General features: G+C 42.7%; 1 protein-coding gene across 1 annotated transcript; it reads left to right on the top strand.

The window, feature by feature from the left end:
* Positions 1–8,351: 8,351 nt before the first annotated feature.
* On the top strand, positions 8,352–96,735 carry LOC103127542 (broad substrate specificity ATP-binding cassette transporter ABCG2-like). Its single transcript, XM_060187791.1, has 16 exons — positions 8,352–8,540; positions 44,174–44,401; positions 49,267–49,326; positions 50,734–50,848; positions 52,509–52,661; positions 54,968–55,125; positions 57,004–57,155; positions 68,221–68,325; positions 69,779–70,026; positions 76,676–76,758; positions 79,781–79,870; positions 80,067–80,191; positions 90,898–91,052; positions 93,688–93,777; positions 95,109–95,191; positions 96,526–96,735. The coding sequence occupies exons 1-16, from the start codon at positions 8,482–8,484 to the stop codon at positions 96,671–96,673; spliced, it is 2,052 nt and encodes a 683-aa protein (XP_060043774.1). The 5' UTR covers positions 8,352–8,481; the 3' UTR covers positions 96,674–96,735.
* Positions 96,736–113,884: the final 17,149 nt, after the last annotated feature.

Here is a 113,884-nt window from a genome sequence, read left to right as displayed (position 1 = left end):
CTTCCCTTATAAGGCATAAAGGCACTTGACTGGAACTTGGTCTCTGAAATAAAATGAATAGCTGGGAATGTCACAGAGGCTTCTAGGAATATTTTTTTCCATAAGAATTTTTTTCAGTGAGAAGTGTATCTAGTGGGTATGGAGAAGACAGGTAGCAGATGTGGTGAGTTGTATACACACATGGGTAAATGTAAAACTATATCCCTAGGGGCCAGTGGGTGGCATACCTGGTTAAATGCACACACTACACACAAGGATCCTTGGTTCAAGCCCCTGACTTCCATCTGCAGGGGGAAATCTTCATGAGTGGTGAAACAAGGCTGCAAGTGTTTCTCTGTCTCTTTCCCTCTCTATCTCCCCATCCCCTCTCAATTTTTCCGTTTATATCCAATAATAAATAAAACAAAAATATTTGAAAGTGGTCTGGGAGGTGGCGCAGTGGATAAAGCATTAGACTCAAGCATGAAATACTAAGTTCAATACCTGGCAGCACGTGTACCAGAGTGATGTCTGGTTCTTTCTTTCCTCCTGCCTTTCTAATAAATCTTTAAAAATATTTTAAAATAAAAAAGAAATATACATTGCCCATATTATATTAAAAAACTACACCCTTGAAATCTTGTCTGTAATAATTTTTTTAAGTTTTAAAAATTACAGGAGCAACTGAACAGCAAAGAAGGAGGCTTGTTGGCTTTAAAACAACTTGACTCAGGAAATGTGTCTAAAACAGCAGAGACATTAATCCTTTCTTAAATAAAAAATTTAAAAAAATAAAAAATAAAACAGCACAGAGTGCAAAAGAACAAGCTCGAAAGAGGAAGTGAGAGTTTGATATTTTTTACTGACTAGAGTTAGGGTGACAGTAAGCTAGACATACTCAGGGGTTTCCTAGGAAAAAATATACATATGTATAAGGCAGAAAGTGGGTATACTTAGCAGAGGAACAGACAATGGACATCACAACGCATGGACAGACAATGGGGGGGAAAGCTCATCAGGGACATAAACAAGAGGACACAGGAGCCATTGCATAGTTTCCACTGGCCAGTTATGTCTGCTCTGCTGTGCTTCACGGCTTTTATCAGTGAATATTTTGGTCCAAGCAAAGCCCACAGAAGGTGACTGTGTTCCCAGGGAAGGGTCATCACACTCTCCAAACTATAATCAACAAGCCCAGGGATAGCATTTTCTTTTAAGTGACTCAATAAAGACAGACAAGATATAAGAGGGATACAATTCCCACCACCAGAGTTCCATATCTCAACCCCTCCATTGGAAGCTTCCCTATTCTTTATCCCTCTGGTAGCATGGACCCAGGATCATTATGGGGTGCAGAAGGTGGGAGGTCTGGCTTCTGTAATTGCTTCTCCTCTAGACATAGGTGCTGGCAGGTTGATCCATATTGCCAACCTGTTTCTATCTTTCCCAAGTGGAGTAGGGCTCTGGAGATGTGAGATTCCAGAACATATTGGTGAGGTTGTCTGCCCAGGGAAGTCAGGTTGGTGCCATGGTAGCATCTGCAATTTGGTAGCTGAAAAAGCATAAGATAAAAAGTAGAACAAATTGTTTAATAATCAGGAACCTAAAGGTAAGAATATAGCTGGTGAAATTTGGGGTCTCCATTTAGGAAAAAGCTAATGGATCTATTTTAGGTATATTCCAAGGGGCTCATGACTTTACTAATTTTTGCCTGAGCCTGACAGCTATCATGCAGATGAGCTAAAGGTATTGTCTGGGCCATAGTTGATTGTGTCCTAGTTGATCTTTACCTTTCTTTTCTTTTTTTTTTTTTTTAATTTTTTTATTTATAAAAAGGAAACATTGACAAAACCATAGGATAAGAGGGGTACAACTTTGCACAATTCCCAACACCAGAACTCTGTATCCCATCCTCTCCCCTGATAGCTTTCCTGTTCTTTAACCCTCTGGGAGTATGGACCCAAGGTCATTGTGGGATGCAGAAGGTTGAAGGTCTGGCTTCTGTAATTGCTTCTCTGCTGAACATGGGCATTGGCAGGTCGATCCATACTCCCATCCTGTCTTTCTCTTTCCCTAGTGGGGAGGGGCTCTGGGAAAGTGGAACTCCAGGACACATTGGTGGGGTTGTCTGTCCAGGAAAGTCTGGTTGGCATCATGTTAGCATCTGGAACCTGGTGGTTGAAAATAGAGTTGACATACAAAGCCAAACAAATTGTTGACCAATCATGGACCTAAGGGCTGGAATAGTGCAGATGAAGAGTTAGAGGGCCCTCCATTTTGTATATAGCTAGTAGGCATATTTTAGTTAAATTCCAAAGAGTCTGTGGCTATACTAGTTGTTTTTTTTTTTTTTTTTTTCCCTTTTTCTTTTTGCCCCTGAGCCTGAAATCTGATATGAAGATGAATCCAAGTTATTGTCTGGGGAGATGATGTCATGGCTGGAAAAGGAACAGAAAGCTGGATCAGGGAAAAAAGTAACTTCCTAATATGGGAAAGGGGTATAAATAGTGTTGACTGTAAACCCCATCAGTTTGATGTGATCTGGGGCCCATAATTAGCTTAGGATCCTGTGTGACCTCTGCATCCCTCTAGATCTGAGCTCACATACTGTGGTCATGAGTAGGAACATTCCAGGCTGCCCCAATATCAACCCATCTTCCTCAAGTGTAGCATAGAGTATGTTGTCCATCCTCCCTTCGGAGGATGGAACATTCTCTACCATTGTTGATCCAAGTTGAAGGCAAGGTCGTATGGGGGCCCACAAAGGGGTCTATTATGTTGTTCCTGTTCTTTTCTTTTTTTTCCTTCCCCTGAGTCTGAAATCTGATATGCAGGTGCATCCAAGTTATTGTCTGGGGAGATGATGTCAAGGCTGGAAAAAGGACCAGAAAGCTGGATCAAGGAAGAGAGCAGTTCCCAAATATGGGAAAGGGGTATAAATATTGTTGACTGTAACCCCATCGATTTGATGTGGTCTTTGCTTTTCTTAACGCCGTCTCAGAGTCCATCTCAGTTTTACTGAAGACAAAAAAGGGGCAAAGAGCTGCAAAAAGTTAGGATAATTTCATCACAGTTCATTTATAGTTGTGTGGAAAATGGGCATTCTGTGGTAAGTGAAGGTGTTGTCAGATGGTGAGTCTCAGTCAGCAGGAGGACTTCATCCGATGAGCTCTGTTCCCACATTCCAGCTTACATAGCTTTGAGCCTGAGGCCTCCACACAAGCCAGAGTTTCTTGAGCAATGTATTTTAACTTTTGTCTGTGACATTGATGGTTATCTTCAATTTAAAAAATGTATAGACTTTAACATCATCAAAATGAATATATTACCCAGAGCCATCTACAAATTTAATGCTATCCCCATCAAGATCCCAAGCACATTTTTTAGGAGAATAGAAAAAATGCTACAAATGTTTATCTGGAACCAGAAAAGACCTAGAATTGTCAAAACAATCTTGAGAAAAAAGAACAGAACCGGAGGCATCACACTCCCAGATCTCAAACTGTATTATAGGGCCATTGTCATCAAAACTGCTTGGTATTGGAACATGAACAGACACACTGACCAGTGGAATAGAATTGAGAGCCCAGAAATGAGGTCCCACACCTATGGACATCTAATCTTTGACAAAGGGACCCAGACTATTACATGGGGAAAGCAGAGTCTCTTCAACAAATGGTGTTGGAAACAATGGGTTGAAACATGCAGAAGAATGAAACTGAATCACTGTATTTAACCAAATACAAAAGTAAATTCCAAGTGGATCAAGGACTTGGATGTTAGACCAGAAACTATCAGATACTTAGAGGAAAATATTGGCAGAACTTTTTTCTGCATAAATTTTAAAGACAGTTTCAATGAAACGAATCCAATTACAAAGAAGACTAAGGCAAGTATAAACCTATGGGACTACATCAAATTAAAAAGCTTCTTCACAGCAAAAGAAACCACTACCCAAATCAAGAGACACCTCACAGAATGGGAGAAGATCTTTACATGCCATACATCAGATAAGAGTTTAATAACCAACATATATAAAGAGCTTGCCAGACTCAACAATAAGACAACAAATAACCCCATCCAAAAATGGGGGGAGGACATGGACAGAATATTCACCACAGAAGAGATCCAAAAGGCTGAGAAACACATGAAAAAATGCTCCAAGTCTCTGATTGTCAGAGAAATGCAAATCAAGACAACAATGAGATATCACTTCACTCCTGTGAGAATGTCATACATCAGAAAAGGGAACAGCAGCAAATGCTGGAGAGGGTTTGGGGTCAAAGGAACCCTCCTACACTGCTGGTGGGAATGTCAATTGGTCCAACCTCTGTGGAGAACAGTCTGGAGAACTCTCAGAAGGCTAGAAATGGACCTACCCTATGACCCTGCAATTCCTCTCCTGGGGATATATCCTAAGGAACCCAACACATCCATCCAAAAAGATCTGTGTACACATATGTTCTTGGCAGCACAATTTGTAATAGCCAAAACCTGGAAGCAACCCAGGTGTCCAACAACAGATGAGTGGCTGAGCAAGTTATGGTATATATACACAATGGAATACTACTCAGCTGTAAAAAATGGTGACTTCACCATTTTTAGCCGATCTTGGATGGACCTTGAAAAAAATCATGTTGAGTGAAATAAGTCAGAAACAGAAGGATGAATATGGGATGATCTCACTCTCAGGCCGAAGTTGAAAAACAAGATTAGAAAAGAAAACACAAGTCGAACCTGAAATGGAATTGGAGTATTACACCAAAGTAAAAGACTCTGGGGTGGGTGGGTGGGTGGGGAGAATACAGGTCCATGAAAGATGATGAATGACATAGTGGGGGTTGTATTGTTAAATGGGAATCTGGGGAGTGTTATACATGTACAAACTATTGTATTTACTGTTGAATGTAAAACATTAATTCCCCAATAAAGAAATAAATTATTAAAAAAAAAAAATATATATATATATAGACACATACATATACAAGATGATTAAGGGAAAAGATAGCGGCCTGGGAGCTGGCACAGAAGACAAAGCTTTGGATGCTGAGGTGCCAAATTCAGTCTCTAACACTGCATGTGCCAGAGAGATGCTCTGCTTCTCCCCTTTCTCTCATAATAAGCAAATTTAAAAATGCACACAAGACTCATGATATATATATATTTTTGAAACCTTATGAGTTGATTAATATAGTTTACCAAGCACTACTCGTATACCAGGTAGAATATTAGAGACTAAGTAAGCAAACGAGCAAAATGAAAATCTGTGTCCTCATAGAAACTACACCCTGGCAGAAGGAGAAAAGCAAACACTACACATATAATGATCACATATGTTGTGATAGTGACAAGTACTAGTGATGAAAAAAATAAGATGAAGCAGACCAAGAATGGTAGAAGGAGAGTTGTCGTATGCTTTACATTGGCTTGTTCTAGCCCTCCCCCTCCAAGAGAATTGGATGAGTCCTGTTAATTTCGCGGGCCTGCTTGTCCGGGTTGGCAAACATATGGAGATCTGGGGTGTTATTTCTGAATGACTATGGAGTTTCTGTTTGGGATGATGAAAAGTTTTGGGAACAGTAGTGATGATTACATTGCATAGCAAATGTCATCAAGGCCACCCCTGGCCTAGAAACAGTGCAGGGCATGGGAGCGGGCCCAGGGGGCTCCCCTCCTCAGCTTGCAGGGACCAGGGGAGGTGTTTGGAAGGGCTAAGTAGGGAGCTCTTGTAACCCAGCTTGGGTCAGTGGTTTGCAGAGTTGACTTGGCTTCAGGCAGATGTTAGCATGTGGGATCTCCCTAAGAAGCAGCTGGCCTTTCCATATCTCCCACAGTAGTCACAGGTAAGAGAGAAAAGCAGGCTGGGTCAGGGAGACAGCATAGTGGTGACACAAAAGACTCTACTGCCAGAGAACTCTCATAAGGCTAGAAATGGACCTACCCTATGACCCTGCAATTCCTCTCCTGGGGATATATCCTAAGGAACCCAACACATCCATCCAAAAAGATCTGTGTACACATATGTTCTTGGCAGCACAATTTGTAATAGCCAAAACCTGGAAGCAACCCAGGTGTCCAACCACAGATGAGTGGCTGAGCAAGTTGTGGTCTATATACACAATGGAATACTACTCAGCTGTAAAAAAAAAAAAAAAAAAAAAAAAAAGGTGACTTCACCGTTTTCAGCCGATCTTGGATGGACCTTGAAAAATTCATGTTGAGTGAAATAAGTCAGAAACAGAAGGATGACTACGGGATGATCTCACTCTCAGGCCGAAGTTGAAAAACAAGATCAGAAAAGAAAACACAAGTCGAACCTGAAATGGAATTGGCATATTGCACCAAAGTAAAAGACTCTGGGGGGGGGGGGGATACAGGTCCATGAAGGATGATAAATGACATAGTGGGGGTTGTATTGTTAAATGGGAAACTGGGGAATGTGATGCATGTACAAACTATTGTATTTACTGTTGAATGTAAAACATTAATTCCCCAATAAAGAAATAAATTTAAAAAAAAGAAAAGAAAAGAAAGGAAAAGGAAAGAAAAATACTAGTACAACATGGGAATTAGAACAATAAAAAAAGCCTTGGATGCTCAAAAAAAAAAAAAAAAAAAAAGACTCTACTGCCTAAGACTCCCAGAGCCCAAGTTCAATCCCCATCATCACCATCAGCCAGAGCTGAGCAGGGCTCAGTGGAAAGAGAGACAGAGACAGAAAGAATCAGGCTGTTGATGTTCTTTCATTGTCACCAACAGGGAGAAATTAGTGAGTGGAGATTCTTCCAGAGTCCCCACTTGGGAGATGAGAGAGTCTGAGTCTTTTTAACTGAGAGAAACATCAGGGCAGTTAAGCAAGGTGGAGTGATTGCACACCCCGGGTAGGTCTCATACCCCCAAAGCAGACATTGAACACTGACTAAAACACAAAATTGTATGATAAATGTGTGTGTGTGCTGAAGATTTGTTTATTTATTTATGAGGGGAAGAGAGAGAACCAGAGCATCACTTTGGTACATGCAATATGAGGGCTTGAACTCAAGACCTCATGCTTGAGAGTCCAACAGCTTATCCTCACAGATCAACATTTGTGTGTCTGAGTATGTATATATGTACATGTATGCATATATATACATATAGATAGCCACAATAACAAACTATAAAATAAATGGATTTTTTTTAAAAACTTCTAGATTATTTTTACACCTTCATTCCATTAGTTAATTACCAGCTGCCTGGTTTGTGAGACAGACCTGTGCCACAGAGAACCGTGGCTGTGGTGGTGACTCTGAGAAAGGGACTGGCAGGGTGTCTGTGACCCTTCAGGAAGTGGGGCCTCACTGTTTCAGGGCTTGGTCATACCAACTCTGTCAGAGGCCCCACTGTCATCTTCTTCAACTTGGGAGACATGAATGAAAACACTTGTCAAGGCTCACAAAGGCTGAAGCCAAAAGTTCTTCATAAGTATCATGTAGATTTTATTTTTATTGCCACTAGGGTTGTCACTGGGGCTCAGTGCTTGCAGGTTGAACTCTTTATTTGATTGGATGGATAGAAATTGAGAGGGGAAGGTGGTAGAGAGAGAGAGGGAGAGAGACAGAGAGGTAGACCTGCTTCACCACTCATGAAGTGTTCCTCCTGCAGGTGGGGAATGGGGCCTCAGAACACACGTCCTTGTGCATGCTAACATGTGCACTCAACCAGGTGTGTGCCATCACCCAACCTCCCCATGCAAATGTTAAGCTTGGTTTCCATCATGTTTTCAGATGACAAAATGCATGTTAAAGGCAGAGGTGATAGCATAAAGATTATGCAAACAGACTCTCATGCCTGAGGCTCTGAATTTCCAGGTTCAGTCCCCTGCCCCACCATAAGCCAGAGCTGATCAGTGCTCTGGTAAAATAAAAAGTAAAAAATAAATGCATGTTGAGGGCCAGAGAAATAGCTCCCTTGGATAGTGTGCTGCTTTGCCATGTGCATAAACCAGGTTTGAGCTCAGCTGCCACTGTGTTGAAGGAAGCTTTGGTGCTGTGTTCTCTTTCACTGTCTCCCTCTGTCTGTCTGACTGTCTCTGTATGTGTGTATATATGTATGTTAATTCAAATGAATGATCTTAATATGTATGTTGATTGTGTATAACATGTATATTAATATATGTGTGTTAATTGAAATTGAATGCAGCCTTGGTTTCCTAGTCCCCTTCTGGCTGGGAGGAGAACTGGAGGGAACAGCCTGCTGGAGAGCCCCCTGACTGCCCCGCCTCCCTAGAGGCCTTTGCACTGAAACCTAACAGCCGCCTCTGCTTGGATCTCTGTCTCTTCTTTTCCAGATCTTTGTGATCTTCCTGCTCAGACTATTTTGCTAGAAGGCAGGGCTTGTAGTGGGAACTCCCAGGCTGTGTCCGAGCTGGGACAAGACAGGAAGTTTATGCAGAGCAACAATTATGTGCCGAAAAGCTAAAATCTGTGTTCCTGCTTCCTGAAGCGGCTGGAAGCATGGGGGATGCTCTCCTCGGGAAACTTCTACACAGACAGAAAGATCCCCCAATCTCTCTCTGACATGTGAGTCTCCCCTTTGTCCTAGCCCCCCACTCCCCAGCCAGGAGGTCCAGAAAGCAATCCCAAACTGATGGGAAGCATCAGATCTGCTGTTGGAGTCCCAGGGGCTAGGAGAGAAATTAAAAAAAAAAAAATACTTGGCATCTCAGGTGCCACAGTGATGCTCTGGTTCTCTCTCCATGAATAAATCAATACAGCTTAAAAATACATGTCATAGGGGGTCTGGCAGTAGCACACCGGGTTAAGCGCACATGGCGCAAATCACAAGGACCAGCTTAAGGATCCCAGTTCAAGGCCCCGGCTCTCCACCAGCAGGGAGAGTCACTTCACAAACAGTGAAGCAGGTCTGCAGGTATTTGTCTTTCTCTCCCCCTCTCTGTATTCCCCTCCTCTCTGGATTTCTCTGTCTTATCCAACAACGATGGCAGTAATGACAACAACAATAATAACAACAACAATGATAAACAACAAGGGCAACAAAAGAGGAAAAAATTAGCCACCAGGAGCAGTGGGTCATAGTGGAGGTACCGAGCCCCAGCGATAACCCTGGAGACAAATATATATATATATCACAAGCATTGTTCCACTTGTTCACAGCTGTGGTGGGGGGCAGGTCGAGAGGGGTTGTTGTTTTAACTTGTGCTTGGGCAATTGGCTGGAAGGCCCACAGTTGGGGAGCAGGTGTGCTAGAGGTGGGAGCAGGTGTGCTAGGGGTGGAAGCAGGTATGTCGCTTCAAGTTCAGTCCCTCTCTGGCCTCTGAGAGACTATCTATTCCATACTAGGGTTTGTTTGCTATTCCTTCCTACTTTTTTTTTTTTTGTTTCAGACCACTGCTCAGCTCTAGCTTATGGTGGTCTAGGGGCTGGGACCTGACTCTCAGACTTGAGAATCTCTTCACATAATCATTATGTTATCTCCTCTGCCCTTGTTTGCCTTCCCTCCATCCTTCTTTCCTTCCTTCCTTCCTTCCTTCCTTCCTTCCTTCCTTCCTTCCTTCCCTCCTTCCTTTCTTTCTTCCTCTCTCTTTCTCCTCTCTTCCTTCCTTCCTTTCTTGTCATGATTTGAAACCTCTCTGCATTCAACTAAACTTTATTTATATTTCTTTTGCGGAAATTAGTCATGTGTTTGTCTTTGACTCTACTAACGACATGACTCCATAGGAATAAATGTTTCAGTTATAAACTTGTTTGTATTTCTGCCAGAGCACTGCTTAGCTCTGGTTTGTAGTGGTGCTGGGGACTGAACCTGAGATCTTTGGAGACTTAGGCATGAAAAGCTTTTTTTGCAGATGCATCATGCTGTCTCCCTAGCCCTGTTTCAATTTTTTTTAAAAGATTTATTTATTAATGAGAAAAATAAAAAATAACAGAGCATCACTCTGGTACGTGCAATACCAGAGATTGAACTCAAGACCATATGTCTGCTGTTCTACCCACTGTGCCACCTCCTGGGCTGCTTTTTTAAAAAGACTTTGTTAGTGGGGGCAGGTGGCTGGAAGGCGATGCACCCAGTTGAGTGCACACATTACCGTGGACCAGGGTTCAAGACCCTGGTCCGTACTTGCAAAGGGCGGGGGAGGGGGGGAGCTTCATGAACAGTGCTGCAGGTGCCTCTCTTTCTCCCTCTTTAGGCTTTAGGTAGAGCTCAGAGCAGATGTTGTGGGAAGACTCGCCCTGGGTCTGAGAGACGTCCTAAGAGCCAGTTCCCTCCCAGGAGTTGTTGGGTCTGCTCTCACTTCTGAAGAATCATGAAAAACTCAGTAGGTCAGATGTACAAACTTTTATCAAAGAAATGAGGTAGAGAGTATGTAGAAACAGATCTAATGCACAAAGTCAGCTTGTGCAGTAGACAGGATGATGGCCATGGAGAGAATGGCCCTTCCCTGAGTCCTTTTCTCTATTATGCCCCAGCCTTAGTCCTACTTAGAGCCATTGAGATTATCTGCTTTTTCTATTGGAGTTCTGTTTCCTAGGTGTGGTTACCTTTCTAAAGCCCTTCCCATAGTGAATAGTGCTTCCTAGTGCACCCTTAAAGCTTTTCCCACTACTCTTTTGAACAGAGAGAAATGGAGAGAGGAGGGGGATACAGAGAGGGGGAGAGAAAGATAGACATCTGCAGACTGTGAAGCGACAACATGTGAAGCGACTCCCCTGCAGGTGGGGAGCCAGGGGCTCGAACCGGGACCCTTATACCAGTCCTTGTGCTTTGCACCACCTGTGCCTAACCTGCTGCACTACCGCCCGACTCCCTCCATTGATATTCTTAATCAAAGTGGCTGGCAGCTAGAAACCCAGTCCTTTTACTTGCCAGTGTCTTGAACTCTGTTCTAGAAGCTGAGATTTTTCTTTCCTGGACTAGCTTTTTTAAATTTTCTTTTTTATTTCAAAAGCATGGCAAAAAGCCACATTTATATATTTATGCCCCAGCACCTCTGGTGGCCTGCAGTGGCTCTGTTTACCTCTCCACCCACACCTCCCTCTGACACCTCTAGTCCAGGCCCTGCTCTACATCTCTTACAAGGCCTGCTGGGAACGCTAGTCCAGCCTGTGAGTCTGAGGGCCTGGGGCAAGCTGCCATCGCACCTACTTCCGTGTGTTACTAAAACATGACCTTACCATCTGCTCTTGTATTTTCACAGTGACTTAGTGTTTTAGTGCCAGGCTGCTGGAACAGACACTGCTTGGTCCTCAAGAAAATACAAGGGGGTGGTCAGGTGGTAGCACACCCAGTAGAACGCATATGCTACCATGCACAAGGACCAGAGTTCAAGCTTCAGATCTCCACTGGCAAAGGGGAAAGCTTCATGAGTGGTGGAACTGTACAGCAGGTGTCTCTCTTTCTCTCTCCCTTTCTATCTTTCTTCTCAATTTTTCTCTACCAGAAAAAAAAATGGGGGGAATGGTTGTTGGAAGCAGAGGATTCATCATGCAGGCACTTCTTCTTCTTCTAGTGTTTGCCCTTCTTCCGTAGCCAGTCAACAGCGTCAGGTTGAAAGCTGCAGGCACTGAGCCCCAGCGATGGCCCTGGTGGAAAAGAAAAATAAAGAGTAGGAGGAGGAGGAAGGAAGAAAGGAGGTAAGGAGAGGGAGAGAGAGGAGAGATTATCAAAAAATATATCAATGGCAGAAAGACCAGTATGCAGGCATGCAAAGTACAGAATATTTTCCACCATTTGAAATGATCCTGTTTGTGCATTTACACGCATATTATCACCTTCTGTCTTCATCAGATTGTCAAAGCCCTGGGGGGTGGGCTCTGTCTGACTCAAAGCTGCAGTCTGACTCAATGCCTCCTGGCAGCTGCTCTGCTGACATTTTGGGCCTGAATACCAAGGGCCAAATAGGGAAGGGGCAAGGACTCCCCCTGGAGGTTTCCTTGGACTGGCCGCTCTGTGGTCATAGCAGGCTTACAACATTATCAGAGTTGACTTCACTCAACCTGTGATGAGAGGGGGAGGCTGTGAAGGAGAGATGTGTCAGAGTGAATGCACCAGTCAGCTCCCTCCCGGGTCTTCCATATTAACTAGCTCCTCAGCCTCCCTGTGCCCCGACCTGATCTCAGAACTCTCTTCTCCATCCCCCCTCCCCAGGTGAACCCAGTCAGGCACCCGCTGTCCACTGTCCCTCGAAGCTGTGTAGCCAGTGTGGATGGCCAAGAAAGCACCTGCCACTCCAAGAGCCTGAAGCATTTACTGCCTGGCCTTTCACAGAGAAAGCTTTGAGAGCTGAGTGGTGGCACATCTAGTTGAGTGCACATGTCACAATGTGCAAGGACCTGGGTTCGAGCCTCTGGTCCCCACCTGCAGGGGAAAAGCTTTGTGAGTTGTGAAGCAGGGCTGCTTGTCTCTATTTCTCTCTCTCTCTCCCCTCTCCCCCCTACCATTGATTTATGACTGTCTTTATCCAATAAATAAAGATACTAAAAAAAATTAAAAAGAAAAAAAAAAAAGCTGCCAAGGCTGTCTCTGATGAGAAGAGTCAGGGGTGACTGAACAATGAATGAGCCTGCTCTTCTGAGTAGGCTAAACTGTTTGAGGGAGAAAATGGATGGTAAACAATCAAAATAAAATAACAGGGGCCAGCAGGATAGCTCACTTAGATAATGTGCTGCTTTGCCCTGTGTATGAGCCAGATTCAAACCCAGCTCCCACTGCACTGAAAGGAGCTTTGGTGCTGTGATCTCCCACCCTCTCCCTCTCTATATCTACCTGTATTTAAAATAAAACATAGGAAGGCTCGAGAGAAAAGCACAGTGAAGGAAAGGGTAGACAGAAGGGCAAAAGTAAGTTTTGCAGTTAAAAACCTATTCATGGGGGGTGGGGGGTTGCACAGCAGGTCAAGAGCACATGGCACCAAGCACAAGGACAAGGACTCCTATAAGGATCCTGGTTTGAGCTTCTGGCTCCCTACCAACAGGGGGGTCACTTCACAAGTGGTGAAGCAGGTCTGCAGGTCTTTCTCTGCCCCTCTCTGAATTTTCTTCCTCTCTTGATTTCTCTCTGTTCTATCTTGTTTCTCTCTGTTCTAATAACAATTACAATAACAACAATAACAATAATAACCACAACAATGGCAACAAAAGGAGGGGGAAAAGTCTCCAGGAGCAGTGGATTGGTAGTGCAGGCATCAAGTCCCAGCAGTAATCCTGGAGGCAGAAAAAAAAAAAAAAAAACCCTATTCCTTTAATGAGAGCAGTGAAAGACAGAGACACTAGTATTGCTGTGTCATGCAAGGTGCTGGTGGAGAGAGAACCAGTGCATCATTCTAGCACATGTGATGTCAGGGATTGAACTCAGACCCTCATGCTCACAGGTCAGCAGCTTTACCCACTGTACCACCTCCTGAGCTAGAGCCAGCAGATCTCTCATGTTTCTTATGTCTGTTGAGTATGCTGCAGCCCTTCCCTTCTGGGCTCTTCCAAACTCTATGCAAGTATTCTTGATTGCTGGCTGTACAGTTTCCAATGGGAAGGTCAGTTGGTGTTTGGTGGCCATGTGCTCAAGTCTCAAAAACTAGGGCCAGAAGCAATTTGCAATGGGGAAGAAGATTTGTGGAAGGGGAGGCATGGTCTCCCCACTGCCTGAAGGGTTGTCATGGGAGGGAGTAGCCAGTGGTGCCACCCTCAAGCTGCTCACATGACCTTTCTCTTTACAAGAGATGGCTCTAGCACTATTTGGCCTGGTGAGTCCCAGAGCTTGGCAGAACAGGCAGCTTCTCTTGAAGCCTGGAGGCCTTTCTAGAACCTAGAGGAAACTTCCACCTTACCAATTGCCAAATAAACCAGTCAGAGTAGCACCATCAAATATCGCATATGTTGCTTTCAAAATTAAAAGATAACCATAAAATATGGTGGGGGGGTTTTCTTTTAAATTCATGATGGAGAAGATTGAGACAAGACAAGATTTTCACACTGAAACTCTGAGGTCCAATATCTTGCAACACCAATAGCCAGAACTGAGCAATGCTCTGACTAGAGGAAAATAAGACAGAAGGAGGAGGAAGAGGAGAAAAGAAGAAGGAGAAGAATTCATGATTGGAAATGCCACCTACACTAACTGACTGTCCAATTGGAGCAGGAGCAAGGAGTGAGCCCCAGACAGAATCTTACATGCAGCTCATTCCTGCTCTTGGAGTGCAAATTGCATTCGATTCTTCTTCCTGCTCAGAAACGAATGCACTGGGGCAGGCTGGGAGTAGCAGGTCCTGGTGCTGGGTTGTCTTCCCTGAATATAGGACCAGACAGGTGGTGAGAGTGGGCTGCATCAAACAGGACTGGGAATGACAGCACCAAGGCTGTGACCTGGGAGGTGAAACACCACCTAAGTAACAGAGGAGTTCTGGGCACCAAGATGGGATATGGAATATAGCACAGTAATTTATATGTCAGACTTCCATAACCAGAATTCCCAGGTTCAATCCCCAGAACCATCAGAATCCAGAGCTGAGCAGTCCTCTGTAATACGTGTGTGTGTGTGTGTGTGTGTGTGTGTGTGTGTGTGTGTGTATGTGTGTGTGTGATTGTGCACTGAAGTCACTAGGATTAAGATAGAAGCAGTGATGGAAGAGTGTGAGCAACTACTGTGCTCAAGGACCCAAGTTCAAGCCACTGGTCCCCACTTGCAAGGGGGAAATTTCATGAGTGGTGCTACAGGTTCCTCTGTCTCCCTGTCTCTTTCTTCCCTCCATCTCTCTGTCCTGTCAGATTAAAAAGAGTAAGAAAAAACCAGGATCAGTGAATTTGTCCTGTAAGCATCGAGCCCCAGCAATAACTCTGAGAATAAAGAAGAGTGCACACAACTGAAATGATGAACATATGGGAATGAGAGTCCCTGGGGCCCAAACACACAGCAATCACAAGGGGAAGCCAGAAATACAGTCTGTGGCTTGATATTCAAAACAGATATTTTGGGGGTTGTGGGGTGAGGAGGAGGTGGTAGGTGGACTGCTCAGTTTCTGTGGAGTTTTCCCTTCTGGACAGAGAATTGTCCCAGGGGAAACTTCAGGCTTCCTAAAAGTTTTTCCTTCTTTTATCACAAGGGGGCACCATAGTCCAGCTAAAGATTCTTTTTCCTTTTTCCTTTTTTTTTTTTTTTTTTTGATTTTCAGTTATGTAATTCTTTATCAGTAAAACTAGAAGCAAAAGGTGAGTTCTTTATTAGGACTCAATAATTTGTACGATTTAAAATAACAGTAGTAATCTATGGTGATGTATATTGCAAAGTAGAATGAACAATAACACAAAGGATAGACAGGGAGATTAATGTTATTTAGAATGTAAAACATTTTTTCAAGTATTAAAGCAATTATAATGGCTACATATTATGTATATTTTTTAATTTTTTTAAATTTGCTCCCCCCCTTCTGGAGAGGAGATGAAGACAGAGAGGGGGAGAGAAAGACAGACACCTGCAGACCTGCTTCACCGCCTTTGAAACGACCCCTCTGCAGGTGGGGAACCGGGGGCTCGAACCGGGATCATTTAAGCGGGTCCTTGCGCTTAACCCGCTGCGCTACCCCCCCACCCCTATATTATATATTTTTAAAATTTTTATTTATAAAATGGAAATATTGACAAAACTATAGGATAAGAGGGGTACATTTCCACAAATTGCCCACCCCCAGAGCTGCATATCCAGTCCGTTCCCTTGACAGCTTCCCTATTCTTTATCCCTTTGGGAGTATGGACCCAGGATCATTGTGGGATGCAGAAGGTGGAAGGTCTGGCTTCTGTAATTGCTCCTCCACTGAACATGGGTGTTGGCAGGTTGATCCAAACTCCCAGCTTGTCTCTCTCTTTCCCTAGTGGGGCAAGGATCTGGGGAGGTGGGGCTCTAGGACATATGGTGGGATCACCTGCCCAGGGAAGTCAGGTTGGCATCATGGTATCATCTGGAACCTGGTGGCTGGAAAAGAGTTAAGATATAAAGCAGAACAAATTGTTGACTAATCATGAACCTAAAGGCTGGAATACTGCAGATGAAGATTTGGGGTCTCTGTTTTAGAAAAAGTTAGTAGTTCTATTTTAGATATATTCCAAAGGGCCCATGACTTTGCTAGTTTTTTGCTGAACCTGAAATCTAATATGCGGATGGACCCAGGTTGTTATCTGAGGCGATGGTGTCATAATTGGAAAAAGGACTAGAAAGCTGGATCAAGAAAGAGTGTAGTTCCCAAATCTGGGGAAAGTATATAAATATTCTTAACTATAAACCACATCAATTTGATCTGGGGCCCATATTCAGCACAGGAGCCTATGTAACCTCTGCACCCCTATAGGTCTGAGCTTGTATTTTGTGGTCATGACTAGGAACATTCCAGGCTGCACTAATTTTAGGACCCATCCTCCTTGGATAGTAGGTAGAGTATGTTGTCCAACCTCCCTTCAGAGAATGGAAAATTCCCTACCATTGTTGATCCATATTGGTGGCAAGTTCTTATAGGGGCCCACAAAGGAGTCTATTATGTTATTCTTGGTGGAGATGACCAGTAACAGTGGCAAGAGAGTTCTGTTGGATGTCTAGGCCCATCATGTCTGTGTGGGAATCCCAGGACTCCCTGACTAGGGCCCCAGGTGATGGGGGTGGCCTGGTAGAGACTAAAGAGTCATCATTATAGTATGCCAGCCTCTTGCACTTATTCGGCTTTTGTAGTCCTTACTTTGTCTGACAAGGTTAGCTTTGGAGTAATTGAGGGAAATTTAATAGGAGGTAGGTGAAGAGGGTATTTGGGTCTAAGTAGAAACTGTTTCATTAGGTACTTTGTGGTGTCTTTTTAGTTCTTTCTACTTGCTTGCTTCATTTATTGACTCTCTGCAAATTATTGTGCACTTTTGCTTTAAGGTATATATTTTCCCCTAACTTATGGTTACATGTACATATGCCCTATCTCATGGGCTCTGGTCTATATCTTAGTGAACACAAATAAAATCAACACCTAATTATGTCATCCTCTAAAGGTAGCTGGTTATCTCTAGCTATCACTGGCACATACTCTATGGGACTTGTTTGTATCTGTCTGTTTGCTTTTGCACTATTTTCTATCAGTGTGGAATGCAGGGCAGAAAGTACACATAGTAGCAGCTCAAGAAAGCAAGTAGGACTTTAAAACAACTGGGAACAGCACTTGGCATCAATGGCTACCAGTGGGTTTTATTATTTATGTCTCTCTCAATTAATAAAATTATTAAATTACTTATATTATTTTTTAAAAGATTGAGTTCTTGTTTTAAAAATTTTGTATTATCTTTATTTGTTTATTGGATAGAGACAGTCAGAAATTGAGAGATAAAGGGGAGATGGAGAGGAAGAGAGACATCTGCAACCCTGCTTCACTACTCCAAAAGCTTTCAGTGCTCCCATAGGGGGTGTTTAATCAATTGCTTTGAAAATAGGCCTTGCCAAAAAAAAAAAAAAAAACGCAGTTTCAGAAATAAGACCTTCAGTACATATCCTGGATCAAGTCTCTCTCTCTCTCTCTCTCTCTCTCTCTCTCACACACATACACACACACACACACACACACACACACACACACTGAGCACTAGTCTGGTAAAAACTAATAAACAATACATGAATTCCAGTTTAGACTCAGTGACTATAAGATTCTTGTCCATTTCCAGCTCTCAGGCTTTCTTCTTTTTAGAAAATGGAACATCCCCTGTATGCCCAACAGCTTGGACTGTCGTCCTATCAACAAAAAAAGGGAAGTGATAACTTGTACAAACCCCTTCTGTTTCATTAGTTTAATACCCCCTGCTTAAAACTGTATTCTATTTACATAACTACTGTATTCTATTTACATAACCACTACAGGGCATTGGTTCAATCCCCACTGGTTCGTGATATGTTTTTGCTCCGCCCCCTCTCCTTGTCATACCCTGATTTTCACCAGTCACTTTTCTCTCCACCCTCTCTGCGTCGCATCCTGTTCCCACCCTACTGGGCTAGTATATTTATAAGGACAAGATTGTTTGTAGTAGTTAGTTTAGCTTAGCTTGGTATAGATTGCGCTGCGTCCTGCATGAATAAAGAGATACTGTGTACAACCCAGCCATGAGTCCCGGGTCGTCTGTTACCCGCCTGTGAAGCCAGCCCGGCGAAAACAACATAATTATTTAAAAAATTATTATCTGTATTTATTTATTGACTAGAGACAGCCAGAGATTGAGAGGAAGAGGATAGATAGATAATAGACCTGCAGCCCTGCTTCACCACTCGTGAACTCATGAAGCTTTCCCAGTGCAGGTGGGGACCAGGGGCTTGAACCTGGTTCCTTGCACAATGTAACCTGTGTACTCAACCAGGTGTGCCATAACCTGGGCCCCATGATAACATTTTAGGTAGAATGCCAAAGCCATAGCCCATGAAATAATTTATTAATGATGGGGCCAGGTGGTGGTGCACCTGGTTAAGTGCACACATACCAGTGTGCAAGGACCCAGGTTCAAGCCCCTGGTCACCACCTGCAGGGGGATATGAGTGGTGAAGCAGGGCTGCAAGTGTCTCTCTTCTCTCTCTCAACCTCCCCTCTCAATTTCTGTCTCTGGCAAATAATAAATAAATAAAAATACTTTAAAAAGAAGAAGAAAGAATTCATTAATGGACTGGGTGACATTAAAATCTGGAACTCCTGCCTCAGGAGAGACTGTTGAGAGAATGAGGGAACAAGCCACAGACTGGGAGAAAGCATTTGTGAGGGATGTCTGAACACAAAACACAGAGATAACTCTTCAAACTCAACACTGAGAAGATAATCAAGCCACTGGGGAAAAATGGACCAAGACCCTTAAACAGACATCTGTAGGGTTGGCAAATACACCTATGGTAAATATGACTTTAGGATCTCAGTCATCAGATTTCATTAGGTAACTGCAAGTTACAAGAGTGAGCCACAGCCACACAACAGTCAGAATGGCCCAAATCGAACACACTGACAATATCAAATATTGGGCAACACAGAGAGAGCACAGGGACGCTTACTCCTTGCCACTTGCAATACAAACCAGTATGACTGGCAGCCAGTATAGGTTGGCAGTCTCTTAATGAACTAAATACTCGTTTTCTTTCTTTCATCTTCTTTCTCTCTTTTCCTGTTTTCTCTCCTTCCTTTCTCCTTTCCGGAGCACTTAGTCAGCTCTGATTTATGGTGGTGTGGGAAACTGAACCTGGGACTTTGGAGCCACAGGCATGAGATTCTCTTTGCATAACCATTATGCTATCTCTCCCCACCTTACTGATTTGTTTATTTATTTATGGCAGAGGTAGGGAGAGAGTGAAAGAAATCACAGCACCTAAGTTTCCTTCAATGCTGTGGGAACCAGGTTCAAACCTGGGTCATATGGCTAAGTGGCTCAGTATTCAAGTGAGCTCTTCTGCCAGCCCTTCTTTTGTTTTCAGGATTTATTTATTTATTTATTTATACCAGAGCATAGCTGAGCTCTAGCTTATGGTGGTGCTTAGGATTGAATTTGGGACCTTTGGTGCCTCAGAAATGAAAGGTTTCTTTTTTATAACTATTATGTTATCTCACCAACACTGTTATATTTGTATATATGTAATTTTATTTTTTAAAATATATTTTATTCATTTATTTTATGAGCAAGCTACATAGAGAAAGAGACCAATACTACTCAGCTCTGGCTTATGGTGAAACTGGGGACTGAGCCTGGGTTATCTTAGCCTTAGAGATGAAAGACATTTGTAGAACCATTATGCTGTTTCCCCAGTCCTTACGATTTATTTTCTGGGGAGTCAGGTAGTAGCGCAGAGGGTTAAGCGCAGGTGGTGCAAAGCACAAGGACTTGTGTAAGGATCTCAGTTCCAGTACCTGACTCCCCACCGGCAGGGGAGTCGGTTCCCAAGCAGTGAAGCAGGTCTGCAGGCGTCTATCTTTCTCTCCCCCTCTTTGTCTTCCCCTCCTCTCTCCATTTCTCTCTGTCCTATCCAACAATAGTGACATCAATAACAAGAGCAATAATAACTACAGCAATAAAAAGGGCAACAAAAGGGAATAAATAAATATTTATAAAAAAAGATTTATTTTCTGGGGGGCCCGGCGGTGGTGCAACGGATTAAGTGCACATGGCACCAAGCACAAGGACAGGTGTAAGAATCCTGATGCGAGCTCCCAGCTCCCCACCTGCATTGGGGTTACTTTAGAAGCTATGAAACAGGTCTGCAGGTGTCTTATCTTTCTCTCTACCCCTCTGTCTTGCCCTCCTCTCTTGATTTCTTTCTGTACTATCCAACAACAAGGGCAACAAAACTGGAAAAGTGGCCTCAAGGAGCAGTGGATTGATTGGTAGTGCAGGCACTGAGCCCCGGCAATAACCCTGGAGGCAAAAATAAATAAATAAATAAATAATAAATAAACTAAATACTCTCCTTTTTTTTTTTCACCTTCAGGGTATTTTGTTAGACTTTGTGCCTGCCCAATTCCACCCAGTCAGGCAGACTTTTCCCTTTTGTTCTTATTTTAGAAAGAGGATGAAAGGAGCCACCTCATGACTCTACCACTTGTGAAACTGCTCCTTTGTATGGTGCTCCCATGTGGTGGCCAGGAGCTCCAGCCCAGGTCTTTGCCTGTGGTAAAGTGTAAGCTCTACTGAGGGTGCCATTTTGCTCCCCTAAACATGCTCTTTTTATCACACGATCCATCAGCTATGCTTCTTAGTACAGACTCAAGGGAGTTAAAATAGAGACTCGTAAAATCTTGAACATGGATGTTTGTAGTGGTTGTTTTCACCATTGCCCAAACTTGGGCACTATCAAGATTTTATTATTTTTTTCTTCAGTAGAAAATGGACAATGAGGTTGGTACATCCAGAAAGTGAAATAGTATTTAGTGCTAAACTGAAGTTAGCTAGCAAGGCCCCTCTGGAAAGGTGGCATGCTATGTGATTCCAGCCAGACGACATTCAGGAAAAAGAAACACTACGCTGACACCTAAAAGACCAGATTCCACCACCAGGGAGTGTGGAGAAGCTTAGAGCCCAGAGAAGACATAGGGGAGATAAGTTGTCATGTATGATATTGCCTTGGTGAATGCATGTGCTTGTACATTCGTCACAATCCAGAAGGTACAACACTGAGAATGGCCCCCACTTCACTCTGGATTGGCCCAGGCTTGTTGAACCATGTCCCACCCTGGAGGGAGATGTTGGGAGTGGAGGAGGCTGAGTTAGGGTGAGGAGGGCACTGGGCGTAGGCGAACCTCTGTGCCGACTGTTCAGTGTTGCTAAGAACCAGAAAAAACTCTCAAATGAAGGGTTATTTGGTGTGTGTGTTTAACCAGAGATAGAGTGTATGTATGTTTGTGTGTGTATATATACATATACATTATTATTATTATTATTATTATTATTATTATTATTAACCAGAGTGCTGTTCAGCTTTGGTATGGTTGTACCATGGATTGAACCTGGGACTTTAGAATCTCAGACATGAAAGACTTTTGCAGAACCAAGATATAATCTTCTGGGTCCCCAATAACATGTTTTTTTTAACTAGGTAATCAGGAGTAGGGTAAGAAATTACTGCCTGTAGAAATCTCCACAGTTTACCCAACTGCTAAAAAGAGCTAACAGAGCTAGAGGAAACAGATCTTGCTTATTCTCATTTTAAAAAATATTTATTTGTTTAAATGAGAGATATGGAGAGAGTGGAGAGAGAGAGAGAGAGAGAGAAAGAGAGACCAGAGCACTGCTCGGCTCTGGCTTATGGTGGTGCTGGTAATTGAACCTGGGGCCTCTAACTCTCAGGCATACTAACATTGTGCTACTCCTTCTGGTCTGCTTCCTTACTGTTTTAATAGGGCTCTTTCTAGCTGGTGAAATAGCTCAGTCGGATAGTGCATTGCTTTGCCATGTGTGTGACCCAGGTTCAAACCCAGCCCCTACTACTGAAGGAAGCTTTGGTGCTGTGGTCTTTTTCACTCTGCCTCTCCATCTCTAGCTAAAAAAAAAAAAGAAGAGAAAAGAAAAAAAAAAAAAAGAAAAGACAAAAGAAAAGGGAGAAAAGAAAAAGAAGAAAGGGGTGGGATTAATCATGTTACTCAAGTGCATGGTAATTTTTCCATCTTAAAGAATCTTTACCTATTTGAGGTTAACATACACCTATTATTCCGTAGAATTCAACCTGTTATAGTCTGAGGCTAAGTTAGTCAGTCCAATGTCAAATGTGCAATTCAATTAAGTGAGTGATGTAGGTTTTCTGTTTTTAGAGATGTTTATTTATTTGCTGTGGCTTATGCAAGGCTGGGATCAAAGTACCTGCATAGTTCCTCACACTGGTGACTTGCTTATGTTCTGCTGCTGAGCTCACTCACTAGGCCCCGAGTTAAGCTTTGAATCAAAGATGAAATCTTATCAGATTTGTAGAAAATAGCATGCCTTTCTTTCTTTCTCTCTTTTCTTTCATTCTTCCTTATTTTCTTTTTTCTCTCTTCCTTGCTTTCTTTTTCTCTCTTTCTTTCTTTCTTTCTTTCTTTTTCTTTTCCTTTTTTTCTTTCTCTCATTCTTTACCAGTGCACTGCTCAGTTCTGGTTTCTGGTGGTGTTGGGGACTGAACTTGGGACTTCAGAGCCTTAAACATGAAAGTTTTTTGCAGAGCCATTATGCTATCTCCCTAGCCCCTGATGTCCTGACACGTAAAAGAACCACACTGACCGTATTTCTCACTTCCATCACTGGCAGTGTGTGAGTTATCTGAGCACTTGAGAGGGGCTCCTGTGCTAAGTCAGAAAAAGGAGGGCCAATATTTGCAGGGAAGAACTGACACAGCAGTCTGAGACTGTTGTACTTAGGAAGGCCTGCTCTCTGGGCTTGCTCCTGGCTGGCATCTGGGAAGCTGGTCCAGAGTGCCTCCAACCACCAATGGCCCCACCAGGCAGATTCACTGTGCCCAGCCTGTGTAAACAATATGGCTAATGCAGGGACGTTGGAGCAGGCCAAGGTAAGCATGCAAAACCCACTAGACCCTCTGTTGGACATTCCTGCACCAAAATATTGCACAGGTACTGAGTTTTACTTTAGAGGGGGAGTGTGCTGCGTGTGACCTCTTGTGGGAGGGGCAAAGCAGTAGTAAGCCTGTAGATGGACTCCTGTAGACTCTGCTCAGGTCCTTCCTTACCCTCCTGCTCTGCATCTTAACTGTGGCGCTCTTGTCAGTCTCCATCTGAGTTCTGTGAATCCCCTCAGTGCCTCTCTGAACAGGAGGGTAGTCTCAGGATCCCTGGCACACTAAGGAAATGGAATTATTTTCTTTCAAATGCTGTTCAAAGTGTAGGGGAGTGTTGGATTAGTGAAGTTTTCAAGTTAAACCAAATGATGCATCTTTCAGATGCAACCGATAACATTTCTAGGTGTGTAAGTAGAGCGAAAGTGTTTGTAAGCTGAATGGAAATTTCACTTCAGCGAAATTGGTCTGCACTTAACACTTTTGTTCTTTCTCTTTCCATTCCTTCTTTTTCTTTTGATTCTTTTACTTTCCCTTCCTTTCTATACTATTTGTCTATTTTAGATAAAGACAGAGAAAAGTTGAGAGGGAAAGGGAAGTTGAGAGGGAAAAGCAGAGAGACATTTGCAGCACTACTTCACTTGTGAAATTTCCCCACCTAGGGGCTGGGGGCTTGAACCTGGGTCCCTGTGCATGGTAGTATGTGTATTCAACCAGCTGTGCCACCACCTGGCCCTCATGGGCCTATTTTAATTTTTTTTAATTTATTTCTTTATTAGGGAATTAATGTTTTACATTCAACAGTAAATATAATAGTTTGTACATGCATAACATTCCCCAGTTTCCCATATAACAATACAACCCCCACTATGTCATTTATCATCCTTCATGGACCTGTATTCTCCCCACCCACCCACCCAGAGTCTTTTACTTTGGTGTGATATGCCAATTCCATTTCAGGTTCTACTTGTGTTTTCGTTTCTGATCTTGTTTTTCAACTTCTGCCTGAGAGTGAGATCATCCCATAGTCATCCTTCTGTTTCTGACTTATTTCACTCAACATGATTTTTTCAAGGTCCATCCAAGATCAGCTGAAAACGATGAAGTCACCACTTTTTACAGCTGAATAGTATTCCATTGTGTATATATACCACAACTTGCTCAGCCACTCATCTGTGGCTGGACACCTGGGTTGCTTCCAGGTTTTGGCTATTACAAATTGTGCTGCCAAGAACATATGTGTACACAGATCTTTTTGGATGGATGTGTTGAGTTCCTTAGGATATATCCCCAGGGGGCCTATTTTAATTTATTTATTAAAAGGAAACATTGACAAAATCATGGGATAAGAGGGATACAACTGCACACAATTCCCACCACCAGAACTCCATGTCCCATCCCCTCCCCCTGATAGCTTTCCTATTCTTTAATCCTCTGGAAGCATGGACCCAAGGTCATTGTGGGATGCAGAAAGTGGAAGGTCTTGCTTCTGTAATTGCTTCCCCACTGAACATGGGAGTTGACAGGTCAATCCATACTCCCAGCCTGCCTCTCTCTTTCCCTTGTGGGGCAGGGTTCTCGGGAATTGGAGCTCCAGGACACATTAGTGGGGTTGTCTGTCCAGGGAAGTCTGGTAGGCATCATGCTATCATCTGGAACCTGGTGGCTGAAAAGAGAGTTAACATACAAAGCCAAACAAATTGCTGACTAGTCATGAACCTAAAGGATGGAGTAGTGCAGATGAAGAGTGTGGGGGGGGGGTGTCTCTGTTTTGTAGATAGCTAGTAGGCATATTTTAGTTATATTCCAAAGGGCCTGTGGCTATACTAGTTTTTTTTTTTTTTCCCTGAGCCTGACGTCTGATATACAAGTGGATCCAAGTTATTGTCTGGGGAGATGATGTCATGGTTGGAAAAAGGATCAGAAAGCTGGATCAGGGAGGAGAGTAGCTCCCAAATATGGGAAAGGTGTATAAATATTGTTGACTGTAAACCCCATTTATTTGATGTGATCTGGAGCCCATATTCAGCTTAGGAGCCTATGTGACCTCTGCATCCCTGTAGATCTGAGTTCACATTCATGGGCTGATTTCTATAGCCCAAGCCAGGGCAAAAAATGTACCACAGGTGAACCAGAAAGCTCAAACTGAATAGCTCTCACCTGCCTATGGCAGACTGTTTGACCTTCTTGTGTCTGCTAGAAATTCACATCATTCTATTGTTCATAGTCCCATATCACTAAGATTTTAATTTAAAAAAAACAAAAACCTGTGCACTAGCCCAGTTTATATCACTGAATGGCTGTGCCTCTCCCACTAGCACACAGAGTCTGCTTGTATTGGTGCTATTAATCTATGATCTTTATAAAAAGCATCAACAGGTAGGGAGTCCAGTTGAACTTGTATAAGAGCATGTAACTCTAAAGTGAGACCCAGAAAAAGCCAATGTAATCTGTTGACAGTCTTTAAATCACTCAATACATTAAATAAAATGCTGCTTTGCTGAACACTAAAAGATAAATAAACGAATAAACAAGCTATTTTAAATGGTGTGGAAGATAGCACAGTGGTTCTGCAAAAGATTCTCATGCCTGAGGCTCCGAGGTCCCAGGTTCAATCCCTGGCACCAGGGTAAGCCAGAGCTGAACTGAGAGTAGTGCTATGGTTGGGAGAAAAAAAAAGACAGTGAGGCCCAGAAGGCAGGACTGGGGCTAGAGTGCTGAACTTAGAAGCATGAAGTCCAGAGTTCAAGCCCTACTGTAGCACATGCCAGAGTGATGCCCATCCTCTCTTTGTCATAAGTAAATAAACCTTTTAAAAAATGTTAAGGGTTAATAAGATAGCTCACCTGAATAGTTCACCTGCTTTTCTATGTACAAGATGCAGGTCTGAGTACAGTCCCCACTGCACTGGAAGAAGCTTCAGTGCTGCAGTGTTTTTCCCTTCTTCTGTCTCTCTGATTGTGTTTCTTTACTTCTAGCTGAAAAAGTTAGCCTGGAGTGATGAAGTCCTAGCAGTGACAAACAATAAATAAATATATCAATAAATAAACATAAATAAGAAGGAGAAAGGAAAACAAACAGCTCTAAGTACAACTGATCCCCAATCAAGCAGGTTTTAAGTCCAGAAGAAAAAATGATTAAGAACATGTGGAGGGGAAGTGATTTGGCAGGCTGTGGTTCGAAACCCTGAAGGTTCAATCTTGACTCTACCATATAAATTTGGAAACCCTCAAAAGACCTGCACAGGACAGGTGCTCTGAGCTGGGACCCCGTAGGCTGCCAGGGTCTTTGAGGATATCCAGCCATTGGAAGTGGAGCGCATGGCACAAACAACTTTGGCGGTGTTGTTTTGGGACAGAAGACAGGAAGTCAAATTCTCTCCCAGTGGAAGGTGAAGGAAACAGGACCACAGGAATATCTTGGCTCTGTCCTCCTATGTCCCTGCTGGCTGAGGTCAGCCAAGGAGGAAGCAGCTTGAAGGAAGCAAGGCTGAGGAGTTGGTAGCACTCTTAAGTGACAGGGTAGCATTGTTCAGTGTTGCCTGCCCTCTTCCTGTTACATGGGCTCTACAAACACTTTGGCTTTAACTCACAAATGTAGTAGCTGCTTAGGACATTGACTTTGTGATTTCCACACAAAACCTGCTGCTCTAGATAATAAATTAAAGATTCATAGGGGAGAAAGGGGGGGGGAAATGTATATAAATATAGATAGTTATAGAGGTAACAATCAACTCATATCTGTGACCATGGGAGAATCACTGCAGTTTCCAGTGGAGGAGATGGGGACACAGAACTCTGGTGGTGGGAACCATGTGGAATTACAACTGTTACCTCATAATTTTGTAAATCAATATTAAATCACATACACACACATACACACACACACACACACACACACACACACACACACATCTAAAGATTCTTATATGGGGTCTAATCCCCATCCCCAGTGCCTTCAAAACAGCACAGCTAGTACTCACTGGTAGAATCATCAATTCCCTTGCACCGAAAGCACCCAGAGTTCCCCATTTCTTAAAGGCACTTTCACTTATCTGCCTTTATATATAGGCAATTCAACAGGGGAAAGAGGATGAAACTTTCTTGCTTTGCTAAGTGAATTTCCTTTATCCAGAATCTACAATGTACTGAAGCTGAACAATCCTTTGCAGATGCACAGGTCCGTGTGGAAACTAGGAGAGAGCAAGTTTCTGCCCACAGTGTGTCCAGGTGGTGCACCAAGCAAATAGTCGAAGTCTCATACCTGTTATTCTTGCAACAGGGGACTGACTACCTTGCTTGATTTTGTTCCTGTTTTCTTATTTTTTTCCTCCAACAACAAAAGGGAATTAGAAGTGAGTCCAGATAACTATGTGCACTAGGGTCAGGAAAAAGTTGTCAGAAAAGCATAAGTAGCAGTGTTGGGATGCAGCTTAAAAGAAGTTAGATGGGGGCCAGATGGTGGTACCTGAGTCAAACGCATGAGAAAGCAGTGCACTCCCCTTGAGTTGTTTTGCCAAGCAGTGTTTAAAATTGCTTTATGTAAACAAGACCAGAAAAGAAAACACAAGTCGAACCTGAAATGGAATTGGAGTATTACACCAAAGTAAAAGACTCTGGGGTGGGTGGGTGGGTGGGGAGAATACAGGTCCATGAAAAATGATGAATGAAATAGTGGGGGTTGTATTGTTAAATGGGAATCTGGGGAATGTTATGCATGTTCAAACTATTGTATTTACTGTTGAATGTAAAGCATTAATTCCCCAATAAAGAAATAAATTATTAAAAAAAAACTAATCTTGGGGGTTAAATAAAACACAGTATATACAAAAAAATAAATAAAAATTAAATTGCTTTATGTATTCTGATAATCCCAGAATCAGTTGGTGCAAAATATTAAGAGTGCTCTGTCTTCTCATTGCTTTGAGCCTTTAGCCATTACCTCGGGTCTGCTGGTCTCTTCTGACCTGTTCTGGCTCCGGGAGGTGAGATGGAGCTTTGGCCACTTTTCCATGGTAGGCAGATGTGGCATCTGTGATAGTGGGCTTTGCAAATTATTCTCATTTCTACAGTACTACCAACAGCTAATATTAAGTGTGTGCTTGATCACTGCTGGAACTTTTCTAAACATTAACCTGGTTGAAGTTAGTTTGTCTTCCCTGGAGCCTAGGAATTGTGTCCTTTTTGAGAGATGACACAACTGAGAACTTGGTCAAAGTGACAAACTAGGATGGAGAAATGTGTTGTGAAGCTTTGTGGGTATGCTGCATACTTAAAAGAATTCATTTATTTACTAATGAGAAAGAGGGAGGAAGAAAGAAAGAAAGAAAGAAAGAAAGGAAGAAAGAAAGAAAGAAAGAAAGAAAGAAAGGAAAGAAGAGTGGGAGGGAGGGAGAGAGGGGGGAGGGAGAGAGACCAGAGAGAGACAGAGAGAGAGAGAGAGAACCAGTGCATCATGTGATGCCAGGGATTGAACTTAGGGCCTCCTGCCTGAGAGTCTAAGATTTCATCCACTATGTCTCCTCCCAGGCTGTATAATTCTGGGCCTGGGCCTTGCTGCTTTGGGTGGTGCTGTTTACAGGTTCATGATTCTTCTCTCAGTGATGTGTTTTCTTTTCCTTGTAAGTTGAGTTTCCTTTTTGGAGTACTATCCGGCTCACTGCAAAGGTCCCCATGTGCTCCCCCACAACCAAACACACAGAGAGAGACACATGTGCATGCACAGACAAACAAACAGAGCACACCTGCAGAGTAGTACGCTTCTTATCAGTGATTGAACGATTTTTGATGCAATAGTCACCCAAAATCCATGATTTATAGCCAGGCTTCCTCTTCTTTCTTTTTTTTTTATAAATATTTTTTTATATTTATTTTTATTTATTCCCTTTTGTTGCCCTTGTTGTTTTATTGTTGTAGTTATTATTGTTGTCGCTGTTGGATAGGACAGAGAAATGGAGAGGGGAGAGGGAAGACAGACAGAGAGAGAGAAAGATAGACACCTGCAAGACCTGTTTCACCACTTGTGAAGCAACACCCCTGCAGGTGGGGAGCCAGGGCTTGAACCAGGATCCTTATGCGGGTCCTTGTGCTTAGTGCCACCTGCGCTTAACCCGCTGCGCTACAGCCCAACTCCCCTCTTCTTTCTTTTAAGAGTAGTTAAGTAGCAAAAGAAACCACTACCCAAACCAAGAGACCCCTCACAGAATGGGAGAAGATCTTTACATGCCATACATCAGACAAGCGTTTAATAACCAACATATATAAAGAGCTTGCCAAACTCAACAACAAGACAACAAATAACCCCATCCAAAAATGGGGGAAGACATGGACATAACATTCACCACAGAAGAGATCCAAAAGGCTGAGAAACACATGAAAAAATGCTCCAAGTCTCTGATTGTCAGAGAAATGCAAATCAAGACAACAATGAGATACCACTTCACTCCTGTGAGAATGTCATACATCAGAAAAGGTAACAGCAGCAAATGCTGGAAAGGGTGTGGGGTCAAAGGAACCCTCCTACACTGCTGGTGGGAATGTAAATTGGCCCAACCTCTGTGGAGAACAGTCTGGAGAATTCTCAGAAGGCTAGAAATGGACCTACCCTATGACCTTGCAATTCCTCTCCTGGGGATATATCCTAAGAAACCCAACACATCCATCCAAAAAGATCTGTGTACGCATATGTTCTTGGCAGCACAATTTGTAATAGCCAAAACCTGGAAGCAACCCAGGTGTCCAACCACAGATGAGTGGCTGAGCAAGTTATGGTATATATACACAATGGAATACTACTCAGCTGTAAAAAATGGTGACTTCACCGTTTTCAGCCGATCTTGGATGGACCTTGAAAAAATCATGTTGAGTGAAATAAGTCAGAAACAGAAGGATGAATATGGGATGATCTCACTCTCAGGTAGAAGTTGAAAAACAAGATCAGAAAAGAAAACACAAGTAGAACCTGAAATGGAATTGGCACCAAAATGAAAGACTCTGGGGTGGGTGGGTGGGGAGAATACAGGTCCAAGAAGATTTAGAGGACCTAGTGGGGGTTGTATTGTTATATGGGAAACTGGGGAATGTTATGGATTACAAACTATTGTATTTACTGTTGAATGTAAAACATTCATTCCCCAATAAAGAAATTAAAAAAAGAAAAAGAAAAGATGGTGGAGGTCAGTGGAGGAGGAATGTTGATGGCAAGTGGGTCTGCTGGACTGTCACCAGAAAAGAAGCTATCAGTCGTAAGGCTGAAATGCTATGGATTCTATCCACAAGCTGCCTTTGGAAACAGATTGTTCAGATAAGAGCATCCAGAGAGGAGCCCAGCTGACTCAATATTAATTTGCCACCCTAGGCAGAGTCTTGCCCTAGCTCACCTGGATTCCTGACTTGCAGAACAGCGAGGCAATAGCTGAGTGTGTGAGTGGGCTCAATTGATGGCACTTTGTCACTCAGCAATAAAGGACAAAATACCTCCCACTTCAGCTGTCACTCTTCTGAGTTCAAACCATATGACCTTGTGACCAGGGTGGTGGCACAGTGGATATAGCTTTGAACTCTCCAGCATGAGGTCCTGAGTTCATTCCCTGTCTTCACATGTGCTAGACTAATGCTCTGGTTTTCTCCACCATCACCTCCACAAACACATAATATTTAAATTTTAAAAATTCCACCTATACAAAGTCTGGAAGACCATTATAATAGTCTATCCAATTGCCTCATTCTCCCCCTTTCAACCTCTCAACAGGCACAAGCTTTCATTGGTTCTCTTTGTAAAAATAATTAAATTATTGGGAGTTGGGCGGTAGCACAGCGGGTTAAGCGCAGGTGGCGCAAAGTGCAAGGAACAGCATAAAGATCCCGGTTTGAGCCCCCGGCTCCCTGCCTGCAGGGGAGTTGCTTCACAGGTGATGAAGCAGGTCTGCAGATGTCTATCTTTCTCTTCCCCTCTCTGTCTTCCCCTCCTCTGTCCATTTCTTTCTGTCCTATCCAACAACAATGACATCAATAACAACAATAAAACAACAAGAGTGGATCTCGGTTAGAACCCCGGCTCCCCACCTGCAGGGGAGTCGCTTCACAAGCGGTGAAGCAGGTCTGCAGGTGTCTATCTTTCTCTCCTCCTCTCTGTCTTCCCCTCCTCTCTCCACTTCTCTCTGTCCTATCCAACAACGACAACAACAATAATAACTACAACAGTAAAACAACAAGGGCAATAAATAAATAAAATAAAAAAAACAAGAGTAACAAAAGGGAAAATAAATATAAAACATTTTAGACAAAAATAAATAATTAAATTATTATGCATTCTTTTACATAGAGACAAAGAGAGAAATAAACCAGAGCGCCTAAATCTCCTTCAACGCAGTGGGGGCTGGACTAGAACCTGGGGTGCACACATGGCAAAGCAGTGCACTATCCAAGTGAGCTTTTATTTTTCCCTAGCCTGTTATTATGCGTTTTTCTTAACCAGAGCAGAGCACTGTTGTGCCTGGGATTCAACCTGGGTCTTGCACATGTAAATCCCATGTCCACCTTTTTATAGTTATCACAGGGTGGGTACAGGTGGAAATATTTACGCGGAACAAGGAACAGTTGGTTTCGGGTCAATGGCTATACCTATTTACCTCATCAAGGTTTCTATTGCTTCACTCGTTCTAGAAATTATTTAACCTTCAATATTTTATTAACTGGGGGGGAGAACATATTTTTTTCCACACAATTTTTTTATTATTATTTAATTGTGATCAACAAGTCTGTCGGTTAAAAGGAGTACAAATCCCACCACCAGAGTTCCATATCCCATTCCCTCCATTGGAAGCTTTCCTATACTTTATGTCTCTGAGAATATGGACCCAGGATCATCATGGGATATAGAAGGTGAAAGGCCTGGCTTCTGTAATTTCTTCTACACTGGAGATGGGCATTGGCAGGTTGATCCATACCCCCACCCTGTTTCTATCTTTCACTAGTGGGGCAGGGCTCTGGAGAGGTGGGAGTCCAGGACACATTGGTGTGGTTGTCTGCTCAGGGAAGTCAGGTTGGCATCATGGTAGCATCTGCAATTTGGTGGCTGAAAAGCTTTAAGATATAAAGCAGAAAAAGTTGTTTAATAATATTTTGAGATGAGTTTTTTGTTTGTTTTGTTCTCTAATCAGAGGTCTGCTTAACTCTGGTTTATGGTGTCACTGGGGATTGACCCTGGGGCCTTAGAGCCTCAGGCATGAGAATGTTTTGTATGCTGTCAACCTAGGCCCTTAAAGAACTAAATTGCAGACTCAAGTCCATTCAGGTCCAGCTTCATGTTGCTTTGAGAGCCCATGCCCAAGGATTGATTCCAGGTATAGTGAGTATGCACACTACAAGTTCATGAAAGGAAGCTGTAGCTAATATCAAAGGATGTCTATGTGGGGTGGGGAGAGATAGCATAATGGTTATGCAAACAGACTTTCATGCCTGAGGCTCCAATGTCCCAGATTCAATCCCCCACACCACCATCAGCCAGGGCGGGGGGGGGGGGGGGGGGGGGGGGGGGGAAGACATCTGCAGCATAGCAGCAGTGGGACAGTATTATTCATGACTCAGTGTTACCTTTGCCCTGACATGACCTGGAAAGGCCACTTCATTTCATTGCTTTTTATCTGCCCTGTTCTTCTGGGAGGTGGGGTTTGGCCCCATTGAACCAGTGTTCTGTGTGCGTCCTTGAAGCCTGAGGAAGACTTCTCAGGACACTGTGTCCATTCACAGACTCACAGACTCACAATCCATACTCCCATGAATATTTTCTCTCTGGATTACTTGTGAGTGGCAAAGCCATGCCTTCTGGGGTCTTCATGCAGACTTTGGAGAATCCATTGTCAGGGCCAGGTGGTAGTGCACCTGGTTGAGTGCATGGATCTCTATACACAGGGACCTGGGCTCAAACCCCCAGTCCCCACCTGCAGTAGGAATCTTCGTGACTGGGGAAGTTGTGCTGCTGTTGTCTCTCTGTCTGTCTCTTTTCCTCTTCCATTTTCCCTATTGACTTCCCTCTGTCCTATCAAATAAAATAAAGTCTTACAAATGATATTTATTTATTGGATAGAAACAGCCAGAGATAGAGAGGGAAGAGAATGATAGAGGAGGAGAGAGTCTTTTTTTTTTTTTTTTTTTTCCAGAGCACTGCTTAGTTCTGGCTTGTGGTGGTATGGGGGATTGAACCCAGGACTTTGGAGCCTCAGGCACTAGAGTCTCTTTACATAATCACTATGCTATCTACCCTCCTCCCACATCACAAAATAGTCTTCATGCAATCCAGGAGGTGCCGCAGTGGAGAAAGTGTTGATCTCTCAAGCAAAGGACCCTGGCATCATATGTGACAGAGTGATGCTCTGGCTCTCTCTCATAAATAAATAAGTTTCATAGTGAGTCTTTGTTTCCTTAGGGCTTTGTGGTACACAGAGTAAAGGTGCCCCCCCCAAAAAAAAAGGAAGACCTGATCCTCAGAATGTAGCTGCATCTGTCACCTGGTTGAGAATTAAGGCTGTCAATCAGATGATTTAAAAGGGAGATAACTGAGGTAAGTGTGGTGGTGTGGAGGAAAGTACATCTCCATACCTGGGTCCCTGAATTTGGTCCCAGGTTCTGCATGAGGGAATGAGATAAGGAGCTATGAGGACAGCAGTCAGGTCAGAGGAGGTGCTGCTGTCGGCATTGCAGTGAAGGACTGGTAAGGAAGGAGTCAAAGGGTGCAGACAGCCTCCTGAGCCTGGAGACAGTTCTAGGCAGAAACAAAGACCCACAGGTGTCTCTTGATTTTAGACCAATGGAATGTTAGACCTTGCTAAGCTCCTTACTGAGCTACAGAAAGGTAGGATATATGCATCAGGCACTGCTTCCCACATGAAGCCATACAGGGGAGCCCCTCACTGGTGGGGAGGCCATCACTCCAGCCCCCAGCACCTCCTTCTCCCTTATGTAAGTTTCAAAGTTGTTTTAGAAGATGCAAATGATTTTGTGAAATGGTGTGCTTTTTCTTTGTCCCCAAGATCTTCCCTTTTCTCTGCTGATGTCCATGCATGCTGCCCACGTGAACTTCAGGGGAGTGGGTGACAGGCAACTGTGAGGAAATTCTGCTTTCCATAAGTCTGTGGTCTGATCACAAACCACAGAAAACATGACAAACTGTTGCATCAACCAGCTTGGAAGTAGTCCAATCGATTATGTCACCAGAGCATCTCTATGTCTCTCTATTCTGTGAACCAGGAAATTCTTTTTTTTTAAATAACTCTTTTTATTTATTTATTTTATTTTTGTAGTGAGATGAAGAGAGAGACAGACACAGACACAGATAAAAACACCAAAGCACTGTTCAGCTCTGGCTTATGGTGGTGCGGGGGATTGAACCTGGGACTTCGGAGCCTCAGGCATGAGAATCTCTTTGCATAACCATTATGCTATCAACACCTGCCCGAACCAGGAAATTCTTAAAAAGAGGAGCCAGGGGAGTCGGGCAGTAGCGCATCAGGTTAAGCGCAAGTGGTGCAAAGTGCAAGGACTGGCTTAAGGATCCTGCTTAGAGACCCTGGCTCCTCACCTGCAAGGGAGTCACTTCACAGGTGGTGAAGCAGGTCTGCAGGTGTCTGTCTTTCTCTGCCCCTGTCTTTCCCTCCTCTCTCCATTTCTCTCTGTCCTATCCAACAATGACGACAGTGACAAGTACAACAACAATAAAAAACAAGGGCAACAAAAGGGAAAATAAATAAATATTAACCAATTATTTTTAAAGTAAATTTATTTATTTATTTATTAAGATTTTATTTATTTATGAGAAAGATAGTAGAGAGAAAGAACCAGACATCATTCTGGCATGTGTGCTGCCAGGATCGAACTCAGGACCTCATCTTTGAGAGTCCAAAGCTTTACCACTGCGCCACCTCCCAGACCACAACAGATTATTTTTTAAAATAAAAGGAGCCATGAAATTCTTAAAAAGAGGATCCAGGTTGTGATACATCTGGTAGAGCACATATATTATTAAGTATAATCTGCAAGAACCCAGGTTCAACCCAATCCCATCTTTAAGAGGGAAGCTTCACAAGTGGTAAAGCAGTGTTAACAGGTTACTCTCTTTCTCCCTCTCTATCACTTTCACTTTCTCACTCTCAATTTCTGTCTTTACTAAAAAAAAGCAAAAAAAAAAAAAAAAAAAAGAAGCACTGTACTGGACTTGCATGCTTGAGATCAATATGAGTCACAAGTTCAGCTCCTATTGCTGCTATATGCCCATAGCTGAGCAATGCTTTGATCGTTCTCTCTCCCTCTTGAAAGCAGATAAATACAATCTTTAAACAATTTTTAAACAAACATAATATTTTGTCCCCCATTATCTTTTGGGACTTCATCTGAATATGTAGAAATTAAATAGTTACATAAATGCTTAGTAGTAGTTGGGAGACTAGTTAAATTAAGATTGGTTAAGTTCCATACCAAAATAATAATAGTTTCTATCAATCGAATGCCAACTATAGATAACGACTTTGTTCATTAACACAAATTGTTCCCTTTAATTTTTTAATGACACTGGGAGATTGTTTTCCCTCACTGCAAACAGACACTTGAAGACTTGGTAATTAGTTCAAGTCTCCACGGTTTGGGAACATGCAGCATTCAAACACAAGTTGCCAGGCTCCATATATAGTCACTTTTATCCTCATGCTTTTTAAGATACGAGTCCATTTTTTAAAATGTCTATACATAGAAAAAGAAGGAGAGTCTACGGCCATACCACCCTGAACACACCCGATCTCGTCTGATCTCGGAAGAAAAAGAAGGAGAGGGCCAGATGATGCACACTTGGTAGAGGGTACATGATGCCATGCTTGAAGACAAAGGGTTCAAGCCATGGTCCCTACCTGCAGAGGGGAAGCTTCAGGGGTGGTCAAGCAGGGCTTCCAATGTCTCTTTTTCTCTCCCCTTCTCTACCTCCCCTCCCCTCTCAATTTATCTCTGCCATATCAAATAAAAAGGAGGGGGAAAAAAATGGCCACCTAGTATAGTGGATTAGTTGTGCAGACACCCTAGTGATCATTAAAAACCAACAAAAATACTAAATGCACAAAGTATATGGCAGGTGAGTTGCAGACAATTTTAATTTTCTTTTTGGTAGCTATGTAATAAGGGGGGTGGATATGAGGAATCTCCAAGGATGAGAATACAAGATTGAACTAGAACAATTAGATAACAAAAAATAAAAGTGATCAATCCATATTGGGAAGGAAGTGTTAGTATCCATTTTTGCTGATAGAATCACAATATACATAGAGAAAAACCATAGAGACAGGGAAACAGCATAGTGGTTCTGCAAAAGATTTTCATGGCTGAGGTCCAGAGGTCCCAGGTTTTGTCCCCAGCACCACCAGAAGCCAGAGCTGAAAACTGTTCTGGTGAAAACAATAATCAATAAATAAATAAGCTTAAGGATGGGAGAAAATTTAGGAGGTCTAAGAAAGGATAATGGGTTTATTACCAGTTCTAATTAAGTAATTGTAAGGTATAATGACTGTGTGAAATTAGAAGGAGAAGAGAGGAGAGAGAACAGGTAGTAAGCTGTTGACATTTTCACTAAGAGCCCCAGTGCCAGGCGGTATGAATGCTGGGCAGATACTCCTCAGCTGCAGCAATAGAGGCCTTGGAGTGGAGGGTAGAGGGCTGTGATCTAAGACACTGTGAGTCACCCATTTCTGCCCTGAACCCTGTGTAAACTCATGTCCTTTGGACCTACTGAGTCATTTGTAAAATTAGAAAGTAATTTTTAGCTTCTTTCCTATTCTTCTGAGTGACCTCAAGTGACCAAACATTCAAAAGAGAAAGTTGGGTGTATGCCTGTGACTAGCCCTTGAATAAAATGCTAACTTAGACATTAAGATGGCACATATCCTTACAATGCAGTCTGCTTATGTAACCCTGCCTTTAGTCTGAACTTGGAAATCAGACTTTGATGGCAATGATTGACTTGACAAAGTCATTTTTATTCTGGGTACATAGCAAAAGCCCCTTAGGAAATGCTGTTGTTAGGTCATTGATGTAGTTCACTTGGATAGTGTGCTGCTTTGCACACTGCTTTGAATTATCCAGGTTCAAACCCAGCCTCCACCCATTGGGGCCCAGATTTGAACTCTGGCATCCCCTCAGGAGAGCCATGGTCCTGGGGAAACTGGTGCTCAACCAGCTGCACCCCCAAGGCTCCTGTTATTTATTCATTCTCCTTAAATATATATATATAATATTGGATAGAGACAGAAATTGAGAGGAGAAGGAGACAGGGAGAGAGGAAGAGAGAGAGAGAGAGAGTGAGAAGCTTTCCCCCTGCAGATGATAGGTACTAGGGACTTCAAACCTGGATCCCTGCACACTGTGATGTGCGTGTTTAACCAGGTGTATCACCACCCAGCCCTCTGTCAGTCTTTCTTAAAAGGTTTTTTTTCTTTTTTTAATTTTTTAATTTGATTTTCCCTTAAAAGGTTTTTTTTTTAATCAGTGACAGAAGAGAGGGATGGAGAGAATCAGAATTATGTGTATGTACTCCGGTACATAGGATGCTGGGGATGTCAGTGTTGAGCTCAGGTCTTTATTTGGGATCACATAGTTTTAGGTAGAAAAACCTTAAATAAGCCCTTCAGGTAAGGACAGAGTTGCAGTTATCTCTCATAGTGATTATTATTGTGGGAGGAAATCAGGAAAATGATACTAGTAACTGTAGTTGATTTTCTTTTTTTCTTTTCTTTAACCAGAGCACTGCTCACCTCTGGCTTATGATGGGGCTGGGGATTGAATCTGAGACCTCAGGGCCCCAGGCATGAGGATCTTTTGCATAACCACTTTGCTACTTCCCCAGCCCATAAAGATAGATGACTAGTATTAAAGGTTTCAAAGTACTCCCAGCTATGCATGATTGGTTTTCGATTGTTGATTCTCTGGGAAGAATGAAAATGGGACTTCTAGCTATTGATAAAAACCCATTGTCAATTCTCAAAATGATTGGTTAAGGGGCCAGGTGGTGGCGCACCTGACTGAGTGTACATGTTATAGTGCACAAGGACCTGGACTCAAGTCCCCGGTCTCTATCCACAGAGGGAAAGCTTCACAAGTGGTGAAGTAGGGTTGCAAGTGTCTCTCTGTCTCACTTTCTCTCTCAATTTCTGGCTGTCTCTTCCCAATATATATCCAATAAATAAATAAGGATTTAACTAAAAAAAAATGTAAATGATTGGTTAATTGATGGATTCCTGATATGGATGCTTTAGGCCCAGCACAGAAGTCTCTAGCCCAAGTCAAAGTTGACACACTCTGTAATCATCCTGTTTTGGCTCACAGGCTCTACTTTATTTATTTATTTGTTTGTTTGTTTATTTATTATATTTTTATTAGTGATTTAATAATGATTAACAAGATTGTGGAATAAGAGTGGCACAGTTCCACACAACCCCCACCACCAGAGTTCCATATCCCATCTCCTCCACTGGAAAGTTCCCTATTTGTTATTCCTCTGGGAGCATGGACTCAGGATCATTATGGGGTGCAGAAGGTGGAAGGTCTGGCTTCTGTTATTGCTTCTCCACTGGAGATGGGTGTTTTCAGGTGGATATATACACCCAGCCTATTTCTGTCTTTCCCTAGTGGGGTAGGACTCTGGAGAGGTTGGGTTCCAGGACCCATTGGTGAGGTCATCTGTCCAGGGAAGTCAGGTTCGTGACACAGTAGCATCTGCAACTTGGTGGCTGAAAAGCATTAAGATATAAAGCAGAACAAATTGTCTAATAGTCAGGAACCCAAAAGTAAAAGTAGAGCAGATGAAATTTGGGGTCTTCATGTTGGAAGGAGCTAGAAAGTCTAGTTTAGGTATATTCCAAGGGGCCCATGACTTCGCCAATTGCACAATTCTTCCAATATTTAAATATTTATTTATTTTTATTGAGAGAGAATTATAGCATCACTCTGTTTTGGTTTTATAAACACAGGCAGAAAGGGACAGAAAGGCTGAGACCCCAGCGTCAAAGCTTCCTTCTGTGTTGTGTGGGCTGGGCTCAAACGTGGGTGCACATGGCAAAGTAGCTCACTATCCAAGTGAGCTATTTCCCCAGCCCAGAGCATTTCTGAGGCACATGAACTTGGGACCTCATGCTGGAGATTCCACTGTTCTACCTCCTGAGCCCCAATGCCCATGGATTCTCAGGAACCTCGCCCACGTGGTCCCAGGTGCTGACCTCAAAAGTTCTCTGTTTCTAAGGAGTTTGGGGAAGAATCAAGGGCTAGGGAGGCTCAGGACACACAACATGCATCCTGCCTTCCCCAGGAAGTAGGGCAGGGCACAGCCAGCCTCAGAGGCACCAGGCCAGGTCCCCTTTGGCTCCTGGGTGTCTCTCCAGCTCTGGGCTGGGCCAGGCTCTGCCAGATGTGTTTGTGATGTTCTAATTGCCTTTGTCTTGCTTTTCTGAACTGTCAAGGCTGGCTCTCAATACACCTGCTCAGCCACCTTCTTGGACCTTCCTGCAGCTATTTCCAGTTCAATGAATTAAAATAGCAGTAAACATTCACTATCTATGAGTCCCATTGAGGGGAAAACTGTGAAAATCAGGTGGAGCGAGGTAAGGTCTCCCAACTGAAAAGTGGGTGCTAAGGAAAACGAATCTTCCTTCCTCTCTCTCTATCAGAGGTTGAGCATGGAAGAGGAAGGAACCTCAGAATTGCCTCCCTGTTAGCTACTCCCCTACTCCAGATACCCCTGCATTTTCTGCCTCCAGGGGCTTGGCATTCCTTAAAACATTAAGCCAGCCCCCCCCCCCCCCCCCCCCGCCTCATTCTGCATTCCCTGATAAATGGCTTGCTCCCTTATCAATGTTTTGCCTGACATAATCATTGTTTTGGCCTGAAGATCCCTTCCCTATTTCCCCAGCCCCTTTTCCTTTCTCCGCCCACTTTACCACTTCTTGCCCCAAACCTTTAAAAGTCTTGCCTCTCTGGTCAATAAAGAGTCCAATCGCCTTGCCACCATCAGCTGTGTTCCCTGGTTTGGTCTCTCCTGTTGCTGAGTAAGTCCCATAAACCCCCATGCTAGCCAGGCAGCCCAGGAGGTGGTGCTGGGGATGGAATGATGGACTCTCAAGCATGAGGTCCTGAGTTCAGTGCCTGGCATCATATGCCCTACAGTGATGCTCTAGTTCTGTCTCTCCTCCCTTAGGTTAATCATAAATAAATCCCTTGGTGGGGGTGGGGTGGGAGAAGAGCTCAGGATCTGTATTTTAAATGCTGAATGTCTAGCGCATAGCACTCACTATTTAATCTTCCTGCTGTGTAGTTAAGTATGTGGTAAGAAGCACAGGTATATCCCCAATGATATAACTGCTGTATGTAAGGACTAAGAGGGGACCAGTGACATAGCTCACTGGGACAGTGTGTTGCTTTGGCATTGCATGAACGAGACTTGAGCTTGGCCCCCACCACACTGAAGGGAGCTTTGCTGTTGTGGTCTTGCATTCTCTGTTTTTTTTTGTCTTTCTGTCTCTATCTAAAGTAATAATAAATACTAAAAAGGAAAAAAAAAACTCAGAGGTTTGATCCCTCTGGTCTTATTCATAGACTTAAAATATTTCCTTCACTTTTATGAGAGAAAGTAGCTTAGCTGTGCTATGTGGTGGTGCTTGGGATTTAACCTGTGCCCGCAGGCATGCAAATTCTTTGTGCTCACACTGAGTTATCTCCTAGAATTTTTTTTCCCTTCTCTATTTTACACCAGAGGAATGCTCAGCTCTGGCTCATCATGGTAGTGCAGGGGATTGAATCTGGGATCTTTGGTGCCTCAGGCATGAAAGGCTCTTTGCATAACCATTATGTTATCTCCCCTAGCTCTCCCTCTCTCTTTCTGTTTTAAAGACATTTATTTATTTATTGTTAGAGCATTGTTCCTCTCTGGTTTATGATGATGCTGAGGGTGGGGATATTGAACCTGGGACATCAGAATCTCAGGCATGGGAGTCTATTTGCACAGCCACTATGCCATCTACCCTCCACCCACCCCACCCCCCCCAGCCCTTTATAGATTTTATACACTTCAAAAAGCAGACCATAATCTTGGAAAAAGGGAATGTGTTGTTTAGTCTGTGGGGCTAGTATGACCTTGTCAGATTCCTATCTTGAGTTTAGGTAACCTCATCCTGACAATTTGGATGAAAGCCTTGGGGCTCCATTCTGGAATTTCTCCTCTAGCTACAGTATAGGGAGTGTGAGGCAAGATCCCTTCCCTCCTCTACTCTGGCTAATGGTGGGGCTAGGGATTGAACTGGGGGGGGGGGGGGAAGCCTCAGGCATGATAGCCTTGCAAAACCATTATGCTATCTCCTCAGCTTGGTAGTTAGAAATGAAAACTTAAGTGGCCCTGTGCAGTGAGTAGAGTGCTACACTTGGACCATGAAGTTCCCAATTTCATCTTTGGCATCACAGGGGTCAGAGCTATGCTTTGGTTCTGTTTCTCAGAATTAACTAAATAATCTATTTAAAATATCAATAAAAGAAATTGAACTGGGGAGACAACGTAATGGTTCTGCAAAAGACTCCCATGCCTGAGGCTCTGAGGTCCCAGGTTCAAACCCTGTACCACAAGCCAGAGCTGAGCAGTGACATGCTAAAGGAAGAAAGAAAGAAAGAAAGAAAGAAAGAAAGAAAGAAAGGAAGAAAGGAAGGAAGGAAGAAGGAAGAAAGATCATTCTAAATATCATCTTTCTTGGGGGAAGGGAGATGTGTTAACTAATAGAGAACAAGTGATGAGAGACAGAGGCTGCAGTCTGGGAGCTATGTCCTTGAGAAGCAGGTGATGGGGAGGACATGACTTCCTAAGAAGGAAGGGCCTCAGGTATGTGCCTTCCTGGCTGAGCTCCTTCCGGGAGCAGGTGGAGGCCACCTGACAGTCAGGATAATTACCCTGGGTTAGGGTTCAGATTCCCAGTCCCCCTCTGCCAGTGTTCAGTTTCTGTCCTTTTACTGCGCATGTGACAACCCTTCCAGTGACCTGAGTGTCTTCCCTTCTGCTCTTGCATCCACCTCAGTGAGTCGCCAGAGGAGGCATGTGCTGGAAGGCGGGTGCATCTCTCCATGTTCAGCTACTGTTAGGGACACTTCCAGCAACAGGTGCTGCCGTCCTCACTTGGCCAGCTGTCTGTCGAGTCTGTGCAGTCCACCTGGCTCCTATGTCTGCCTGCACAGACTGCCTGCTGCCAGTTCATGCAATTTCTAACAGATGAGCACATCAAGAGGCTGGAGACAGTGAAAGAGAGAAAGAGCATTTTTTAAATGTGGGTTATTCAGGCTGGGGAGATAATATAATGGCTATGCAAAAGATTTTCATGCTCCAGACTCTGAGGTCCCAGGTTCAGTCCCCAGTAGTGCCATAAGCCAGAGCTGAGAAGTTCCCTAGTACAATAAAACTTTTATATAAAACAATAAAACAGTATCTCTGATAAGGAGGTTATCCTCCTTATCAGAGATACTGCAGGGTGCACACTTTACCACAGGTGTGAGAGAGCTTAGTTCAAACCCCCACCTACAGGGGGGATGTTTTGCTGGTGGTGAAGCAGATCTATAGGTGCTTCTCCTCTGTCTTTTTATCCCTGTTTGCATCTCTTTCTCTGCCTCTCAGCTTCTTAAAAAAAAAAAAAAAAGTGACCACCAGAAGCAGAGGAATTGCACACAGCCACCAAGCCCTGTCCATAACCCTGGTAGTAGTTGAGCCAAGTAAAAAATTGACATGCCACTATCTGAATTTGAGGGTTCACCTGCAACTCATTAAGCTCCCTGTGTAGAACTGTTATCATAAATTTAAAAAACAAAACAAAACTGAGAGTGGTGGTGGTCATGGAAGCTGCTGACTGGTCTGGAGCTGTTTCTGTACATGCATTTCCAGTCTGATTTTCACTGAGAGTGAGTGATGTTTGTACTCTGCCTGTCCCCTTATATATGTGTTTGACTGACATTCTGTTGCAGTTGATGTGTTCAGAGGCATGTCTGTCTTGCTTGTTAAGGTTCTCAGGTTGTTCTGACCCCTTTGGTATGGCCTTCCATTGGAAATTAAGCTGGTGCAGTGAATAAAGCATTGGACTCTCAAGCATGAGGTCCTGAGTTCGATCCCTGGCAGCACATGTACCAGAATGATGTCTGGTTCTCTCTTTCTTCCTATCCTTCTCATTGATAAATAAATAAAATATTTTTTAAAGAAATTAAGCTTTACAGGGCTGAGCAGTGGTTCACCTGGTTGAGTGCACATGTTGCAAAGTGCAAGGACCCGGGTTCGAGCCCCTTGGTCCCTACCTGCAGGGGGAAGTTTCACTAGCGGTGAAGCAGTGCTGCAGGTTGGTCGGTCTTATCTTTCTCTTTCTCTCTTTTTCCCTTTCCCTATCTGTCTGTGCCAGCTGACAAATCAAACTGAAACCTGGGGAGAGCGCATGAGGATGAAGAAAAGACAGATATACAAAAGATGGGATTGGGAGGGCCAACAGTCCAATGATTGAGAGCCCAGATTTATTTTCTCAGTCTTTTATAGCACTTACAGCATGCATGTTGCAACTTTGTAAATTTCTCAAGACATAAGCAAGGTACAGAGGGTGTGAAAGTACATGCAGTTAATTAACTATATTTTCCCAGGGAGTCTGCAAAGTCTTTATCATTTTCTCAGTTCCCTTTAATATACCTAAGGGAAAGGTCAGGGGCTCACAGAAAGCCTACTTTGTAAACCATTTGCTCACAGGCCCAGGGGTTTTGCCTATCAAGGACCTGCTGCTCCCAACACCTATCCCTATCCCTCCTTCCTTTTCCCCTCCCCCTTGACTTCTCTTGGTCTCTTTCAAATAAGTAATAAATTAATTTAAAAGATCTTTAAAAGAAAGAAAATGAAGATTTATTTTAAAGCCTTTGAGGCATGAGAGTCTTTAGCACAGATTTTATGCTGTCTCCCCAGCCCTTAAGATGTCCTTTTTTTCTTTTTAGCAACTTTCAAATTTACTGTTATCTGTATTCACCATGTTATATATTACATCCTTTCTTCCTTTAGGAATGGACATTTTTACCCCAATAGGCATGTTTTAAATGCAGCACTATGTGGTATTTACAACTATGCTTGTCTGATCTGTGGACTTCTTGCCTCTTCTTCCCTACAGAATGGCAACAGAAGAAACTCCCCAGATGTCTTGCAGAAGTGAGCAAGTTTTTATCACAATGTCAGAAAGAAACGTTAACGGGCTCCCTGGCGCCACCCACAACAACCTGAAGACCTGCTCTGAAGGATCTGTGCTGAGTTTTCATAACATCTGTTACCGAGTCAAAGTGAAGAGTGGCTTTCTATTTTGTGGAAAAACAGTTGAGAAAGAAATACTGGCGGGCATCAAGTATGTTCCTGAACTTTCTATTTCATAGAACTTTGTTGGGTGGTCAGTTTACTTTCCAGCTAGTAATAATAATAAAAAAGGGTGAAGTGTTTGATAAGTGTTTTTTTTTTCTTTTTCTTTTAAAATTATCTTTATTTATTAGAGACAGCCAGAAATTGAGAATATGGGGGGTTGGATAGAGAGGGAAAGAGAGAGACGCCTGCAGCCCTGCATCACCAGTCGCAAAACTTTTCCCCTGCAAATGCGGGCCAGGGGACTTGAACCCAGGTCCTTGCACATTGTGACATGTTCACTCTACCAGGTGAGCCACCACCTGGCCCCGGCGTTTCTTTTTTCTTTTTCTTTTTATTTATAAAAAGGAAACACTGACAAAAACCATAGGATAAGAGGGGTACAACTCCACACAATTCCCACCACCAGAACTCCATATCCCATCCCATCCCCTGATATTTTTCCTGTTCTTTAACCCTCTGGGAATATGGGCCCAGGGTCATTATAGGGTACAGAAGGTGAAAAGTCTGGCTTTAGTAATTGCTACCCCGCTGAACATGAGCGTTGACAGGTCAATCCATACATCCAGCCTTTCTCTTTCCCTAGTGGGGAAGCGGGACTCCAGGACACATTGATGGGGTTCTCTGCCCAGGGAAGTCTGTTTGGCATCATGGTAGCATCTGGTACTGGCGGCTGAAAAAAGAGTTAACATATCAAGTCAAACTAATTGTTTACTAATCATGAACCTAAAGGCTGGAATAGTGCAGATGAAGATTTGGGGTCTCATTTTGTAGGTAGTTAGTAGGCCTACTTTAGTTATATTTTAAAGGGCCCATGACTATACTAGTTTTTTTTGTTTTGTTTTGTTTTTTCCTGAGCCTGACATCTGAGAAGCAGGTAGATCCAAGTTATTGTCTGGGGAGATGATGTCATGGCTGGAAAAAGGACCAGACAGCTGAATCAGGGAAGAGAGTAGCTTCCAAATATGGGAAAGGTATATAAATATTGTTGACTGTAACCCCCACTGATTTGATGTGCTCTGGGGCCCATATTCAGCTTAGGAGCCTATGTGACCTTTGCATCCCTGTAGATCTGACCACATTCTGTGGTCCTGGGTAGGGACATTCCAAGCTGCCCCAATTTCAGAACCCATTTTCCTCACGTGGAAGATAGAGTATGTTGTCCAGCCTCTTCAGAGGCTGGGGCATTCTCTACCATTATTGATCCAAGTTTGAGGGCAGGGTCCTATGCGGGCCCACAAAGGGCTCTGTTGTGCTGTTCCTGATAGAGATGACCAGTAACAATGGAAAGAGGGTCAATTCAAGGTCTAGGACCATAAAGTCTGTTTGAGAATCCCAGGACTCCCCAACTAGGGGCCCAGCCTATCAGGGGTGGCCTGATAGTGACTAAAGAGTCATTAATCATTGAAGTATGCCAGTCTCTTGCCCTTATTCACCTTTTGCAGTCCTTACTTTGATAAGGTTAGCTTTGGAGTAACTGAGAGAAGTATAATAGGAAGCAGGTGAGGAGGGTATCTAAGTCTAAGTAGAAACTATTTTATTAGGAACTGTATGGTGTCTTTTTAGGTCTTTCTTACTTGCTTGCTGCATATACTGACTCACTGCAGACTATTGTGCACTTTTGCCTTCATGTATATATTTTTCCCTAATTTATGGATACATGTGAACATATGCCTTATCTCATGGGACCTGGTCTATATCTAGGTTTTGGAACTTTGTTAATTCTAATTCTAATGGAATTAGAGAATCCTATGAAAGGAAAAGTCTCACCTGAGTAATGAGGCTAAAGTGTTGACATTCCATGCCTGCCATCTCTGGACACAGTCTGAAGTGAAGCATGCTGAGGTGGTACTCATTGCATTGATTAGGTTGGGATCAGCAGATTTAATTTCATTTGGTATGAATTGAGAGAAACATTCAGGAAAATGAGTCCCACCCTAGAGGTTCCAGGACTGAGGGAAATATAGGCTCTATAGAGGAAGTAGGAGGTCCCTGCTGTCTTAGGGTTTAAGAAGGCAATAGATAGTTATTGCTAAATTCAGATTATTTGGCAATTGGGTTAACTCCGAAAATCCCATTGTTAGGATTTGCTGTATCATACACAATATCACCATAATTTATGTCCTTTGATCTTATTTATATATAGCTGTATCTTATAGAGTAATGACCCCAGTTGCTTCTGTTTTCCCTGTTCTAAGCTTTTAGGAGAGTCAATATTTCAAAAACTCAGCCTACAGTCTGTGCGATAAAAATTTTGAGACAGTCAATCAATTTTCCCCTTATCATATTAATTAAATAGTGATTTATATGACTACAGGTTAATAGGAGTGTACATAAACACCATTCCCACCACCAAAAGACTATGTCTCCCCACCCCCCACAGTGATGCTGAGCTCACCCTCCACCCAGAGATTTTTCACTTTGGTGCCCTCCTCCATTGATAGGTGTTTCTATTTGAAGGATCTACAACACTGTTTTTTAAAGTGGTTGTACCATATGCACTTACTTTTGTTGGAGAGGCGTAACAGCTCACGTCACTCAGTGTTGTCTGAGTAAGGCTAGGGGTTTAGTAGAAAGGAGCCTGACTGTCTGATTCACTACTTCTTGATTGTGAAGACATGATTTTTTAATCTCTGTGCTTCCAGTTTCAGATCTGTGAATGAAAGCGATTTGCCTTTATGCTCAACGAGCATGGCATTCTCTGGATACTTAATGTCCTTTATGCTCTTGAAGCAAGAGTTGGAAAGTTTAAGTGACAATATGCTCTGAAATTATGTTGGATTTCAAATAGGCATATTTTAAATAACTACTTACTTACTAGGGGGGAAAGAAAGAATGAGAGAATGAACCCAAGCATTACTCTGGCATATGCCAAGGATTGAACTGAAGACTTCATGCTTGCTAAATAACACACGCTAGCCATTGTGCTACTTTCTTTTTTTAAATGTATTTCTTTATTTTTATTATTATCTTTATTTGTTTACTGGATAGAGACAGCCAGAAATCAAGAGGGAAGGGGTGATATATATATAGAGAGAGACAGCGAGACACCCACAGCACTGCTTCACCACTTGCAAAACTTTCCACCTGCAGGTGGGGACCAGGGGCTCAAACCTGGGTCCTTGTGCACTGTAATGTGTGCGCTACACCAGGTGTGCCAGTGCTGGCTCCATGTTACTTTTGAACTGCCAAATAGATATTTTATTTATTCCTTTAAAAAAGAGATTTATGTTTATGTATTTATGAACAAGAGAGAGAACAAGAGCATCACTCTTGCATATGTGTTTTGGGGAGCTAACTTAAGGATTCATGCCTCAGGATCTAAGACTATCCACTGGGCTCCCAGGCCTAAACTTGTGTCAATGAATGACCTCTTGAGCAGTAGTTTAAAGTCTATAACAATTTACTTAACACTTTCATTCATTAGAGAAATGGACGTTTAAGAGCCAAATGAAATGCATTTAACTGTATTTCAGGCTCCAGACCAATAGAAAATGCAGTATCACATCCTATTCTAATGTGTACATCTTAGAATGATAACGGAAAAGGGAAGATTCAGGAGACAGTGTGTAGATTTTGCTCAAGGAATATAGCCTATGTGATTAGTTTCATTTAGTTGGTTGTTTAATAAGGGAAATAATGACTCTGAGGTGAAACAAACCAATCCCGGCTCTCTAAGACTGGCAAAGTGGCTGTAAAAGAGGCCTTTGACCCCGATTGTCCTGCGAGCATATGGAACTAGCTATTTCTCATACTTTCATTTTGCTCCCCCCATATAGTCTGGGACTACGTATTGAGTATGGGACTGTGGCTCTCCACCAGTTGCTCTCCAAGGGCCTGGAGGTGACAAGTAGTAGAGAAGCCTTGGGCATGTGAGTGGGGAAGAAGTGGTAGGAACCTGAGATAGAATGGCCACCGTGATGTCACACTTAGGACCCCTTATTCACTGTCCTGCAGAAGTCCCCGTATCCTACCCTATCTGGCTGCTATTGTTGGAGCTCACGTCAGCAGCTGCCTCCAAGTCACCATCTGGCTCCCCCCAGATGGGGGGGGGGGTAGATTGTTATGTGGAAAACTGAGAAGTGTTACACATATACCAACTACTGTATTTTATTGTCAACTGTAAACCATTAATCCTCCTAATGAAGAAAAAATTAAATTAAAAAAAAAAAAGAAAGGAAAAAACTTATTGGGACTAGGGAGTGACACAGTTGAGCACACACAGTACCATACACAAGGAACTAGGTTCAAATCCCCTGGTCCCCACCTGCAAGGGAGAAGCTTTCCAAGTGGTGAAGCATTGCTGGAGGTCTCTCCCTCCCTCTCCCCCTTCACCTCTCCCTCTCCCCCTCTACATTTCTCTCTCTCTCATGTGAAACTCTGTGTGGCAGCCCAGGAGGTGGTACAGTGGCTGGAGCACTGGGACTTAGAAACATGAAGTCCCAAGTTTTGATTCCTGGTATCACATGTTTCAGAGGTGACATGCTGATTCTCTCTACCCTCTCTTTATTACAATATAAATATGGGAGGAGGTAGATAACATAATGGTTATGCAAAAAGACTCTCATGCCTGAGGCTTCGAAATCCCAGGTTCAATCCACCCACACCACCATCAGCCAGAGCTGAGCAGTGCTCTGGTAAAAAAAATTAAATAAAAAAATGTATATATACATACATACACAACCCATACTATCTCACATGAAGGAAAGAAAAATGAATTTTCTTTTAAAAGTTGGTTTGTGCTTATTTTCTGTCTGTTTTCGCCAAGTTTCCAGGAGTGTGTGAAGTGCAGGTCATGACTTACCAGAGCCAGCTTGACAGGGGCCTTGACTTGGTTTGTTTCTGTGTTTACAGTGGTATCATGAGACCTGGCCTCAACGCCATCCTGGGACCCACAGGTGGAGGCAAATCTTCGTGAGTATGGCAGAGAGCAGGTGTCTGCTTTTCCTCTGCTGTTGCAATGTTCTTTTATTTCATACTTAGCAAAATATTTTTTAATATTTCATTAATTTATTGTATAGAGACGAGGAGAAACAGAGAAGAAGTAGGGGGTACAGCAGACTAGAACAAGAGAAACACTTAGAGCACTGATCTACTGATTGTGAAGCTTCTTACCCACTGCAGGTGGGAATCTGGGGGCTCAAACTTGGCTCCTTGATTGTGGTAACATACACAACCAACTGGGTGAACCACCACCAGTCCCCATAATGTTCTTTTGGAGCTCTGTTTACACAGTCAGGTGTTGAGCATTTGCTGTATGTCCAGTCTGGTACCAGGAAGATTTACTAGGTCAACTTAACAAACAAGATAAGGTCACTGGCCATTAGGTTTGAGCTAGCAGGAAGGAAAGGAATGAGGTTTAATTTATTTTAATTTTTAATTTATTTTTAATTTATTTTTAGTTTTCTTAACAAGAGCACTGTTGAGCTCTGTTTATGGTAGTGCCTGGACTTGAACCTGGAACCTCAGTGCCACAGACATAAGAGTCTTTTAAAAAAAATTATTCCTGTGGGTAGATAGCACAGTAGTTATGTAAAGAGACTGTCAGATCTGAGGCTCCGAAGTCCCAGGTTCAATCCCCTGCACCACCGTAAGCCAAAGCTGAGCAGTGCTCTGGTGTTTCGCTGTGTCTTTCTCTCTACATCTCTCTCAAAAATAAAATAAATGAAATACCTTAAAAAAACAACTGTCTGTTAAAAAAAATTCCCTCCAGGGTTATTGCTGGTACTTTGTACCTGTACTATCAATCCATCACTCCCTGAGGCCAATGTTCCTATTTATTCATTTATTGATTGATCTTTCTGTGTTATTTGATAGGACAGAGAGAAATTGAAAGGGGAGAGGGATAAGAAGGCAGAGAGAGACACACACACACAGACCTGCAGACCTGCTTTATGGCTTGTGAAATGTCCCCCCTGCAGGTGGGGAGGGGGTTTCAAACCCTGGTCCTTGTGCATGGTAATGTGTGCACACAGCCAGGTGCGTGCCACTGCCTGACCCCAGGCATAAGAATCTTTTGCATAATTGTGATGCTATCTTCCTGGGCCTCTGAATGGGCTAAAATGAAGTGAAAGTCAGAGAGCAGGAAGGGCCCCTTTAGGGGTGTGGGAAGGGGGCATTCAGCAGTGCCTCGCCTACTTGGATTTTAGCTTTGTTATTGCACGCACTTACTAAAAAAAAAAAAAAAAAAAACAATTTTCTATAGATATTCTTAGTGAAAACAAGGGATTTCTTGAGTGAACTTTGTAGCTTGAGTAGAGTTTGGATTCTGAGTAGGTTCTGCCTAGCTGGAGGGCTGAAGCCTTGTCACCTGCTTCACAGGTTGTTAGACATCTTGGCTGCAAGGAAGGATCCCAGGGGTTTATCTGGGGACGTGCTGATCAATGGAGGACCTCGGCCGGCCAACTTCAAGTGCATCTCAGGCTATGTGGTGCAAGTAGGTATCTCTGGGTTAGCAGCTTGGAGTGCCCTGCCTGCCTGCTGCCTTTGTGTCTCCTCTCCTTCTCCTCTTACTCTGCTCCTCCTCCTTCTCTCCTTCCCTCCCTCCTTCTCTGTGATCAGAGCTATGAAATAAGGGCTTGGTGCTGGTTTGTTACCATCAGCTTCCAGTCCCCACCTGCAAGGGGGAGTTTCACAAGCAGTGCTACAGGTCTCTCTCTATTTCTGTGTCCATCTCTATCTCTTTGTTTCCACTCAGTTTCTCTTTGTCTCTATCCAATAAGAGAGAGAGAAAGAGAGTAAGTGAGAGAAGGATAGCACATCACTGCTTCATCAATCCACAAGCTCCTCTGAACCGTGGTGGTCTGAAGTGGTAGGGCTCAATCCAAGGCCTCCCACATAGCAAGACGTGCTCTGCTGGGTGAGGGATTTTTTTTTTCTTTTTCAAAGTTATTTTTTTTTTAAATCTTTACTTATTGTATAGAGACAACCAGAAATTGAGAGGGAAGGGAGTAATAGAAACGGAGAGAGACAGAGAGACACTGGCAGCACTGCTTCACCACTTGTGAAGCTTTCTCCCTGCAGGTGGAGACCGGGGTCTTGAACCTTGGTCCTTGTGCACTGTCACCTGTGCACTCAGCCAGGTGTGCCCCCACCCGCCCCTCTGGGTGAGGGATTTTCTAGACCCTCATTCCTTTTTCTTTCCATGGGCAAGTGCCCTGAATGATGTTTAGTACACTTTTAATTGGTTACTGGCTTTCTTCCTCCCCACCCCTCCCCCAATCACTTTATTGGGAGGGTTAATGCCTTACAGTACAGATGCTGATGCATGGGTACAAAGTCACATCTCCCCTTGGTAGGTGTCTATAAAATGCTCATCCCCCCCCCCCAACTTAGGTTTTTTTCTCACCATCAAGCTCCAGGACCACAAAGTCCTCTCTGTCCCTCCCCTCTCCTCCTGCTCCTTCTCCTCCTCCTCTATCAGAGTGTTGGTGCAATATGCCACACCCTGTCCAACTTTCACTTTGTGGTTTCTTTTCTGCTCTTGATTAAGTTCCACCTATGAGGGTGATCATCCCGTATCCTTCCTTCTCTTTTTGGTTTGCATCACTTAACGTCATGCTTTTGGGTCCCTTCCAGAAAGAGGCATAGGGTTGACTTCATGACTGCTTACAGCTGGATAGTAGACCCCCTTGTTATGCTCCGTAGAGGAGAGGAGATCCAGAGTGGAGGGCCTTCCCATACTCTCCCATAAATGGAAAGACAAGGAGAATCTGGAATAGGACTTTTGTAGGCGCACTGACTTCAATTCTGGTCATCACTATCATTCCAAGAAGATAGTATTATTGTGCTTTTTTTTTTTCATCCTGCCGTCATTATTTCTTCCCAATTAAAAAATGTTTCTGCAGATGGCTGCAAGAAGCAACCTGGAAAGATCTGCTAGTAACCCCCCTCATTCCCTGCAGATGAGGAGCAGACATTCCTGTTTGTTGTAGCTGTGTGCCCATGGAGTTACTGTCTCTTATATAGTTGCAGATTCATCATTCTCTAGAACTTAACGACGGCTGGATCATTTCTGTGGGTGGAGTTACATGTTCCTAAAGAATGCTGAAAAAAGATCTCGGATGTCTTGTTAAACCTTGACTTTTCACTTTCAGGATGATGTTGTGATGGGAACTTTGACTGTGAGAGAGAATCTACAGTTCTCAGCAGCCCTCCGGCTGCCCACAACGATGGACAGCCGGGAAAAGAATGAACGGATCGATAAGATCATTAAAGAGCTGGGCCTGGACAAAGTGGCCGATTCTAAGGTAACGTGGAAAGAACTGATGGTATCATAGACTAAACCCAGCATCTTCCCTCAAGAATAGTATACATCCTTTTTTAAAAAAGGAAATATTTGTTTTATATTAATTTATTTATTTGTCACTAGAACCTTATGCTGGCACTATGAAGCCACTGCTCACAGTGGTCTTTTATTTTATTTTTTTTCCCAGTTAGGATAGAGAAAAATTGACAGAAGATGGGGAGATAGAGAGGAGAGAAAGATAGATACCTGCAGACCTACTTTCCCACTCATGAAACAGCCCCCTGCAGGTGGGCAGCAGGGGCCTGAACCCGGGTCCTTGCACTTGGTAGTATGTATATTTAACCAGGTGTGCCATGACCTGGCCCCCTATTTTATTTTATTTATTTGTTTTCTGGATGAAGACATAGAAAATCTGAGAGGGAAGTGGGAGATAGAGAGGGAGGGAGAGAAGGAAAGAGAGATGCTTACAGTACTGCTTCAGTAATTGTGAAGCTTCCCCCCTTAGGTGTGACTGGGGGCTTGAACCCACGTCCTTGAGCATGGTAACGTGTGCTCTCTCAGATGCATCAACACCTCCCACCCTTGGTATAGCTCTTGTTCCAGAAGATTTCGGCACTGTCTGTGGTCTAAAGTGATTGCTGTCTGTAATGGCAAGAAATGTGTCTAGTTGTGTTCTGTGAATGTGAAAATTAACCAGGAACTAAATCTGAAAACGACTCAGTTCTCCTGGAGGCCATTTATCCCATTTTGTTGTCCTTGTTGTTGGGCTTGTTATAGTTGTTACTGTTGTCATAGATGTTGCTATTGTTGGATAGGACAGAGAGAAAGGGAGAGAGGAGGGGAAGACAGAGAGGGGGATAGAAAGGTAAATATCTGCAGTCCTGCTTCATTGCTTGCAAAGCCACACCCCTGCAGGTGGGGAGCCAGGGGTTCAAACCGGAATCCTTAAAGCTGATCTTTCTGCTTTGCGCCACGTGTGCTTAACTGCTGCACTACCGCCCAGCTCCCTCTTTTGGGAATATTTTAAATAAAGTCATAAACATAATATTTTACTTTGAATACTGATGAGACTTTTTAAATTTAATTTATTTTTATTTTTTTAAATAATTTATTTCTTTATTGGGGAATTAATGTTTTACATTCAACAGTAAATACAATAGTTTGTACATGCATAACATTCCCCAGATTCCCATTTAACAATACAACCCCCACTATGTCATTCATCATCTTTCATGGACCTGTATTCTCCCCACCCACCCACCCCATAAAGTGACTGATGACTTCCTTTTTTTTTTTTTTTATTTTAACTTTTTATTTTTTTTATTTTACCAGTGCAGTGCTCAGCTCTGGCTAATGGCAGTGCAGGGGATTGAACCTGGGACTTCAGAGCCTCAGGCATGAGAGTCTGTTTGCATAACCATTATACTATCTACCCCTGCCCCTGATGAAACATTTCTAAGAAAAGAAAGATGTGTGTGTGTGTGTTTCTTTCTACCTTTATTTCTTTCTTCCTTCCTTTCCTTCTTAAGATTTATTAAAGGGAGACAGAGCACTACTCTGGCATAGTGGTGCTGGGCATCACACTTGGCACCGACCCATGCAAGTCTTGCATTCTTCCACTGAGCCATCTCCCTAGCTGTTTAGTTATTTATTTGTCAGCTTATTTGCATATTTATTTAGTTATTACATGATTAGAGAATCAGAGCATTACTTTGGTACATGCAGTGCTTGGGATTTTATTTTTATTTTTATTTTTAGATAAAGACAGGGGATTAGAGAGCTAGACAGACCACAGCACCAAAGCTCCCTGCAGTGCAGTGGGGACCAGGCTCTAACCTAGGTCGCACACCTGGCAGAGCAGCACACTATCCAAGGGAGCTATTTAGTTTTCTTTGTTTGACTTTTAAATCTTAGTTTTAGTGAGGGGAAAGAGAGGGGGGCATAGAAAGAGACACACCAAGAAAGACCAGAGCACTGCTCAGTCTGGCTTTTGACGGTGCTAGGGATTGAACCTGGGCCATTGGATTTTCAGGCATGAAAGCCTTTCGGCAGAACCATTGTGCTCTCTTGCCAGCCCTTCAAATGAGCTATTTCTTTATTTTATTTTATAAAATAGAAATATTGACAAGACTATAGGATAAGAGGGGTAACACCTCCACATAATTCCCACTAGCAGCACTCCACATCCAGTCTCTCCCCAGATGAGCTAGTTCATGGGCTCTGGACCTCATGGTTCTGAGTCCAATGCTTTGGCCACTGAGCCACCAGCCATTACTGATAATAATGATAATAATATTGCTGTCCTAGGTTGGAACACAGTTTATCCGCGGGGTGTCTGGGGGAGAAAGAAAAAGGACGAGTATCGGAATGGAGCTGATCACGGACCCGTCCATCCTCTTCCTGGATGAGCCCACCACGGGCCTAGACTCCAGCACGGCCAGTGCTGTCCTCCTGCTCCTGAAGAGGTCGGTGCTCTGGGGACATTGCTCCAGCCTTCCTTCAGCATGTGGTGACCTGCCTGCCCTGGACCTGCTGTCACTCATGGCACAGGACACTCAGCTGCCAACACACCCATCCAAACTCTCTTCTTTCTTGGAGGGAAACGCTCAGTGAACAGATGTTAAATGTTTCCAGGAAACTTGAGCAGGGAACTGTGTAGGGGCAGGTGGCCATGGTGGCAGTGCACATAGGTGTGGAGGAACTTTCTTATAAAAGTTTCAAACTTCAGAAAAATTGTAAGAGTAGAATAAGAAAGTCTTGAGTTGACCTATTTAGATGTCTCCACTGTCACCCTCTGTCCCTCTCTTGCCACCCTGCTCCTCCCTCCCCCATTTTGATTTGAAACTCCAAAGAAGGTCTTTCCTCCTCCATTAACATCTCTCTCTCTCTCTCTCTCTCTCTTTTTTTTTTTTTTTTTTGCTTCTAGGGTTATTGGTGGGGCTTGGTGCCTGCACTACAAATCCAAATCCATTGCTCCTGATGGTCATTTTTCCTTTTTTTTTTTTTTTTTGCCTCCAGAGTTATTGTTGGGGCTCAGTGCCTGCACCACACATCCACTGCTCCTAGAGGCTATTGTTTCCCTTTTTGTTGCCCTTGTTGTTGTGGTTATTATTGTTGTTGTTATTGATGTCATTGTGGTTGGATAGAACTAAGAGAAATGAAGAGAGTAGGGGAAGACAGAGAGGGGGAGAGAAAGATAGACACTTTCAGACCTGCTTCACTGCCTGCAAAGCGAAACCCCTGCAGGTAGGGAGCCAGGGTCTTGAACTGGGGTCCTGATGCTGGTCCTTCGAGCTTCGTGCCATGTGCAGTTAACACTGCTGCCCTACCACCCAAGCCCCCCCCCCTTTTATAGGGTTGAGAGAAATTGAGAGAGGAGGGGAAGATAGAGAGGGGGAGACACCTGCAGACCTGCTTCACCAATTGCTAAGTGACCCTCTTGCAGGTGGGGAGCAGGGGGCTCGAACTGGGATCCTTGCACATGTCCTTGTGCTTTCTACTATGTGCACTTAACCCATCACGTTACCACCCACTCCACCCAACCCCCATTATCTTCTTTACCTCCTGACACTTGCCTCAACCCAGAGCCCCCTGTGTACATGTCCTTGGGCTCTCAGCCAACTCTTGCTCCTTTCTGACCCCAGGTCATCTCCAGAAAACCTTCTTTTTTATTATTAGTTATTTAATATTGATTTACAGAATTATAAAGTAATAGAGGTGTAATTCCATACAGTTCCAACCACCAGAGTTCTGTGTCCCATCCCCTCCATTGTAACTACAGTAGTTCTCCCAAGGTCTGATATGGGCTGATTATATGACTGTCTATATCTATCTATTGTAGCTACAGTAGTTCTCCCAAGGTCTGATATGGGCTGATTGTATGACTGTCTATATCTGTCTATCATCTATCTATCTATCTATCTATCTATCTATCTATCTATCTATCTATCTATCTATCATCTATCTATCTAGTGTTTTCCATATTTGCTTCTATTTCATTGCTGGTATAAAACAATATTCCTGGTGACAAATGCTTTAGGTCCTGGTGGAATGGGGGTACAGAGCCTTCTGGTTTACTTCCCTTATCCCTTGCCGCTCTGGGAGTATAGTTCAAAATTTGGGGAAGCGGGTTACAGAAGGTGAGAGAGCATTTCTAATTGATTCAGACAGCCAGTGGAACACACTTTGAATGATAATAGCCTTGGCTCTCTTGCTGATTAAGATGAGAAGCCAGCTAGAGAAAATCAACTTGCTGTGGTAGAATGATCTAGAGGCAGCAGTGAAGTGTTCTGTGAGCACGTGCAGGTCTTGTTCAGTGACTTGTATTTTCCCTTCTAATGTAGGATGTCGAGACAGGGACGGACCATCATCTTCTCCATCCACCAGCCTCGCTACTCCATCTTCAAGTTGTTCGACAGCCTCACATTATTGGCCTCAGGAAGACTCATGTTCCATGGGCCAGCTCAGGAGGCCTTGGGCTACTTTGAGACAGCTGGTATGGTGGGCTTTCTCTTGCAGAATGAGCCTCACTCTTAGAATCCTCAGAGAGCAGAGAGGGTTGGTGGGAGGGTTGTTTGGTCTTTGACCTGCCTGGTTATGCTTGGTCAGCTGTGACAAAACTCCAGCTTGTGTATTTTGCTTTGTTCTGCTTTGTTGATTAAAGCACCACTTAGTGCTGGCTGTTGGGAATTGATCCTTGGACCATTGGAATGCCAGTCCTGCCTATAGATAGTACTCCCATAGTGCTGTCTCCTTAGCCAGTGGCTAGACATTTGATTCACTTTCCAACTTTGGGTTGCTATTTCTCCTTCTTCCCTGTCCTGGTTGTGCATGCATTAGTATGAATGCATTCTATTAGACCACTTCCCAATTCTGGTGACCTTTTCCTTAAAATTTTTTTTTATTTTTTTATTTTTTAAATTTTTTTTTTTTTTTATACTGGAGTACTGGTCAGCTCTGGCTTATGGTGGTTGGGGAACTGAACCTGGATCTTTGAGCCTTATGTCATGCATGAGATTCATTTGTATAAAGACTATGTTATTTTCCCCAGTCTCTCCCCCCCCTTTTTCTTTTTCCTTTCTTTCTTTCTTTCTTTTTTTTTTTTTGAGACAGAAAGGCAGAGAAAACGACAGTGAAAAAGTCCACAGCACTGAAACTTCCTTCAGTATGGTGGAGCCCAGGATCAAATCCTGTTGTGCACATGGCAAAGCAACACACTATGCAAGTGAGCTATTGTGCCAACCTCTCCCATGATTTCAGTGAACATATCTGGGTCTTTGCCAGCTGAATGTTTTTGGAAAGACCCAAGGCCCACAAGACATTTGTTTTCCTGAGTACATACAGACCAGCCTTTTTCTTTTTTTTCTCCTTGACTGAGGTTTAGGTCTACTTTGAAGAGTCAAATTATGAGTAACTTAATTTTAATAATGTTAGAGTCAGATGTAGTGCTGAAGAGGCTGTGAGTGCCTTCGCAGCCCACACAGAGGCTAATTGTGAGTATGACTTCAGTGGCCTGGCATTTTTGGACAGTCTACTTTTATTTAAAATGGACTAATATGACCTTTTTTTTAAAAAATTATTTATTAATGAGAAAGATAGGAGGAGAGAGAAAGAACCAGACACCAATCTGATATATGTGCTGCCAGAGATTGAACTCAGGATGCCCTGCTTCAGAGTACAATGCTTTATCTCCTGTGCCACCAAATGTGATCATTTTTAAGTAACTCAAGACAGTCTGCTTTACTTTTAGAGATTGCTGGAAATGATTATCAATAAGGCTTCATGGTTTAACTATTTACCATCTATCTATCTTAATTTGTTCCATGTGGTTTCTCCTATTTACAATTACAGGGGCTTGGAAAATAACATAGTGGTTATGCAAAAGATTTCCATGCCTGAGGCTCCCAGGTCCCAAGTTCAGTCTCCAGCACCACCATAAGACAGAGTTGAACTGTGTTCTGGTAAAAATAAATAAAGAGGCTTTAAAATAATAAAGTAAGGGGGCTGGGCGGTAGCACAGCAGGGTAATTGCACGTGGTGCAAAGCTCAAACACCTGCATAAAGATGGGGGGGGGGTCGCTTCACAAGTGGTGAAGCAAGTCTGCAGGTGTTTATCTTTCTCTCCCCCTCTCTGATTTCTCTGACCTATTCAACAAAAATGACAACGATAACAAGGGCAACAAAGGGGAAAATATGGCCTTCAGGAGCAGTGGATTCGTAGTGCAGTCACTGAGCCCCAGCGATAACTTTGGAGGCAATAAATAAATAAATAAATTAATTAATTAATTAAAGTAATGAGATGAGATACCCTGGGTGTAAGGAGGGCTTATGTAATAGAGGTCCCTGGTTGAACCCATGACTCCATAATTAACTAGAGGTGGGTAGTGCTCTGGTGGGAAGAAAAAAAAGAGCAAAGAGGAAGGAAGACGGGAAAAAAGAGTAAGAAAAAAGAAAGAATGAGGCGAGAGAGGGAAAGGAAGGAAAGGAAAGAAAAGGAAAGGAACGGGAGGTTTTGCTTAGTTGAAACAGAAGCAAATGGCAGCTAAGAAATAAGGGGCTGTGTGGTGGTGCACTGGTTGAGTGCACACATTACTGTGTGCAAGGACCTGGGTTCAAACCCCTGGTCCCCATCTGTAGGAGGAAAGCTTTGCAAGTGGTGAAGCAGTGCTGCAGGTGTCTCTCTGTCTCTCTCCATCTCTATCTCCCCTTCCTGCTTGATTTCTGTCTGTCTCTAGTCAATAAATAAAGATAATTTTTAAAAGGGAGATAGAAATAAGATACCGAAAAGCAAAACAGTTCCCTTGGGTAGTGCGCTGCTCTGCCATGTGTGTGGCCCAGGTCGGAGCCTGGTCCCCCATTGCACTGGAGGAAGTTCTGGTGCTGGTTGCCTTTTCTTTTTTTCTTTTTTTTTAAATTTATTTCTTTATTGGGGAATTAATGTTTTACATTCAACAGTAAATACAATAGTTTGTACATGCATAACATTCCCCAATTTCCCATTTAACAATACAACCCCCACTATGTCATTTATCATCTTTCATGGACCTGTATTCTCCCCACCCACCCACCCCAGAGTCTTTTACTTTGGTGCAATATGCCAATTCCATTTCAGGTTCGACTTGTGTTTTCTTTTCTTTTTCTTTTTTTTTTTTTTTTGTGTGTGTGTTTATGGGTTTTAATGTGTGCTCAACATTTATGTGAAACAAATGACTAACAGTCAGTCCTTAAAGAGAGTTCCACAATGGGCAATAAGCTGTCACATTGACAGTAGAAAAGCCGTAAGGCCTCCCCATTGGCCTCCATTCTCCCTGACCCAGCTGTCTAACAGGAAGCACAGACTCTTCCAGGTTAGGGGTCCTCTTTACCTGGGGAGAACTTCCTGCTGAAGGAGGACATCAATTCCATCCAGGACAACATTCAAAGTTTTATTCTCAGGAGGTAGGTATTGAACCAGAGCCCCCAGAGGCAGTCTGTCAAAGGGCCAGCTCTGGACAAGAGCCTTTAGGGTCTTCCAGCATCTTTCAAAGTAAGCTTCCATAAAGAGACTTGGGAAGAGCTCTCCAGGCAGACTCCTCAGGGCAGAAATGGCCAAGTTCTCATCCCTTAAAAGACTCTTAATGGTCAGTTTTTTGTTTTTTTTATTCTCCCCACCTACCCACCCACCCCAGAGTCTTTTACTTTGGTGTAATACTCCAATTCCATTTCAGGTTCGACTTGTGTTTTCTTTTCTGATCTTGTTTTTCAACTTCGGCCTGAGAGTGAGATCATCCCATATTCATCCTTCTGTTTCTGACTTATTTCACTCAACATGATTTTTTCAAGGTCCATCCAAGATAAGCTGAAAACGGTGAAGTCACCATTTTTTACAGATGAGTAGTATTCCATTGTGTATATATACCACAACTTGCTCAGCCACTCATCTGTTGTTGGACACCTGGGTTGCTTCCAGGTTTTGGCTATTACAAATTGTGCTGCCAAAAACATATGTGTACACAGATATTTTTGGATGGATGTGTTGGGTTCCTTAGGATATATCCCCAGGAGAGGAATTGCAGGGTCATAGGGTAGGTCCATTTCTAGCCTTCTGAGAGTTCTCCAGACTGTTCTCCACAGAGGCTGGAACAACTGACATTCCCACCAGCAGTGCAGGAGGGTTCCTTTGACCCCACACCCTCTCCAGCATTTGCTGCTGTTCCCTTTTCTGATGTATGACATTCTCACAGGGTAAAGTGATATCTCATTGTTGTCTTGATCTGCATTTCTCTGACAATCAGAGACGTGGAGCATTTTTTCATGTGTTTCTCAGCCTTTTGGATCTCTTCTGTGGTGAATATTCTGTCCACGTCCTCCCCCCATTTTTGGATGGGGTTATTTGTTGTCTTGTTGTTGAGTCTGGCAAGCTCTTTATATATGTTGGTTATTAAACTCTTATCTGATGTATGGCATGTAAAGATCTTCTCCCATTCTGTGAGGGGTCTCTTGGTTTGGGTAGTGGTTTCTTTTGCTGTGAAGAAGCTTTTTTTTTTTTTTTTTAATTTTATTTTTTATTTAAGAAAGGATTAATTAACAAAACCATAGGGTAGGAGGGGTACAACTCCACACAATTCCCACCACCCAATCTCCATATCCCACCCCCTCCCCCGATATCTTTCCCATTCTCTATCCCTCTGGGAGCATGGACCCAGGGTCATTGAGGGTTGCAGAAGGTAGAAGGTCTGGCTTCTGTAATTGCTTCCTCGCTGAACATGGGCGTTGACTGGTCGGTCCATACTCCCAGTCTGCCTCTCTCTTTCCCTAGTAGGATGGGTCTCTGGGGAAGCTGAGCTCCAGGACACATTGGTGGTGTCTTCAATCCAGGGAAGTCTGGCCGGCATCCTGATGACACCTGGAACCTGGTGACTAAAAAGAGAGTTAACATACAAAGCCAAACAAATTGTTGAGCAATCATGGACCCAAAGCTTGGAAAAATGGAGAGGAAGTATTAGGGAGGTACTCACTGCAAACTCTAGTATACTTCTCCTTTCTTGCTTTGGTGCCATACTCCAAACTCAGTCAATTTCTGCTTTGCGTTTCTACTTCTTTTTTTTTTTTTTTACATGCATAACATTCCCCAGATTCCCATTTAGCAATACAACCCCCAATATTTCATTCATCATTTTTCATGGACCTGTATTCTCCCCACCCACCCACCCACCCCAGAGTCTTTTACTTTGGTGTAATACTCCAATTCCATTTCAGGTTCGACTTGTGTTTTCTTTTCTAATCTTGTTTTTCAACTTCGGCCTGAGAGTGAAATCATCCCATATTCATCCTTCTGTTTCTGACTTATTTCACTCAACATGATTTTTTCAAGGTCCATCCAAGATCGGCTGAAAACGGTGAAGTCACCATTTTTTACAGCTGAGTAGTATTCCATTGTGTATATATACCACAGCTTGCTCAGCCACTCATCTGTTGTTGGACACCTGGGTTGCTTCCAGGTTTTGGCTATTACAAATTGTGCTGCCAAGAACATATGTGTACACAGATCTTTTTGGATGGATGTGTTGGGTTCCTTAGGATATATCCCCAGGAGGGGAATTGTAGGGTCATAGGGAAGGTCCATTTCTAGCCTTCTGAGAGTTCTCCAGACTGTTCTCCACAGAGGTTGGACCAATTGACATTCCCACCAGCAGTGCAGGAGGGTTCCTTTGACCCCAAACCCTCTCCAGCATTTGCTGCTGTTACCTTTTCTGATGTGTGACATTCTCACAGGAGTGAAGTGATATCTCATTGTTGTCTTGATTTGCATTTCTCTGACAATCAGAGACTTGGAGCATTTTTTCATGTGTTTCTCGGCCTTTTGGATCTCTTCTGTGGTGAATATTCTGTCCAATTCCTCCCCCCATTTTTGGATGGGGTTATTTGTTGTCTTGTTGTTGAGTCTGGTAAGCTCTTTATATATGTTGGTTATTAAACTCTTATCTGATGTATGGCATGTAAAGATCTTCTCCCATTCTGTGAGGGGTCTCTTGATTTGGGTAGTGGTTTCTTTTGCTGTGAAGAAGCTTTTTAATTTGATGTAGTCCCATAGGTTTATACTTGCCTTAGTCTTCTTTGTAATTGGATTCGTTTCATTGAAAATGTCTTTAAAATTTATGCGGAAAAAAGTTCTGCCAATATTTTCCTCTAAGTATTTGATAGTTTGTGGTTTAACATCCAAGTCCTTGATCCACTTGGAATTTACTTTTGTATTTGGTGAAATACGGTGATTCAGTTTCAATCTTCTGCATGTTTTAACCCATTGTTTCCAACACCATTTGTTGAAGAGACTCTGCTTTCCCCATGTAATAGTCTGAGCCCCTTTGTCAAAGATTAGATGTCCATAGGTGTGGGGCCTCATTTCTGGGCTCTCAATTCTATTCCACTGGTCAGTATGTCTATTCATGTTCCAGTACCAAGCAGTTTTGATGACAATGGCCCTATAATACAGTTTAAGATCTGGCAGTGTGATGCCTCCAGTTCTGTTCTTTTTTCTCAAGATTGTTTTGGCAATTCTAGGTCTTTTCCAGTTCCAGATAAATATTTGTAGCATTTTTCTATTCTCCTAAAAAATGTGCTTGGGATCTTGATGGGGATAGCATTAAATTTGTAGATGGATCTGCGTAATATATTCATTTTGAAGATGTTAATTCTTCCAACCCATGTACATGGAATATCTTTCCATTTCTTTGTGTCTTCTTCAATTTCTTTGAGTAGTGACTCATAATTTTCAGTATACAAGTCTTTCACTTCTTTGGTTAGGTTTACTCCTAGATATTTTATAGTTTTTGTTGCTATAGTAAAAGGAATTGATTTCTGGATTTCAATTTCTTCTAGCTTAGTGTTTGCATAGAGGAATGCCACTGACTTTTGTATGTTAATTTTATAGCCTGACACCTTACTGTATTGCCTGATGGTTTCCAAAAGCTTCTTGCTGGATTCCTTAGGTTTTTCCATCTATACTATCATGTCATCTGCAAATAAGGAGAGTTTGACTTCTTCTCTTCCAATCTGTATGCCTTGAATTCCTTGCTCCTGCCTGATTGCTATGGCAAGAACTTCCAACACTGTGTTGAATAGTAATGGTGATAGTGGGCAGCCCTGTCTAGTACCTGATCTGAGTGGAAATGCTTCCAGTTTTTCACCATTGAGTATGATGTTGGCTGTAGCTTTGCTATATATAGACTCCACTATCTTCCGGAATTTTCCATCTATTCCCATTTTTTGTAGTGTTTTGATCATAAAGGGATGTTGTATTTTGTCAAAGGCTTTCTCTGCATCTATTGATATGACCATGTGGTTTTTGGTCTTGCTTTTGTTGATGTGGTGGATCACACTGATTGATTTACATATATTAAACCAAACTTGCATGCCTGGGATAAACCCCACTTGGTCATGATGGACAATCTTTTTGATATACTGCTGTATCCGGTTGGCTAGAATTTGTTCAATATTTTTGCATCTGTGTTAATCAGAGATATTGGTCTGTAGTTTTCTTTTTTGGTTGTGTCCCTGTCTGCTTTTGGTATCAGGGTGATGTTGGCTTCATAGAAGCTGGCAGGGAGTATTCCAGTGTCTTCAATCTTCTGGAAGACTTTTAAAAGTAGAGGTATTAGTTCTTCTTTGAAGGTATTGTAGAATTCATTTGTAAAACCATCTGGTCCAGGACTTTGACTTTTGGGGAGATTTTTGATAACTGTTTCAATTTCATTAGCTTTGATGGGCCTGTTCATGTTATCCACTTTCTCTTTACTTAGTTTTGGAAGTTGGTACGTATCTAGGAAATCGTCCATTTCTTCCAGGTTCTCTAGCTTGGTGGCATATAGTTGTTCATAGAAGCCTCGCATGATATGTTGAATTTCTGCAGTGTCTGTTGTGATATCTCCTCTTTCATTTAGTATCTGATTTATTTGGGTCTTCTCCCCTTTTTGTTTTGTGAGTCTGGCTAAAAGTTTGTCGATTTTGTTTACTCTTTTGAAGAACCAACATTTACTTTTGTTGATCTTTTGTATGGTTTTCCTATTCTCAATGTTATTTATTTCTGCCCTAACTTTATTGATTTCTGTCTTTCTCGTTGCTTTAGGGTTCCTTTGTTGTTCTTCTTCTAGGTCTTTAAGATGTGCAATCAGGCTGTTTATTTGTGCTTTTTCTTGTTTCCTAATGTGTGCTTGTATAGCTATGAACTTCCCTCTTAGGACTGCTTTAGCTCTGTCCCAAATATTTTGATAGCTTGTGTCTTCATTTTCATTGAACTCTCGAAACATTTTGATTTCTTCCTTGATTTCCTCTTTGACCCAGAAGTTGTTAAGAAGTGTACTGTTGAACTTCCACATTTTGGCACTGTTTCTAATCTTTTGTTGATTGTTAAGTGTTATTTTAATTCCACTGTGGTCTGAGAAGATGCTTGGGATGATTTCAATGCTCTTGAATTGGCTGATGCTGTCTTTGTGGCCCAATATATGTTCTATCCTTGAGAATGACCCATGTGGATTTGAGTAAAATGTGTATTATAGTTTCTTGGGATGAATGACTCTGAAAATGTCCAATAGTTGTAGTTTATCTATCTCTTCATTTAGCTCCCTTATGTCTTTATTGATTTTCTGCCTGGATGATCTGTCAAGTTGAGAGAGTGGGGTGTTGAAGTTCCCTACTATGATTGTGTTACTGTTAATATATTGCTGTAGCTCTTTCAGTAGAAATTTGATGTATTTAGATGGCTTCTCATTGGGTGCATAGATGTTAATAATTGTTAAGTCCTCTTGATTGACTGATCCTCTGAGCATTAAGTAGTGTCCATTCCTATCTTTTTTAATCTTATCTATTTTAAAGTCTATCATGTCAGATATGAGAATAGCTGCTCCTGCCCTTTTTTGTGGGCCATTGGCTTGTATGATAGTTTTCCATCCTTTCACTTTAAGTCTGTGTTTGTCTTGTTGAGTTAGGTGGGTTTTTGTAGACAGCATATTATTGGATTGTGTTTTCTGATCCATCTTTCTACTCTGTGTCTTTTAATAGGTGAATTCAGGCCATTGACATTTATTGATATCAAAGATTGAAGATATTTTAATGCCATTCTTGTAGAGTTTTAGAGTTTTTTGATATATGTCCTATTTGTGGTGGTCTGGTTGTTTATAGGAGGCCTTTCAGAACTTCTTTCAGGGCAGGCTTGGTGATGGTTGCTTCCTTCAACTCTTGCTTGTCTGAGAAGGTTTTGATGCCTCCATCTAGTCTGAATGACAGTCTAGCAGGATATAGTATTCTTGGCTGAAAGCCTTTCTCATTGAGCACTCGATAGATATCTTGACATTCTCTTCTGGCCTGTAGTGTTTGTATGGAGAAGTCTGCTGCTAATCTTATGGGTTTTCCTTTGTAGGTGACTCTTTGTTTTTCTCTTGCAGCCTTCAGGATCCTTTCTTTATCCTTATTTCTTTCCATTCTAAGTATGATATGTCTTGGTGTCTTTAGGTCTGGGTTAATTCTGTTTGGGATTCTCTGGGCTTCTTGAATTTTTATATCTTTGATGTTGTCTAGACTAGAGAAGTTTTCAGCTACTTTGGCCTGGAAAATGCTTTTTTCCTCTCCTTCTCTTTCTTCTTCTGGTATGCCAATAATGCATATATTGTTTCTTTTGAAGTCATCCCATAGGACTCTGTTGTTGTTTTCAGCATCTCTTAATCTCTTTTTGAGATCTCTTATTTCTTTTTTAGTTGTCTCTAATTTATCCTCAATCTTGCTAATTCTGTCTTCAGCCTCATAGATTCTATTCTCTCTGTCCTCTACTGTTTTCTGGAGTTCATCTATTTTGTTGCCCTGCTCTGATACTGTTTTAGCTTGTTCAGCTAGTTGCATTCTTAGCTCAGCGATTTCGGCTTTCAGCTCCCTAATAACCATGAGATAATTAGAATTTTCTTCCATATTCTCATTTGTTCCTGCATTTCTGATTATAATTTTTTCAAATTCTTTACTCACTCCTGTTATTATTTCCTTAACTAATGTTTGGATGTTGAACTTCTTATTTTGTGCTTCCCCCTCTGGAGGACTTTTAGTTGGGCTCTTGTCCTGATTCGAGTCTCCAATATTTTTTCTTGTTGTTTTAACCATTTTATATATTATGTTATGAGTTCCCTTTATCAGTACTTTTCAAATTATTGATCACTATTGCCTGGATTGACTTGTGTCTAAGTAAGTTAATTAAAGGGTTCACAGTGGTGGAAGTTAACAGTTATTTCAATTCCTGAGTTTGGAACTCAGTGGTTTAAAAGCCTCTTTCTTTTTTTTTTTTTTTTTCCTTCCCTGTAGGGTATGGGAGCCTGAGGGCTTTTAAACTATCAATAGGCTTCTTAGTTTAATCACTGACTTTTGAGCAAGAGATAAAGCAGGGTGTGGCAGAGGTAATCCAGTGGTTATGCAAAGAGACTTTCACAGCACCTCAGTTATACCACCGAGGTATAGGTCTTCTCCTGAGTTTCCTGGTTAGATCTCTGTCCCCTGGTGTCCCTTCCTGTTGCTGCTCCAGATTCGGTGATTTACTGGGTTCCTGTGGTCATTCTAGTCCTGTCTTGTTTCGGTCCCGGGTGGTCTCCTTTGGTATTCCTAGTTGATCCTGGAGAGGAGAGGAGAGGAGTGGAGAGGAGAGGAGAGGAGTGGAGAGGAGAGGAGAGGAGAGGAGTGGAGAGGAGAGGAGAGGAGAGGAGAGAAGAGGAGAGGAGAGGAGAGGCGAGGAGAGGAGAGGAGAGGAGTGAAAGCGATCTGCTGCTCATAGCTCCACCTCCAGAAGTCGAATCCCAGCACTTACATAGTTATGTTTAAAAATATCACTGGGCTGGGGAGACAGCTTACTAATTATGCAACAAAGACTCTCACATCTGAGACTCTGAGTTCCCAGGTTCATTCCCCAGGAAGAAGTAAAGGGAGTCGGGTGGTAGGGCAGCGGGTTAAGCACAGGTGGCACCAAGCTCAAGGACTGGCATAAGTATCATGGTTCAAGCACCCAGTTCCCCAACTTCAGGGGAGTCACTTCATAAGTGGTGAAGCAGGTCTGCAGGTGTCTATCTTTCTCCCTCTCTGTCTTCCCCTCCTGTCTCCATTTCTCTCTGTCTTATCCAACAACAACAGCATCAATAACAACAACAATAACTAGAACAGTAAAACCACAAAGGCAACAAAGGGGAGTAAATAAATATTAAAGAAAAAAATGAAAAAGAAATAAAAGCCAACCAACCAGTTGGTGGCTCACCCATTCAAAAGCTCCATGAGCAATGAAGCAGTATCAGATATCTTCCTGTCTCTCTCTCTCACTGTCTATCAAAAATAAAGGAGATGGGGAATAAATGGCTACCAGGAACAGTGGAGTCATATAGGCAGTGAGTCCCAGTGATAACCCCGGGGCCAGAAAATATAAAAAGGGAAGAGGAGGATAATGGCAAATGGTGTCTCCATAGCCCCAGCCCCAGCCTGCACCCTCACTGCCTACAATGCAGCGAATCCTGTTCCTTTCCTAGAAGATGAGGTTTGCAGAGCTGTGTTACCCTCTCTTGCAGGCTACCACTGTGAGGCTTACAACAACCCCGCAGATTTCTTCCTGGACGTGATCAACGGAGACTCCGCAGCTGTGGCGCTGAACCAAGAGGAGGAGGCTGACGCAGGTAGGCAGGTCTGCCTGGTGCTCACTGTTCTTCAGAGTTACTCACCATGTGTCTTCCTTTCTGTGAGGTACTGGGGCCTCTTGAGTGCACAGCACCACTCTCCTCACCCAACACCCCCCACTCACCCACACCACAACATCCCCTCCACCATTTTTTGCATGGTTTATTTTAGAGAGGGAGAGACAAGCAGAAAAGGAGAGGCAGACATGCTGCTTCTCTGTGGTGTTGGGCTTCGAACCTAAGGCCTTGCACATGGTAGGGTGCATGCTCTAGAGGGTGAGTGCAGTCCTAGTGCCCTTATGGATAATCTTTGAAAGATCAATGTCCAGTGTAATTGGCTGAAGCGAGGTGATGTGGTAGCCCATCCAGTGCAGCTCTGGGGGTAGGAGAGGAGTTTATGGACGACCACAAGCCAATTAGCTATAGGCTAGTTTTCTCCTCCCCCATCACTCTGAATTATAATTTATAAGACATTTTCTTTCTTTCTTTATTTTTTTAATTTATTTCTTTATTGGGGAATTAATGTTTTACATTCAACAGTAAATACAATAGTTTGTACATGCATAACATTCTCCAGTTTCCCATTTAACAATACAACCCCCACTATGTCATTTATCATCCTTCATGGACCTATATTCTCCCCATCCACCTACCCCAGAGTCTTTTACTTGGGTGCAATATGCCAATTCCATTTCAGGTTATAAGACATTTTCTTATATCCCCATGAGAGGTGTCTGCGTACCAACTTAGATTTCCCTCCACTATGAACTGGGTCCCCAATGCCCTCTCTACCCCAACTCCACCCCCCCACCACCACTGCATCTCTGGAGGTGGTGCGGTGGATAAAGTGCTGGATCTCAGGCATCAGGTCCTGAGTTTAATTCCTGACATTGCACGTGCCAGAATGACGCTCTGATTCTCTCTGTCCCCTCCCTGTCTCTCTTTTTCTCTCCCTTATCTCCCCCTCTCTCATTATCCATTTTAAGAAATAGAGTCCCTTGGCTCTGGTGCAGTAGACCACAGTCAGTCTTGTTTCCCCCCTGTGTTTTCTTTCTTTGTTTCTTAATTTCCACCCAAAAGTGAGATCATCCCATATGCATCCTTCTCCTTCTGCTTATCTTACGTCAACATGATTCGTTCAAGTTCCATCCAAGATGTTTTTCTTTTTAAGTATTTGTTCATTTTTATGGGGGTTGTGAGGGGGGTGCCTGAACACCACTCTGGCAAGTTCAGTGTCAAGTACGGAAGCCGTAGCCTTACACATGCAAGGCCTGTGCTCTGCCTGCTGAGCTACCTTCCCAGCTGCATTTCTATTTTCTGAATGTCTGACGCAATGATAGAATGAACTTCTGTACTCAAGCTTTTGAATCAAGGCACTGGGAAAGAAAGGAGCTGCAGAAAAGTGAGTACATCTGCTGTTACTTAGCAGGTGAAGTGTTCCCTCTCTCCACAGCCAAGGACCTGGCAGAAGCTCCCAAGAGAGACACATCGGTCGTCAAGAGGTTAGCTGAGTTCTACATCAGCTCCTCCTTTTTCAGAGACTCCCAGGCTGAGTTAGATCAGCTCTTAGAGGTCCCCCAAAAGAAGAACACAGCCTTCAATGAGGTCACCTATGCCACCTCTTTCTTTCACCAGCTCAGATGGGTTTCCAAGCGCTCGTTCAAAAACCTACTGGGCAACCCTCAGGTGTCCGTGGCCCAGGTGAGCTGCCCACTACTAACTGTTCTGAGACTCCTGTCTGGTTGAGAGGCCCTGGTCCTAAGGCCCCTCTTGAGTCTTCTGTTCAACTTCTATACCCCCCTTCTATTCATTTCTTCCCCTCCATTGGAATGCAAGATATAAACAGAATTAGGCTTTTAATTTTGGAAAACTTTTTTTTTTTAGTAGTTTTTAGGGACAAGCACTTTATTCAGAATTTTTATTGACTAAGATCTCTTGTAGGCATAACTTAATCTTTGTCTTTTTAAAAATTTATTTTATTTTTCCAAAGCATTTTTCAGCTCTGGCCTGGGGGTGTTGAGAATTGAACCTCAAAGTCTCAGGCATGGAAGTCCTCTGTCTATCTCCCTTATCTTTTGAAAAGGTTCTGAGAGGATAGCTCAGGGGCCAGGAGGTGGCACACCTGGTTCAGCACACATGCTGCTGTGCACAATGACTTGGGTTCGAGACCCCCAGTCCCCTCTGAAGCAGGTCTGCAGATGGCTCTTTCTTCCTCTCTATCCCCCCATCCCCTCTTGATCTCTGTCTCTATCCAATAAATACATATTATAAAACTCTTAAAATAAAAAAAAACTTAAAAAGAGAAAAGAGAAGGATCCAGTGGCAGCTGTTTGAACTTAGGCAGGCTGCACAAGGTGTTGGTGTCAGGTGTCCCTTTGAGAGAGAAAGCAGTCACAGGCCCTGTAGGTTTGTAGCCATGGCTGCCTTCTGATACAGCAGTCCTCTTGGATGTTGGGATCTGAATTTCATATGTATTTATGCACTGGGCATGAAATAACATCCTTTTGGATTAGAAGGGGTTTTTTTTCTCTTTATTTTATGAACAGAGGAGACATCACAACTCTCCTCTGATGTGTGGTACTTAGGAATTGAACCTGCATCCCCAGGCATGCAAAGCCTGTTCACTAGCCTCTGAGCCACCTCCATGGATGCTCCTTGCTGCCCTCTTCCTCCCTCCCTCCCTCTATCTTTCTTTCTTCCTCCACCAATCATTAAAACTGGGAGAGCACTGGACTTCTGTGTCTCCGGTTCCCAGAGTGATGCTCTGGCTTCTTTGTCTGTGTCTCAAATGAAACTCTCTCATATGTAATAAATCAAATAAGTCTTTACAAATAACACAGTAAAAATTATCTTTGGCTCATGGACTGGACACCAGCAGACAGCAGGACAGGAGTGTGTGAGGGGCCCTGCTTGACCTGCAGGCCTCAGCCCCTGACCTTTGAGAGTTTCCTTCCTGTCTGGTGTAGAGACTTCACTGAAGTGTTCTAACTTGGAGCTCTTGTAATGTTTTACAGCTTCCTCCTGATAACATCTGCAGAGTCTTACAGCAGCACTTAGGGTTGAACTTCTCACTTACACTCTTGAGACTTTGCTTCTGATAGTGCCATTAACCAAAGGTTGGATTTACAAGACTTTGGAGTGAACAGGTTGTCTGTGAGAAGACTGGGTGATCCTTCAGTGAGCCAGTCAGCTTCAAAAGCGCTGCTTTATCTTTGGGAGATCTGTTAGTTCCAGTAGTATATTTAACACTTGACAGTGGATTCTTTTTTAGTTATTTTTTTAACTATCATAAACACTGATCAGAATTCACCTTGAGAGCTATGGGAAAACAAGTGTGACAAGGACAGATGAGAATTTCTTGCTCCCACATATTTGGAGACAGATCTGACCCACAGACTCCTCAGCTTCAAAACAGTGTTTCCTTCTAATGTGCCTTGTTAGGCTTAGTTTGCCTTTGCCTTTTCTTTTCCTTTATGCAAAAAAAAAAAAAAAAAAACCGACAACAACAAATACAGATACACCTTCTGAAACAGCATGACAAGATGGGTGATGGCTAGACTAAGTGTTTTGTTGAAAAATCTGAAGACTAACTTAAAATACTTTTAGAACCTTGAGGTCATAGGGAAACACCCTGTCATAATATTGATAGTTAATGCAGGGTGTCAAGTTTGAGAACATAGAAAGCACATAACGTTCAGTTCATGAAGTCTGAATATCCTTTTTTTTTTTTTGGCTGCCAGGGTTATTTCTGGTGCTTGGTGCTGTCACAATGAATCCACTGTTCCTGGAGGCCACTCCCCCCCAAAAAATTTATTTATTTGCTAGGACAGAGAGGAGTTGAGAAGGAGAGAAAAAGAAAATACTTCACCTACAGCACTGCTTCACTGCTCATGAAGCTTTTCCTCTACAGGTGGGGAGCAGGGCTTGAACCCAGGTCCTTATACATGGTTATATGTGTGCTTAACTGGGTGCCCCACCACCTGCCCCCATATGGTACTAGGGCCATGCTGATAGTATGCAGCAAGGCACACGTCCCATATAGTGAGCCAGTCTATTAGAAGTTGAGTGCGGGTCCAGCAAATCAGTTCACTTGGATAGTGTGCTGTTTTGCCATGTGCTCAACCCAGGTTAGATAGAGCCCAGCGCCGTGCTGCACTGTGCTGTGATCTCTTTCACTGTCTGCTTTCTTTCTTTTGCTTCTATCTCCATCTAAAAAAAAAAAAAGAAAAAGATGAAATGACTTATGAAAGTAGATGATTGCATGTTTGCACACATGCATGCTGATATAGTTAAGCTTTGTTTTGGAAGCTTGATCTGTTGAGAAATATAATTAGAATATGGCTAAACAGGGAGTCAGACAGTAGTGCAGTGGGTTAAGTGCGCGTGTCGCAAAGCACAAGAACTGGTTCGGATCCTGGTTTGAGCCCCAGGCTCCCCACCTGCAGGGGAGTCGCTTCAGAGGCAGTGAAGCAGCTCTGCAGGCATCTCTCTGTCTCTCTTCCTCTCTATCTCCCCCTTCTCTCTCAATTTCTCTCTGTTTCTATCCAATAACAAATAAATAAATAAATAAACAGTATGCCTCCAGACTTTTATTAATAAAGACTTATCCCCTTACTTCCAGTAGACTTTCTTTCCTTTTCTTTTTTTTCCTTCCTTCCTTCCTTCTTTTCTTTCTCTCTTTCTTTATTCCATTTTCCCAGATAGAGGGTGAGAGACAGAGAGGTTTTTTTTGTTTGTTTTAGTTTCACAAGTAGTGGTGGTGAAGCACTCCTCCACTGCTTGTGGAATTCCCCTTTGCAAGTGCTCCCTCCATGTGATGACCAGGGACTTGAACCCAGGGCCTTGTAAATGTGAGCTCTAGCAGGTGAGTTAACTCCCAGCACCCCTTGTAAGAGGTGATTTTAACGTCAGCAAATGATGTTATTTCCACTTGGTAGGTACTCCCCACAAACATTTGTTTGCTTCTTTGTTTTGCTCCATGGACCCCAGGCCTTGCATTAATTTCATTCAGATAGAGGGAGAGATGCCACAGCACCAGAGCTTCTTCCAGTGCTGCAGCACCTCACACATAGCACAAGGGCCCCAGCCTTGGCCATGTGTGTGTGAGACACTCGCCCTACCAGGAGGCTCTCTCTCCAGCCCTCAGCTAGTCTTGTTGGACCATGGTCCTGTTTTTCTGCTTTGGTTTCCCTCATGACAGGCCACAGAGTGTCTCCATCCCGTTGAGCTGCTGTGGCACTGAGATGCTTCAGTGTTGGACTGTGAGGTCCCAGAGTGAGGTGATAGCATAGTGGTCACACAGAAAGACTTTCATGCCTGAGCATCAGAGGTCCAAATTTCAATCCCCAGAACTACCATAACCGGAATTGAGCAGTGTTCTGGTAAACATAAAACAAAACTTGAACTGTGTGGTTTCTAAGCTAGATAATGAGATGTTTAGATGATTGTTTTTTATGTGTGTTTTTTTTTTTGGGGGGGGGTTGTTTGATTTTCTTCACCACCAGTGTTTTTGCTGGGGCTCAGTGCCTACAGGATTCCACCATTCCTGGTGCCCTATTTCCTTTTTTATTTTTTTTATAGAGGCAGAGAGAGGGGAGGGAAGAGAGACCACCTGCTGTTTGCGCACATATTACATTTTTAAAAATATATTTAGTACTGTATACTTAACAAAGTGAAGTGCATGTAATACAAGGAAATAGACTGAACACATAAAGTAGGATTTCTTCCAGAGCAAGTCTGCATGATAGAATCCTTAGACCTTCCAGCATGGAAGTATCTTTCTTTCTTTCTTTTTTTTTTTTTGATATATGCTGTCTTATGTTCTTTTTTTTTAATATTTATTTATTTATTTCCTTTTTGTTGCCCTTGTTGTTTCCATTGTTGTTGTAGCTATTATTGTTGTTTATGTCATCGTTGTTGGATAGGACAGAGAGAAATGGAGAGAGGAGGGGAAGACAGAGAGGGGGGAGAGAAAGACAGACACCTGCAGACCTGCTTTACCACTTGTGAAGTGGTAAAGGGGAGCCGGGGGCTCGAACCGGGATCCTTGAGCCAGTCCCTGCGCTTTGCGCCACGTGCGCTTAACCTGCTGCGCTACCACCAGACTCCCGGAAGTATCTTTCACTGACTGCTTGTGAGTCAGGAAAACAAAGGTGCTGCTTGCCCAGCCTGCTCAGAGCCATCAGATAGGCCCAGCAGGCAAGCTGGGTCAGAGGGCAAAGTCTCAGCAGTTGCCTTAAGAACTATTGGTCCTGGTTGCAGGGTGCAGTGAGGAGAGAAAGTGCAGTGAGGAGAGAAACTGCTCTGGAGGTGGTGACTCTGCATTTTCCAGGGAGCTGCAGGTGCTGCCAGGTCAGAAGGACCTGCCCCAGTTCATCCTGCTTCCTTATTGTGCACCATCCCATTGTTTCCATTCTTCTCCGGGTGCTTTAAAAAATGTTGCTTTTATTTATTTGCTTTGAATGCTAGGGGTAGAGAGATTTGGTTTTCACTTGAGTCCCTTAAAATATGAAATGACATGAGTTGGCCAGCACAAAGGTCAAGAGTTTAGGTCAAAAACTCTTGAGTTGCTTGTTAAATGTTTTTCTTGTTTTGCCATCGCTTAAGCAGATGCACCTCCTTTAACCTGGCCTCTTCTTTTCCCCCTTCATTTTGTAGAGAGGGTGAGATACAGAGAGAAATTAAGAGCATGCTCTATCGCTCATGGAGCTTTCCCCATTGCATGTGGGAGCCAGGGCCTTGAACCTTGGTCCTTGCTCATGATAATGTGTGCTCTCTACCTGGTGAGCCATCATCCAGCTCTATGGGCAGTTATTTTACTGCTCAAGCTGCTTCTCTGGGAATGGGCATCGTTCTGCTATTCAGTCTGCGTTTCTAGGCCGAGATCCCTGCTCTGAACCCTGAACTGGCCAAGCCTAATGAAGGCCTCGGATTTGGGATCTTTCTTGTTATTTTCTTACTGAGAAAAGGCTTGCTTTATTGAAGTAAGCTTGGCTTACAGTAATATAAATGCTTTAGGTTCAGTTTCTTACCTCTTCAGAATGTGTTACTACACTTTACCCACCACCAGAATGTCAGTATTCCTCCTCCAAACCACACTGGACTCCCACCACCCTCAAAACTCACTCTGTTTCTCTTCAGTTTCCCCTAACCCCTAACCACCTCAATTCTGCAGTCTGAGTCCAGAAGCTTGTCTTCATTTGACTTAGCTGTTCCCAAGTTTTTTTCTTTAAACCCCCTTTGAGTAAAATCCTTCAGTGTTTTCCTTCTGTAAGAGTCATTATAGAATCCCTTGTAGGCTGGTTTTATGGTAGTGGATTCATCTAGCTGTTATTTGTCTGAAAAGCTTCTCATTTCTCCTTTAATCTGATAACCTGACTGAATAGACTATTAGTGGGTAGAGGTCTTTTCCATTCAAAATTTTGAATATATCCTTCCTAGTCTTTAGACTCTCTTTCTTTCTTTCTTTCTTTCTTTCTTTCTTTCTTTCTTTCTTTCTTTCATTCTTTTCTGCCTCCAGGGTTTTCACTGGTGCTCTGTGCCAGCAGTATGAATCCATTGCTCTTGGAGGCTATCTTTCTCATTTTGTTGCCCTTGTTGTGGTCATTACTGTTATTGTTATAGCTGTTATTGTTGGATAGGACAGAGAGAAATGGAGAGAGGAGGGGAAAACAGAAAGAGGGAGAGGAAGACACCTGCAGACCTGCTTCACTGCTTGTGAGTTGACCCCCCTTCAAGTGGGGAGCTGGGTGCTTGAACAGGTTCCACATGCCAGTCCTTACACAGGTCCTTGCACTTTACACCATGTGCACTTAACCTGCTGTGCTACTACCCAGCCCTCAAAACTTCAGAGTTTGTGTTACAAAATCTACTGATGGTCTTATAGGAGGTCCCTTATAAGTGACTCTGCATCATCATCATCATAGTCATCATCATCACCATTACTATTTTTATTGGATAGAGACATTGAGAGGGGAGAGGGAGATACAGAGGGAGAGAGACAGAGAGACACCTGCAGCCCTGCTTTACCACTCATGAGGCTTTCCCCCTGCAATGGGAACTGAGAGCTTGAACCTGGGTCCTTGATCTCTGTAGTATGTGCACTTAAGTAGATGTGCCGCCCCCTGGCCCACTGCTTTTTTTTTTCTTTCTGCTTTTGAAACTCTGTCATTATCTTTGCTCTTTTCCATTTTAATTATTATGTGCCTTGGTGAGCTTAGGTGAGGATTTATTTGGTTTGAATTTTTGCTTTGTTTTATTTTTATAGCCATATACATGATATTAATAAATGTTATGTTGAGTTTCTAAATTTAAGTAAAACTTTTAAGATTTTTGTTTACTTTCTGTAAAGATCATTATTACCATCTTCCTGGCACTGGTTGTGGGTACTATCTTCTATGGCCTGACAAATGATCCAGCAGGAATCCAGAACAGGTAGGTCCTTTTGGAACTTGATTTTGAGAATGTGCTGTAAGTTCTTCTAAGCTTATGAAAATCCATGAATAATTTGGATTAACCAAATAAGAAAGTTTCCTCTGAATCCCACCAAATTAAAAATGAAAAATAAACAGCACAGAAAAGACTAAGAGAAAAGAAATAACAGAAGAGAATTTTAATTTGGGACGTGTGCAGGGAAAATGAACAGTGAATTGACAGCTGAAGGGAAGAGTTGTTATGTATGTGCACATGGCAAAGCAGACTCCCTTCCAGGTGGGCTACCTCACAGGACCCTGATGCCCATTTTTACAGTGTATTTTTTTTATTGAGGTGTCGGAGTTCTCTATTACCCTCACATATATAATTAGCAAATATTTTCTGCCATTCTGTGGGTTTTTCTTTTGCTCTGTTGGTAGATTCCCTTGATGCACAAAATTTAAAATGTTGCTTAGTCCAATCTACCTCCTCTATGGCTGCTGCTCTTCAGTTAATTTTTTCTCTGGATCTTGAGTTGTTTGAGAAGGAAAGGTACTTGGGACTCACCTCTTAGGCACTGTTAGGTGGTTACCACTTAGTGTTAGTTTACCTCTCCTAGTTCCCATGAGAGTATATCCATATTTTTCATCAAGTAAAAAAATGAAAAGGAATGTTTAGACATTAAGACCAAATTAGTATTTACAGGAGGGTAATGAAAGAGAGAGAGATAAAGAGAGAGAGAGAGAGAGAGAGAGAGAGAGAGAGACTGAACATAAGCGTGTATGTGTGCATGTGTGAGTACAGGGCCTGTCCCATGGGAAAGGACAGAATTTGGGATATGGTTGTGAGCTGGATGTTATCAATAGACACTGACTGAGAATGATATATGCCTGAAAACTATAGTGTCACTTCAGCACATTATAGGAGAAAAAAATGCATTTTTTACTGTGAAGCTTTGTGACAGGGTCTTGTCAGCAGAAAAAAACAGAGCTTCCCCTTGGGTTGGTCTCCATGTTTCACCACCACTGCCACCCTGCCCCCGAGGTCTCCCCTCCAGCCAGAGGAGGGATGGTTTTCATCTTCTAAGGAAAGTTGCAATCACTTCAGCAGAATCCATTTTCATGTCTAGGAAAGGCTAATTGTAGGAAACAGATGCATGAAAGTGGCTCACTCAGGAGACACCAAACATCTGCATGGGAGCAGGAAGTGTCACCTTACAGTGAGATTATTGTTACAGCTGTTTCCCAGAGTCATGCCATTGTTTCTCTTCTTACCTTCCCTGAGGGGTGAAGGCTCTGGGTTGCTCCCAAACAGTCTAGGAAGTGATATTCTGTACCCTCTGGAGAGACAGAACATATAGCACTAGTGTAGGGGGAGGAGAGGACAAGGTATAGGAGGTCCCTTTAAGCTCCTGGGGGTGATGGTGGTCCTAGATGAATTATCTATGTGGAAGAATCACAGGAGATTGTCAGTTGCAGGGTGACAGCCATTCATTGAAGCAAAGCAGGGACAGAAAAAAAGAGAGAAAGGTAAAGGCATGGACATGTGTTGGCCCTCAATTATGAGAGAGGGAGAGGGAGACAGAGACAAAGGCCCTAAGTTTCCTGGTCCTGGAAAGAGACCAGAGCACTGGTTTCTGGTAGTGCTGGGGACTGAACCTGGGACTCTTTGGCATGAAAGTCTTTTGGCAGGATCACTATCTCCCCAGCTTTAAAGTGACCATTAAAACTGCTAAGACTGAAAGCAAAAAACTAGTTGTGTTTAGTGTATCTGCCATGTTTTTTTTTTTTTGCCCCTTTTCTTATTTTTTAAAATTTTTATTTATAAAAAGGAAACACTGACAAAAAAAACATAGGATAAGAGGAGTACAACTCGACATGATTCCCACCACCAGAACTCCGTATCCCATCCTCTCCCCCATATCCCTCCTATTCTTTACCCCTCTGGGAGCATGGACCCAGGGTCATTATGGGGTGCAGAAGGTGGAAGGTCTGGCTTCTGTAATTGCTTCCCTACTGAACAGGGGCATTGACAGGTCGATCTATACTCCCAGCCTGTCTCTCTCTTTCGCTAGTCTGGTGGGGATCTGGGGAAGCTGGGTTCAAGGACACATTGGTGGAGTCATCTGCCCAGGCAAGTCCATTTGACATCATGTTAGCATCTGGAAACTGGTGGCTTCCCCGTAGAATCCCAAATTGAAAGCTGCTTCTTGGGGCCGGTTGGTGGCGCACCTAGTTGAGCGCACGTCACAGTGCACAAGGTCCTAGCTTCGAGCCCCCGGTTCCCACCTGTGTGTGTAGGGGGAAGCTTCAAGAGTGGTGATCTGCCATGTTTTAAAGCAGAAAGGAACAGCATTCATTCTCTGATAAGAGTTAGCTCTTAGCCCCTTCTTTTCCTTTCCTAGGTGGCTCAGCCACTTGAATTTTTTAAATTTTTAATTATTTATTATTGGATAGAGACAAAGAGAAATTGAGAGGGGAGAGGGAGATAGGAAGAGAGACAGAGAGACACCTGCAGCTGTACTTCACCACTTTTGAAGCTTTCCCCCTCACATGGAGGCCAGGGCCTTGAACCTGGGTCCTCACACACTGTAATGTGTGTGCTTAACCAGGTGTGCCACCACCCCGCCCCAGCCACTTGGATTTAAAGTGACCAAGCCCCATCTTTTTTTTTTTCTCCTTCCTCTGTGCTGCTCCCTTGTGAGAACCCTACCCACTACTCCTCACTGCTGAAAGACACCATCTCTAATCACCACCACTCTGAGGGAGACGGATTTCACAGAGGAGTGTGTGTGTGTGTGTGTGTGTGTGTGTGTGTGTGTGTCCACCTTCATTCCAAAGGCACACCCCTTGACTAGAAATTTTCACATGTGCTCTGTGGAGCTCCAGGTCACCTCTGTGGAGACAGGGAGGTGGAGAGATCCCCCAAGGGGGGAGGGGCTCACTTGCCTGTGTCTCAGCCACAGGGTCACACTATAAGTAAGTGTCCATGAAAGAATCAAGTTGGGAGAAACTTGATCTCAGTTTCCTTCCTCTCCTCACAGAGCCGGGGTGCTCTTCTTCCTCACCACCAACCAGTGCTTCAGCAGTGTGTCAGCTGTGGAACTCTTTGTGGTTGAGAAGAAGCTCTTCATGTGAGTGAGTCTCAGCTCCAGCAAGGGTCCTGCAGACCTGAGGGTATGGGCTTCCCTCCAGAATTAGGTCCTCCATGGGATCCCAGGTTGCTGCCAGAGTCCACTGAGCACAAAGAGCGAGAGACCGGGAAGAAGATTCTGGGGAAGGGGGCCTGAGATTACTGTGGGCTGCCTGACATGGGCTTCTGTGTTCCAGACATGAGTACATCAGTGGATACTACAGGGTGTCATCCTATTTCTTTGGAAAACTGCTGTCAGACCTGCTACCCATGAGGATGCTGCCCGGTATTATATTCACGTGTATTACGTACTTCATGCTAGGTGAGCAAGGGCACAAAAGGTGTGCCTCTTAAGGGGTGAAGGGAAGTCCATTACTCTCTCTCGCAAGTTTGTTTGGGTTCTCAAAATTATAAGCTGAGTTAGGAGATAAAGAAGCATCTGCCATTGTTTAGTCTCTGGGGTGACAGTTTCTGAGGATGCTTCTGTCAGTATCTTCCCAGGCTGAACTCTTAAAATAAGAAGAAAAAAAGAAAAGAATAGAAAAGAAAAGGAAAGAACAGAAGAGAAAAGAAAAAAGCTAATATTAGTGATCCAGGAGGTGGTATAGTAGACTAAACATTTGATTCTCAAGCACAGGATCCTGATTTGAATGCTGCCATCACGTGTACCTGAGTGATGCTCTGATTCTCTTTCTCTCCTTACCACCTTTCTACTCTCTCTCATAGATAAATAAATCTTAAACAAATTATTATTATTATGTTCTACCAGAACACTGCTCAACTCTGGCTGCTGATAGTACTTGGGGATCAAACATGCAACCTCTCCTATGCAAGCCCTGTGCATTACCACTACACTGTCTTTTTAGCCCCTGAGTTTTGTTTAGTCATTATTTTTTGTATTTCTCCCCCACCTAATCCCCCCCCCCAAAAAAAAGATGCTATTGACCTACTATTGTTTTACAGTGGTATGAAGTTTAGGAAGTTTAGGCAGGCAAGATAACTCCCTTGGAGTTCACTTGCTTAGTTATGTTTGGGATCAGGGTTCAAGCCCAGCCCTCTCCACATTGAAGGAAGCATCAGAGCTATGGTCACTTTCTCTTTGTCTCTGTCTGTCTGAAAAAGTCAACCTGGAGCTCCAGTGACAGAAAGAACAACAGCACAGTTTGGGGAGAACAGACTCACATTGTACAGTGATGCCTGCTCCCCACCCTTCCCACCTTTTCCCATGTTCCTCTGGCAACTGCCATTTTTATATGTATTTTTGCCAAGACTAAATATTATTTGTCTTATTTTGCTGGGTTGTTTCTTTGGTTACTTATGTAACACATTTGAATGAAATCAATTCCAACCTAAAGTTTTGAAACATTTAAAAATTTAGTTCATTAAATTATGAAGGGTATCACTGAGGGTTGGTGCATGAACAACTCCACCATTTCCTGGGGCCATACTTTTTTGTTTTTCAACTGTCTGTGAGTGAGATCATACCATATTCATCCTTCTCTTTCTAGTTTATCTCACTTAACATGATTCCTTCAAGTTCCATCCAAGATGAGGTGAAGAAGGTGAATTCACCATTTAAATTTTTTTTAACTTTCTGTATTTAGGGGATTAATGTTTTACAGTCTACAGTAAATATAATAGTTTGTACATACATAACGTTTCTCAGTTTTCCACATAACAATACAATTCCCACTAGGTCCTCTATCATCCTTTTCCAGGACTGGTACTTCCCCCCACCCCCAGCACAAGTCTTTTACTTTGGTCTAACACACCAGTTCAGGTTCTACTTGTGTTTTCTCATCTGATATTGTTTTTCAACTTCTGCATGAGAGTGAGATCATCCCATATTCATCCTTCTGATTCTGACTTATTTCACTTAACATGAATTTGTCAAGGTCCATCCAAGATCAGCTAAAAATGGTGAGGTCACCATTTTTATAGCTGAGTAGTATTCCATTGTGTGTGTATATATATATATATATATATACCACAACTTGCTCAGCCACTCATCTATTGTTGGACACCTGGGTTGCTTCCAGGTTTTGGCTATTACAAATTGTGTGGCCAAGAACATATGTGTACACAGATCTTTTTGCATTGGTGTGTTGGGTTCCTTAGGATATATCCGCAGGAGAGAAATTGCAGGATCATAGGGTAGGTCCATTTCTAGCCTTCTGAGAGTTCTCCAGACTGTTCTCCACAGAGGTTGGACCAACTGACATTCCCATCAGCAGTGCAGGAGGGTTCCTTTGCCACCACAACATCTCCAGCATTTGTTGCTGCTACTTTTTTGATGGAGGACATTCTCACAGGAGTGAAGTGATATCTCACTGTTGTCTTTTTTTGCATTTCTCTGACCATCAGACTTGGAAATTTTTTTCATGTGTTTCTCGGCCTTTTGCATTTCTTCTGTGGTGAATATTCTGTCCATGTCCTTTCCCCATTTTTGGATGGTGTTATTTATTTTCTTGTGGTTGTGTTTTGCAAGCTCTTTATAAATTTTGGTTAATAAACTCTTGTCTGATATATGGCATGTAAAGATCTTCCATTCTGTGAGGGGTCTCTTGGTTTGGGTATTGGTTTCTTTTGCTGTGCAGAAGCTTTTTAATTTGATGTAGTCCCATAGATTTATTCTTGCCTTAGTCTTCTTTGTAATTGAATGCATTTCATTGAAGATGCCTTTAAAATTTATGGGGAAAAGAGTTCTGCCAATATTTTCCTCTAAATTCCTGATAGTTTCTGGTTTAACATCCATGTCCTTGATCCACTTGGAATTTAATTTTGTGTTTGGTGAAATATAGTGGTTCAGTTTAATTTTTTTCCAACACCATTTGTTTAGGAGACTCATCTTTCCCCATTTAATGTTCTGGGCATCTTTGTGAAAGATTAGTTGTCCATAGGTATTGGGGCTCACTTCTGAGCTCTCAATTCTATTCCACTGGTCCGTGTGTCTACTCATGTTCCAGTACCAAGCAGTTTTGATGACAGTGGCCCTATAATACAGTTTGAGATCTGGCAGTGTGATGCCTCCAGTTCTGTTCTTTTTTCTCAAGATTGTTTTGGCAATTCTAGGTCTTTTCTGGCTACAGATAAACATTTGTAGCATTTGTTCTATTCTCCTAAAAAATGTGTTTGTGATCTTGATAGGGATAGCATTAAATTTGTATGTGGCTCTGGGAAGTATATTCATTTTAATGATGTTAATTCTTCCAACCTATGAACACGGAATATCTTTCCACTTCTTTGTGTCTTTTTCAATTTCCTTGAGTAGTGATTCATAATTTATAGTATAAAAGTTTCTCACTTATTTTGTTAGGCTTATTCCTAGATATTTTACTGTTTTTATTGCTATTAGTAAAAGGAACTGTTTTATGGATTTCATCTTCTTCCTACTTAGTGTTTGTATAAAAGAATGCCACTGACTTTTCTATGTTAATTTTGTAGCCTGACACCTTACTGTATTGCCTGATGATATCCAAAATCTTCTTTGCTGGATTCCTTAGGTTTTTCTATGTATACTATCATATCATCTGCAAATAGGGAGAGTTTGACTTCTTCTCTTCCAATCTGTATTCCTTTAATTCCTTGCTCCTGCCTATGGCAAGAACTTCCAACACTGTGTTGAATAGTAATGGTGATAGTGGGCAGCCCTGTCTAGTACCTGATCTGAGGGGAAATGCTTCCAGCTTTTCACCATTATATGATGTTGGCTATAGATTTGCTATATATAGACTCCACTATCTTGAGGAATTTTACATCTACTCCCATTTTATAGCATTTTGATCATAAAGGGATGTTGGATTTTTTAAATGCTTTCTCTGTATCTATTGGTATAACCATGTGGTTTTTAGTCTTGTTTTTATTGATATGGTGGATAATGTTGATTGATTTATGTGTATTAATCCAACCTTGCATTCCTGTGATAAACCCCACTCAGTCATTATGATCAATCTTTTTAATATACTATTGTATCCAGTTGGTTAGAATTTTGTTCAATATTTTAGCATCTATATTCATCAGAGATATTAATCTGTAGTTTTCTTTTTTGGTTGTGTCCCTGCCTGCTTTTGGTATCAGAGTGATTCTGGCTTTACTAAAGCTGGAAGGGAGTAATCCTATTCTTCTTCTAGCGTTTGCCCTTCTTCCGTAGCCAGTCAACAGCGTCAGGTTGAGCCTGATGTCTGCTTGTTACTGGCTTTGAAAGTGACTGGGATCCATGTGGATTCAGTCGGCTAGGAAGGATCATCAGTTTCCCCAATAAATGGGTACTCACGGGATGCACCACGAGAAGGTCGATCCAATGCATCCCAGTAATCCTATGAATTCAATCTTCTGGAAGACTTTTTAAAAGTAGAGGTATTAACTGTTCCTTGAAGGTTTTGTAGTATTCATTTGTTATTACCCTCTTGTCTGATGTATGGCATGTAAAGATCTTCCATTCTGTGAGGGGTCTCTGGGTTTGGGTAGTGGTTTCTTTTGCTGTGCAGATGATTTTTAATTTGATGTAGTCTCATAGGTTTATTCTTGCCTTAGTCTTCTTTGTAATTGGATTCGTTTCATTGAAGCTGTCTTTAAAACTGATGTGGTAAAGAGTTCTGCCAATATTTTCCTCTAAGTATCTGATAGTTTGTGTGTAGGATTCATTTGTAAAAACATCTATCTGGTCCAGGACTTTTTCCTTGGGAAGGCTTTTTTTTTTTTTTTTTTTTTTTTTTTTGCCTTAGGGTTATTGCCAGGACTCCATGAATCCACTGCTTCTGGAATCCATTTTTCCCCTTTTGTTGCCCTTGATTTTTTTTTTTTTTAGCATTGTTGTGGTTATTATTGTTGTTTTCACTGTCATTGGATAGGACAGAGAGAAATGGAGAGAGGAGGGGAAGACAGAGAGGGGGAGAGAAAGATAGACACCTGCAGACCTGCTTCACTGCCTGTGAAGTGACTCCCACGCAATTAGGGTATGGGGGCTCCAACCATGATCCTTACTCTGGTCCTATGTGTGCTTAATCTGCTGTGCTACCATGCAACTCCTGGGAAGGTTTTGGTAACTGTTTCAATTTTGTTAGCTGTGATGGGCCTGCTCATATTATCTAGATCCTCTTTATTTAATTTTTGGAAGTTCGTAGGTATCTAGGAAATCAGCCATTTCTTCCAGGTTCTCTAGCTTGGTGGCATAAAGTTGCTCATAAAGCTTCACATGGTATGTTGAATTTTGGGGGTTTCTGTTGTGATATTTCCTCTTTAATTTACAATCTGATTTATTTGGGTCTTCTATTTTTTTTTGTTTGTTTGTTTGTTTTCTGAGTCTTGCTAAACATTTGTTGATTTTTGTTCACTCTTTCGAAGAACCAACATTTACTTTTGTTGATCTTTTATATGGTTTTCATCTTTTCAATGTCATTGATTTCTGCCCTAACTTTAGTGATTTCTCTCTTTCTGGTTGTTTTAGGGTTTCTTTGTTCCTCTTCTTCTTCTTCTCCTTCTTCTTCTCCTTCTCCTTCTCCTTCTTTTCTTCTTCTTCTTCTTCTTCTTCTTCTTCTTCTTCTTCTTCTTCTTCTTCTTCTTCTTCTTCTAGGTCTTTAAGGTGTGCAATCAGGTTGTTTGTGCTTTTAATTCTTTCCTAATGTGTGCTTGTAGGGCTATGAACTTCCCTCTCAAACTGTCTTAGCTGTGTCCCAAATATTTTGATAGCTTTTGTCTTCATTTTCATTGTACTCTCAAAACATGCTGATTTCATCCTTTATTTCCTCTTTGACCCAGTAGTTGTTAAGGAGTGTACTGGTGAGCTTCCACATTTTGGGACTATTACTGATCTTTTGTTGATTGTGAAGTGTTAGTTTAATTCCACTGTGGTCTGAGAAGATGCTTGGGATGATATCAGTGCTCTTGAATTTGCTGATGCTGTCTTTGTGGCCTAATATAGGTCTCTCCTTGAGAATAACCCATTTGGACTTCAGTAGAATGTGTATTCCAGTTTTTTGTGGTAAATGACTCTGAAAATTTCCAGTAGTTCTAGTTTATCTATCTCCTCATTTAGCTCCCTCATGTCTTTATTGATTTTCTGCCTGGATGATCTGTCAAGTTGAGAGAGTGGGGTTCTGAAGTCCCCTACTATGACTGTGGTGCTGTTAATATATTGCTGTAGCTCTTCCAGTAGATGTTTGTTATATTTAGATGGCTTCTCATTGGGTGCATAGATATTAATAATTGTTAAGTCCTCTTGATTGACTGATCCTCTGAGCATTATGTAATTTCCACCCCTATCTTTTTTAATTTTATCTATTTTAAAATCTGTCCTGTCAGATATGAGAATAGCTGTTCCTGCCCTTTTTTGTGGGCCTTTAGTTTGTATGGTATTTTTCCATCCTTTCATTTTGAGTCTGTGTTTGTCTTGTTGAGTTAGGTGGGTTTCCTGTAGACAGCATATTGTTGGGTTATATTTTCTGTTCCATCTTCCCACTCTGTGCCTTTTAATAGGTGAATTCAGGCCATTGACATTTATTGACATCATAGATTGAAGATATTTTAATGCCATTCTTGTAGAGTTTTAGAGTGTTCTGATATATGGCCTATTTATGGTGGTCTGACTGTTTATAGGAGACCTTTCAGAACTTCTTTCAGGGCAGGCTTGGTGATGGTTGCTTCCTTCAACTGTTGCTTGTCTGAGAATGTTTTGATGCCTCCATCTAGTCTGAGTGACAGTCTAGCAGGATACAGTAATCTTGTTTGAAAGCCGTTCTCATTGAGAACTGGCTAGATATCTTGCCATTCTCTTCTGGCCTGTGGTGTTTGTGTGGATAAGTCTGCTGCTAATATTATGGGTTTTCCTCTGTAGGTGACTCTTTGTTTTTTCTTGCAGCCTTCAGGATACTTTCTTTATCCTTATTCCTTTCCATTCTAAATATAATGTGTCTTTGTGTCTCTAAGTCTTGGTTACTTCTGTTTGGGACTCTCTGGGCTTCGTGAACCTTTATGTCTTTGATGTTGTCTAGACTAGAGAAGTTTTCAGCTATTATGTCCTGTAGAATGCTTTCTTCCCCTCTCTCTTTTTTTTTTTTCCTCTGGTAAGCCAATAATGCATATATTATTTCTTTTGAAGTCATCGCATAGGTCTCTGTTATTGTTTTAAATATCTCTTAATCTCTTTTTAAGATGTCTTCTTTTTTTAGTTATTTCTAATTCTTCCTCAATCTTGCTAATCCTGTTTTTACCTCATTTATTCTTTCTCTATCCCCTCTACTGTTTTCTGTAATTCATCTATTTTGTTACCCTGTTCTGATACTGTTTTAGCTTATTAAACAAGATGTGTTCTTAGCTCAGCTATTTCAGCTATTTAATAACCTTGAGATAGTTAGCGTTTTCTCCCAGAGTCTCATTTGTTGTTTCTGCATTTCTGATGACAATTCTTTCAAACTCTTTATTCATTGCTGTGACTATTTCCTTAACTAGTGTTTGACATTTACCTCAGTATTTTGTGCTTCAGCCTTTGGGGGACTTTTAGCGGGCTTCTTGTCCTACTTCATTTCTTCAATATTTCTTCTTGTTGGCTTAATCATTTTATATAGTATGTTATGAGGTCCCTCTCTCAGTGTTTTTCAAATTACTGATCACTCCTGGCTGGATGGACTTGTGTCTAAGCAAGGAACTTAAAAGAGTTTGGGAGTTGGGCAGTAGCATATTGGGTGAAACACAGGTGACACAAAGCACAAGGATCAATGTAAGGAACCCAGTTCGTGCCCCTGGCTTCCCACCTGCTGGGGAGTCCCATTACAGGCAGTGAATCATGTCATTTGTAAAGGGAGAGGACAAAGACCAAGGATATTTAATAGAAAGCAGTGGGGGTGTAGATAGGCAGAGAGCCCAGCTCAGTGCCTCCTCCAGAATAGCCTCACTCATTGTACACATTCTAACCATGTCTGCATGGGACACTGGTTTTTGGAATCTCTCTAAAAATTGGCTTGGAGCATCAGAGAGAATAGCACAGCCTTTTGTGCCTGAGATCCCAGGTTCAATTCCTGGCATCTCCATAAGCCAGAGATAAGAAGCATGTTGGGTCACCCTCTTCTCGTTAAAAATAAATTTTGGCTGTGTGGTGGCTTACCTGCAAAAGAGCACATGCTCCCATGTGTGAGGACCAGGGTTCAGGCCCCCAGCCCTCACCTGCAAGGGGAAAGCTTCCCAAGTGGTAGAGCAGTTCTGTAGGTGTTTCTCCTTTCCTCTGCTTCCCCTTTCCTCTCTTTCCCTCTGTCAAAAAATAAACCAACAAGGCATACCAAAGGAGAGCACCTGAGACCTCAACAAGACAGGACTAGACTGACTTCAAGAACCCACCAAATCACTGGAGTGAGTGATAAAGCTAAGAAGCCTACTTATTGTTTAAAAGCCCTCAGACTCCCATATCCCTCAGGGAAGAAAATGATTAAAAAGGCTATATTAGCCACTGTGCTCCAACTAAGGTATTGGAATAGTATTGTGTTGCTGAGGACTTATTCTGATGCAGTCTCCGCCCCCAGGTTTTTCTATGCCCCGCTAAATCCTAGAGTGCCCCCTTTCAACCAATCCTGGCTCCGCCCCCAGGTTTTTCTATGCCCCGCTAAATCCTAGAGTGCCCCCTTTCAACCAATCCTGGCCCTACACGTCACCCCTGGTTGTCGCCCAATAAAAAGCCCCCTCACCCCTCCCCTCTCTCTCTTTGGGCTCTCGGCTCTCCCTCTCTGAGGTCTCGCTCCCTGCTCTCCCCCTGTGGTCGGCCATTGCCGGCTGGCTCCACGTGGTCTGAACCAAACCTCCCCCCCATCATATTATAAAGATTTGTGTACCCCTTTGCTCTGGATGTCCGCTCTCTTCTCCGCGGTACAGCCCGACACCAGACCGCCGCAACAACATCTGGCACCCATCGTGTTCTGTACCCACACCACGCCTGGCCTGAGGTCTCCGAAACCGCCCAGACACAGGAATCCCGGAAAAACCATCTGAATCCCTGCACACCCTGACGTCACTCACTAGATGGCACGACTTCCGTGGCACACCCCCCGAAACCCTAGATGTCACTCAACGCAATCTGAAGAACCTGATACACAAACTCCAAGGACAGAACTTTCTTCATGCCTGGTTACCGTTCCTGCTTCTGACCTGCTTGTTACGTGTTGGCAGTTCCAGCTAGCTATCTACAAAAGAACAACATTACAGCGGCTGACCTCCCTCATGCAGCGTTGCATCCCCTGCCAATTCTCCCCCTAGCCATCTACTTCGGACTGAGACTTGTATCGGACTTTCTGACATACCCTATATACATTTTACACAATTTTGAAGCAGCTTATTTCCCTTCACGCTGCTGGTTTTTTATAGACTGATCCTGAGTAATTCATAGACTTTACAGACTGTTGCCTTGAGGACTATACAATGCCAAATAGCCCCTCTGTTTGGTGGGTCATGCCTCCCGCCTCCCCCTCATTATGTACCCTTGCCCCTTTCCCCACCCAAACAGGGAATGCTCCTTTACACACCAAACCTTCCCTTCACACCACACTGGCTTTTACTTCTCCCCTACTTGTCTCTTCCTATTTTGTTATATCATTTAGGCTTATGCCCAAAAGGTTTCTGCCCCATGATAGTTTTTTATAGACTTTGTACATCTTATGCAATTACTAGATAGAAAGATAGAAAAGATGTAGAGATATTGTGAAGAGATGGTTGAGCAGGCTGCGCTTAAACCTATGAGATGAGTCTCTCCAGGTAAGTCTCTCTCTCTAAAGAGGGGTTGAGCACAGGAGGACGCATAAATCTCACAAGGTTGGCAGCCATTTAAGCCTTCCCTCCTCCACAGAAAGTCCTACATCTTCCCACCTGAGCATGGCATTCCTCTAAAACATTTAAGCCTGCTCCATTCCATTTTTCTTTACTGTGTCCAATTAGATATAAAGGGATAGGAGGAGATGTTGCTGAGGACTTATTCTGATGCAGTCTCCACCCCCAGGTTTTTCTATGCCCTGCTAAATCCTAGAGTGCCCCCTTTCAACCAATCCTGGCCCTACACGTCACCCCTGGTTGTCGCCCAATAAAAAGCCCCCTCACCCCTCCCCTCTCTCTCTCTGGGCTCTCGGCTCTCCCTCTCTGAGGTCTCCCTGCTCTCCCCCCGTGGTTGGCCATTGCTGGCTCCACGTGGTCTGAACCAAACCTCCCCCCCCCCATCATATTATAAAGATTTGTGTACCCCTTTGCTCTGGACATCTGCTCTCTTCTCCGCGGTGCAGCCCGACACCAGACCGCCGCAACAACAGTATTGAAGCGGCTGTTAATTTCCACAACTGTGAACTCTTTAAGTACCTTACTTAAACAGAACTCAATCCAGGCAAGAGTAATCAGTAATTTGAAAAACACTGAGAGAGGGACCTCATAACAAACTATATAAAATAGTTAAACCAACAATAGGAAATATTGGAGAAATGAACCAAGACAAGAGGCCATCTAAAGGTCCCCCAAACACTGAAGTACAAAATAATGAGGTCAACATCCAAATACTAGTTAAGGAAATAGTAACAGGAGTAAGTAAAGAGTTTGAAAGAATTTTCATCAGAAATGCAGAAACAAATGAGACTCTGGAAGAAAACACTAATTATCTCAAGGTTGTTATAGTTGAAATAGCTGAGCTAAGAACTCAATTAGCAAATCTTGGTGGTGTCACTGACTACACACATGTGCTACATGAAAAGGTCACTTTGAGAATGTTGGTCTAATAAAAAATACTTTTAAAGCAAGATGGGGGGTGGTACAGTGGCAAAACTCTGAACTTGCAAGCATGAGGCCCCAAGTTGGATCCCTGGCTCTGCATGTGCCAGAATGTTTCTCTGGCCTTATCCCTTCTTTCTCTCATTCATTTGGGCCTCAGAATGTTAGTTGTGAACAGTGGTGAGGACTTTGCACAGTCATACAATGAATAGGCCGGGTGGCTGGTAGTTCATCGGTTTCTGTTGCTGCACAGCACACAATCCCGAATCCACACAGGGATTAACCTGCCTCTCTCTCCCCAAGGGTTGAAGCCTGTGGTGACATCCTTCTTCATCATGATGTTCACGCTCATGATGGTGGCCTACACAGCCAGCTCCATGTCCCTGGCCATCGCCGCGGGCCAGAGCGTGGTGTCCATAGCCACGCTCCTCCTGACCATCTCCTTCGTGTTTATGATGGTGAGTAGCAGCTGTCTCCTAGAACACTCTTTCGGGGTCTGTCTGTGGGGCTCTGGAGGTCTGATATGTCAAGTGTGGATTTTTACTTAGAGAATGTGTCAGCTGTTCTGTGACCATCCTCAGGTTTTTGTTTGTTTGTTTGCTGAAGTTTGAATAGAATTTCATGAATGAGCTTCTAAAAGATGATTCTTTGACTTAGTAGATGATCCACCTTGGTTCACTTGCCTGAGGTGCCAGAGTTCCCAGGATCAGTCCCTAGCACCATTCTAAGCCACAGTTGTGTAGTACTCTGGTCTCTCTGTCTTGTTCTCTTACAAAAGTAAATAAGTACTTACTTCAACAAGCAGAATCACCTCCAGCTCCATCCATTTGGATTGCAGAGTAGTCTTCCACAGAGTACATATCCCATAACTTCTTCATCCAGTTATCTGCTGATGGACACCTAGTCTGTTTCCAATCTTTGGCTATTGTGAAAAATATATCTATGAACATAAGGATACACATGTACTTTTGTAGTGTTTACTTTAAAAAACATTTCATTTAGCTGACTTCATTATTTTGGATAAGGACAAAGATATTGAGAGGGAAACAGGGAGATAGAGAGGAAGAGAGATATTAAGTCACCTGTAGCACGGCTTCACTACTTGTAAAGCCTCCCCCTGCAGGTGGCTTGAACCTGGGTCCTTGTTCACTGTAGCATGTATGCTCTACCAGGGGTATCACCACCTAGTTCTCCCCCCCGGGCCCCATATTTTCATATATTTTGGATAAAATACCCAAAAGTGGTATTGCTAGATCATAGTGTAATTCCATTTTTATTTCTTTAAGGATTCTCTATACCATTCTCCAAATTTTACAATCTTATAAAAAAAAAAAAAAAACTATTTTATTGAAGGAGAACTACAGAGTGAAAGATGCAGAGATATGTGACCAGAGAGTACTGAGCAACTGCTAGAGAGAGTTCTTAAATTTTGTAAACCATCATTAATAACAAATTAAAAAGTGGCTTGTAAAAAAAAAAAAGAAAAGAAAAAAGATCTTGGTGATGTATAGTAAGGCTCCACAGATCAGAGCTAGAGAGCAGCCTGAGTCTGGCTAGAAGAGCCCCTGGTAGACTGGCAGGGTAACTGCCTGACTTCTGCCCTGCCGATAGCAACTCACAGCCTCTTTGCCCTGAGGTTCTGATAGTTCAGTTAGATGAACAACTAATCTTCCCAGAGAACAAGCTAAACTCCACAGGAAACAGAGTCTGTCTGGCTGGGCTAGTCGACCTGTTTAGTCTATCCTAGTTCTCTCCGGTCTGTTGAAAAGGGAGTATTTAAACATACTGAAAAGTTCTCAAGTCCACCCAGTGCTAGACCTCCTCCTTTCTGAGCTCCTGATCTCCTCTTAGATCAGCCTTTTTCTGCTTGCTTCCTCCCCGCCACCCACTTTCTAATCATCATTTCATCCTCACTTCACACATGCCTACATTTTGAAAGTGCAGAGAGGAGTCAGCAGAAAGGAGTACTGGTGGCCTCCTTGCTCCACCCCCTGAACCAAGTGCTTAGCATCTGTCTGATGTATTAGGTATTTCAATGTATTAGAATTTAAAAGTTGTGTAAAGAACATTTGTTGTGGTCCAGGAGGTGGTGTAGTGGGTAAAACATTGGATTCTCAAGCATGAGGTCCTGAGTTCAATCCCTGGCAGCAGCACATGTCTGTTTCTTTCTCTCCTCCCAACTTTCTCATAAATAAATAAAATCTTAAAAACAAACAAACAAATAACCTTTGTTGTTGTAGCTGCTGAGGTTTTACTGCTCCAGGCTTGATTTATTCTGATAGCAGGAGACAGAAAAACAGAGGGGGAGAGAGAGAGAGACTGAGACTACAGTAGCAAAGCTTTATCTCCAGTGTGGTGGGGGCTTTAGTGGAACCTGTGTTCCATGGCAAAGCAGTCTATTGTCTAGGAAGTTACTTTACCAGCCCATATAGAACTGTATTATTATTATTATTATTATCACTATTATTACTATTACTGCTAGGAGAAAGAAATTGAGAGGAATGGGAAATAGAGAGAGAAAGAGAGATACATGCAGCCCTCCTTCACCATTGTATGACATTCTGGAGAAAGTGAAGGCTTTGACACCTGAAGATCTTTCTATCAATGAAATATGTGTCACAGTTATGTTGTCATACCATTAAGACCATAAAAAGCTTGGGCTTGGCAGGGCATGGCAGTGATAGAACTTAGTGGAATATGGACATTATCATATGCAAGGAGCCTGATTCCCATCTCTGATCCCCACGTGCAGTGGGGAAGCTTCACAAGTGGTGAAGCAGGGCTACAAGACTCTCTTTCCTCCCCTTCCTTCCGCTCTCCCTCCTCATATCATTCCACATCTGTCTTATTGAATAAAAAGGAAAGAAATAATATAAAAACTGAAAGGCTGGAAAACAGCTGGAGTTATCCACATGGCACAACTCAGTAGTGGACAAGAGTACAAGGACAAGGTGGTCTTGGGTGAAACAGGTATGTAATTTGAGGGCACTGCTGGGAGGAATTCTTTAGGAAAATCCAGGAAATGACTCTACCAACCCTTATTCTTGGGGTTCACCTTTTTGTTTGTTTTTTCTTTTCTCTTTTTTTCTTTAGATCTTCTCAGGGCTGTTGGTGAACCTCAGAACAGTGGTGCCCTGGCTCTCATGGCTTAAGTATTTCAGCATTCCTCGTTATGGCTATGCGGTAAGGTCTGCTTTCCTGGTCTGTGTGGCCAGGTCTCCCTGCTAGGAGCAGCCTGTGTCACAGCTGGGAGCTGTGTGCATCGTGTGGGTGTCTCTTGGTGGCAGCAATGAATGAGGGTCTCCTGTGAAGTCAAGGGTCCTCTTTATAATCTTCAGAGACGTCTCCACTGGCCCTGCTGATGGAGGGGTTAAGGATAGAGAGATAACACAGGGTGAGGGAGAAAGATAGACTAGCTGATGAAAAATAAAAATAACTAGAGGGATGGGGAGACAATATAATGGTTCTGCAAAAAGACTTTCATGCCTGAGGCTCCTAGGTTCCAGGTTCACTCCCCAGCACTGTCAGCCAGAGCTGAACAGTGCTCTGGCCTCTCTCTATATATATCTATATCTATATCTATATCTATATCTATATCTATATCTACACATCATTAAGATAAAATAAATGAAATGTTGAAAAAATAAAGAGCCGTGATTCAGGTCAGTCAGGGGCTAAGAGAAGATGATGTCTCAAGTATACCGGAGATGGAACGGGGAGTGGACAAGAAGCAGGGAGCAGACAGTGCAGCCAGCCCAGGTTTCCCACCACTAGTCAAGCCCAATGTAAACTGTCCCCTAACCTCCATTAATTAATGTATAGTTCCCAAGATTTGTATCTGGTTCTGATGGAAAACACACAGGAGCAATGCAAAAAGACTGTTCACTTCAATTAAGAAGTACTGTTGGGAGTCGGGCAGTAGTGCATCAGGTTAAGTCCAGGTGTGGTGAAATGCAAGGACTGACATAAGGATCCTAGTTCGTGCCCCCAGCTCCTCACCTGCAGGGGAGTCGCTTCACTGGTGGTGAAGCAGGTCTGCAGGTGTCTTTCTCTCTCCCTCTCTGTCTTCCCCTCCTCTCTCTATTTCTCAGTTCTATGCAACAACAAAGACATCAATAACAGCAGCTATAGTAACTCCAACAGTAAAAAAATAAACAATGGCAAAAAAGGGGGAAAAAGTATTGTTTCAATGATAGTGTTTACAGGACTCCAAACTGGCCAAGGAAGAGGAGGTATGGAGGAAGCCAGCCAGAGGCCTTTCTTCTTGACCAAATACTTTATTTCCCTTGGATTAGAAGCCAACACCTCACCCAATGCCTCTCTGACTGCCAGGGAAAATAAGAGAGCTCTAGTTGTTCAGATGCATAACATAGACAGGATGGTAGGGAATTTGAAGCTCAGGTTGTTTCTAGAAATAACAGCGACAGGCTGGGAAGATGCAATTGTGATGATTCTTTGGGAGCAGTTTGGAAACTTCAAGCCACTTACTGCAGCCACACCCCTCTGTGTTCCAGGCTCTGCAGCATAATGAATTCCTGGGACTGAACTTCTGCCCAGGACTCAACTTCACCACAAATGACACCTGCAGCTATGCCATGTAAGTGACACTCAGTGTCAGCAGGGCTCCTCATGCTGGCCTGGCAGAGGGGCAGAGCTGATGTGAGTCTCCTCCCCCACCCCCATGACATGAGTGGCTGGGGTCAGTATTCTGTTTCACCTGGAGAAATGTTTCCCTTGGCTACTTTTTTTTTTTTAACAGTAGATTTTTAAAAAATCTTTTTTTCATTGGTAGAAGAAGTTGAGGGGAAGAAAGAAAAATTGCAAGAGAAATCTAGAGAGGGAAAGAGAAAGAGAGACCTGTAGCCCTATTTCTCTGCTTCTAAAGCTTCTCCCCTGCAGCTTTGGAGAAGGGGCTTGAACCTGGGTCCATGGTTTGAACCTGGGTACCTCGTCTGGGGTACTTTTTTGCTTGGTGCCTTCTGAAAGATGCTTTGGGTGTCCTGACTGTGGGTTTAGGTTTTGGTTATTATGTACATCAACGTTGCTATTCCTACTAGGCTTCACAGGGTGTCTGAACTGTAGGTAGCAGCACCACAAAGGAGTATGCGTCAGCCAGCCTGGCCCATGGCATCTCTAATAGTTAAAGCCCTCCTGTTCCTCTTGTCTTGGTTTTAGAGTTTCACCTTTTCTGATCTCCCTGCCTTCTGCCAGTTTCCGATTTCTCCTTTTGTATGGGCGATTTATGGGTGGAGGGCTCTCTCAAGAACTTGGGTTATTTTAGGAAAAACTCTATGGCCCTCAATGAAAGACGAGGTTCTCCCCAATCAGATGTAAGTGTATCATTACTTAAGGGGCTCAGTGGGGGCACACCCAGTAGAGTGCATACATCACCATTGCAAGGACCTGGGTTCAAGCCTCCAGTCCCCAACTACAGGGGGGGAAAGCCTTCAGGAGTGGTGGAGCAGTACTGCAGGTGTCTCTTCTTCTGTCTGTCTCTATCTCTCTCTGCGTCTTACCCTCCATCAAAAAAGTGAGAGATAATGTGTGCCCCAGGATCAGTGAAGTAGTGTAGACATTGAGCCCCATGATAACCCTGATGGTAAAGAAAGAAAGAGGGAGGAAGGTAAGTAGGTGGGTGTCTGCCTTTTGTAGAATGCAGCATCGGAGCTTGGAGGTTCATGGATTTGGGGGTGGTAGTGTCCTTACAAGGGTAAGTGAACTTGAGCATGTTCCTGAAACCTAGTGAGGAACTTGTCCTCCACGATGTGACTCAGTAACCCTTCCATGGGGGTGTTTTCAGGATTGACTCAGCATCAGCTATGGGTGCTTAGCACAGTGCCTGGGTGGGGGGAGCATTGCTGAGGACCTGAGGAGCAGTGACTGCACCTGGTGCCTATAGTGAAGCCACACCCTCCCTCTCTTGCCTTTCAGATGCACTGGAGAGGAGTTTCTGGCAAACCAGGGCATCGATACTTCCCCCTGGGGCCTGTGGCAGAACCACGTGGCCCTGGCCTGTATGATCGTCATCTTCCTCACCATTGCCTACCTGAAGCTGCGCTTCCTGAAGAAGTATTCTTAAATTGTCTGAGATCATACCCATCCCCATTAAAAAGCTCTCATTTATTTAAGTATCCTGCCAAATGTCTTGTCTTGGTTTTCTGATTTTCCTTCGCCATTACCATCTTGTTTGGAAAGGATTATTTCTAACAAAAGAGCTCAAGGGGCAGGGTGGTAGTGCTCAGAGTTAAGCACAATAATGCAAAATGCAAGGATTGGCTCAAGGATACTGTTTTGAGCCCCTGGCTCCCCACCTGCAGGGGAGTCTCTTCACAAGTGGTGAAGCAGGTCTGCAGGTGTCTGGCTTTTCCTTTCCATCTCTATCTTCCAGTCTGCTCTCAATTTCTCTCTGTTCTGTCCAAAACACCCAAAAGTACTCATTTATTATTTTTTGTCAATGAGAGATCAAGACTTACAATCCCACTTTACCACTTGTTAAACCTGCCCCCTGCCTGTGGGCCCAGGGTCTTGAACCCAGCTCTTTGTGCACAGTAGCGTGTGCATTTAACAGGTTCAAAACCACCACCTGGCTCTCTGGACTCTTGATATTTAACAGGCAATTAAAAGAGGGCAAAGTTTTTTGTTTTGTTTTTACCAGAGCACTGCTTAGCTCTGGCTCATGGTGGTGTGGGGGACTGAACCTGGGACTTTGGAGCCTCAGGCATGAGAGTCATTTTGCCATCATATTTTTTTTTTTTTTTTGGCACTGTTACTAATCTTTTGTTGATTGTTAAGTGTTAGTTTAATTCCACTGTGGTCTGAGAAGATGCTTGGGATGATTTCAGTGCTCTTGAATAGGCTGATGCTGTCTTTGTGGCCTAACATATGGTCTATCCTTGAGAATGATCCATGTGGATTTGAGTAAAATGTGTATTCCAGTTTCTTGGGATGAATGACTCTGAAAATGTCCAATAGTTCTAGTTTATCTATCTCTTCATTTAGCTCCCTTATGTCTTTACTGATTTTCTTCCTGGATGATCTGTCAAGTTGAGATAGTGGTGTGTTGAAGTCCCCTACTATGATTGTGTTACTGTTAATATATTGCTGTAGCTCTTTCAGTAGAAGTTTGATGTATTTAGATGGCTTCTCATTGGGTGCATAGATATTAATAATTGTTAAGTCCTCTTGATTGACTGATCCTCTGAGCATTAAGTAGTGTCCATTCCTATCTTTTTTAATCTTATGTATTTTAAAGTCTATCATGTCAGATATGAGAATAGCTGTTCCTGCCCTTTTTTGTGGGCCATTGGCTTGTATGATAGTTTTCCATCCTTTCACTTTAAGTCTGTGTTTGTCTTGTTGCGTTAGGTGAGTTTCCTGTAGACAACATATTGTTGGGTTGTGTTTTCTGATCCATCTTCCTACTCTGTGTCTTTTAATAGGTGAATTCAGGCCATTCACATTTATTGATATCAAAGACTGAAGATATTTTAACGCCATTCTTGTAGAGTTTTAGAGTGTTTTGATATATGTTCTATTTGTGGTGGTCTGGTTGTTTATAGGAAACCTTTCAGAACTTCTTTCAAGGCAGGCTTGGTGATGGTTGCTTCCTTCAACTGTTGCTTGTCTGAGAAGGTTTTGATGCTTCCATCTAGTCTGAATGACAATCTAGCAGGATATAGTATTCTTGGCTGAAAGCCTTTCTCATTGAGCACTCGATAGATATCTTGACATTCTCTTCTGGCCTGTAGTGTTTGTATGGAGAAGTCTGCTGCTAATCTTATGGGTTTTCCTTTGTAGGTGACTCTTTGTTTTTCTCTTGCAGCCTTCAGGATCCTTTCTTTATCCTTATTCCTTTCCAATCTAAGTATGACATGTCTTGGTGTCTTTAGGTCTGGGTTAATTCTGTTTGGGACCCTCTGGGCTTCTTGAATCTTTATGTCTTTGGTGTTGTCTAGACTAGAGAAATTTTCAGCTATTATGGCCTGGAGAACGCTTTCTTCCTCCCCTTCTCTTTCTTCCTCTGGTATGCCAATAATGCGTATATTGTTTCTTTTGAAGTCATCCCATAGGACTCTATTGTTGTTTTCAGCATCTCTTAATCTCTTTTTGAGGTCTCTTACTTCTTCTTTAGTTGTCTCTAATTCATCCTCAATCTTGCTAATTCTGTCTTCAGCCTCATTGATTCTATTCTCTCTGCCCTCTACTGCTTTCTGGAGTTCATCTATTTTGTTGCCCTGCTCTGATACTGTTTTAGCTTGTTCAGCTAGTTGCCTTCTTAGCTCAGCAATTTCAGCTTTCAGCTCTCTAATAACCATGAGATTATTAGAATTTTCTTCCATATTCTCATTTGTTGTTCCTGCAGTTCTGATTACAATTTTTTCAAATTCTTTACTCACTCCTGTTATTATTTCCTTAGCTAATGTTTGGATGTTGAACTCGTTGTTTTGTGCTTCGCCCTCTGGAGGACTTTTAGCTGGACTCTTGTCCTGGTTCGAGTCTCCATTATTTTTTCTTGTTGTTTTAACCATTTTATATAAGTTAACAGTTTTTTCAATCCCTGAGTTGGAGTTCAGTGGTGTAAAAGCCTTTTTTTTTCCCCCCTGTAGGCTATGGTAGCCTGAGGGCTTTTAAACTATCAGTAGGCTTCTTGGCTTAATCAATGACTCCTGACCAAGAGATAAAGCAGGGTGTGGCAGAGATAATCCAGTGGTTATGCAAAGAGACTTTCACAGCCCTTCAGCTATGCCACCGAGGTATAGGTCTTCTCCTGAGTTTCCCTGTTAGATCTCTGTGCCCTCCCTGTCGCTGCTCCAGATTCTGAGGGTAGTAGCAATGGAGACTCAGAGTTGTACTTGGTGAGTCTCTGGGGAGTCCTTTCCTCCCTTCAGCTGTCCCCTTGTTGGTGAAGCAGACTGGAGGTGGTGTCTCCACTGACAAACTGTCGAACTGTTAGCAGTCACTTAATCTCTCCTTAGGCCCCTCTCTCCTCTCTGTCACCAGCCACGCGTGTTTGTACTCACGGGTGATTTACTGGGTTTCTGTGGTCATTCTAGTCCTGTCTTGTTTCGGTCCGGGTGGTCTCCTTTGGTATTCCTAGTTGATCCGGGAGAGGAGAGGAGAGGAGAGAAAGCGATCTGCTCTTGCCATCATATCTTTCCCATCCAATACTACTTTTTTTTTTCTTTCTTCCTTCAGGGTTATCTCTGGGGCTCAGAGCTGGCAGTAGGAATCTACTGCTCCTGGTGGCCATCCCCTCCCCCAATTTACTGGATAGGACAAAGAGAAATTGAGAGGGTAGGGGGGATAGAGGCTGTGACTGAGCATTGGGGAGAAGGAAAGTTGCCATCCTAGAGACCAGCTGGCCACCAGCAGCAACTTTCAGTTTGCCTCTGAGGTCTCTGAAGACCACAGTTAGTCAGTGAGTCCTGCTGGAGATACTGACTCCAGGGAGAGTTTGTCTTACTTGTGACTTCACCTCACATGCCCTTGTGGCAGCTGGTTCCTGCCTGAGAGCTCCTGGTATCACTCCTGAAGAGTGTTCCTTGGGTATGTGAACCTAAGACTGGAGGAAGTTATCAGCTTTCTAGCATCTTCCAGTCATTGTGCTCTTAAAACTTTGATTCCTGGCTCAGCAGGATAGCTCATCTGTTTAGTGCACCTGATTTGCCAGGGAGACTGCCCAGTTTCAATTCTAAACCCCACTGCTGTGGAGGAATATCTATTGTTATGACATCTCACCCCACCATCACCACCTTTCTCTGTTTCTATCTGAAAAATGTTGGGTGTGGGAGATGCAGCCCTGATTACAGAGAATGCTGGTGGCACACATACTCCTTCTATTATTGAAAATGGACAAAGGCTCACTGAGAAGCAGATGACCTGGAGGACTGGGCAAGGAGCCTGGGGTTCAGATCCAAAAGCCAATAGTCTCCCGGTTAAGACTTCAGATCCATACCACTGAACTCACCTTCTCCAGGACATAACTGGGTTGGGTCCCTTATGGGCATGGAGGTGGGAACTCTATTGCCAGGAAGTGCTGGTCCCTTCCCTATGGAAACAATGCCTAGCCCACCCCACTGCTGTTTCCACACCCCAGGAGCAAATTCTCCTTCTCTGGCCAAAAATGGAACTTTTCTTCTTTGCTGAATTCCTTCCTTTATTGTGTTTACTTATTGTCAGCTCGCAGAGTGGAAGGAAATCTTGGAGACCAGCACAGGCAAGGGACAAGGTTCCACTCTGGAACTGGTCCAGATCCCCTACCCACACTCTCCCTGAGTGGTGAGCCCAGGCTGTCTCCCAGTTGAGGCTGGGCCTATTTTGCACATTTCAGGGACTCCGTTTTGTTTTCTGGTGCAGCCAAAGGAGGTGGTAATGTTTTCAGGAATGGATTCTCTTACTGCCCACCTGCAAAATGGTTCCATAAACCAAAGCTCCAATGTACTAATATTTTAAAAAAATATTAAATTCATAAGAGATTGAGTTCAGAAAAAGGGAGGGAAGTTAAGAGCTGTACTCTTGGTGCCTACAAATTCAAAGGTAGAACCAGGAGCCTCAGGCATACAAATCCTGAAGTCTAGCAGCTGAGCTATTTCTTGGATGCATGAATTTACTGATTTAAACTATGAAATGTTATGCAGATGTTCACTTGTGACATTCTGATATTTGCTCTCTGTGTGAGTGTGTTCTTACCAGAGCACACTGTTCAGCTCTCATTTATTGTGGTGGTGGGAGTTGCTGGGAGGAAGACCTTGGAGGCTCAGTCATGGCAGTCTTTTGCAGAACCACTCTTGTTATCTCTCCAGCCCAGATTCTGATTCCCCTGTGATAAAACCAGGCTTGAAGACTTGTGTCCATAGGCACTGGCTGGTCCAGCTGACTCAGAAGGTTGACTAGCTCATCCTTGTCTAGACACATGTGAGGGAGAGGATCAGAATCACTACCCCACTACAAAGCCTTGTGCTTCTCCTCAGTGGAAGGAAGGTTCCACCAAAGAGAGCTGATCTCTTGACCTCTCTTTCTGCCTGAGTGTCTGTCTGTGCATTCTTTAAGGTGCCTTACTCACATATTGACTCACAACTTAATTTCTCCATCCCCACATGGTGTGACATACTTAGATTCTAAGTTTACTGATGATTGTGAGTGACCACTCGGCTGGGGCTTGTGACAGTACCGGACAGAGCCTGGGGTCTCTGGGAGCTCAGGTACACAAGCCCAGTGTTCTGACACTAAGCTATGTCCTTGGCCCACAATGCTTAGATCCCACACCTAAGTCACTTATTTTTTAGACCAGAAGCATTTACATTGCTTTGTAGGTACTCATACTGGGTCCCCCAAGCTTGCTTTTAAGAACTAGTGGTTCTATTTTTGTTTGCTTTTATTCCTTTACTCTACTGAAATTTGTATTAGTGAATTAAACTCTTTTATTTTAATGAGAGATACAGAGAAATATTGAGAGAGATAGAAAGAGAGGGGGGGCACAAAAGATGGAAAAGCGTAAGGTCTGGGATATTTATGAAAGGAACAGAAGAAGGAGAAACTTGTCTTCTGTCCTGTGTGAGTTAGAACCTCTGAAGTGGCTCTGGGCATTCCCAGTGCAGGCTTGGAAAAGACTGACTCAGGTTTACAAGAAGCAGTTAAGATCCATTAACTGATATCTGTTCCAGACTGGCTAACTAACTGTTTCTAGACTGGCTAACTCTAATGCTGACCCCTGTGCATAGTGGAGCAGTATTTCTCTCCCTCTCTCTCTCTCTCTCTCTCTCTCTCTCACTTTCTTTTACAAAATTTTTTTTAATTGGGCTGGTGATGCAGGTCAGTGGCAGAGCACGTGTCCAAGGACCCAGGCTCAATCCTCATCAGTGTTCAAAAGAGAGTGAGAGAGAAGAAGAAAAACACAATAGTGGACTATGCACTTCACATTTTTTTACAACTCCCTATAGATTTTTCTAGTTCATTCAGTGGAAATAGTTTCATATGCAAGAGAAAGAGGAAGCAGATCACTATTCCTACACACATAGTACCAGGCATCAAGCTGGGCCCCTCAGGAGCCTCAGGCATGTGAGCCCCCACTCTTACTGAATCACCTGCATTACACTTAGTTTTCCCAGATAACTTCTGAGTTTTGGCTTATGGGTTTGCGGGGGTTGAACCTGGAACACTGGAGCTTCAGACATGAGAGTGTCTTTGCATAACTATTACACTATCTCCGGGGCCCAAGCCTGGCACTCTTTTTAAAAATTTTTTATACTTATTTATTTATTCCCTTTTGTTGCCCTTGTTTTATTGTTGTAGTTCTTATTGTTGTTGTTACTAATGTCGTCATTGTTGGATAGAACAAAGAGAAATGGATTGAGGAGGGGAAGACAGAGGAGGGAGAGAAAGACACCTGCTGACCTGCTTCACTGCTTGTGAAGTGACTCCCCTGCAGGTGGGGAGCTGGGGGCTCGAACCAGGATCCTTTTGCTGGTCCTTGTGCTTTGCTCCACCTGCACTTAACCCCCTGTTCTACCGCCCGACTCCCAAGTCTGGCACTCTTATTGAGGCTGTGGGTTGACCCATTGGAATCAAATTTAAGGCTTAATGTTCCTTGTCTTTTCATATGAACAGATATACTTTTTATCTTTTGAGCTGCCCCTTCTTGGTTTGAGCACCCAGCCCCCACCTGCAGGAAGAAAGCTTTGGGAGTGGTGAATCAATGCTGCAAGTGTCTCTCTGTCTCCTTCCTTCTCAATTTCTGACTGTCTCTATCCAGTAAATAAATAAAGATAATTTAAAAATTAAAAACAAAAAATGGACAAGTTAAGGAATAGTCACCAAAGTCAGAGACAGGTGACAGTAAAATAGTCAACTGCCCTTTGTGAGGGAGAAGGAGGCAAGTTGACAAGAAGAAATCCGACTGCCCTCAGGGAGGCAAGAGTTCACTGTTTAGATGCCTTTTCTATTGGGATCTTTTGGGTAAACAGAAGGAGGTTTGTCTCTGTTGGGGCAGTGACTGGGATAACTTCCTATTACACTAAGTTATTAAGTGTGGAGACAGAATTTTGTTTATGTTCTTTACCTGGAGTAGAGCAAGGAGGCTTATTCTCTCTCCCTTTCTCTCTCCCTTAACTTTTTTCCTTTACTGGGAGGTTAATATTTTGCAGTCACCAGTAAATACAGTAGTTTGTACATGCATGATGTTTCTCAATTTTCCACATAACAATACAACCCCCACTATGTCCTCTGCCATCCTTTTCCAGAACCTGTACTCTCCCTCTACCTACCCCAGACTTATTTTGGTGCAATACACCAGTGCCAGTCCAGGTTCTGCTTAGTGTCTTCTGATCTTGTTTTTCAACTTCTGCCTGTGAATGAAGCTTATTCTTATCTATCTATATATGTATATGTGTGTGTATTTAAACATTTTATTGGTTTAATATTTTAATAAGGATAGTGAGATAGAGATAAAAAAAATAGAGAGACCTAAGCACTGCTCAGCTCTGGCTGAAAGTGGTGCTATGAACTGAACCTAGGATCTCAGAGCCTCAGTCATGAAAGTCTTTTGCAAAACCATTATGCCATCTTCTCAGCCCCTTGACTGATATTCTTTTTTTAATGCATTCACATTTAATAACAACAACACATATACTTTAATCATTGTAGACTAATAAACATGAAATGGATTTTCTTTATTGGGGGAGTAATGGTTTACAGTCAACAGTAAATGCAATAGTTAGTACATGCATAACATTTCCCAGTTTTCCACATAACTATATAATCTCCACTAGGTCCTCTGTCATCATGTTTCAGGACCTGAGATCCCCACCCTTCATCCCCTACCCCCACTTGAGAGATTTTTACTTTGGCGCAATGCACCAACTCCAATCCAAGTTCTGCTTAGTGTTTTCCCTTCCGATCTTATTTTTGAACTTCTGTCTATAAGTGAGATCATTCCATAGTCATCCTTCTGTTTCTGACTTATACCACATAACATGATTCCTTCAAGCTCTATCCAAGATGGGCTATGACTTGGTGGGTTCTTGGAATGATGCTAGTCTTTTTTTTTTTTTTTTTTTTTTACTATTTATAAAATGGAAATTTTGACAAGACCATAGATAAGAGGGGTACAATTCCACACAATTCTCACTACCAGAACTCTGTATCTATTGATATTATTTAAAATTAAAAAAAAAATTTATTTATTCCCTTTTGTTGCCCTAGTTATTTTATTGTTGGAGTTATTGTTATTAAGTTGTTGATGGGTAGGGCAGAGAGACATGGAGAGAGGAGGGGAATACAGAGAGGGGGAGAGAAAGATAGACACCTGCAGACTTGCTTCACCACATGTAAAGCAACTCCCCTGCAGATGGGGAGACAGGGGCTCAAACTTATACCATACCTTATACCATACCACTATTATACCTTATACCATACCGATACAATCCTTATACCATACCACTCCTTGCGCTTTGTACTACCTGTGCTTAACCCGCTGCACTACTGCCCAGCTCCCTCAATTGATATTCTTAATCAAAGTGGCTGTCAGCTAGAAACCCAGTCCTTTTACTTGCCAGTGTCTTGAACTCTGTTCTAGAAGCTGAGATTTTTCTTTCCTGGATTAGCTTTTTTAATTTTCTTTTTATTTCAATAGCCTGGCAAAAAGTCACATTTATATATTTATGCCCCAGCACCTCTGGTGGCCGCAGTGGCTCTGTTTACCTCTCCACTCACACCTCCCTCTGACACCTCTAGTCCCAGCCCTGCTCTTCACCTCTCAGAAGGCCTGCTGGGAACGCTAGTCCAGCCTGTGAGTCTGAAGGCCTGGGGCGAGCTGTCCTCGCACCTACTTCCGTGTGTTACTAAAACATGACCTCACCATCTGCTCTTGTATTTTCACAGTGACTTAGTGTTTTAGTGCCAGGCTGCTAGAACAGACACTGCTTGGTCCTCAAGAAAATACAAGGGGGTAGTCAGGTGGTGGCACACCCAGTAGAACGCATATGCTACCATGCACAAGGACCAGAGTTCAAGCTTCAGATCTCCACTGGCAAAGGGGAAAGCTTCATGAGTGGTGGAACTGTGCAGCAGGTGTCTCTCTTTCTCTCTCCCTTTCTATCTTTCTTCTCAATTTTTCTCTATGAGAAAAAAAATGAGGGGAGTGGTTGTTGGAAGCAGAGGATTCATCATGCAGGCACTGAGCCCCAGTGATGGCCCTGGTGGAAAAGAAAAAGAAATAGTAAGAGGAAAAGGAAGGAAGGAAGGAAGGAAGGAAGGAAGGAAGGAAGGAAGGAAGGAAGGAAGGAGGCAAGGAGATGGAGAGAGAAGAGAGATAATCAAAAAATATATCAATGGCAGAAAGACCAGTATGCAGTCATGCAAAGCACAGAATGCTTTCCACCATTTGAAATGATCCTGTTTGTGCATTTACATGCATATTTATCACCTTCTGTCTTCATCAGATTGTCAAAGCCCTGGGGGGTGGGCTCTGTCTGACTCAAAGCTGCAGTCTGATTCAAAGCCTCCTGGCAGCTGCTCTGCTGACATTCTTGGCCTGAATACCAAGGGCCAAATAGGGAAGGGGCAAGGGCTTCCCCTGGAGGTTACCTCAGGACTCTATAGGACTGTATAAGGAGTTGTAAAAAAAAAAAAAAGTGAAGTGCATAGTCCACTATTGTGTTTTTCTTCTTTTCTCTCACTCTCTTTTGGACACTGCTGAGGATTGAGCCTGGGTCCTTGGACACGTGCTCTGCCACTGAGCTGCATCACCAGCCCAATTAAAAAAAATTTTGTAAAAGAAAGTGAGAAAGAGAGAATAAAGTACTGCTCCACTATGCACAGAGGTCAGCATTAGAGTTAGCCAGTCTAGAAACAGTTAGTTAGCCAGTCTGGAACAGATATCAGTTAATGGATCTTAACTGCTTCTTGTGAACCTGAGTCAGTCTTTTCCAAGCCTGCACTGGGAATGCCCAGAGCCACTTCAGAGGTTCTAACTCACACAGGACAGAAGACAAGTTTCTCCTTCTTCTGTTCCTTTCATAAATATCCCAGACCTTATGCCTTTCCATCTTCTGTTCTCTCTCTCTCTCTCTTTTTCACTAACAATAGTCATCCTGGAGATCTGTCCATGCTGACAAAAATAGGCAGGGGACAAAGCATAATGGTTATGCAAAAAGATTTTCATCCCAGGGGCTCTGAGATCCCAGGTTCAGTCCCCAGTATCACCTAAGACAAAGCTAAGTTCTGGTCTCTCTTTCTCTCTGTATATCATTCTGTATCTCTCTCTCACTTCATTAAAGTCAAATGAAATAGTTGAAAAGTAAACACTAATATGGGCTGGGGAGATATCATAGTGGTTGGGCAAAAGACTGAGATTCCAAGTTCAGTCCCCAGATCCACTATTAGCCAGAGCTGACCAGTGCTCTCTTCTCCCTCTCTCTTTCTATCTCTCATTAAAATAAAAGAGTTTAATTCACTAATACAAATTTCAGTAGAGTAAAGGAATAAAAGCAAACAGAAATAAAACCACTAGTTCTTAAGAGCAAGTTTGGGGGACCCAGTATGAGTACCTACAAAGCAATGTAAATGCTTCTGGTCTAAAAAATAAGTGACTCCTGAGGCTCTGAAGTCCCAGGTTCAATCATCTGCACCATCATAAACCAGAGCTGAGCAGTGCTCTTTTAAAAATTAATTAATTAATTAGAGAACTTCCGGAGGCAGAGCTATGAGCAGCAGATCGCTTTTTCTCCTTTCCTCTCCTCTCCTGGATCAACTAGGAATACCAAAGGAGACCACCCGGGACTGAAACAAGACCGGACTAGAATGACCACAGGAACCCAGTAAATCACCGGTGAGTACAAACACGTGTGGCTGGTGACAGAGAGGAGAGAGAAGCCTAAGGAGAGATTAAGTGACTGCTAACAGTTCAGCAGTTTATCGGTTGAGACACCACCTCCAGTCTGCTCCACCAACAAGGGGACAGCTAAAGGGAGGAGAGGACTCCCCAGAGACTCACCAAGTGCAACTCTGAGTCTCCATTGCTACTACCCTCAGAATCTGGAGGAGCAACAGGGAGGGAAACCAGGGGACAGAGATCTAACCAGGAAACTCAGGAGAAGACCTATACCTCGGTAGCATAGCTGAGAGGCTGAGAAAGTCTCTTTGCATAACCACTGGATTATCTCTGCCACACCCTGCTTTATCTCTTGATCAGGAGTCAGTGATTAAGCTCAAGCCTATTGATAGTTTAAAAGCCCTCAGGCTCCCATAGCCTGCAGGGAAGAAAGAAAAAAAAAGAGGCTTTTAAACCACTGAGCTCCAACTCAGAGATTTAAATACTATTGAAACAACTGTTAACTTTTGCCACAGTGAAACCTTTAATTAAATTACTTAGACACAAGTCAATCCAGGCAATAGTGATCAATAATTTGAAAAGTACTGATAAAGGGAACTCATAACATAATATATAAAATGGTTAAAACAACAAGAAAAAATATTGGAGACTCGAACCAGGACAAGAGCCCAGCTAAAAGTCCTCCAGAAGGTGAAGCACAAAATAACGAGTTCAACATCCAAACATAGGCTAAGGAAATAATAACAGGAGTGAGTAAAGAATTTGAAAGAATTGTAATCAGAAATGCAGGAACAACAAATGAGAATATGGAAGAAAATTCTAATTATCTCATGGATATTAGAGAGCTGAAAACTGAAATCACTGAGCTAAGAATGCAACTAGCTGAACAAGCTAAAACAGTATCAGAGCAGGGCAACAAAATAGATGAACTCCAGAAAACAGTAGAGGGCAGAGAGAATAGAATCTATGAAGCTGAAGACAGAATTAGCAAGATTGAGGATGAATTAGAGACAACTAAAAAAGAAGTAAGAGATCTCAAAAAGAGATTAAGAGATGCTGAAAACAACAACAGAGTCCTATGGGATGACTTCAAAAGAAACAATATACGCATTATTGGCATACCAGAGGAAGAAAGAAAGGGAGAGGAAGAAAGCATTCTACAGGCCATAATAGTTGAAAATTTCTCTAGTCTAGACAACATCAAAGACATAAAGATTCAAGAAGCGCAGAGGGTCCCAAACAGAATTAACCGAGACCTAAAGACACCAAGACATATAATACTTAGAATGGAAAGGAATAAGGATAAAGAAAGGATCCTGAAGGCTGCAAGAGAAAAACAAAGAGTCACCTACAAAGGAAAACCCATAAGATTAGCAGCAGACTTCTGCATACAAACATTACAGGCCAGAAGAGAATGGCAAGATATCTATCGAGTGCTCAATGAGAAGGGCTTTCAACCAAGCATACTATATCCAGCTAGACTGTCATTCAGACTAGACGGAGGCATCAAAACCTTCTCAGACAAGCAACAGTTGAAGGAAGCAACCATCACCAAGCCTGCCCTGAAAGAAGTTCTGAAAGGTCTCCTATAAACAACCAGACCAACACAAATAGGACATATATCAAAACACTCTAAAACTCTACAAGAATGGAGTTAAAATATCTTCAATCTTTGATATCAATAAATGTCAATGGCCTGAATTCACCTATTAAAAGACACAGAGTAGGAAGATGGATCAGAATACACAACCCAACAATATGTTGTCTACAGGAAACTCACCTAACGCAACAAGACAAACACAGACTTAAAGTGAAAGGATGGAAAACTATCATACAAGCCAATGGCCCACAAAAAAAGGCAGGAGCAGCTATTCTCATATCTGACATGATAGACTTTAAAATACATAAGATTAAAAAAGATAGGAATGGACACTACTTAATGCTCAGAGGATCAGTCAATCAAGAGGACTTAACAATTATTAATATCTATGCACTCAATGAGAAGCCATCTATATACATCAAACTTCTACTGAAAGAGCTACAGCAATATATTAACAGTAACACAATCATAGTAGGGGACTTCAACACCCCACTCTCTCAACTTGACAAATCATCCAGGCAGAAAATCAATAAAGACATAAGGGAGCTAAATGAAGAGATAGATAAACTAGAACTATTGGACATTTTCAGAGTCATTCATCCCAAGAAACTGGATTACACATTTTACTCAAATCCACATTGGTCATTCTCAAGGACAGACCATATGTTAGGCCACAAAGACAGCATCAGCCAATTCAAGAGCGTTGAAATCATCCCATGCATCTTCTCAGAACACAGTGGAATTAAACTAACACTTAACAATCAACAAAAGATTAGTAACAGTGCCAAAATGTGGAAGCTCAACAGTACACTTCTTAACAACTTCTGGGTCAAAGAGGAAATCAAGGAAGAAATCAAAATGTTTCAAGAGTTCAATGAAAATGAAGACACAAGCTATCAAAATATTTGGGACACAGTGAAAGCAGTCCTAAGAGGGAAGTTCATAGCTATACAAGCACACATTAGGAAACAAGAAAAAGCACAAATAAACAGCCTGATTGCACATCTTAAAGACCTAAAAGAAGAACAACAAGGGAACCCTAAGGCAACGAGAAGGACAGAAATCACTAAAGTAAGGGCAGAAATAAATAACATTTAGAATAGGAAAACCATACAAAAGATCAACGAAAGTAAATGTTGGTTCTTCAAAAGAGTAAACAAAATCGACAAAACTTTAGCCAGACTCACAGAACAAAAAAGGGGAGAAGACCCAAATAAATCGGATAGTAAATGAAAGAGGAGATATCACAACAGACACTGCAGAAATTCAACATATCATGCGAGGCTTCTATGAACAACTATATGCCACCAAGCTAGAGAACCTGGAAGAAATGGATGATTTCCTAGATACCTACCAACTTCCAAAACTAAGTAAAGAGGAAGTGGATAACATGAACAGGCCCATCACAGCTAATGAAATTGAAACAGTTATCAAAAATCTCCCCAAAAATAAAAGTCCTGGATCAGATGGTTTTACAAATGAATTCTACAAACCCTCAAAGAAGAACTAATACCTCTACTTTTAAAAATCATCCAGAAGATTGAAGACACTGGAATACTCCCTGCCAGCTTCTATGAAGCCAACATCACCCTGATACCAAAAGCAGACAGGGTCACAACCAAAAAAGAAAACTACAGACCAATATCTCTGATGAACATAGATGCAAAAATACTGCACAAAATTCTAGCAAACCAGATACAGCAGTATATCAAAAAGATTGTTCATCATGACCAAGTGGGGTTTATCGCAGGCATGCAAGGTTGGTTTAATGTACGTAAATCAATCAATGTGGTCCACCACATCAACAAAAGCAAGACCAAAAATCACATGGTCATATCAATAGATGCAGAGAAAGCCTTTGACAAAATACAACATCCCTTTATGATCAAAACACTACAAAAAATGGGAATAGATGGCAAATTCCTGAAGATAGTGGAGTCTATATATAGCAAACCTACAGCCAACATCATACTCAATGGTGAAAAACTGGAAGCATTTCCCCTCAGATCAGGTACTAGACAGGGCTGCCCACTATCACCATTACTATTCAACACAGTGTTGGAAGTTCTTGCCATAGCAATCAGGCAGGAGCAAGGAATTAAAGGCATACAGTTTGGAAGACAAGAAGTCAAACTCTCCTTATTTGCAGATGACATGATAGTATACATGGAAAAACCTAAGGAATCCAGCAAGAAGCTTTTGGAAATCATCAGGCAATACAGTAATGTTTCAGGCTATAAAATTAACATTCAAAAGTCAGTGGCATTCCTCTATGCAAACACTAAGTTTGAAGAAATTGAAATCCAGACATCAATTCCTTTTACTATAGCAACAAAAACAATAAAATATCTTGGAGTAAATCTAACCAAGGAAGTGAAAGACTTGTATACTGAAAATTATGAGTCATTACTCAAAGAAATTGAAAAAGACACAAAGAAGTGGAAAGATATTCCATGTTCATGGGTTGGAAGAATTAACATCTTCAAAATGAATATATTACCCAGAGCCATCTACAAATTTAATGCTATCTCCATCCTGATCCCAAGCACATTTTTTAGGAGAATAGAAAAAATTCTATAAATGTTTATCAGGAACCAGAAAATACCTAGAATTGCCAAAACAATCTTGAGAAAAAAGAACAGATCTGGAGGCATCACACTCCCAGATCTCAAACTATATTATAGGGCCGCTGTCATCAAAACTGCTTGGTACTGGAACATGAATAGACACACTGACCAGTGGAATAGAATTGAGAGCCCAGAAATGAGGCCCCACACCTATGGACATCTAATCTTTGACAAAGGGCCCAGACTATTCAATGGGGAAAGCAGAGTCTCTTCAACAAATGGTGTTGGAAACAATGGGTTGAAACATGCAGAAGAATGAAACTGAATCACTGTATTTCACCAAATACAAAAGTAAATTCCAAGTGGATCCAGGACTTGGATGTTAGACCACAAACTATCAAATACTTAGAGGAAAATATTGGCAGAACTCTATGCCACATAAATTTTAAAGACATTTTCAATGAAACGAATCCAATTACAAAGAAGACTAAGGCAAGTATAAACCTATGGGACTACATCAAATTAAAAAGTTTCTTCACAGCAAAAGAAACCACTACCCAAACCAAGAGACCCCTCACAGAATGGGAGAAGATCTTTACATGCCATACATCAGATAAGAGTTTAATAACCAACATATATAAAGAGCTTGCCAGACTCAACAACAAGACAACAAATAACCCCATCCAAAAATGGGGGGAGGACTTGGACAGAATATTCACCACAGAAGAGATCCAAAAGGCTGAGAAACACATAAAAAAATGCTCCAAGTCTCTGATTGTCAGAGAAATGCAAATCAAGACAACAATGAGATATCACTTCACTCCTGTGAGAATGTCATACATCAGAAAAGGGAACAGCAGCAAATGCTGGAGAGGGTGTGGAGTCAAACGAACCCTCCTACACTGCTGGTGGGAATGCAAATTGGTCCAACCTATGTGGAGAACAGTCTGGAGAACTCTCAGAAGGCTAGAAATGGACCTACCCTATGACCCTGCAATTCCTCTCCTGGGGATATATCCTAAGGAACCCAACACATCCATCCAAAAATATCTGTGTACACATATGTTCTTGGCAGCACAATTTGTAATAGCCAAAACCTGGAAACAACCCAGGTGTCCAACAACAGATGAGTGGCTGAGCAAGTTGTGGTCTATATACACAATGGAATACTACTCAGCTGTAAAAAATGGTGACTTCACCGTTTTCAGCCGATCTTGGATGGACCTTGAAAAAATCATGTTGAGTGAAATAAGTCAGAAACAGAAGGATGAATATGGGATGATCTCACTCTCAGGCCGAAATTGAAAAACAAGATCAGAAAAGAAAACCCAAGTAGAACCTGAAATGGAATTGGCGTATTGCACCAAAGTAAAAGACTCTGGGGTGGGTGGGGAGAATACAGGTCCATGAAGGATGATAAATGACATAGTGGGGGTTGTGTATTGTTAAATGGGAAACTGGGGAATGTTATGCATGTACAAACTAATGTACTTACTGTTGAATGTAAAACATTAATTCCCAATAAAGAAATAAATTAAAAAAAAAATAAGTGACGTAGGTTTGGGATGTAAGCATTGTGGGCCAAGGACATAGCTTAGTGTCAGAACAGTGGGCTTGTGTATCTGAGCTCCCAGAAACCCCAGGCTCTGTCCAGTACTGTCACAAGCCCCAGCCAAGTGGTCACTCATAATCGTCAGTAAACCTTAGAATCTAAGTATGTCCCACCATGTGGGGATGGAGAAATAATGTTGTGAGTCAATGTGTGAGTAAGGCACCTTAAAGAATGCACAGACCCTGGAGCTCAGCTTCCCCAGAGACCCATCCTACTAGGGAAAGAGAGAGGCAGACTGGGAGTATGGACCGACCAGTCAACGCCCATGTTCAGCGAGGAAGCAATTACAGAAGCCAGACCTTCTACCTTCTGCAACCCTCAATGACCCTGGGTCCATGCTCCCAGAGGGATAGAGAATGGGAAAGCTATCGGGGGAGGGGGTGGGATATGGAGATTGGGTGGTGGGAATTGTGTGGAGTTGTACCCCTCCTACCCTATGGTTTTGTTAATTAATCCTTTCTTAAATAAAAAAATAAATTAATAAAAAAAAATTAAAATAGAAAAAAAAATGAAAAAAAAAAAAAAAAAGAATGCACAGACAGACACTCAGGCAGAAAGAGAGGTCAAGAGAGCAGCTGTCTTTGGTGGAACCTTCCTTCCACCAAGGAGAAGCACAAGGCTTTGTAGTGAGGTAGTGATTCTGATCCTCTCCCTCACGTGTGTCTAGACAAGGATGAGCTGGC

This window comes from Erinaceus europaeus, chromosome 3, assembly GCF_950295315.1.
Source record: "Erinaceus europaeus chromosome 3, mEriEur2.1, whole genome shotgun sequence".
Classification (NCBI taxonomy): domain Eukaryota; kingdom Metazoa; phylum Chordata; class Mammalia; order Eulipotyphla; family Erinaceidae; genus Erinaceus; species Erinaceus europaeus.
Note: the sequence above shows the minus strand (reverse complement) of the source record. Positions and strands in the feature narration are given on the sequence as shown.

Excerpts from the sequence above, each read along its gene's own strand:
- LOC103127542 (XM_060187791.1), top strand. The coding sequence starts at position 8,482 with ATGCTCTCCTCGGGAAACTTCTACACAGACAGAAAGATCCCCCAATCT. Across the intron at positions 8,541-44,173 it reads CCCCAATCTCTCTCTGACAT|AATGGCAACAGAAGAAACTC; the intron begins GTGAGTCTCCCC and ends TCTTCCCTACAG. Across the intron at positions 49,327-50,733 it reads ACAGGTGGAGGCAAATCTTC|GTTGTTAGACATCTTGGCTG; the intron begins GTGAGTATGGCA and ends CCTGCTTCACAG.